The sequence below is a fragment of the Chroicocephalus ridibundus genome, chromosome 3 (genome assembly GCF_963924245.1).
Source record: "Chroicocephalus ridibundus chromosome 3, bChrRid1.1, whole genome shotgun sequence".
In the NCBI taxonomy this organism is placed as follows: Eukaryota; Metazoa; Chordata; class Aves; order Charadriiformes; family Laridae; genus Chroicocephalus; species Chroicocephalus ridibundus.
The window spans coordinates 68,083,065-68,227,243 of NC_086286.1; the positions used below are offsets into that span (position 1 = coordinate 68,083,065).

General features: G+C 39.4%; 2 protein-coding genes across 3 annotated transcripts; one reads left to right on the forward strand and one right to left on the reverse strand.

The window, feature by feature from the left end:
* Positions 1 to 20,620: 20,620 nt before the first annotated feature.
* On the reverse strand, positions 20,621 to 67,643 carry ENPP3 (ectonucleotide pyrophosphatase/phosphodiesterase 3). Its single transcript, XM_063329588.1, has 25 exons — positions 67,438 to 67,643; positions 63,936 to 64,014; positions 60,322 to 60,444; positions 59,107 to 59,232; positions 54,609 to 54,669; positions 52,149 to 52,246; positions 49,457 to 49,536; positions 48,731 to 48,850; positions 47,158 to 47,267; positions 45,729 to 45,794; positions 44,773 to 44,845; positions 43,278 to 43,386; positions 42,986 to 43,114; positions 41,626 to 41,657; positions 37,972 to 38,099; positions 36,028 to 36,094; positions 34,407 to 34,494; positions 33,449 to 33,618; positions 33,287 to 33,338; positions 32,379 to 32,533; positions 28,295 to 28,430; positions 27,715 to 27,792; positions 25,618 to 25,750; positions 23,756 to 23,912; positions 20,621 to 22,223 (listed from the first exon to the last, which is right to left on the reverse strand). The coding sequence occupies exons 1-25, from the start codon at positions 67,549 to 67,551 to the stop codon at positions 22,050 to 22,052; spliced, it is 2,658 nt and encodes an 885-aa protein (XP_063185658.1). The 5' UTR covers positions 67,552 to 67,643; the 3' UTR covers positions 20,621 to 22,049.
* Positions 67,644 to 73,124: 5,481 nt separating this feature from the next.
* MED23 (mediator complex subunit 23) lies at positions 73,125 to 112,152 on the forward strand. 2 transcript variants are annotated; one of them, XM_063329589.1, is made up of 30 exons: positions 73,125 to 73,294; positions 76,017 to 76,048; positions 76,164 to 76,251; positions 76,858 to 76,982; positions 77,129 to 77,240; positions 78,010 to 78,108; positions 78,662 to 78,763; positions 79,738 to 79,807; positions 81,449 to 81,561; positions 82,786 to 82,881; positions 83,464 to 83,481; positions 90,105 to 90,305; positions 91,693 to 91,836; positions 93,336 to 93,481; positions 94,033 to 94,278; positions 94,453 to 94,595; positions 95,155 to 95,329; positions 97,010 to 97,173; positions 98,328 to 98,452; positions 98,932 to 99,137; positions 100,025 to 100,205; positions 101,160 to 101,330; positions 102,594 to 102,810; positions 103,594 to 103,830; positions 105,247 to 105,412; positions 106,399 to 106,471; positions 107,515 to 107,729; positions 108,583 to 108,703; positions 110,164 to 110,295; positions 111,029 to 112,152. In XM_063329589.1, exons 1-30 carry the CDS (start codon positions 73,235 to 73,237, stop codon positions 111,200 to 111,202), a joined length of 4,152 nt encoding a protein of 1,383 aa, XP_063185659.1. In that variant the 5' UTR covers positions 73,125 to 73,234; the 3' UTR covers positions 111,203 to 112,152. The 2 variants fall into 2 exon arrangements, with proteins under 2 accessions (XP_063185659.1, XP_063185660.1); XM_063329590.1 differs by lacking the exon at positions 83,464 to 83,481.
* The last annotated feature ends 32,027 nt before the right edge of the window (positions 112,153 to 144,179 follow it).

Genomic DNA, 144,179 nt, shown 5'->3' on the forward strand with positions numbered 1-144,179 from the left:
GGGATGGGGCATCCACAGCTTCTCTGGGCAACCTGTTCCAGTGCCTCACCACCCTCACAGTAAAGAATTTTTCCTAATATCTAGTACAAATCTACCCTCTTCCAGTTTGAAACCAGTACCCCTCGTCCTGTCACTATCACATTTCTTAAGTTATAATATGTATAGTTATGTATATTGACATTAGACTTAGTCTTTCAGTTCTAATGTGATGATGGTTTGGTTTCCTAGGGCTTGAGGAGTCTATAGTAGATTTATTCTAACCATCAGTGTACTCACAAAAGAGTGACACCTGCACAGTTTCTGACAAAATCCATATTTTCTGAAAAATAGCTACAGTGAAATGAAATTTTCCTTTGGAATTGATTTTGATCCCTGTCAAAATATTGTTGCTCTGTTTTCTATTTCATCTGAGTTGCACAGTCGGGCTGCCACTACTGTTTACCTTTAAAAATAATTAGAAAGATACAGCATTTACAAAACTGCTGGTCTGTTGTGCTACTGCAGCTCACAGCACATTGAAAGTTACTGCAGAGCTGCCGGCACGTGTCTGTTGTCATCTCATGAGGCTCCATAGGTGCAGTCTTGAGAATTTCTATACCAATATTTCACTTAAGCACAAAAAAGAGAAAAAGGCAACAGAAGCTGTGAGAGTCAAGTGCTTCAGCCTACAGTAAGAGTCTCCTTTATTCCATTAATGTGGCATCTCAAGCAACTGTCCAACTGAGCAGTCAACTTATTATACGTTCAAGGATTTTGACATTTGAATGATTCAAAAATGTAAATTGAAGACTGATTGATAATTTTAAAACATTCATGAAAACTGACATGGCCAACGTGGTTTTTTTTTTTCAGTGAATGTGGCTTTAACAACTAGCACAACAAGAGGCAGTAATAACCTAACTTTTTTTTTTCTCATAAATATGAAAAGATACTCCAATCATATGTTTTTAAGTTAAAATCTTGATTTTCTTTTTGTTTCCTGTCACACTGGCAAGAAAGAAAATGCCTTTCCCCAATGCCTGCCCCCACTGCAAAAAAAAAACAAAAAACAAACAAACAAACAAACAAAAAAACCCCAAAAACACAACAGAGAAAATTAAAAGCTTCCACATGTTTTTTTATGAAGAATTAAAGCTTCCTTTTTCATTTTCATGTTTTTGTATGTAGAAAGGTATTTTCTGATTAATTTTAAGAATAAGTCAAATAGAAGGTTTTTCCACTCAAGTGTAAGTCATCCACCCAAAAGTTTGAATAGCACACGCTGCATCCTGATGATTCAATGGAAATTATGTATCACTACATCGCAGACAAAAATGTATTTTTTTTTTTTTTCCGTAGAAAGAAAGGATATTCTGCAGCTGGGGCTAACTTCTGAGTTGTTTGTTCAATAACCATTCATTAGTGGTTACTTTTCTATGAACAAATACTCATGAACCACCCTCAATTTTATCATTTCTTTCTGTGTCAGTACAACTAGTTAAGGTGCTTCAGGCTAAGTGTGGAAAACAATTAACCAGCATGGAAAATAATTAACCTACTGGTGAGAAGTACACTAATTTCAGCTGACTGACAGGGTGTTGGGATACTCTAGACAAGAGGAGAATGGAAAACCAGAAAGGACTAAGTTTTGACCCTGAAAAAATCAGATGAAAAGTCTTTTCTGTTGAGTACTGGGAGAAGAGACTAAATATTTCCAATGTCAAACCTTCAGAAATATACAGCTGCTTGATCTCTTTGGGAGGAGATTGTTAAATAGCAGTCAATACCATTTAAAAAAAACTGTGACAAAAGACATTGTTGTGCAATGAATTAATTCCAGGGATTACTGAGGCTGCAAATCCAAATTCCAAAAAAATTGGCTGTGGCCATTTCAACAGACGGAGGAAGCTTTTGAGGAAGCCAGGCTGCTGCCAGCACAGCTGCCAGCTCCAGCTGTGACTGAATCAAGCCGCCTCACCAAATGGCAAGGGAAAACAGCAGCCACAGCAGCTTCAGGTTTCCGGGCCTTATCTGTAAATATCAGAGATTATCAGTTATAGTTTGTTGTTCGGCTGTTAGCAGCTGCAGGGAGGACAAACATAAATGGTGTAGTAGGAGGGAAAGGTAAACATGGGGAGTTTTCCGTGCTGCTACATCTCAGAGCTTGTGACACTTGTCACTTGCATTTTTTCACCTAGATAAAATCTCCACCAAATGTCTGTGTTTTAGGAAGACCTGAGCAAACGCCAAGCACCCGCATCACCCTCAAAACTCTCGCAGCAGGGGGACAGACAGAGCTTGCAGACAGAGGAGCGCAATCGTGAGAGGAGTGCCTGTGATAATCCGCTCCAGGCTGGCTGGGTCTCAACCCTTAAATTGCAGCATAAACCTACTCCCGGGGGTTGGTGATTGTGGCAAATATTTTGTGTTGCATTGTCTCTAACCCTTAGCAGAATTTCCGGAGCCGAAAAAAGGCCAGACTAAAAGCCTGAAGCTGCTTGTTAAAGAATATTGCTGCTCACTGTAGCCCTGGACTCCATCCACCTCATGGGAGCAAATGAAGCCTCGTTTCTCAGCTCCTGCTGGGACGATTTCTCCAGCGTCGTTGCATGAGAGCTGCATTTTAAACTATTCTAAAAATCAGTTAAAAATTAGCAATTATCTTAGTTTTTAAGGCATCATAGCATCATAGAATGGTTTAGGTTGGAAGGGACCTTAAAGACCATCCAGTTCCAACCCCCCTCCCATGGGCAGGGACACCTCCCACTAGACCAGGCTGCTCAAAGCCCCATCCAGCCTGGCCTTGAACACCTCCAGGGAAGGGGCATCCACAGCTTCCTGGGGCAACCTGTTCCAGTGCCTCACCACTCCTTACGGGGAGTTTTATTCAGCACTCAAAGTGTGTCTAAAACTTTACAAGAACGGAAGAAATCCTTAATAAAAGGAACAAATGAAACTGGAGGTATATCTGAAACTGTCCTATTGTGTCTGACAGCAATGCCTAAAAGGAAGTCAGAAATCCCATGGCATTGTCCCAGATGTCCCAAACATGTGTCCAATGTCCCAAACATTGCGGACTGGACAGTGTTTTGCATGTCCCATGTCCCAAACATGTGTCCAATGTCCCAAACATTGTGGACTGAACAGGGTTTTGCAAATTTATATCTGTAAAATCAGCATCAAGGGATGGTACATGGCTGAGGAAAGACCCAAGATGCGAGGGTAAGGTGAAGTTTCAAGACAAACATTGCAAGACTCAGGTTCTGAACTTTCCATCATGATGTCTCTTTGTCAGGAAAATCTTAGAATGACTTAGTCCTTTATAACAGCTCGTTCCAGAATCTGTTAATTTTGCTCTGCAAAATGCCCCCTTTTTGGCAAGTACACACACAGAAAATTGTTTTTGCAAAGAATTAGCTGGTTTTTGGCTGTTTTACTGGTCTTCAAGAAAAATATGATCTAAGGATAATAAACTGATCACCTAATATTTCCTGTATCATTGAAAAATGGCGTAATCCTTCCTGCTTTCAGTTTTAGTTAAATTATTGCAAATTTAGTAACTGTTAATCTGACAGTTGTTAGATTGCTGGCAACAATACAAGCAAACAATGAAAAGCCTTTATTTTAGCAATGGGAAATACTTGCTTGACAGTGATTGCCTGTCTCTCTCAGCTATATAAAAATGCTTTTATTTGATATCAGATAAAATGCCTAAACACCTTTAAACTAAAAAATCCTGACACGATGACAATGTATGGGCAGTATTTGGTGGGAAGCACATTGTAAGATGTTTGAATACTTTAACACTACCTGAGGAGACATTCATTATGCTGTTATCAGTGTAATCTCTCTAGCAAACACAGTTTTAATACCTAATCTGCCAACCATATCTAAGTGGTCTGTACAAGCAAGCCTATTACCAGGAAGAATACTTTTGTACCTACGGTGGAAAAAATGCAGGATGTTTGCCAACAAGAAGAAAAAAAAAGGAAAAACACTGTACTGGAGTAACTAGCCCAGTGGCTTCTTGAAGACTGTGCTGCTTCTAGGAACACTAAAAGCAGTGCTTACTCACCTGAGAGGAGTCCAGAACAAAGCAATAGTGTAGGTACTGTAACACCCACTGCAGCTAGCTGGTGATTTAAAGAAGATAAAACACTTTCACAAGTTAAATGTCGCGTTACGATTTAAACTAGATAAATAAAGAGGCAGTACTTGTGTTCTCTGTATGATATAGACGTGCTTCAACCAACTCCTCTTTCAGTTCCTGCCTTAAAACCCATTTCTTGTAAGACATCTATTTTTGAATTCCACCTTTATTTCATGCCTAAGAGTACAACAACTTCTGTACTAAATCAGGTTAAACAGCAGTCAAAGATCTGCAGCTGGGAAGATTTCTGAGCCAGAGGGAAGGTCTCCTGCTAAAAACCGTTTGAGATAATTTTTTCATCACATCTAACCACTTTTTGAATACATGCACACTTTTAGCACCTGCCCCATTCTGCAGTAGGAGGTTTTGCAGTTTAATTCTTGGTGCCTGAAGAAATACCTCTTTAAATTGTAGTATCTGTTGTCATCGTGTAAAACATGTAGGTCAATGCAATTTGAGAAAGCCCTATGCCCTGTATAGTAACATTACCATTCAGACGCTGCATGTCTCCTTTTCAACAGCTACGGGTATTGGCATTCACTCCTTTTTTACTGGAAGCAAGTACATGGAATGCCAAGTTTACACTTCACTGCTGGAATGACATCTATTTCATATGAACATACTAAAATGTCATCAAAACAAGATTCTGGGAAATATCTTTGCCTTTGAAAAGTATCCAGAACAATGCTTTAAAACTGGCTGCACTGAATTATCATGAAAAAGAAAAAAAAAGGTGATTTTCATAACGCAAGTTGTTTCTTCCGGTGTTTTAACAGTCCACAAATGATCCAGGAACTTGTTGCACACTTAAGGAAACATCTGGTATTGTAAAATATGATATTACTCAATAAAATCCACACAAAATTAAAATACTGTGTGCAGGGATAATGAGAGAAGTACTATTTGTTATTCCATTCAGAAAACAACTAATGAAGGCATAAGACAGGAGTTTAAACATTATTAGCTTTAATATTAACATTTATGTTAATATTAGTATAACCATTATTAACATTTGCATTATACTTGACAAGTATAATGTTAAGACCAACTGGAAAACTCACGAGATAAAACTCAAAGATCTCCAGAATGGGGGGAGAGGAGAGGAGCGCCCGGGAAGAAAGAGAAAGGAAGTTGTATCTTTGGGTTTTAATGTTGCAGATGCTGTTCCTCATTCATCTGAATTCCCGTGCTGTATATGCAAGCATTGTAAGTTTAGGAGAGGATGAGATTCAATAAAACAAAACACCTAATGGAAACGTATTGTTGTTTGGATCAAATTTCCCCGCCATAAAAGGACATCCATGAAGCCTCCAAGTAATTTTAATAGCTGTGGGATTTCCGTGCTTCAGAGTAACAACAAGAACAAATACTCCATGTTTCTGGAGTCCTGACCATCACATCCTTCATTGGACATATGGTTCTGCAATCCTGACGGGTCTGCGCACAAACAACTTTGAAAGCTTAAACACTGTTTGGGAACAACATACTTTAATCAACCATGAATTTTAGAGCTCTCTAATAATCTCTAAGTAAGATGACTAGAATCATATTTTCTCAGGAAGACTATAAGTCTTTTCCAATGGAAACAACTATCTCGCATTAGAGTCTTGCATGTTGTTTCTGTCAAGAATAAACGCCTGTCCTTGCACTGCCACATCAGCCTATGCCTGAGTTCCTCCCCAGTGCACATCTGCTCACCCGTCCTGCTTCTGTGCTGCTTCTGGCTTGACGCAGAAAAAATCACCAAGCAGGGAAACCCCGTCTCCTGGTAGGAAATGTTCACACGCTCATCTCCAAACAGTGTGAGTAGATGTCACCAGCACCTGAGCTCACCCCAATCCTCCTTCAACTCTAGGGTGTGATGCTTCCTCTGAAGACTCCCACAATAAAAGACTATCCAGGGAAATTCCGGGAGAACATTTTAGTATTATACTTTCGGGCTCCATAGTTTGCCTCCCCTGCATTTATGAAAACAGATCTTTAGAAATATTTATAAAAGTACAAGAGGATGCCAAAACATTGCTTCTGGTAAAGCTGCTTCAGAGTGATAAGATGAAACCATTTCCTGGGACGTGACCCAGGCAAGAAGCCCACCAGGAAAGGGAAACAATGCATGTTTAAATAATCGTTTAAAAAAAAATAAAATCCTTCAGGATGACATCTCAAGGATGCAGTAGGTGTTTTGGGGCAGGGCACTTCACCTACCCCTTTTTTTGAGAACCAGCATGAGGTGTCTAGCAGGGGCCTACTGCTGAATCCCTACTACTCTGTGGCCTGGGCATGTAATGTTTGACCCAGCCATCATCAAAAGACTGTCCAGAGATTTACCAGAGCTAGGTGTTGGGAAGAATAGCTAATTCAGACTGTGTGGAATGCCAGGAAGAACATTCTTCCAAGTTTGATTCAAGGTCTGTACAAGGTGCCCTAGGCATGATCTTCAGGAGCCCAGACGATCACAAGGGATATTTTGCCATTCAAACTGAACCCATTGCCCTACTTTCAGAGCAGAATTTGAGTATGTTGTTATGAGTCATAACATTATTTGTGGACAAAGAGATGGTGGACAAAGAGAGCTGAAGTCTGCAGGGAAGGCTGACAGACCCCATCTAGAGAACATGTGCTAAACCAGTCCCAAAGGGACACATGGCAAATTAGTCAATACTGGCTCCACAATCAGTATAGAAGAACGGTGAAAGCATACATCTTCCAGTCTCTATTATTCTCCTTTCATACTTTCCTGTAGCCTGTAAGAGAAGTGGAAGGCAATACTCCTGAATCTATTCAGGAAGCAGAATAACAAAAAGCAGCTCTTCTACAAACAGAGCAGCCGCTCCTCTACTGACTCCAAGCCTGCACTGGATATTTCAGGCAGCAGACTCTCAGCCCATTCACTATGCAATCCACTCTGTGTTCCAGCTCGATTTGCAAATGAATCTTATGAGGAGTAGAGTTAAGTATCCTTTATAAAACTCCCAAATCATTTATGTCAAGTTTGTTAACAAACATTTTTTGCAGAGATCTACATTAAACTAAATCAGCAATTCCCTTATATGGACATGCCACAACTCGATTGTCTTCAGATGTCAGAGACAGATTTGTTCATTCCATATTTGCTTCCCTTGCCTAAACTTTTTTGCCCCCATTTTCTCAGTAGGTCCATCGCTTATGAGAAAGTCTGTATTACTCAGCAAATCTTGGCTAAACATCACTTTAGGATATGTAATGCAGACTCTGCAAGTTTTGGCCTCTCATATGAGCTCTTCCTGCTAGGATGAAGAAGCTGGAAAAAAGGAAAATATCTCAAAAGGCAAGTGTATGAAATTTACCTGACAAAGAACTCCTCCATAGAAAAGCTTAAAAGCTCATCTTCTTTATTAATTTTTCTATTCATTTGTCTTTTTCTAAGAAAAGACAAAGAAAAAAATCCCCACTTTTATCATCTGTTCTTGTAGGGATGTTTCTTCAGACTTCAGTCACCATTCAAAAGCTAGTATGTTCAACCAAACCCAACTATGTCTTTTAAGGGAGGCTGAATTGACTCAACCAGGATGTTGGTGGTGTCTAAAAGTCGTTTTACCCTCACCCCAGAAAGAAACATGATATATTTTTAGTGAATGTTTATTTTTGTCTGGGGTTCCTTTTTCATGGAAAGTTCCAAGAGCTCTACATACCAGATATTTTGGCTACACAGTTTACAAATTATTGGTAAATCAGTTTGCCTCAAACTAGCCATTTAAGCTTCTGAAGAATTGTTTGTCTTTTGAAGGTATCTTCCTATAATACTTTCAGGGTGTTAACTCACCACAGGGTTGTTGTACTTAGTCACGCTGGTACTTACTTTCACCTTCTGAATTACAGCATAATTCACAGACAAAGCATCTGAACTGCAGTGATAGCTGACATTTTGAAGGTGGCAAAGCATTTGTGCTCAGGCACTTCTTTGTTAGTTACCCCTTTAGACTTTTTTAGTGTCAATAATCGTGATAGCATTCATTGACAGCAAATTGACTCATAGTGATGCCCTGTGACACATGGTTAGAACTGCAAATCAAACAGCTAGACAAGACCTTCTTTTATTTTGAGTCTCATATAATATTTTCAATGTAGCCTATTTAGAAAAAGGTCCAGAGTTTATTTTGAATTGTTCTCCATGGAGGAGAGGGCTAGGAAAAGCAATTCCTTAAGATAAAGTAATGGCGTGCTTTAATTGACAGTCAGAAGTCATTGCCCGTATCCTTCTGGCTTAGTAAACCACCATGCCCCATGGGCTTTCAGAGCATGTACAAACAATCATGAAACAAGGAAAACTTTGGGCATAGCTCCATGCGCTTCTTGGCATTCTTAGCAATGGGAGTGCCTAAGAGGATTCAGTAAATGCAGATTAGCTTTTCCGCAGAAGCAACACAGGCTATTTCTCCATGAAGACAAGCCATAGTTTCTTCACTGATGCCTCACAGAGACATATTTCTGGCTTTTGTCACAGCCCGCTTCACTGCCACAATTTATAGTAGAGGAGCTCCAACCCTGTCTCTTTCCATGACTTGCATCTGTCTAACATGAGGAAATCCAACTCAACAACTCGATCAGGAAGACTGACCTGATAAGGAGGCCTACTTAAACAGGATCAACACCTGGGGCTCCCACCATGACCTGGTCTTTTACCACAACCACCAGTCCCAAAAAAGAACTAGTCACTTGGCACCAGATAGTAAGGTGGGATGAATCCCAAACACCAATGGCCAGTCCCAGCAGTGTCACTGCCTTTGTACTCCTTTCAGTCTGTACTTTGTTTACAAACAAAAACCCACATGTTGGTAAATATTATTATTGTTTATCTTCTCAACTAATTATTGGAATATAGATATTAATGGAATGGGTTTTGAGGATGCAAGGAAAATAGTACTATACTCCTTTCTGTGTGCGAGCTTAAAGTCCCAAAGTGCATGCCAGACATTTATCTTTTTAGAAGTTTTATGTGAACAGCAGAGATAAGTGAGCATTAATTGTACCCTATGAACTACATAAATACTGAATCCTTGCAAGGCTTACATGAAAAGTATTTGGAATAACCTTTTTATAAAAGCTACAAGGCAGTAAATCTGCTTATTCTTCCCCTTTATGGCATAAAAATCCAAAGCTCCAGCATATCAGTTTTAGTCCATGCTTCGGCTCAAGCATGTAAACCACTTTCCCTCTGATCTTCTTTCTGAGGTTATTTCTCAGCCATTGGTGTTCATTTTATACATTGTGTGTCCCCTAGATAATTGAAAGATGGACAGAAAGGTAAATTTTTATTTTTTTTTAGCTACTCTAGAAGTCTGCAAATGATAAAACAGGCAGTTCTTTACACTGCCCAGCATCCTAGGATAACAGCTGAGTAGTCTTCTGTCACTAACAAAATAATGATACTGATGAACGGTGATCAACAGATGCATCCTGTAAATAGAGAGGCAGCTATTATGATACTCACGTAGTCATCACTCAATCTATCAGCTCTCACATCTAGATAATTTAATACATTTAATTGCCTTTGGCCTCCTGCATTTCTTCTCCATCTTCTGAATGATCGTTCTCAGTGGATATAAATGGGAATGACCTGCAAGGCAGCTTCTCCGCGATGAAAGATTCTGAGCAGATCCAGTAACTACCACATTCTCAGTCATGTGTCTGGGCTCCTTTAGCCAGGCTGCCTTGCCCCAGTCTCTGTACATGTTCCAACTAAAATTCACATCTTTTTCATATGAGGAGTTGGAATAGGATCTTGGCAAAGAAAGCAAGGACAACAGCATGAGTTTTGGATGTGCTGAAGAGGAAAGTCATGGCAGAAATGCTGTGCTGGAAAAAAACTCGTGTCCTCAGGGAATTTTTAGGACTTCAGAAACTCTCACACTCTGCACCAGGTCAGAGCCATCTTTCAGATGGGGAGAGCAGTCAGACAGAAAGGCAACAAAACAAGTAGCAGGTTGGTTGTTAAGACGCTCACTCCAGCTGTGCAAAATCCAGCATCAAGCTTGTGCCTGCAAGCTGCTCCAACCATAGATTTTGTCAGCTCAGCTGCCCGTGGAGCCATATGGCTGTCAGCCAGGACTCAATGAGTTTGGGTTGTTTGTCAGCTCAGGAGAAGCCCCCCAAAAAAGTCATGGAGGTGATATGTTGGCATCTAACTTTGTTCTGAAAATTGCTTGGCTGACAAGGTTGTGTTAGGACACCACTGAAAGCAAATTCAGACTCTGCAAAATTATTTCATTTCAGTGAGCTGACTAATTCATACCAAAGAAAAAAAAAAACACCCAAAAACTAAGTCTTATTAAACTTTTTCTGACCAACTCTGTCCATGCCCTTTTTTCCCTAACCAGTCAAAGGCACTTTGTACAGACATTTTCTGGCTCAGCATGACATCTCCTGCCATCACATTTCAGAGCGGCTCTCTCTTGCACACTCTTGCAGATGCTGTGCAAAACAGTCAATAAAGTCAGTATAGGAAGGAGGTATTGATGAGTTGCATTACAACTCCACCCTTGGAATAAAGGATCCCTCCAGGCCCCCCCTGCCTTTTTCTTCAGTTATCCACACACATACTTCCCAACCTCACAAACACAGCTGGAAGTAAAGCAAGTAGGGAAGAGTTTTCCTATCCAACTGCTCAGGAAGATGATTCACAAGCTGTGAAAGCAGAGCGGGAGCTAGGACTGCTGAAATGGCAGCACAAGCAGTGCTCATACGAATCCTGGCAACAGAGATACTTTCTATTTAAATTGCAGTAAACCCAAGTAAGTTTCTCAAGGACTCAAGTTCATGAGGACTTTCGGTGTTAAACTCCGTTAAATATCCTTGAGCACTGTCTCAATCAAACAGACCTTGATTGTACAGACCTACAGTAAAAATGCCTTTTTTTGTCTTTCATTTAATCGTTATTCATTGAGGCAAAGAACACAGATTCAATTGAGTCACTGAGGCAGTTCCCTGTTATCATGGGTAACTGTGTAATTCAGGCTTATTTGTAGGTTGACCAAGTTCTTTCTTAAAAGTATTTTTGTTTATCCCTTGCAATTTCCATTGAGTAGCTCTTCCAGAAGCTTACTGGTGAAAATCTGTCTTCCGTTTCCAGCTGGAATCTACTGCTAGGTAATTTATATATCATTCTCATTATTTGGTGCCAACATTGGTCTGTACCATAGATAGATAGCTCTTATTTTCTTTCTCTGGTGCTCATCACTACCATCACTCCTAGCAATACAGCTAGGAAGGGTGGTTTATCTCCTCTCAGCTTCTGAGTTTGCTCTGCAAAACAAGGCAAGCTTTTAACATTTCTTATTGTTTTGGAAGAGATTATTGGTAAGAATATAGGGACTAAATTTTCCATATCATAGCAGAAGCCTTCCTTTGCTCCCACTCCAAATTGAAATTACCTCTTCAGTAACTGGAATTACAATGTTCCCTTATAGTTTGAAGCCCCCTTCACATACTGAACAGCAATAAAAATGTATTGTCAGTGGGCATTACTCAGCCTTACATCAGCTCTACTCTGTCTTTACCTGTAACAACTACCTCTGGAGACCATCTGGACAACTATTTGACAAGCTGCTTAGCTGCTGACAATTAGCAATCCAAGCCGAGGAGGTGCCACCAGTGACAGTCAAACCCTTTTTTGCTTTGAAGGAAGATTTTGGTTAGGTAAGAGACTGCTGCAGCTCTGGGTGAAATTTGTACAGGCTTCAGGATGACTAAGACCGCTTTCCTGGAAGTTTCACTGCCACTGATGGTCATTCCAGGTCTACAACACAATCCTTGTGCCATCTAGTCTGAGCTGGCCAAACCTGTAAGTAGTTAAATGTGAAACCACTCAGAATTAATATCTAAAGAAGAAATTGCACAATTCTTTGTTTCCTCTCCTCTACTTGGTCATTAGGGCATCACTGCAGTTGTCACTCAGTCCAGCCAAGCTCACGTGGCTATATAAACACCGATACACATGGAACACCTCACTTATAATCAAGGTGATATGTAGAAGTTGACAGCAGTTCACAAATGACACTGAGTATGCAAAAAGCAGATGGATCATCAGAAACAAGGAAGAAATCATTGTTTTCTTCAGTTTAACCTCAAACCTCAGTAAACAATCCAAGATGTCACACAGGAAAATGCCTGAGCAAAACCAACACGCTGGTGTGTCATGTCCCGTATATCATTATCCCATGCTATAGCTGTCCAGAATGTTGTGCAGCTCTGTTGGACAAGAAGATGACTGTGGATTCAGTGATTCATAAAGCAGAAGCTTTAGCCAGAACATACAAAGTTTGTCAGTGCTATTTTTCTCTGCAGTTATTCTGCGTTAATCACAGTATAGAACCATAAAATTGAAAATAGAAACTCAGCTCCTATGAACTATAATCTTTCTTACAGCGGATTTCATAAAGTTCCTGAGATATTCCAGAAATCAGTTAGACAACTTCCCTTTTGAGTTTATGTTATTCATCAACTGTGTTTTACCAAGACCTATTTTTTACAGCAATCGATCAGCAAATTTGTCAAGCAGTATTACTGCAATCTGTCCATGGTTGTTTTAGGTTGTTCGTGACTGGAAAAGAGGGAGCTCTCCATAACTGCATTAACAGCAGGTATCAATTTCTGCCCGCTACTTTGAAATATAAACTGCTTGGTTTTGTGCGAGATACAAAAGTCTTTTATCACTTTTTTATTTCTATTTCTAGAAAGCTTTCACATCGCTTTTATGCACGTCTTTAAACCTTTGGCAGCTTTTAATAACTAGAATATTTGGTAGTACCACAGACAACATTTCTGCTGGATTATTTCTCTTAAACATTTTGCATGTGAGGAAGACACTGAAGGAAAGACTATATACACTTCTGTAACCCATACAGTTTTACAGAATTTCTCATACAATGATGTTTGCTTAGAAGTTCTCATCCACAAGTCATTCAGACCCACAGAAATTTTCTGTCTAAGGGTCTTTACACCAGTACATTAAATGAAATCAGTACCTCAGAGAACAGCTAAAATGACATACGTGATATCATAAAATGTTGAAGTCTTTTGTTATTGAAAAAGCTTATTTCTGCATTTCTCATATCTCATCCTATTCTTTTGGCAGAAGCCGTGTGATTTTAATGACTAGATTTATCACTTTTACAGTAAGCTTTATGAAAGTCCTAAGTTGCAGAAGCAGCACAATTTCTGTTCTGAGAAAACACAGGTGGCCATGATCACAGTCCCAAAGACTGAGCAGGGAACTAGTTTGCATACTGGTTTTATTCCAGATTAACTGTTTAGGGAGTATGGTTGGCACGTCATCAGTTGGGCCAAATGCTAAGGGCCAAGTTGGACTCCTTTCATTGCATGTGGCAACAGCTGGAGAAGCTAAAGATCACATTGAGCTGCAGGTGCTCGGAAGAAACATGACTGGGGCTGGGAAGAGGAAAAGACACACTTTAGAGTAAGAGAAATGATAAACAGGAACCATGGGAAAAGGAAGATGCTGGAGAGCAGATACAGCCAGCGACACAGTGCACAAAAAATAGAAACTGATGTGGTTGCTTCTTATACCCAATGTCAACTACACAGAGGGGTCACTGGCTGGTCCTTGTGCCCTCCACAGCCCACAGTCTCCTAGGGAAATGGGAAATGTTACCAGTCCTTTTTGAAACATGCCTCACTGCTGTCTCCTTCTCTCTTCTCATTCCTCTGCTTTCCCACCAGACAGCGTCCCGTTTGCTGTCACTCCATCTGGCTGTGCCTTTAGGAACCAGGATTATAGGGAATTATTTGCTGCCAAACCCCCAGAAGCATGTCTGATATGCTGAACAGAGCCTGAAAGTTGTTGGCAATTTTCATAAATAAAAACCTACTAAAACAAATATGAGATCATATCGAGTGCCTTTCCTAAGTCTATGCAGCTAAACTGTTTCCAAAATTATGTACTACTTATAAGATTAAGTCACATACCACATAAAATGTGATCTAAATCATAACGGATGAAAGGAAATGAGGCAAGTTTTCTCATTCAGTGGAAAGAATTAGAGTAAGCAACAGTTTGAACTCACCTTTCCCATGGGTCTGCAGTTAAGCTTTTCAAAATGCCAAGGAACAAAAACTTGAATATTCTAGGGTTTTTTCTGCATTCAGACAGTGCTTTTTTTCTGCTCTTCTTCCTCCTTGTAACTGAAGACTGATATGAAATGCTTAACAGTGCTAGGGAGATACACAGCATCTGTAATCTGAACAAAAACTTTCGAAGAATATAAATTGCTGAGATGAAAAGATGTGGACAATGCCCCTTAAGGAAGACTGGAAAGGAGGGCTGCAAACTAATCTCTTTGGAATTTGCTGCTGCATGAAAATGTGCTCCCAGACACAGAGAAGGCATCATTTTGCCTAAAATGGGGGAGAAATTCATAAGGAGAAATTAAACCAAGCTATCATTTCTGAAGCACATTTTGCATTCTTGGCTGGTGGGAATATCCTTCAAATGTTCTAGAGATGATAGAAATGGTATTCACAGCTGTAATTTTGGTAGTTAGCTACACATCTATCATCTTTTCTCCTGAAAATGAATCGCAATGGGAAAGAGAAAATAAGAATCCAAACTAGAACAGCTGAATAGATGGAAATTACATTCACTGACTTGCCTGCAAAGCAAAAGCAGCATTCCTTTCCAAAATGCATTTTGTCAGCTGTTCCCCATCAGTCCTCTTTCTTCCCCTGGAGAGCTGGTTACTCCTGAGATTTGAGAGATACATTCTTTGGCATGTCATGAATACAATAATAAGAGAAGGATACAAGGATTGTTAGTTCCCATATTTATTATGAAAAGTTTTTTTGGTTTATCAAATCAAGTGTTTTATATTTACAGCTGACTGATAGAGCTTCTGTCTGTGCTGATGAGTGTTAGGCTGCTCATACAAAAAAGTCTGGCATACCTGAAATGCAGGACTTTGAGAAAGCTCTTTTATCCTGCCTACAGAATAAGAGGCTTCTACCCTGCCACTAAGAAAATTTCATAACAATAAATAAAACCACTGGCTTCAAAAAGCATTCCTGAAAAAGCACAATGATTAGCCTTGCAACCTTGGAGACATTCCCGTTGCTGAGTAGTCACTAGCGGTCTATACTGGGTCCAATGGTGTCAACTTCTTTATTAATCAACTGGATGATGGGGCACAGTGTACCCTCACCAAGTTTGATGATGACACAAAACTGTGAAGTGGGTTGCGCTGCCATCCAGAGGAACCTCAACAGGTTGGAGAAATGGGCTGACAGGAACTTCATGAAATTCAACTAGGTGAAGTGCAAAGTCCTGCACCTGGAGAGGACCAATTCCATTCACCAGCATATGCTGGGGACTACCCAGCTGGAAAACAGCATGGCAGAAAAGGATCCGGGGGTCCTGGTGGACACCATGTTGAACACAAGCCAGCAATGTGCCCTTGTGACAAAGAAGGCCAATGGTATCCTGGGCTGCATTAGCAATAGTGTTGCCAGCAGGTCAAGCGAGGTGATCCTTCCCCTCTACTCAGCACTGGTGATGCCACACCTGGAGTTCTGGGTCCAGTTCAGGTCTCCTCGGTACATGAAAGACATAGATCTACCAGCGAAAGTCCAGCAAAGGGCTACTACAGTGATTAAGGGACTGGAGCAGCTGTTCTACAAGGAAAGGCTGAGAGAGCTGGGACTGTTCAGCCTGATGAAGAGAGGCCTCAGGGGGACCTTATCAGTGTGTATAAATACCTGAAGGGAGGGTGCAAAGAGGATGGAACCAAGCTCTTTTCAGTGGTGCCCAGTGACAGGATGAGAGGCAATGGGCACAAATGAAACACAGGAAATTCAACTTAAACATAAGAAAAAAACTCTTTGCTGTATTAAGATCCACTATATTTGCAGTGATCTAGAAAATGCATCTAGACTAGCCTTCAAGTTACAGGTCTTTCCAGGTTCTTCTTTCACCTACCTTGTGAGTGGTCCTTGTAGGCACTTAGAGATCCTCCTGAATTACTGTGTATATGCTGCCTGCAGCCTGCTTAGAAGAATACAGGTTGCTAAAGAGCGAAATTAGATTAAAAAAAAAAAACAAAACACCTGGGGGTTTTGTTTTTAAGGAAATGAAAGAACTTAACTTTAGCTCATCATGCCCCTGTCAAAGTGTGGAGCCTAACCAATAGCTCATTTCTCTTTCAGCTACACGGCACTGCAGTCATGCAAATGATTAAAAAGCCCTCAGTTGCCTTTTTTGTATGCCTTGCAAGCACAGCTGGAGTTGGTATTGTTGGCATTTCTGTTTGTGAACTGTTGATCTCACTGAAGTCACAATGTGGTCAAAATTCACTTGTCCAGCCATGGCTCTCCTTAAGAGTGTGGTTTCTAAATCGTCTCCTGCTGTCATTGTAACTGTGAACAACATCTGTTGTTGAGGTACAACCAGCCAGAGAAATGGCTTCCTTACTGCCAAATGTCAGATTAGTTGAGCCTCTTCTTTGGTAGAAAGGGAGGACTGTGCCCAGATGAGATCACGCTGCCTCTTAGCTTGTAACACCACTCTGCAGTCCCTAATCTTGTGCAAAACCGCACATGCCTTTGGTGAGTAGTTCCATCCGTTAGGCAGCAATCTGACTCAGTGATAAGAGGCGAGCTAGACAGCAAACAGAACTCCGCAAGTTTGCCTTTCCTCAGAGAGCCTCTGGAAAACCAGAGTCCTCTTCTCCCTAGCCATGTTTCTCTCACATGGAGTAAGACCCAGAGATCTGCTCTTCCTTGCAGCCAGTCTTGGGAAGCGCTTGCTCTCCTTCTAACTTCCAACCATTACAGGCAAAGCAAGCTGTGGCTGAGCTCCCTGGGCAGCGGTTTATGTGCCTCATCGGTTGCCAGGTCTCCTTAATACACATTCATAAGTAATTTGGGTCCTTGGCAAAAGACGACTCCTGCTTCATGTCTGGTTGATCCAAAGCTGTCCTAAGCCCTGACCCTAGCTGACACGAAATCACATTCCACTCACCACTTTTCATCCTCCTGAGGACGCTCCTGTTCTTTGGTTCCTGCTCCAGGAACAGGGAAGGATTCACATTTCCTGCTCCTTCCAGACAGTAGGAAGGAAAGTCATTCCAGAAGTCTTCCCTTACCCCTCCCCACAGGAAATGTGATGGCACAGGGAAGTGCTGCTGGATTAAGAAGACACTTCTGAACCTCCACTTCTGCCAAGACATTGGGCCCAGAGGCATGACAGATTTGTCATCTGCTGCTTCCGAATTGACAGCTCTTCACCCAGGGGCAGGAACTCCCTGCACTGCACAGAAACAGCACTGTTAGGGTAGAAAAAAATCTGTACTTATAAACACAATTGCACATTTTGCATATGAAAAATCCCATCATCCTATGTAGAAACATTGCAGGACCAGTGTGGGAGGTAATTTGAAAAAACAGCCCTTTCTAGATCCATTAATACTATTTTCCGTAAGGAAGAATGTCCAAGGTAGGAGTCAAGGGTATTCTGTGCCGTTTAAATGTCTGCACTCAGCTTTGAAGGTAGCCTTCACTGAGGTACTGACAAAAAGCCAGCGGTGCCTATAATAAATATTAAGCCCAGAAAAGAAGTTTGTTTTATATGGTGACTGTCCCGCAAAGCCAGGGCGTGGTGTTAGGGAAACAGCAGTACTTGCTAAAAAAAAAAGTCAGTTGAGCTTTTCCTTGCCCTGGCTGTAGGATTTTCTGGAGCAGGGCAGGCTGTGTTTCCCTTGCCTGCTCTCTTTTGTTACTACTCTGCCTTGCTACAGAGACAAGACTAGCTATGGGAAGTGCCAAATTTCTGTATTTGCTTACAGGTTTGGTTCTAATACTCTAAAACTCAAAAAAAAAAAAACCAAACCCAAACACCAAAACCCAAGCATAAGAGAAGGAAACGGCCAGATCTTCCCAAGTTCAGATTTTCAACGGCTACAGGAGTGCTCAGTTTCTCAGCTTCAATAGTGGTCTATAGAAAATCACATTTTACAGAATTTACATTTTTAATTCTCACACAGAATGTGGCCGTGAGAGCTGGAGTTCAGCAACATCTGCTTTTACAGTCAGCAGATTGATTTACACCTATTCTGCTCCAGCTTCATGCTCAGGGGTCCCAAAACTGGCTAAAACACACAGAAACCAAGGGCTTGACATTTAGGGGAAGGTACATCCACATCCACTAGGAAATAAGGGAAGTGTGAAACCTTCAGAAACAGCATTATTTCTTAGTTCTCAGGACAAAGAAGAGTGGTTATCAAAGGAGGAGTATGTTTTAAAACTAAATATTTGCCATATGCTGGTTTTCCTATGTGTTATTGTCTATTTATTGTTACTTTTACTGTTTCTTTATTTTAGCTTCTGAAATTCTCAGCATTTCTGAGTAAAAAAAATAATAATAAATTTTATGCATTCAGTCAACTGTTCTTTTATCCTACTTTTCTATAGTAAGGAACGTGTCCCAGGTAGACTTCTTCCAATGTCACATACATTTTCACTGGCTTTGAACTGCAAGATAGAATTTATTCCCCTCTTACTCTCCTCTACATACCAGAACTTTCGTATATTTGATAACTTTAATGAAAAAGAAGTATTCTTTGCTTTTGAAATGCAAACCAGGACAATCAGTTGAGAGTCTTGAAATGTAAGTGGCTGAAATGTTCCAGGCCAATGGTATTTGAATAAAATAAATTTTTTAGATTCTTGGAATGACTGTGCTGTATTTTGTAGCTTTGGTGGCACACTAATTCTCTTTGAGGCAGCTGTTCATTTCCATCTCCACGCAAATTGCAGAAGTTACTCTATTTCAAAAAGGAAAAGATCTGTACAAATGTCTTAGGGAACCGCATAAGTTTCAGGCTATATCTCTGCTGGTAGTGCAACCATATGTACATAGTATTGAGTGTTTTCTATGAACCAGCCAAGATTTTTTTATTATTATTTCTATAAATGGATAAATCTATTTTCAAATTTAAGCAAAAATGCCTGTGCAAGCCTATGAACCTGTTAAAAGTTCTGTTAAAACTGAAGCCCTAATGCATTTCCCTTACATAAATTGCCAGGGTTTGTGCGCTGCACTTCCTCCCACGTGTGGCTTTAATTATGTGATACAAGGGTGGTACACAGAGCCAAATCTGCCCCCTAATCATCCTTTCATCAACTTCGGTACTAGTTCTCCCAATGTCCAACGCAGGCACCGGCTCGTGTAACTGGGGAAGGGAAAGCAAGAAAACTTAGCCCACAGTTTTCCAGCAAATAAATAAGTCAGAAATCCAGACGCGTTCTAAAGCGGTCGATGACTAGGCTCCCTGGTTGAACTTAGTAGTGATGGGAGAAAGAAAACTTCCCACGCTTGTTCCTGTATGTAACAAAAATGCAACAGGTTTAAGGAGGGCTCTGAAACCACCAGATCAACTAACAGATGGACATTACAGCCTCTGGGGAGAAGGAGAGGGAACACAGCGCTGCCAGAAGCAGTTTATAGCAGAGTTTATGTCACAGGGTACTGCAGAGAGAATTGGCACTGAGAAAGCTGGAGACTCTGCAACGTGAAGAGAGTACTCAGGCACCAGTGGCAAGGGAAGAATAAAGGGCTAAGAAACAAGTCCTTTACTCGCAGAAGATTTTCACTTAGATATTCCTATGCAATCTCCATAATTTTATCTGTAAATGACCCACTACACTTTTGAATGCTAGATATATTATCACAGCTGAATAAATAGTAGGGGAAATAAACATGACTATAGCAGAACCACTTTCATATTTGCTTTCTTAGAGTAACTGCAACTTCAGACTCCATTACCACAATAGTTTGTGTAAAACTCAAATACATGATGAAGATCCTCTCATGTTAGATGCTATACAACTACTGAATGAGAAATACAGGTTTTGTCAGCCTGATAGGCAGGGATCTTCGTGCAGAAGGGGCCAACTTTTATCAGCAGGGTTGGTGCTTTTGCGGGGGGGACACTAGACATTTTGATAAAGAAGAATATTAAAGAACCTTCTGAAGGCGGACAGCGAATTAATTTTGCAGCTACTTAAGTCCAGTACCTGTCATGTGTGAGAGCATGGATGAAATTAATTTTCAGAAGTCTGGGCAAATTTCAAAGACGTTATTTCATCATGCACGTACCAAGAGATACACATAATTCAAACACAAGTGCAACTGTTCACAAAGGCATATCCACACCAGAAATCTGCTTTCGTAATTGAATTTGAGTATTGGCCCGAAGCTTGTATTGCTGCCGTGGTTGGTGATACAGGGGTTAATTAAAATTTAAATATATCAAGTCACAACAACATCACATCAATCAAGCTAGTTCTACTTTAAATTTCTAATGTAGACAAACCAGATATTATACTCTTCAGAAACTGTTTGTTCCTTCTAATCTCTGAAATTATTTTTATGATTCTAGAGTAGTTAATTTACATGCCTGAATTAGTATGTTTTATGTAGATTCATTCACTAGAGTTAGGGTATGATTTACTATGCAGTGAAAAATCAACTGTATTCTTAATTGAGGCAGTTTAGCAGAAATCTCCAATTTCGATGGACAAACTTAGATGCCACAGTGTTGCAGGGTCAAATACAATTCCATGTTCAAGGAGTAATGGTTTAACCAAAGATACAAATCTTGACATTCAGCTTGGTCCCATATCTTGATGTAAGATATATAGTGCTAAGCTATGTTTGGAGTGTATGCGCGTACACTGATCATCTGAGATGTGGAGAAAAAATGGCCCGTGGTGGTTTGGGTTTGGGTTTTTTACAGGCTTTTAAAGCTTCCTTTTTCACATAGACATATCTCCTTCAGTCCACAACTCGTTGCAGATTGAAATAATTTTTGACATGTTTCTTTAAAACTCCTCCACTGTCCCTATAAATCTGACAAATGGTCAATTGCCTGCTGTTATTCATACCTGCGCTTAGCAGCATTTTCAGTGGAGAACGTCAGCTCAACACTCAGTTAACGCGTGACATTTCTGTAATAGCAGAATCCGGGAATTTCCACTGCTTGTCCCAGCACAGTATGAGGTAAAGAGTCTCTGTGTATAAAGTCACTATGGAAAGGCACACTGACTATTTTTCAGATGTCACCACCAATTTTGTGCTCTAATCCCAGGTTTAGCTGTTTTAAAATAGACACAAACATTTAGGTATTGTCAGGCACTTGGAAATCGTTGCAAATACAGGTAAATATCCAGACAACATCCCTCCAGCTAGAGCATTTTTTTTTACCTCTTCATGTTGAGAATGCTTGAAGACTTCTGAAGGCTACAGAATATAGCTCATTTACTCTGACTTCACTTCACTTGTTACTAGCGTAATGAATTAACCCAAGTGGAAAACACAGGCAATAATCATAGAAGACACTTCCATTATAGACAAACTTTTTGGAAGTCTGAATATGTTTTCTAAATATATAGCAGTTTCCATTTGAATTAATAGGTGAGAAAGAGAAATTCAGAACATTTCAGGACATACTAGTATTAGGTAACCATAACCTCTCTGATAAACACAAGGGAAAAACCACCTACACTCCTCTCAAACTGTTGTATTTTCCAGCTCTATTATAGAAATATTTTCCATGCAGTTTGCAATTCTGGGGTTTCTCTACTATGAAACACATTCCTTTTGCAGATATTTTTTTCGAACCAGTACTGATAAAATATTCTCTGTTTTGAAAGATTTGCTCAGCAATGATGATTTAAATTGCTTTAGGTAATTTTTATTCTGTTGGCACAAAATACTTGACTGAAGAACATGAATTTGCAAAAAGAAATTAGCTCCTCTAATTGTGTTTTCCCACAGAAGAGCTGTAGTCATGTTTCTTACATACTTTAGCAAGGAAAAAAGTTAAATCACTTAAATTTGCATTCTTCCAAGCACTGACACTTTTTTAACAGATACTCAGTTAATTTCAGTCTCAAATATTGGCAAAAATGTCTTTAGCTGTAGGATCTCAGAGATGGGTTCCGCTCTTTCTTGGTAAAAGTCAAGCCCAGTTAGCAGCTCCACATCCCGAACACGTGCAGAATGAGCCTGAACTCTTTCTTCAACCCATTCAGAAGGTGACTTATTTTCCTGCCAAAATAAACAAGAACAATGTTCAAATGCATAAAAGGCACTCTGTTGTTTGGTGGTGGTGTTAGACAATAACCAGTGTTTGAACTGGTTTGACACACTAAAGGCCTCCAGTTGGTAAAACTTCTTTCAGGTTTTCCTAGACATCTGTGCAGCCTTGCATTTAGGGATCTCATTTAAACAGAATCAAATGGATGTCCCCTCTTCCAACCTTCAAAATTATGCTGAAATGGCAAGTATGACTTTTAACTACAAAGAACAGTTGAGTCATATTTTAAACACACAAGTAAGGATAGTTTTAGTTACAGTATAAATTAGCTGCAGGGCTCAGGCTAGCCAAACAACAGCCACCTGACAACCTGAACAAAGTCCTTGCAGCAGCTCAGTCTTGATTGTCGGACAGCAATAATAATTGCTAGATAGCAAAAACAACTAAGCAGTAATCAATCAAAAATGTTATTGCTCACTTCTTTTACTACAAAGTTGTTTTGCAAACAGATGGTAATTTCCTTTTCGGTTTCCAATATCTGATTCTGACACAAATTGTTCACTAAATTTATGTCACTGCAAGGCACAATAAATATAAAATACAATGATATTTGGGGGCTGTTGCTAAACTTTAGAAATAATAGATGTTAGTTTCTGAAGTATAGAGAATAATTCAATCAAATTGTTTATTTTGTTTATTAGAGAGTTAGTCAACTCTCAAGAACCAAAAAGATGACTGGGCAGTTGTGGATTATCCACACCACAAAAGTGGAGACACCCAAGTTGTTTCTAAGCAGTGCAAGCTTGCACCTGCCTGGAGTTATGAGTTCAAAGTTATAAATAAACTAAATAAACAAAATTGTATTGCTTTGAGGGCCAGTTCAAGTCTGTGCCGCTATACTTCTCTGTGGGGAGACTCTGATACACACATTGAGCAAAGGAACCTTCTGCATCCCGGAATTTATGGAACACTCAGCTGGCTTAATGATACGTATTACACTCAGCTAACTTATTTTGCTTGCTACAAAACATGAGATTTACACTCTTAGTGGTAAGCATAGATTTTATTTCACTCAAGTATGAATTTCAACTGTGGGACTATCTACCTAAATGCCTACTGCCTAATTTTGATAAAGGTGGAACAAAGGATTGAAGGAATGCTAGCTACACTGAAGGGAGTACACTCAAAGTCCTCTGATACCTCTGGAGTAAGTTTATGCTGCGGTCTTCCATAAAGCTATCTCATCACCCTGTTGGCTGTGCTGCTGTTCTCAGCTCTTCTCAGGTGACAGCATTTCCAAGTCCTCCTATCAAACCCTCCTTTCTTCTTCTTCCTTGCTTCATAACAGTTCATTAGTTTCCAACTACCTCTCCTGGAGCTTCTTCCTCTTCTAGTCATCACTTTAGCTCTCAACTCACTCTCAGCTCATGGAGAACAAATTAATTAAACACTTAGACTTCTAAAGATTCTCCAGATGACTGGATCCCACTGGGAATCAGTTCACAAAGCTCACTGGCACACAGGAGCATAGAACTATACTTACAGCACAGCTTTCAGTGTTGTCAGGTCGATGAGGAATGATAAAAGACAAAGCATCCAAGGAGCCTGAACAGTTCAGTGGAGTATAGGACTTGTTCTTGCAGCTAGTCAGAACCACAAAGTAATGGGTTGGGACAGGGATTTCTGTATTGTTTACATGCCTACAAAACAAACATAAGGGATAAGGGATTTATCTGGATATCACGTATTAAAAACACTGATGCCATTAGTAATTTATAGAATTGATCTCAGCATAGATCTTCCACTACTATATGACTTTTATTTATTTTATAATTGAAATAAATACCTGATGGGATAGGCAGCCTCACTATCTGTTTCATGAACAGCCAAACACACATGGATTAGTCCTTTTGCACAAGCGGTACCACTGAAACCAGTAGGATTGCTTACATGGTCAACATTCTATTTTTCCAAAGCCAGAGATCTTTACATCTTAAGGAGGCAGGATAGAGCATCGTGTTTGCCCTTCATTACATTAAGAATTTCAACCACATGAAACTGAACTGGAGAAGAGTGACGAGAAAATTAGCCTCAGGTTCCTTGACAGCAAGAAATGCCAGAATGATGACTTGTGGCTATGTGCTATAGAAACCAGTTTAGGATACCTGATTCAAAATGTCTTCGCCTCCCTTTTTTGGCTATTCTGTGAACCTCGTCACTTTTGTGTATAAACTTTCAAGGAGCTGAATGCTTCCCAAATTCGCTGTACATCTTCAGTATTCAACCAAACACCATCACTGAAATCGTTATACGGGTTCCTATGAATGACTAACCGTGCTGAATAAAACATGCTTATTCCAAACTGTAGACAACATTATGTGGTCGACTGGCTATTACAGCATTCTGCTTGGAAGGAAGTTCTAGTCTCTCCTCCCTTCCACCCTCCTACTTCGTGGCAGAGCTGATTTTCCCATTCTCAAACCAGTTTTGACAGATGTGGTATTAAGTCTAGCCTTGAATAAAACATCTCCAGTGACAAATTCAGCTGTGCAGATTTCCCAGCACTTTTCTACTAAAGTGTTTTTACTGTCACAAGGAATTTCCCCCGTATTTGGAACAGTCTAAGTTGTTTGTTCTTATCCTGTTTTTTCCTCCTGCTGTCCTCATTCACTAACATAAATAATTGGTCTTTACCTTTTATATTTCTCTTTTATAGATTTTTTTTTTTATGTAAGTCTTCTCTTACTCCTGTTTCTACAAACAGATAAATTTTAAAATGTATTTTATGCTACCAGAGCTGACTAAAATGTACCTAGAACTTGTCAGACCTTCAAGTGACCTGTGTAAGCCACAGCCATGCAAAGATGCCACTCACAAACGTTACACTTTACATTGCCAGTTACATGATCGATTGAAGGCAAACACAGAAATCTGACCTTTGATAAAACACATCAGTTTGAGACAACAGAGGGAAAAAACAAACAGGTGAGTGAGCACAACACAAAAGTGATAAAATTAAACAGGCGAGTGAGCACAACACAAAAGCGATAAAATTATGCTTAAGGACATCTGCAGGTTTAGGTATCGCATATTCTCCCAGTATTTCTGTTGCAGAGGCCCAAAAAACTCAGCATAAGTTTGGGAAACAAATTACTGGTCTGTATCTGTGCATGTACATAGATACAATGTAACTGCAAGGCTTTTTTCTCTTTACTGGAACTTCAACTTCTATAGTACCATATAGTATTTGATGTTGTATGAGAAACAGTGGATGTAGTATTATAAAGGGAATGCTCCATTCTCTGTGATACTTGTTTCCAGTTCTTTTTGAATAGAAATTTGTTTGTGTGGAAATACAGTAGGAAATAACCTGGAGTTTCACTTCTGGCTTTTCCATGTACTTACTGCTTAATTTCGTCAAGCGTATCAAAATGGCCATCATAATTGTAATCAAACACTGGTCCACTGATAACATTTACTCCATTCCTTTCTCTAGCGTACTCCCGTAGAAGCACATTATGGAAATAGTCCCATATATCTGTCATTAAAAGAAAATATAAGCATATTTAACATAAATTTGAAGTTATTTCACCACTAAAGAAAAAGAACATATTTCCTTTTTCACTATAGATTAATAATAAAAAGTTCCAAACTAAACTGCCTGTAAAGTCAACTCTTTGTTACACAAAATTTGGATTTCATCAGAAGGGGCATATTCTCAGTCGCCATTGAAAGAGCCACGGTAAATGCTATTACAGCTCTGTAAGGTCCGTTACACTACTGGAGGTAACGCCTTCGATCTAATGCTGAAGCTACAATTCTAGAGCTGAGGGGGTCTTCCTTTCTGGCCTATCTGCTAGCACCTGCAACTGTGTCAATTAGTAAGGACTGAGGTAATGGCTTTCTGAGAGGAATATTTACCACCTGAGAGTTAAGTCTACTGAATTCACGCCAAATATCACCAGGCAATTTGGCTTATTTCACACTTGTTATTTTGAGAAAATACAATTTGTACGATATAAGCTAATAAGACTATTCAAATATTTACAGCTATCAAGACAGTAAAAAACAGATGGATCTGGGGGGTTGAGGGCATCCCCTATGATTTACCTCTTGCTTATGGTCTAGAGTAACTTCTTGTATGTTTAAATCTCTTGTCGATTTTTTCTTGGAAAACTGGATTTTTCATAATGTCTTTGATTTACTTGGAAGATTAAAGCCACTTAGGTCTCTGTTTTTCATATGGCATGAGTGAATGAATACATCAGATCTGAATGCATTAGACAGGTAGTTAAATCATCGCTTTTCCTCCATCTTTTTCCTTACACAATTCCTCTTCCTATCTAAAATGACCTGGGCCTAAGAGGATAACATGCAGTTTTAGAAAATTTCTTATCAGTGGTTATGAACAATGTGAGTCAGGCTGGATGGAAAGAGTTAATGTAGCTGTTGTGGTTTAACCTCATCCAGCAACTAGGACCATGCAGCCACAGCTGACGGCTCACTCCCCCTTTCCCCTCTGGAAGGGTAGGGAGAAGAGGGAGAAAAGGAGAGGAAAGGGAAGGAAAACAAAATCCTTGTGGGCTGAGATAGACAGTTTAATAGAACAATAACATTAAAGGAAAATAACAATAATAATAATAATAATAATAATGATAAAAGAATATACAAGACACAGGTCACTCCCAGCACGCAGTGAATTGGTTGCCCAGCTTGACTCAAGCAGAGATCATGGATTCCTCCCCACCTCGGCCAATCCCCATTTATGTACTGAGCATGATGTCTATGGAACAGAATATTCCATCAGCCGTTCTATTGTTCTGTCTAGGCTCCTTCTCAGCTTCTATGAGAAGCTGAAAAAGACCTTGACTGGTATAAACTTCACTTAGCAACAACTAAAACAATATGCACTATTGACATTCCTTTCATACCAAATCTCAAAACACAGCAACCACTAGAAAGAAAATTAACTCTATCTCAGCTGAAACCAGGACAGTAGCTTACTGCACTTTTGTAATAGAAACATCTGCCCGAAGTAAATATTCCAAGATCAATATTGTCTGGTTTGAGTTTCTGCTTGATGAAACAGGCACTGTATCGGGACATTGTTTACAAACTTTGTCTTGTCCTCTCTTGAGATCTCGCAAAAGGAAAGAAAAAGTGCCATTTTCATTCACCTTGAGCATAAACCCATGAGTTTCATAGTTAGCATTTCATATTAGGACAGCACACAGGAGATGAAGAGAAAATTCAAAAGTGAACAGGTATACCTAAGCAGAGGTCAGACAGGACTATACACAGAAAAAAAAAATTAACTTACATAAGTGTGATTTAAAATTTCACACATCTACTTCTAAAAAGTTTTGAATATATTTGCACAAGATATATTGGATATACTGCAGGTCATGCATTAATGTTTTTAAGTCCTTGTCATAACTTTATCAAATCCAGAACCATAATTACAGAAAATTAATCAAAATTAATCAAAACTTTGCAACCTACCTCTGAAAGCTCTATACATGGGAACAATATTGCTGGTGAGTAAGGCATCATACTGTTCAAGAGCAGATGAATTGAAGTCTATATAAAAGAACAAAGTATAAACTAATGAAATACTATACAAAGACGAATTTGCTTCCTAGGTCACTATAAATTGCAGGTACATGTAATTCAATTGCATTTTACATTTGAGCATGAATGTATGATCCTTCTACAAACATATGTCCAAATTTATTTGTACAATCTATTCAAGAAATTAATTATCAAATTTGACAATAGGAAATGAATATTCATACAGAGGATGAGGGACAGCCCTTCACTCCAACCCTTTACATCTTTCCAACCAGTTTTCATCACATTCAAGTTGTTCCATTTTTTAAAGAAAAACATAAATTTTCTAAACTGAAAATATTTAAGCGCAAGTCCTGCTTTTGGTCAGTCTACAAACACTGGAAGCCTTTTTCTGCCCAACATGCTGATCCAAAGAAGTTTGTGTTGGTGTTTGGGTTTATGTTTAAACATAAACCCACATCCAGCTGATTAAGACTTTCTAAGCTCTAGCTATAAAAAGAACCATGCTCACTGGGAGGATAGAGGAAACTGTGGGTAAAGGTCAGCTCTTCTGGGTAGTTGGAACAATTTTGGCTCCGAGCAACAGGGATTCTAACATCAGCCCGCAGACAGTCTGAAACAGTGGGAGGAAGAGGAGATGTGTTTTCCTGTGAAAAGGGAAAAAAAAAAAGTATTACACCCACAGCTGTGGCTAACCCAATGCTTTGTATGGTTTTAACTTTCTAGAACGGACTTCACTGAATCTTCTCCTATTTTCATAGTGAATCAGGTCAATGAAAGTAAGGGACACTGATGTTTTCTGCCTAGTGTTTTTCCTCTACTTCTGTTTTTAGGTAATTCAGGGAAATCCTTATGCAGCACGTAAAATTGTAGTAGCAAAATAAGGTTATACCTTAGGCAAAAACAGGTGACAACTTTGGCTCATTCGTCACTTTTACATATTTCTGGAAACACAAACTTGATGTCACATCCTCCTGGAAAGCAGCTAGTATATAAAGATGACACTATAACCTCATCTTAGCATCTGAGATTGCTATCTCCATAATAAGAGTCTGCGTTGATGAAGAGTTTAAGCTAAATAAATTCATAGCAAATTCAGTACATTTTACTGGCTAGCTTTACTAACTCAACTAAGATAAATTAACATGCACACTAGCTAAGATCTGGCCAAAGGTGATTCTGATGAGTATAATTGTTTCTACCTTAACCTTTTTTTCTATAACCTTTATTGTAGTTTTACGATAACATTAACTAGAACATCAGAATATGCTTCTCTGTGTTTAACTGCATTTTCTTTTTCATACTCATTTACATGTAATTTATTTTCATTTTGGTAAGAATGGAACATATTTATTTGCTTTATACCTTTATAAACAGTGGTTAAACATTTACACTGATTTTCAGTACATTTTTTATTTTGATCAATTAAAACTGAGCAGAAATAAAGAACTGGAATGTTCTTCTTGTGCCTCTTTGTACTCCTTGATTTAACTTCTTTACTTACTTTTATGATGCCCATATTATAGTTAGGTTATATATTAATGGAAACTAGATATACCACAGTATATACAGAGGGCAGTCTTTTAGAGCTGCCTGTCCGTCACATATGTAATACATCATATAACCTGCATTTTCACAAACACTCCTATATGTTTAAGAGATGAAGGCTGCTCATGGCTATTTCCATTGGACGTCACAGATAAAAATTCTCCAACTGAAGAAATAAGAATTCATAATGAACCTACAAACTCTCAAAATACTGAAAAAGCAACCACTCTAAGAATATTTCAGCTTGTTTTTTCAAGGATCTACAAGCCAGCAAGTAAACAATATCAAAAGCTGTTGAGAGACGAGAATAGCTGTGTCTGTGTCACCTTTTAGTACCAGATCAGCAGTTAATGCAACTCCAGATTCCTCTGTGAACTAACACACTCACTCTGCTATGTCTCTTCATTTCTTTTCCTCAAAATAGAGGAATAAGCTATTTTTAAACAGATTGTCTATGAATAAGAATAGAATGATTCTCAAACAAGCTGTGGTTATTTATTAAGAATTGAGAACTTGACGGTGATAGCCACCACCTCAAAACTTCAGAATCAGAAGAAAACTTTCATTGCCAGTTCAATAGCTTTAACCCTTTGGCTCCTTATCTTTCAGGTCAGAGAACCATAATGTCTTCTGAAGGAAATGGTTACAACTGAAAAACGGCTTTGCCTGTCACATCACCTTTTCTGATGCTGGTTATTTTCTTTTGACTAGCTAGTGATTAATGTTAAGAAGCAACATGAGTTATTTTATATACATTAATAACATTAGTTATTTGCATTACGTGACAGACTTTAGGCACCTGCTCTGGTCTGTCATGTCAACTTCAGCCGTCTCCAGGAATCTTTTTTCGTAGTCAAGAAGAAAAAATACTACACTATAAAAAACAAAACTACCATAATCCCCAGTGCACTGGGCTTTAGTTACAAAAATCTCAGTGATGCAAGTTCTCATTGCTGTTTTCACCTCTTTGCGGGACAGATTAGGTTTTTATATATTTTAATATATTTTTACAGTAAACTTCAGTGATTCTATACAGAAAAGCTATTTAAAGTCCACAGCTGTCTGCAGGCAGGTGGACAGACTACCTTTTTGTGAGAAAATCTGCCTTCCTCCAGAGCAGATAAGTATAAAACCTCAAGAAAATACATGTCCTTCAATCTTAAATTCTCCTTTGACTGAGAATACTAAGTAACCAAAACTCTATCTGACATCATTTATTTAAGATCTGTAACTACATATTATTCATAATATCCCTGATTCTGATATCACATGCAGGTGCATTGATACTGTGTGGGCTTGATCAGCCAGCCAGCCCAGTTTCAAAACTTCCAAACCACATAAAACCAGCAAAACTCCAGCTCGCATCATCTATCTTACTGTTTAAGCCCTTCTTTATAGCTACCTAATGTCAAGAAATGCCCCACCTTACAAATTGTATAAATCACTGTGTAGGCTTTATCTACAACATAAATAACCTAGGATGCAATAAAAATTCTGTAGAAATTGCAATTTCCTGTCATTACCAAGTATTGTAGCCAAAGCTTACAGTCAAAGGCATTAGCTCTATCCCTCTGTCCTTCTACAGCTGCTATAATTTATACAGCTTTTTTCTCTTGATTAGCACATGTTGTAATAAAAAATCATGATGTCAGCTTATTCTCTAAGGTAAGTCAGTGAGTGAGCTCTTACACTTATAAGTTTTCACCGTTGTGTCTCTGAAAGTATTACAGAGGAAATTTATTCTTTCTTATTCTTTCTATAGAAAACATACATCATTGTATCAGTCTGCTGTGAACTGTGCCCTCCAATACTTCAGTCTCAATCACCCACTGCTTCCCGCAATGTTGCAGAAACCACTATAAGAAACTCCCACAAATATGTATTTCTGTTGATTTACATGCTATAATAGGCAAGAACTTTATGCACTTCTTTTCCAACTGAGAACTTGGTTTTTAACAAAGGAAAATGTCTGAAAAGTTATGTGCTTTTTTTGATTTTTTTGCTGCTGGTGATGAAATATTAAAAAGATCCCAGCTCTGGTGGAACTTTTTAATCTTTTCAAAGCAAAATCAGAAAGAAGCCTGCCCACAATTAACTGGTTTTCGTTTGGGACATGCACTTTCATAGTAAGCTAGAAAAGCAGATCTTCAAATATGATGAAGTAAAAATAATCTTTGTCGAAATGGACATTTGTTTCACTGACTTTAAGCCTTCTTAGGGTTAGATTTGTGATCCTTCACTCAGATCGTGAAAATCAGTAGAAAATATGGAGTAAAACTTTCTGAAATACTAACATTCTGGCAGCATATATTTGATTAAAATAATTTCCCCATATTTGTACTGATAAAATAAGAAATCATGTACTCATCAATAACAGTTCTCTTCAGACAGAAAAATCAGTATAAAAGATATTTCCTCAGGGCAAGTTAGAAAAAGTGTCAAATTATAGGGGGAATTAAGCCCATGAACGTCCACTATTTTATTGACCTTGAAAACTCAAACAATTTATTCCAGAGCCACATACCTTTGAACTCTCAGAGGTTCATTCAGCTATTATTACATTTTTTAGAAATTATATAATGTAACAGAGAGCAAATAATCAGAACATACAGAAGTATGCATTAGCACAAACTGTCTTGCAGAGTTGTACAAAGGTTTGTTAGTAGTAAAAAGATCGTGATATTCATAGAAAAGCTTAAAGCTTCTGATTTTGGAAATCACGTCCACCTTTTCCTCAGGAATTGTCAGGCAAGACAGAGCACTGTCCTGACAACTTATCCCTTTTCCAGAACAGGCTTAATGGAACCAGCTTACCAGCAGCTCTATTCTATATCTTGTGTGTCTCTAACAGATGGTCATTCACATTTTTTTTAACAATATTTTAAGATAGTTGAAACTTAAAAGATATTAAAGACACTTTTTCAGTCATAAGGGCCTTAGGTCACATGATATCCACCAGTCCTTAACCAGGATTCCTGATGAATGAACCACATTTTCCATATGTTATATTATATATTTAGGAATAGTACAGATATTTGATAACTTACAGGCTTATTAACAGTGTATGCAGTCCACAGTGGCATCCAGATATCATAGCTGTATCCACTCACGTACTGATGATGCGAAAGGAGGCAATAGACATTTTTCTTCTGAAGAACTTTGGGTCTCCCATATGGCAAATGATACGAGTTTGCCTTCTTTACTAGAATTTAAGCAATAATTATTGATTCATTCTTCTATAACATTTTGGATGGCACAGAGGTTTAAGAGAGCAGAGAAAAATGTAAATTAAAACATTAATAAATACAATTAAAATCAACAATAAACATGGACATGCGTTTCCTTAAGCTCTTAGCTTCTGAGTGGAATAACAATGTAGAAAATAGTTTTCATGTTATGTTTAACATACATAAGTCAATGTAATGTATCAGACTTGCAAATTCTTGTTTCTTTGCAGTTTCATAGCAATAAAAATCTTTTGAACTTGTCTTGCCAGTGGAGTGAAATGTACATCTTATTTGGCTAGGAAGCATCACAATTCTTCCTAAAATTTTCAGAAATCCCGTATAAAAGCATACAGAAATATCTATGGGAATTTTTGATCAGAGAAAGGAGAAATTATGGTTACAAGGTGGGCAATCTGAGTTATGGCATATAGCCTAGAAGTGCTCAGGCATTATCCAAAGACTACTGAAACCTGTATGTTTTTTTCCAAGATTTTAATGGGATTCAGATCCAGTTCCTATGCATAAATGTTGCTGTAACAGTATCAATTAGCATTTTTTTAAAGAAATGCAAATAAAAATGAAAAAAATTATGCTTCTGACTTGGCTGTCCTCCTTGACTTTAAATTGTAACTCATATTGCAAAAATTCCCACTGAAACCAATAATATAAAATCTAAACCAGGCACAGGTTTAAAAATATTGCTGTCCTTTTCATTAATTGCTACTTACTGTCTTCTGTGGTGAGATTTAACCTCTGATTTAGTTCTAAAACATCTGTTATCTGTAAAATATAAGAGAATCATTCACAATGAATCCATAGTTTAGAAAAACCAATTAAAAGAGAACACACTTGACAAAGACGATTAAAAGATCCCAGAAGCCACTGCTTACATTATTGCACGAGCATCCCAGATCATCTGCAGGAATCAGATCGGAAACTGGACATGAAGAAGGAGATGAGTCTTCTGTTGCATGTGAAGGATTATAAAAAGGTTTTTTTAAGAGGTGATTCAAACTGCCATGTGTTCCATTGTTTGGTGCTGGTGTAATATGCAGCAAATCTGTTGAAACATTTGAAATTTGTAAACATATTTTAAAGCTATGTTAAGACTTAAGTGGCACTTTAAAAAGTCATTATCTTTCCAATTCTATGCCTTTCCTATGCATTCATTCTAAATATAGAAGAAATAGCTTATTCAGTTATCTAAATGATTATGGTAATGCCTGCCATCACCTTTCGATTTTCTAGGTATGAAGGTTCATTGCTATTAAGAAGGTTCTCTGCATTAAGATTTGGTAATTATGTATTTGAGTACTTTTGATTCAGTTTTATACATGGCCATAACATTCATAAGATTAGATGATGTAATGCCAAGTACAAATATGATTGCAAATGCAACATATTGTGAAGTGTACTAGCCTATTGCATTTTTGTGTGATGCTTTAATCCAGATTTTCCGAGGCATATACTTCCTAATTGCTCACTGCTGGGACTGCAATGGTCCATCTTAAGTTATGCGCAAGAGCGGTAACTCTCTACAAGATTCTTATCCCAAAATTATTCCACAGGCATCATTTCAACAGCAAGCCCACATGGCAGGAGAGCTTCTCTCTGATTCTTCGCTGGACTCCTTCTGCAATCAGAAACAACCTTCAAAGCAGAACAATTTCTGGCAGTTAATTTTTAGCACTGTACAGGAGGCAAAAGAGCACGGCTTCAGTGTTTTGTATGAAAAACCTAGCTTCTGCATGAATTCACTGAATATTTAGTTACTCTTAGCTCTTACAACAATGGTATTTGAAAAAACTGTTGGTTTATCATCTAAAGTACTGGATTGTTTCTACTCACCACACATAAGGTTGTAAACCTCAATGTTTTCAAAAGCATCCACTTCTGTTTTCTCTTTAAAGCTTGGGCCATATGCTAAGAATATAGCCTAGATAGATTGTAATAAAACAAGAGTTGTTATCTAAAGGAATCCAAATTCAAAAAAAATTCAGTTGCCTTTTACGGAAACAGGGACACTGAACAAAATACAGTCTTTTCACAGTTAATATACAGGATTGTTCTGGTAAAGAACACAAAGTTTGCCCATTGTATATAATTTGAAGAAAAATGCAAAACGTAAGTTCATTTCTCAGGATACCTTAAACTATATAATGAATAAGGTTGGGGCCGGGGGTGTTCTTTAATATTTTGATGCATACTTACAAAAATTATTGTTTGCTATGTTTCAAATGCACACCTTTTTATGTTTTCATTGCAATAGGCAGTAACAATGCAATTTCAACAAATGCAGAGTCATGACACTACCTAAAGGCCAATATTGAGCTAGAAATATAAGCACTGGGGAGTTGGGTTGGTTTGTTTATTTTAATTCATGTTGCATTCTCAGAAATCTTTGGGTCACTTAAGCCTATAGCCGTGGCTAAGGCAAGAGCAGGGAACTGTGGAGACCCATCCCAAGCTCAACAGAGACCTGCATCAGTACTTATAAGGCTCCTGAGCTGCCTGCCATAAGATACAGGAAACACGACTAAACAGGACAATGATCTGTTCTAAAATAATATCCTTATGTTCCTATAAGTAGAAAAGGAATTTTTAATTTATTTTAAAAAGACATTAGGACATTTTGCTCCTTTACAAAGAAAAAAAATTTCCTCGGTTATTGTGTCACCAGCATAAAGTTATCTATGATTAAGGTTAGCACAGTAACCAGAATTTACCTCTTCTTTCCATACAAACATTCAGCACCATTCTGATCAAAATATTGACATAGGGTTTTAATATAGTTGTGAAGATCTGGAAGAATCTGATTCTGAGGCACAGGACATGGGACTAGTAGTGGTGTACTAGACCTTACTTAAAGGTTCACATCACAGAAAGTACATGAAAAACCAAAAGCTCAAGACCTCAAAATATTTTCACTGTAACCAGAAGTGAAAATGAGATGAAACTGCAATACAGGCTCTACTAACATACAGGTTATACTAATGACTTTTTTTCTCTGATGATATGGTTAAGTCTTGTAAGATAAGCAGAGACAATGATATTTAGTTTATTTGAGCACACAGGCTTTTAGATGCTCAACTGAACTCCCAGAGCCTATGGAGTTTTTTCAGTCATTGCTTCAGTAGAAGAATGAAAGAATGAAAGAATTCAGTGTCCCATAGCTAATCATGGTATGCTTGGTCTACTGTAGTCTATCTGGCTCCATGCAGTTAAGATAAACCCTGACAAGTTTTCCCACAGAGTCCCAAGGAAGTGTGCCTTGTACACATCAATGAAAAACAATGCGAATATGTGGACCCAGTATGTGTTCACAGTTTACATGTCTGGGTGACATGGAAGAAAAAGCATACTGCAAAAACTATCAAATATTCTATATTCTGGTGGTTCACCTAGTACATTGTGTTTTTCTATATAAGAACATATAACATATATAACACTTTAATAGAAATCATCTTACCTCCATACTTTTAAATTCGTTATTATAGCCATGGTTACCCCTATCACAAGCTGTGTAACGTCTGTCCCTAAGGAGAAACCATCATATAGTGTAAATAAAAATGGTGCAAATAGAACCACTTAATAACAGTTACCCTGACTCACTGGGCTCTGGATCATGTCTTAAGAACTGACTCTGGCATAACATCGTAGTACTTTTTGCTCATCCAGTGTTCACTTTGGTGAAGATCTCTCTCTCCTGTAACAGAGATTGCTATGGATCGAAATACATTATCCTAGGTAGCTACTGAGTGTACAGTCAATCTGTTTTAAAAATAAATGGAAAAAATAGCTATTTTTGAACTAAGGCCTTCACCTATCTACAAGTTTCAGGACAAGTGTTTCAGAATAGGTGTAATCTGCTTAGGAAGAATGCCTCAGTTATATTCTTTGGTATCTGCGTTTTAATAGAAAGCTTATAATGGGAGAACTCTGCTGTTAGCATCTGTAGAACAATATAAATAAGACTGCAAGGAATTTTGCCTTACGAGACAAGGGCGTTTTCACCATGGATTCTAAAGGGTGAAGGAGAGATGTGAATGTCTGTGATTATAGAATTAATAACACGTCAGAATAGTCTGGGTTATAATGACTAACACTTGTTTTAATTTACCCGTTGCTGAGATACATGGAAAGATAGAGATAGTCATCCCATACTGATTCAATGCACTGCTGTCAAGCAAATGTATCCTGTTTTCAGAGGCACAAGAACAGTTGAGCACAGTTTAAGAAAGGCTGAATATGAGATTTTTCAGTGGGCATTTCTTTTTATATGTCCAGGACAATTATTTGGTTGCATCAAAATAAACAATCAAGTCATATGCTGATAGGGCATTTTCTACTATTTGAATAGTCTTGAAATTCTAAGTTGGCTTGTGCTTCCCCTTCTACAACGCTGTAGCTCAGTAAATACAGCATTGCTAGTAACACCACAGGCTTTGTATTGAGTTTTCAAAGCCTCAGGACTAAGGCTTGTCTGAATTGCTTTTGACTTGCTTAGAGATATTTTTTTATTGATTAGCTCTTATTGCAATTTTTTGTAATGACGAGGCAGTTAAGACTAATTTTTTATCTTATCAGTTTATCTTTTCATGGCAAATACATAGGTTTTTTATACATATAGCACTAACAATTAGTTATTCTGTAAAATTGAAACCCCCAAGGCTAGAAACAACCCACCGATGGTAAATTAAGCAAATGCAGATCTGGAACTGAGCAAAACCAGACTTAGAGGCAAGGAAGAGAACAAAGAACAAATATCTAACACATGTAGAATGCACCATGTCTAGTGAACTGAGATGTAATGTTAACTAGCAGGCCAGTGAAGAACGAGCAAGCTGTAGTGTCAGCATACATATAGGAGGGACCCCATAATGAGGAAGAGAAACATCAACATCACGTTCCTCCTAATGAAGGACTCGATGCTGATTACCGGCTGTATCCACACATGCACCAGGCTGAAGATGTCAGCCTTAGGACCCAGAAGGGCAGTAGACTGTAACAGCAAGAAAAGGACTAGAAAGGCTTTGTATAATGATTTTAAGTGCCTTTTTTGGGTTTGGTTTGTTTTTTGTTGTCTTTTTTTGGGGGGAAGGTGTTTAGACTTTTTCTGTGTAGTAGTATTCATTTCTTTATTTTCTTTTTTCTTCCTTTTTTTTTCTGTAAACATTTGATCTAGAGTAATGATGATTCTTTTATTAGACTGTTAAGATTTGAATTGTACTAATAATACATTCTTGGTTTTACATATAAGGAAAATTTGCTTTTTATACATATAAGATTTTAAACGTAACAAACATGGAAAGGTAACAAGTCTGAAGCAAAACAGGAAACGAGGCATCAGTGAAGGAAATGAAAAGGATGAGAATGGGATGAAGAAAGGTAACAGTCACACAAATTATATTACCTCACAGCTAGCCACTGTCGATCCACCAAAAGATGAACTTTATCAATACGAATGTTGTTAGCATAGTGGAATCGTTTTGGCAAGTCAGGTGTAAGGTAAGGCTTGAAGTGCTGAGGGGATCTTTTGCACTGTGAAGAGGAGAGAGCCCAGTCACGAGTTTTGCTCAGCATCAAAAATAAACCCATCATTCAAAATTACCACAAACACCTTAGTGACGCGAATGTAAGCACAAAGCACGTTATTCACAGATAGCTTCTTGGATAACCTGCAGATCTCATTTTTGGCCCAAAGAAGCAATGGCTTTTTTTGGAACTGCTTGAAAATATACTGGTATAACATGTATAGCAAGTTCACAACTACTGTGGTAAAAGTACTCCTAAGGCTGAAAGACATTTAGTAGCAATGTTTAGTCTATACGTTCATACTAACATCACTGGCATCTAGTATGTAAGATTACACTCTGTAAGAGAAAGTTCCCTGGCAGTTTATTTCTGCCATCTTCTACTACTTTAGCATTCAATAAATAACAATGGAAAGCAAGTATACGTAACATAGCACAGTCTAGGGTTTTAGTTGCAAGACTCATGTCATGTAAACATCCAGTGTTCAGTTGTTAGCTAAACGCCTTAGCTTTTACATACACATTTAATGTGTTAATTTAACTGTTAGTAGGCATGCCATGAATGAGTCCAGCGTTGAGAGGCTAATGGCAACCATATGACATACTGCAAAGGTTTAATTACATGTAGCCATCAAAAGCCATTCCAGCTGTCTGTAAGCATCACGGCAATGTTTCAGAAGTGTTGCTCCTGATCCGGAACCCAGCAGGAATCCTGATCAGAATCCAGAACATCTAAAATGCTGAGGGAAGAGCTGCTAGGAAGCTGGGAAAGCCAGAGAACCTGTTTTACCACACAGGCAGTACAAACTATACCATGCTTGGCGTCTGCTCTGACATCTTCACCTCTAAGTACTAGGACTGTATACTCTGCACAGAATGACATTAACATGTGAAATGAAAGTAAGTGTGCCTAGACAGTCATCAAAGAAACACAGTGGAATACAGGAACATGAAAAATAAGGATTCAGTGGGATTGCTAGCCCAGGAGAGGAGGTCATTCTGCAAATGATAGTCTAATTAAAGCGAAAAAAAGAGGAAATCAACATATAATATGACTTTATGTCTATTGATGAGCAATTAATACACAACACACAACTCCCTTCTCTGCCTCAAACCCTCATTCTAAGAACTTGAAAGGGACAAAATATACAAACTCTAACTACGAATAGAAAAGGAAAGAGGAAATATCCTGATAACAGGCTATTCCTATCAGGCAAAGACGTCACATCTGTGTAAATATTAGCAGCTACAGTTTCAACTGCAGTTGAGAACATGCAAATTTTGCTATTCCCCTCACACTAATGCTCCTTCATATGACAGGCTCCACATTGTACAAAGCGGTAGGGGATGTAGCACTGAAAAAGCTCCTTCTGCTATTCCCAAACATTGATATTATACTCCTACATCTGCTTTGGATGCTGGGGAATAAAGGACGTGTTCTTATGTATTTAGAATCAAGAAAAAATTTAACAGGAACTGTCACTGACCGTTGGTCTTCAGTGCTACTACTACAAGCAAAAAGGCAAAAGCTGCATGGAATATCGCATAACTGAACTGTTCAACAGGTTTAAGTAAGACCTCTAGTGGTCACTTATCAGAAATGTATCCAGCTGAGACAGCCCAGCATTTTTCCAAGCTGAGAGCATTTATTGTAAAAGTACCAGAACATCTGTCTGCTGTTTGGACTAGGACTAGTCACGGAACAGAAAACAAACTGGCAATGAAGAAAAGAAGGGAAAATTATGACAATACATAGACAGCATGCAGTTTAAGTTCCCCACAGCATTCTCCTGGAGCAACTGGCTGCTCATGGCTTGAAGGGGCGTACTCTTTGCTGAGTAAAAAAATGTCTGGATGGCCAGACCCAAAGCGTGGTGGTGAATGGTGTTAAATCCAGTCAGTAACACGTGGTGCTCCCCAGGGCTCAGTATTGGGGAGAGTTCTGTTTAACATCTTTATCAACAACCTGGATGAGGAGATTGAGAGCACCCTCAGTAAGTTTGAAGACAACACCAAGTTGGGCAGGATTGTTGATCTGTCTGAGGGTAGGAAGGCTCTACAGAAGAACCTGGACAGGCTGGGTCGATGGGCCGAGGCCAACTGTATGATGTACAACAAGGCCAAGTGCCAGGTCCTGCACTTGGGTCACAACAATCCCATGCAGCACTACAGGCTTGGGAAGAGTGGCTGGAAAGCTGCCCAGCAGAAAAAAACCTGGGGTTGTTGATCGACAGTCAGCTGAATATGAGCCAGCAGTGTGCCCAGCTGGCCAAGACGGCCAACAGCATCCTGGCTTGTACCAGAAATACAAGAATACAAGAAAGACATTGAGCTGCTGGAGCGTGTCCAAAGAAGGTCAATGAAGCTGGTGAAGGGTCTAGAGCACAAGTCTTATGAGGAGCGGCTGAGGGAGTTGGGGTTGTTTAGCCTGGAGAAAAGGAGGCTGAGGGGAGACCTTGTCACTCTCTACAACTACCTGAAAGGAGGCTGCAGTCACTGAGGTGGGTGTCAGTCACTTCTCCCAAGTAACAAGTGATAGGACAGGAGGAAATGGCCTCAAGTTGTGCCAGGGGAGGTTTAGACTGGATATTAGGAAAAATTTCTTCACTGCAAGGGCTGTCAATTATTGGAACAGGTGCTCAGCGTGGTGGTTGGGTCACCATTCCTGGAGGTATTTAAAAAATATTGGTAGATCTGGTGCTTAGGGACATGGTTTAGCAGTGGACTTGGCAGTACCAGGTCAATGGTTGGACTTGATGATCTTAAAGGTCTTCTCTAAACTAAGTGATTCAATGATTGTATGATTCTATAAATATTTAACTCACTGTAAATTATAAATGCAAAGAAATAGAAAAAGGCAACTTTCCTACAAGCATTCTAGTTTGTCCACCACGTTCATCCCACATGTATTAATGTATATCCTGAACACACAAAAAAAAAAAAAGACAGTGATTTATCTATCTATAAAAGTATCAGGAAAAACAAGCACTGTCACATCACCTTTCAGTAAAAGAAATAGACTCCCTCAGGGATTTCTTAAGTCAGAGGTTGTTCGTGGATCATGTCTAATAGCTCTTACAGGCCTGTCCTCCATTAATTTATATTTCCAGACTCTACAACACCCTGTGGCAATGTGCTCCACAATGTCATTATCTGTTGTGCAGAAAAGTTGCTTTAACCTCACCTGGGTACAGCACTTGTGGTCCAGAGCTAACAGATGCCTACTTTGTAAAGCATCTCTGTGTTGTATTCTGTTCTATAATGAAGATATACCCTACTTTCTCCATGTAAAATCAGTCACTTTTCTTTCAAAGTGAAGTACAGAAAACTCTTTTGCTCTGAACAGAGATCCCTCACAGCAAACCTTTGTGGACCATCTTTGAACAACTTCCAGAACTCCCACCTATGGTACACTGGAGTCAGTACACTATTTAAACTGGCACTGTAGTCTCAGTTTTTCAAAAAAATGTGCTTTTTGATCAGATTCCTATTAAGAGGAACTATGAGGAAAAAATATGAAAATATTTACTCACTGTGAGGTTTTTAACGATCCCTTCTGAGTCAACTGTTAAAAAGAAAAGATGAATTAACATACATTCAAACAGCTAACGGTCCAAAGCCTCATCAGAAAAATTTTAGCATGCTTTTTGTCTGTAAAATTGGATTTCTTTATTAGCCTGTGAAGATTATGGTAACCATAACCTTCCACAGGCAGGAATGTTATGTTTCCAAGGGTAACTGTCTGTAAGTGTGGTAATCTCTGGAAGTACCTAGCATTTAGGGTACATCAAGACAGACTGTAGAAACTGCCATGGTGATGACTGCCTACACCTGAAGCTGACACATCATCAGAACCAAATTTTCTTCTCCCACTTAACCTCTGTTTGAAGTATAACCTTTTTACATTGAACTGGACCTGAAGCACTTGTCTTGTATTCCACTTACAGCAGCAGTCACAGAGAAAAATCCAGACTGCCTTAGTGACTTTAGCCTTTTGACATTGGCTTTCTACGAAACAAATCTTAGCACTTTAAAGAAGGAAAATTCCTTCAGAAAAAGTAAGGCCATTAGAGGAAATGAGTCAACAATTATATTGAGATTAAGACATATACAAAACGTTGTTATTCTCTCCTCTGCTTATTACTCTGCTCCTGTCTGACTTAAGACTGTCTTCTACTTAAACTGAGGAAAGTCTGCTTTATGTTGTATGAGTATTGTCCCTACAAATATAAATATAATTAGAAAAGATAAATAAAAAGTAGATGGGATCCCAGCTTTTATTTCAGATCTGCAAGAATTATGCCTTTTAGAATACTTTATGAATTCTATAAACTCACTAAATAGAGCATTTCCATGGATTTACCCCTCTCCGTTCTTTTCCCTGATACATAAAGTTTTGTGATGGTTTTGGTTTTTTTCAGTCTGGTAGCACGGTATCTCTTTTGAGTCAGAGTCAGCTCATATGGTTTCAATTTTGTGTTCTTTTGTGATACTAGCTAAAGGGCTCAACCAAGGCTTGGATCCCGCTGTTCTAAGATTCAGATTCTGTAACTCTGTACACGCAATTGGAAATAGTCATTGCTTCAAAAAGCCTGACTCTGCTAATGTTGCACAAGAAATCTGTGAAAAGCGATGTACTTACGAAAGACCTGAAGTTCCAGTTCAAAACAACAAAAGTATCTTTACTTCATCTTTCCACATGACAAGAAAATGCAAATCAGAGTCTGCAACAAGCATGTCTAACCTTTAATTTCATCTAAAGGTTTTTAAGCTAGGTTAAGTGAGACAGAAAGCTGTTCAGTTGCTAATTACTACTGATTATCCATCTTCCCTATTTATTTATTTATTTCGTGTTACACTGATTGTGCAATCCCAGGACTGGTCCACACTTACAGGTAAAATAGTCCTGCGGAACATTTTTTGCTCGAATGCGAGCTGCAGGCCCAGCATATATGTAGAAATCAATCTGGTTGAAGTAATTCGTCATATATTCTAATTGTTTGCAATAGGTCATCTCCATCCCTAAAGGACAACATAGAAACAATTATTTTTTATATACAATATATGGCAAGGAAGATAAAGTGAATTATAAAACAGATTAAAACTAGAAAGCACACAAATTACATGGAGGAAGAAAACAATGACTCAGTTAAATTTGGATTGAAAAAAGAACTATATACATTACCGTGATCAGCTAAAACAATGAGGTTTACACATTTGTGCAGGTTTCTTTGTTTAAGTCCATCCATTAGCATCCCTAGTGCTTGATCTGCTACCTGCAAGGCTTTGATTACCTGTGAGATAAAGCAGTTTCATAAGAATTTTTCTTTCTTTAAAATTTGTTTATTGAAAGACAAAAATTAACACATTCAGATGAAATTTGTTCCCCACTCCTAAATGTATATAAAATATCAGATTTATAACATTAAATACAATTTTTGTTGTAGTATGAACATGGGCATTGTATTAACAAAAAGCAGCATTTCAAAAATATTTACAAACATGTAACATCCAAGAAGTCATGGTGCCCTTCTTTCATATATACAGTCCCTTTAAACTTCCTACAGAAAACCGCAGACCACCACTTAAGTAATACGGGAGGAATCCAGCACAACCCACTCTGCAGACATTCACAGAGGATGGCTCTTCCCTAACTGACTTAGAGTTTTCCTGTAAGTCCTACAGCAAGGAAAATACCCAACAGAGTCTGAGGACTCCACGTCAGAGCACTTGCACCTTTCTTGTTCCCCTAACTCTGCTGTAGTCTCTTGAATGTCTTGCATGGACAATTGTTCACATATACAATTACACATACAGTAATGTATGTGCAAAGAGAAATGGAATTCCCTTTCCAACTAGAGACCCTAAAACTATCCTACAAAGATCAGCTTTTCTGTCCTTATCCACTACAACAAGGCCTTTTCCTGAAGACCGTCTTCAAAATATATTAAACAAGACCATCCCAGGAAGGAGCTGATATGGTAAGTCCCAACCTCCTTAAAGACTGAACTTTATCCCTGCGTGTAAGTAAACATGTAATATTTTTGGATTACAAATTAACAAACATTTGAAGTACAGTGTTAAGAATAAATAAAAGACAGTTCTGAGAATTTGCCAGGTCACACGCTTCCAAATATCAGTTGCCAATAAAATTAGAGTTCAGTCTAAATAGAACCATTAATATTATTGGACTAGTAGATTTAGATTAGGTATCAGGAAGAAATTCTTTACTGTGAGGGTGGTGAGGCACTGGACAGGTTGCCCAGGCAAGCTGTGGAGGCCCCACCCCTGGAAGTGTTCAAGGCCAGGCTGGATGGGGCTTTGAGCAGCCTGGTCTAGTGGGAGGTGTCCCTGCCCATGGCAGGGGGGTTGGAACTGGATGATCTTTAAGGTCCCTTCTAACCTAAACCATTGTATAATTCTATGATTCTATTTCTGATAGCATGATGTGAAATGATTTTCTGTCAGTCTGTTTGGTTTGCAGCTCTTTTGATTCACACACAGTGTTGGAATCATAACAATGGGCTCAACCACAAGCAAGAGTTCTTAATAAAAACTCATAAAATAGTCAAATTCATTTTTGATCTACTCCCCTTTCCAAGTTCATGAGTTGGTTAAGTTCATATTACAGCACCATTTTTAGTGCAATTTAGTCTAAGAAAAACACAAAAACTACTTACACCACCACTAACTGGTCCAAATGAATGTCCAGAAGAATCTGGTTCTTCAATATATAAAGTGTAGAAATCAGGCCTTGAGTTAGAAATAAATAAGAATGGAATATTATGAGAATTCAGAGGCAGCATTTCAAAAGAACACTTTCATTAAAAAAATAAATATTAAATGAAACTTAAAGTGGAATGATAAATAACGTCTTTAAACCTTAATAAAAGTCCACACAGCAAATATAATCATTCAACTCCTCAGAGTTTTGTAATTAATCAACATGGACTATTTGAAGTAACAATTTCAGAACCAGTATCCAGTGTCTTTAATTGATATCCAGAAATCACTCTGAGAAACTTCAAGATCTCAGACAGCAGAGAAAGCTGTTCCATTTTGAGATGTAAGTGGAACTACCACCTAAAGGATCTCTTCCCCTGAGTAAGCAGTGAAGCTCTACAGAGCATCTCCTAACTACAAATATGTTAGGAATTTCTTAACTAATTATCATATAAAATATTTCACTTGTTTACATGTCACAAAGTTGAGTACCACAATCAGTACTGACATATATTTTTCATCCTGAATTACTGCCTGCAATTACTTTTGGATATTTAACCTTTCTTGTGAAATATCTTTCATATAAAACCTTTCATCCATACACTTAGAACAGAAATTGAATGTTCCATGTTTCTAGGCTATGCACCAAGAAAAAAGACACAACAGTAAAAAGAAAGCTCATATAACAGTATATACCATTCAGATATACGTGCAGTTTTTCATGTTTTGTATCTACAGCCTTATCCTGAAAATGATTAGCTATATTTATAGAACAGGCTTAAGTTCAGCGAATTATCATTTGAGATGGTGAGGAAGATTTCATGTTTCACAAACACCACCAGAAATTTCAATTGCTAAGCATTAAAACCTTTCTAAGCTATAGTGTCACAAATCAGCTAGAAATTACTGTTACCTCTCAGATTTGCTATAATCAAGCCATTTCAATATTCCTGAAATTCTCTCTTCATATGTAACTGAACTGAAAAAAAAAACCAAACAGATGTTAACAAGCCTCTTCTGACACGATCTTCTAATTCCAAGATACAGAACAAGTGTCCACCCTCTAGTCATATAGTAAAGTCATAGATTTGGGTTTTAAGAATGATGCATCTTAACTAAGTACCAGCAACCAGTTTTGTTATTCTCATTTTTGATGGACTGTAACTCACTTTTAATGGTAAATTAGACATATCCTGATTTTGCAAACAAAAATATCTTATATTGGTGGGAGTACCTCTACATTTATAATTAAATATATGTAAAAAAGAGATTTCAAGTTCAGGACATAAACCTGAAGTATAAGTCAGAATAATTTTTTTTCTTTATAGCATGTATAAACCTTGGACTTTCATATTTTAAAAGCAAGTAATGTCCCCATCAAAATCTTTGTGAGGTCATGCTTTGTCTCCTATGATGGAATTCACCCATTAATAGCTTTGCTTTCCCCCAAAGTCAAGCACAAGTTTTATGTTAGTTACCTACAGTACCCAGGTGTTTTCTGAGTACTGATGCTATACATCACTGCAAATCCTTGTTATCTATAGAGACTTACAGTTATATACTTGCTGTAGATTATCTTTGTAAGTGTGAAGAAGCATGGCAGACTTACTGAGATAATGAAAATTTTGAAATAATTTACTAATATCAATGCCTTCCATAAGAAAAAAAAAAAAAACTATGAAAATAATTGCTATATTTTCACATGTCACCTGAGAATTAACTAGACAAAACTTACAGAACTATGAATCAGCAGCACTGTGCACATTATCACACATGCAAGCAAGAGGGAATTGACATAGACCCCATCTTTCTCAGTAGCCTCCCTATCCAGCATCCTCTCTTCGACTAGTTTTTTTCTTTCTATAACCTCTTGCCATGGCTTTCAAGTTCGTGATCTTAGGGTCTAGGTTATCTGAAAGCTTATTCTCAAGTACAAGTATTTTTAAAGGGCTATATAGTATGCATAGATTTTATGTGTGGAAATATGGTAATTATTGGTATAGCTTAGCTGTGTCTACTAATCAGTTAGAGGATGCTTTCCTAGTGTGAGATCGGTGGTTTGCGGTTTGCTGAAACTTTCAAAACTGTCTAGGAGAGCAGAATATATAGTACCCTTTGACTTTCTCTTTGGGAATCCCCTAAATGGTTTTGAAAATGTCAATTATTATTGGTAGTTGCATGGCAAAGCCAGGACGATGTGACATGGCACTTATCTCTCAGACTGTTTCTTAAAAATCTTGTAGTTTAAAAATCTTATATTTCATTTTCTTCAGCTGTCTTATAGCAACTGAGATTTTTGAAGTAATTTACAGAAATTTGCTACAAGTTCTATAAAAACTTACCTGTTGAATACAGCGTACAAGGTGGGGTATGTTCCATTAATTGCAACATCAGAGCCTGGCCAAAAGAACGTGCCTGCTTTCAAATTTTGGTACATTGCTGTCAGCCAGACCTATGGGTGAATATACAAAAAAATGATTTTGTGGCATTTACACCACTGGGGAACCTCAGATCACCGAAGTAAAAATACATAATTGGATCAGAAACACGGGCTGCAAGAATGCATTACTCTTTCTTCTTTCACACATCACGCGGTTGCCGAAAGCCCATATCTGATTTGAAGTTTGTTTTCTACATATACATTCCGAAGAAAACTTAGTAGCATGGAAGTCAGGGTGGTGCCATTTCCTGGGTATTCTCAGCATAGAAAAAAAATCATATAGGTATTTCCATAACTGGCAACTGGTAGTGATATTTTTTCCTGTGGCAATTGCCATTGGAATGGATCATGAAGATGGAAGAACGATTCAAAGCTGCATCAGAGGTGTTCAGACTTAACATTAGGAAACATTTCTTTACTGAGAGGGTGGTCAAACACTGGATCAGGCTTCCTAAAGAGGCAGTCGATGCCTCAAGCCTGTCAGTATTTAAGAGGCATTTGCACAATGCCCTTAACAACATGCTATAACTTTCAGTCAGCCATTAATTGGTCAGGCAGTTGGACTAAATGATTGCTGTAAGTCCCTTCCAACTCCAACTGGAATATTCTATTCTATTCTATTCTATTCTAGATATGGATTCTAGTTATATGACTTTATTATAAGGGCAAATTTCTATTAATCTTAACGACTGCAGCTGTGGTTCTGTTACAAACCTGATGAAATCCTTCATGAAACAATAACACCAAAACCCGGGTACTTGAGTATACTACAAACATGACTGCATAGACATATATATACACACACACACAAACATATAAATAAATATATTAATGTATATTAAGTAGATATACTATATACTACACATGCATTTTTTATATTCTTGTACCATTACTACAGCTTGATATTTCTAGTAAATGAATAGTATTAATAATAACTATAGGTACAATCAGGATGGAGTTTTTTTTAGCATTTTTTATTAAATGTGCCATACGTTACATGTAAGTGTTCATTTTGCTGGAAATTAAGCTCCTTGCTTTTATATGCCTGGACTTTGTAAGAGTATTTGTTAATGGATATAATTTGGAAGTAGATTTTCAGATTTCATTTTTTAGCTAGTTGTTAAAAGACCAAAAAAAATAATACCCCACCATAAAACCATATCAAAAATTTACTTTGGTTTCCTGTGGCAAGAGTTCCATTCCAATACTACCCAAAATATTTAAGACTTTTTTACTAACTGACACATTAAGTGAAATTTTTAAGTCTCAGAATTAACATTTTAGGGGTTCTTTTACTTTCATAAAAAGCAAACTGTCCTGTAGGCAGCCTATGATATGAAGCCTATAGGATATTTAGCATGTACTGCAAACGTATCACACTGCTTTACATTTTATTCTCTTTTTGCTTTAATTCATAATATGGCACATGAGCCACTCTAGACATAAAGGAATACCATGATGAGAAACAAACCTACTGGTTGCCCCTTCCACCATGAAGATTCAAATTTTTCCGTCCCTGAAAGTGAGAAATGCTTGTTCAAGACTACATCGTATATGTTGTTATCAATAATACCATGAGATTCTGGATACAATCCCTGCAAAATGAAAATAAACAACGAAAAAGAGATTAATCTTGAAATCGAATGCAGCCTAAACTATGTTGCAATGCATATTATTGCAGTGTTGCAATTATTTTTAGGGATGTTTTATCACAGAAACAGAACACACTTTCCTAACTCACACAGATCATCAGATTCCTGCCAATGAATTCAGCGTGCCTGTCAAGTTTCCTTGAGTTTTCCTATTTTCTCCCCAGCTTGCTTAAAACTTGATGTGCTATAGATTATAGATGACATATAGGTCATTCGTCTATATATCAGCTGCCAAACCTATCTTAACACACATGCTCATCAAATGGCTGTGTCCTCACCCATACTCACCCATATCCAACTACTCACCCATATCCAATATGCACCATATTCACGCAATATCCAACATCACTGGAATAACTGGTTCACAGGCCAGAATCAGACAGCATACATAAATAGCCACATAGATCATGCCTGCATGTACTATCTCAGCAACTCTCCCTCTTTCACTCCTTAGCTTGAGTTCCCATATCCCACAAAACAATTAGTTAATTCCTTGGCACCACAAATCATTCAGCTAATGAAAAGGAAAAATAGCAAATTCTCACTTACTGTGACAATAGTATAGTGGTTTGGAAAGGTTTTTGTGGGGTAAACAGCTCTCATGTATTTTGAATGTGTACCACATCTTTCTGCAACAGATCATGGAATTAATATAAATTTGCTTAATTGAAAATTAATTGAAAATTAACAGTGCTAAAAACAAAAAAAGAAAATCACCACAGTCAGTTGCTGTGGTATTAGGGGAGAAATGTGACTCCAAATCAAGACATATATATTCTGGTGTCTCCTTGTGAGCTAGTCCTACTGTCCCATTGCAGTCAATGGACCCTGGACACTCAGTTCTGTTCCCTAAAGCCTAGACACCTTAGGGCCATTTGAGACATCTTTAAAGATCTGCCTGGTCTTCAGATGTTGCTCCTACATCATGTCTACCAACCCAAATGGGCCTCACATACTTCTGAGACCCAAAATGACACTGGACACATATGTTTATGCAATGAGACTGAAGCCTCAAGTCAGCCCAGGCAAGATATTCTGCAGAGCTATCTGGTGATGAGGTGTATGGGAAGGACTCAGTTGCTTAAGTACTGGAGTCCAGTGCCATTTGAGATACCCTCAGCTATCCAAGACATCTGCATGAAAGTTGGCAGTTTTGATGCAAGATCACTGGGAGATCTATGCCTTCCTGACACAGCTGCTGAAGGCCACCTAGGATACAACACAGCACTCTGAAGCATACTAGAAACATAGGTTAAGGCAACGATTTTTCCTGTGGCACCCTCTGTCTGTCAGTGGAGCTGACTTGCTCTCTAGGTTCTTGCACTGCGCTGTACAGACTGTACTAATCATACATCTCACATGCAGACATCTCTAAGAACATATCTAAATGTAGGTGCCCTGCTCTGGAGTGAATCCTATCCCAGGTGTCCTACCTTTATCTCCAAACATTGCGTCACTTTTCAGCAATCTAAGGCACTTACCACGCCTGAACATCTGTAATACCTAAATCCACTGTAGTACCCAACTTATCTACCTACAGAGCAAAGATGTGAAGACTGGCAGATGCCTTAATGACATTTTTTAACCTAACTTATCTGGAGAAACAGTTCTGTATTAAGGTGTCGTCAGATGATTACTTGACTCACACTCAAACACACTTTATTCTTTGATGTACAGCGTTTCAGTCAAAGAACAGAAACTGATTTTAACTAAAGAACCTCAACTAAACAACGAAAGCCTGAAATTATTCTAAAAAACTGTTCTGGTGCAGTACAGAAAAAAGGACTTAAAGACTGTTTAAAGAAGGGCTGAATAACTGACAAATACATCAGAAACTCAGCATAATTTTGTTTGGATTTCTCTTGAACAGTAAAGGAGCTACATTCATTGTGTATATATGCTATAAGAACTAGCTTGATTAGCTCTACTGAAAATCCTAGGTTAATGGAGTTAAGAGAGGAAGTATTTTATGCTATAAATCAGCATTATGTTTTTTCTTTTGCAAAGAAAGGAATTTCCATTTCCTTTCTACTGTAGATTTCTGAGAAGTATAAGCATGAATGTGCATAAACAATTGTTATAACTGACCCCAAGTATGACTAACGCTGAATTAGATCCGTTCTTGTTTGACAGGATTTATCAGAAACATAGACGTAGCACAGTTTTCATGCCTTTTGTCTATTTGGCATTTCCTTTTCACCTGTTTCAAAAGACTAGAACTGAACACTGACTTCTGCATGCATGATTTCTTCACTGATTCAAGTTCCTTGCAATGTCAGAATGACGTCAAAGAATAAAATATTTGCACAAGAAGTCAAGTTTGCACACTGCTTCAAGGTCAGGTTTTCTGGATACCCTCAGTATTCACAAACAAAATTGTTAACTATTCAGTAAAATCTAGTACTTTGTAATATCCATGTGAAGTTTTCAAATAAGCACAGTAGAAAGAGAATATGATATATTCAGAACAGATACCAGTTCTGTCTATTTAGACTAATGCTGCCAAGAAGAAATGAATAAATATGCAGACATTTTGTCTAGGTACAAAGTATCTTGAGACCTGAGCTCTAAAATATTCCGGAAATTTTAATGAAGTGTGCACTAATGGGTCTCATTTTTTAGAGCCCTTTACAGCACAAGCTAAATATCTTCAACTTACTCTTTCTCACAATATTCAGAAATACTGGGAAACAGTTACTTGAACATTACTGCAATCATATAAATATATTAAATTATACCAATATGTAAATATAATAATATTCACTGACATACTTTTAAATATGTGGCTTCTCTTTAATATCTTAAAATATCTGACTTGGAAAAGTGCATCTTTGAGGAAAATTTCACAATAACCCTATGGATTTTCGCTTCATATTACCCTTTAATGATGATCTCCTTATCAGCTAGAATTTTTCAATGGAGTACAGAGGATATAGATAATATTTCTCTGGAACTCTTTTTCACTCTTAAACTATATTTAGAGGTATATTTAACTATTTATTTAATAAAAAACTTCTGACCAGTATTAGAGGCTGTGTTAAAAAAAATCATGTTTGCTGTGCACTCAAATACACGAATTAATGTAGACCATTAGAATAATGACAATATACAACTAATGAGGGAGACCTGATTTGTTATTTTCTTATTGCTGAGCAACACATGCATGACAGTAGCAAAAGGAACTAGAGAGGCTGCATGCAGACTTTTAAAGAAAATAGTCAAAGTACTCTTGGTAACTTACTGAGTTTTTCAATATTTGGCAGCAAAGAACTCCAAGTTTGCAAGTATTCTGCTCTAAACCCATCCATTGAAAAAAGGATAAGTGGTGGCAGATCAAACCTACGAGAAAATATGAGTTTGTCATTGTAAAGGAGTTTGAAGAGTTAGTGACTTGTTAAGATTTTTAAAATATAAATTCTACTTTTAAAAGCAGGATCCAGAATTTCCATGTACTTCCCAGAATTAATATCACAGTGTGAGATAAACAAATAGTTCAATTTTGAGAGCAAATATACACAATCCTCCTGAAAAAAAAACCAAAACACTGGAGGAATAAAATGCAAGCTAGTCAGTATATACAGAACCCAGAAAAAGAAACTGGGTTTTGTTTATCTTTTAATTACAAATATTTAACTCCAAATACAAATGCTGCATACTAGCATCCAAATACAAGCCCAGAATATAGAACAGCCAAAGTACCTCTGTACATAGTAATGATGTGTTGAATTCTGTCTCTTGTTTCCTAAACCATCTTAAAAATCTTTCAGGGAAGCTGCACAAGGACTGTAAAGTACAGCAGTCACCCAGCAAGCAGTTAAGGTCAATCAGCCTCAGTGCTGGGAAACATAATCTCTTTGCAATGCCAGGTTTGTGCTAACCCCTTACCTTAATACATTTCCTTTGTGAAGACATTACTAAGCAGTCCCTGTTCTTTGTGGATTATATCTTTCAAGTTTCCCAGCTCACATGGAGAACACTTCTTTGCCTCAAGGTCCCTGACACACTGAACTCAAAGCTACAAAAGGAATGCAGCAGCTGCTGATGTGCTTAGGGTAAGACTTCATGTAAAAAAAAAAACAAAAAAAAACCAACAAACCAAGGATAAAAGCCTCAGATCTGAGTTCATACAGTAGGTATGATAAAATAGGTACAAACTGCAGCTGATCTCTAGGACAGTGTTTAAATTCTTGCTATAAAAAGTCTAACTAGGAGGTGCTAGCAGTGAAAATAAACTTCAAAGTTATTAAACGTGCTTTCTCTTAAAAGGAGAGAAAGGACTTAAAGGGACTCCTAAATAAAAATGTATTAGTAGTTATAAACTGCTGGTGCTATAACACGTTTTTTCATAACATCAAGTGACAAAATCATAGGATCAAGCAATCTAGTTCTGCAAATTCAGTCTTTTTTTGCTAACCATCATTATATATTCCACAGTCTCCTTAGAAGAAAGCAGACTATAAAGAAACATAAAAATTGTAAATGTACAATTAAATCTAAAATGTAGTTCGAAGTAGACTTCACTACACTTAGTATCTAAAAAAACCCCAACTATTTGTGGTTTATAGGAATGGTTCACTAGATAAGCCTGGAAAATATTTGGGGAAAAAATGATGGATAAAATGCAGTTACTGATAGCTGACTCCAAACCATTTTTGGAGTAACGCCTTGAGTGATAGCTATTAAAAAAAAGTTATATATTCACATCAGGCAGTAATCACTATCCCAGTTTGTTTCTCATTTACGGCGGTCTTTCTAAAACACAGAAGTACACTGGCATTAACAGTTTGTATAAAACAGCTTCCTGATTTGAATCTGAAATTAAATGGAGCTTTATATAGAAATGCTGTTTACAGCACTTAAAGAAGGCCTCCTCCACTAGTTTCTAAGCTTTAGCCTATGAAACTGTTAACTCCGCAAGTTATTTGTTAACCTAAAAGTATATTTTTATATCAATGTTGAGAGGCAGGAACCCATGAAGAGGCCACAATACTAAATGTATTACTGTTATAATTAAACTAAATTGGCAGTAAAATAGATAGAATAATGGACAACATCACAAATACCATAACTGAGCCAAAAAATAATCCATTTTTTCTTCAAGAACAACTTTTAAACTGTGTTTCTGCCTAGCCTCTACCTATGATTATGCAATACTGCACAAATAGCAAAATATCTAGAGGTGGAAATCAGAATTACTATGTTTCAGCATTTGTAGATATTCAGCTATATTCATAGCTTCCTTTTTAACACACCTTTCAAGTAAAAAAAACAACTCTGCTACTTAGATAAAGAATTGCAATCATGGATTCTAACAGTTATTACAGCTTGCATAAGGTGATTTATCTGAATTATCACAGATACAACATGGTAACATAAAATGGACTATGAACAATTTGTGATATATGAACCTTGAGATAACTAAAAATTTTTCCAGGTCTTTGCAAACTGACTTTCAAACTGGACTTGAACTCCTGTACTCTGCTCTAAACTGTAAACGATAAATGAACGTGCAACAAAATGACAAAGGTTTTAGAAAGAAAAAACATTGATAGCCACAAACTACTTCTACAGAATATTCCTCAGGGCAGGAACCTTATTCTCAGTAAATATGAACACCACATGAAGACCTGCTTCATGCAGGATTATTTCTGACCATCACAATGATTTTGTTTGCTAAGAAGACAAAATTATTTTATCCTACCCGGCTGGACACTGAGGAGTTTCAAGTGATACACAAGGTTCTTCCACCCAAGGTATTTCACCTAAAAGGACAAAAGAAAATAGAATCATAGAATCATTTAGGTTGGAAAAGACCCTTGGGATCATCGAGTCCAACCATCAGCTCCACTCTACAAAGTTCTCCCTTACACTATATCCCTTAACACCACATCTAAACGAGTCTTAAACACATCCAGAGATGGTGACTCCACCACCTCCCTGGGCAGCCTATTCCAGTGTCTGACCACTCTTTCTGTGAAGAATTTTTTCCTAATGTCCAGCCTAAACCTACCCTGCTGCAGCTGGAACCCATTGCCTCTTGTTCTATCGCTAATTACCTGTGAGAAGAGACCAGCACCAACCTCTCTACAGTGTCCTTTCAAGTAGTTGTAGAGAGCGATGAGGTCTCCCCTCAGCCTCCTCTTCCTCAAACTAAACAGTCCCAGCTCCTTCAGTCACTCCTCATAGGACTTATTCTCGAGGCCCTTCACCACCTTCATTGCCCTCCTCTGCACACGCTCCAGCACCTTGATATCTCTCTCGTATTGAGGTGCCCAAAACTGGACACAATACTCAAGGTGTGGCCTCACCAGTGCTGAGTACAGGGGGACAATCACCTCCTTCCTTCTGCTGGTCACACTATTTCTAATACAAGCCAGGATAGCATTGGCCCTCTTGGCCACCTGGGCACACTGCTGGCTCATGTTCAGCTGCTTGTCAATTAGAACACCCAGGTCCTTTTCTGCCAGACAGCTCTCCAGCCACACTTCCCCAAGCCTGTAGCGATGCATGGGGTTGTTGTGGCCCAAGTGCAGGACCCGGCACTTGGCCTTGTTGAAGCTCATACCATTAGCATTGGCCCATCGATCCAATCTATCCAAGTCTCTCTGTAGAGCCTCCCTATCCTCGTGTAGATCAACACTCCCGCTTAGCTTCGTGTCATCTGCAAACTTGCTGATGATACACTCTATGACCTTATCAAGGTCATCAATAAAGATGTTAAACAGAAATGGTCCCAACACTGAGCCCTGAGGGACACCACTTGTGACTGGCCACCAGCTGGATTTAACTCCATTGACCACCACTCTTTGGGACTGCCCGTCCAGCCAGTGCTTGATCCAGCAGATCGTATGCTCATCCAGGCCATGAGCCGCCAGTTTTTCCATGAGAATTCTATGGGGGACAGTGTCAAATGCTTTTCAAAAGTCTAGGTAGACAATGTCCACAGCCTTTCCCTCATCCAATAATCGGGTCATCTTGTCATAGAAGGAGATCAGGTTCGTCAGGCAGGACCTGCCTTTCATAAACCCATGCTGACTAGGCCTGATCCCCTGCTTGTCCATTATATGAGTTGTAATGGCACTCAAGATGATCTGCTCCATGACCTTCCCTGCTACCGAGGTCAGACTGACAGGCCTATAGTTTCCTGGATCCTCCTTTCTGCCTTTTTTGTAGATGGGCACTACATTTGCTACCTTCCAGTCCATTGGGACCTCCCCAGTTAGCCGTGGCTTCAGGTAAATCATGGAAAGTGGCTTGGCGAGCACGTCTGCCAACTCTTTCAGCACTCTTGGATGTAACCCATCCGGTCCCACAGACTTGTGCGCATCCAAGTGGTGTAGCAGGTCACTGATCACTTCCTCTTTAATTGTGCTGACCTCGTCCAGCTTCCCCTCCCTGTCCCCTAGCTCACGAGGCTGGGTGCCCAGGGAACAGCTCATGCCACTGCTAAAGACTGAGGCAAAGTAGGCATTGAGCACCTCAGCCTTTTCCTCATCCTTTATGACTGTGTTTCCTTCCTGCATCCAATAAGGGAGGGAGATTTTCCCTAATCCTCCTTTTGTTGTTAATGAATTTATAGAAACATTTTTTGTTATCCTTAACAGCTGTAGCTAGGTTAAGCTCTAGCTGCGCTTTGGCTCTCCTAATTTTCGCCCTGCATAGCTTCGCTATATCCTTATAGTCTTCATGAGAGACCTGCCCCCTCTTCCAGAAGTCACAGACTCTCCTTTTGTTCTTGAGGTCCAGCCAAAGGTCCCTATTTAGCCAGGCCGGTCTCCTTCCCCACCTACTTGTTTTTCGGCACACGGGGACAGCCTCCTCCTGTGCCTTTAAGACTTCACTCTTGAAGTATGCCCAGCCTTCCTGGGCTCCTATATCCTTCAGGGCGGCCTCCCAAGAGATTTTGTCCATCAGTTTCCTGAACAGGTCAAAGTTTGCCCTCCAGAAGTCTAAGGTGGCGGTTTTACTAACCCTTCTCCTTGTTTCTCCAAGAATTAGAAATTCGATCATTTCACGATCACGGTGCCCTAGACGGCCACCAACTTTTACTTCCCCTACAAGCTCTTCCCTGTTCACAAGAAGCAGGTCCAGGAGGGCACCTTCCTTTGTCAGCTCACTTACCAGCTGTGTGAGGGAGTTATCTTCCACACATTCCAGGAACCTCCTGGATTGTTCCCTCTCTGCTGTGTTGTATTCCCAGCAGATATCTGGGAGGTTAAAGTCCCCCACAAGAACAACGGCAAGTGACCGCGAGATTTCCCCCAGCGGCTTATAGAAAGCTTCGTCCGCCTTACTGCTTTGGTTGGGAGGTCTATAGCAGACTCCCACAGCGATATCAGCTTTATCGGCCCTTAACCTAACCCAAACACTCTCCACCCCATCATCAGTATACTTGATTTCCGAGCTCTCATAGCATTCTCTAATATACAGGGCCACTCCTCCACCTCTCCTTTCCTGTCTGTCCCTCCTGAAGAGCTTGTAGCCATCGATTGTGGCACTCCAGTCATGTGAGGCATCCCACCATGTTTCTGTGATAGCCACTATGTCATAGTTTTCCTGGTGCATCATGGCTTCAAGCTCCCCCTGTTTGTTGCGCATACTGCATGCATTGGTATAGATGCACTTCAGATGTGCTAATGACTCCAGCACCTTTTTGTGAGTGTGGGCCCCATTTCCCACCAGACCCCTCCCAGGTCCTTCCATGATTTCTAAGCATCTGTCCCTTCTCTCAAATGAAATGTCAGAGCGAGAGTCCTTGCTAGCCCACCATCCTTCAAGCCCTGGCATGCCTCCCTTGGATTTATTCCTGACAGGCCCAGTTATCTCCCCTTCCCCCCTCACATCTAGTTTAAAGGCCTGTCAATGAGCCTTGCTAACTCCTGCCCCAAACTTCTTTTCCCCTTCTGGGACAGGTGCGTTCCACCTGCTGAACTGAGTCACCACCTGCTGACTAATACTGAGTCAGCATTAAAAAACCCCACACAAACAACAAAGAAGTTTCCTGGTTGATCTTTTTAGAGCTCTTCCAGGTACTTTTTCTGCTTCAATAGAGAATTATAGAAATGTAAGCCTAAAGATACCTTTAGAAATAATTTAGTACAAGCTATTAGGCCCTCAAACCCTGAAAGGACAAATGCTTATAATTCTAAGTTGAGAACAAAAAACATAATACACAGACAAGCAAACAAACAAAATGGAAAATAAATCACTATGAAAGCTTAGCCTAAGTTTTATCTGGTTTTAAATTGAAAACATTTTAACTGTATTCTGTCCACACTGGATTGCTGACTTCTTTTTTTGCAGATACCACTTATACATTTAGAGATGATTGTCAGGGCTCCCTTTAGCCTTTTCTTTTTTTTTTCTGAAAAACCTCCTTCAGTCTTTCCTTGTTGACTATGGCTTCCAGATTTCAAGCAATTCTTTCTGTTCTTCTTTGAATATCCTCACACCTGCTTCACAGCTATACTCATTTATTATAATGTCTGCCAATCTCTTTGGAAGAAATAAGGGAGGTCAATAAGAGAAGAAAGAAAGAAAGCATGCAAGAAAGGAAAAAAATATAAAGAAAAGAGAAGAAGCAGTGGATGTTGAAGTTCTTGGCTCACCACAGAAAGCTTCTCTCGCAGTAAGCAGCCAAAAGCAAGGATGTACAGAGGTCTTAACTAGGTCAGCTCAATCAATTGAGCACCTAGTCAAACTCCTAACTGCTTTAGCTTTAATTTGCATTTAGGTGACAAATACAATTTTGCAGGAGTTGCCTTAAATCTCTGCCCCCTGTATTTGTCCTTGGGATTGCTATGACCTAGGTGCAGGACCTTGCACTTGGCCTGGTTGAACTTCATGGGCCCACCTCCCCAAGCCCATCCAGGTCCCTTTGCATGGCATCCCTTCCGTCCAGTGTGTTGACCACACCACAGAGCTTGGTATCGTCAGCAAACTTGCTGACGATGCACTCAATCCCACTGTTCATGTTGCCAACAAAGATATTTAACACATTCACGTTGTTCTCCAGAAACCATCTTTTTCCCAGTCAAAAATACCAAAAGCTTCACCTAAAACATCTTTGTTTTCCAAAACATCACTGTAAGACTCTAATGTTGAGAAACAAATGCATCTACCTTCATGTTTGCCATGTTTGACCTTCTATTTATTTCACAGGACAATTTATATATAAATCTTTTTGACTTTTGATTTACCTTTGCAAATGCTGTTGTAGTTTACACAGCAGTCTTTTTTCTGCAAACAGTCATCAGAACATGAACAGTAACTTCCAGGTATCCGTGTCTCACCACAACGGAAATTAGTGCACCTCCAAGATCGGGCTGAAAATTGGAAGAAAAAGATTATGATTTGGTTCACAAAACCTTATGTAAACTCCTTTGTGTGGAAATCCCCCAAACAGGTAAACAAGGAAAAAAAAGAGGTTTTGTTAAACAGTAATTTACACGTCCTGCTTGAGTTGCTTTAGAAGTTTTATCTGAAAGGAAAACTGAAGATTTTGTTTAACACATAAAGCCTATTTCTGCAGGCATTGAATGGTAACACAGAGTCATACAATAATTTTACAAACATGTCCCCAAAGTCACTCTGTTCAGTGCCTTCCACCCTTCCAGGAAGATCTAAAAAAAAAAGCAGTCAAACCCATATTTCTCCTACAGAATGGAAAAAGAAGGAAATGAATCTTTTTCCTGCTCTTGCATGTGATTCCCGGCAGACAGCAAAAAAAGAGATACAAGAGCTGACGCAGGCAGAAAAAGCGATAAGGATGAAGAAAGATCTGAGCAGCTACCGGGAGAGCAGAGAGCAGTCTGGCCTCGACGCAGAGCCAGGCTGGTCCCCTGGAAGACGAGTGAGTGCGTTCCTCCGACCCCAGGCCCCACCGAGTGCTGCATGAGGCTGACACTGCACCTGGCCATGAAACACCCATTCATTTCCCAAAGCGCAAGAGGAGCTGGCACAGCCACATCATTCCAGGGCCCCGGTCAAAGATAACCTACGACTTCTGCTCACGCTCACCCACAGCTTTATCTGGGCCAGGAAATGTGAACTGCAAATGTTTTGGTTATCCACAAGGGACAAAAATACAGCCATCTGACTTGAGAAAGACTCGGGAAGATTTTGTGAACTGCAAATATTTTGGTTATCCACAAGGGACAAAAATACAGGCATCCGACTTGAGAAAGACTTGGGAAGATTTTGTGTCCTGCCAGGTCACCAGGTTACAGCCCTCTAGCCATCTGAGTGCAGAAGCAGCTTGACACGGCATGTCCTTCCCTCCCTGAGGGAATGTGACATAACTTCAGCATGTCTACATAAATATGAGAATTTATCCTTTTCCTATTACCGTCACATGAAAAAGCAAACCCAAAATAAAATGGAAATTAGCGAGCATTGCCCGTGAGGAAACATACTTGGCTCCACGCAGGTGTCCTCGTAGTCCCAGCAGCAGTCCCCACGCTCCTTGCAGCCGCTGTCGCACCGGCAGCCGGGCAACGCTTCCCCGTGCGGCTCATTGCACTTGTGCCTGCAGCTGACTGTAAGGAGAAGGGGTAACAGGCACGAACTTGAACATAGGAAGTTCCGTCTAAATATGAGGAGAAAATTCTTTACTTTGAGGGTGGCAGAGCACTGGAACAGGCTGCCCAGAGAGGTGGTGGAGTCTCCGTCTCTGGAGACATTCAAAACCCACCTGGACACGTTCCTGTGCAACCTGCTCTAGGTGACCCTGCTCTGGCAGGGGGGTTGGACTAGATGATCTCCAGAGGTCCCTTCCAACCCCTACCATTCTGTGATTCTGTGAGAAGGCAGTGAGTCGGAGTACTTGGGTAACCCTGCCCCAGACATGGATCATGGAGATATGAACTGCGGGGAGAATTGTGCTGAGCAATTTCCCAAATCCATTTTCCCCAAGTCATTTTCCAATGTGGTCATCAGCACTTGGGTCAGCAAGGCGAAACACAAGCTGTAGGAAGTCCTCTGGACACTGAAGGTGCTGGTGGCTGTTTGGGCTGTGCTCACCCAGAGCCTGCGGCAGGGCTGTTTCTGCAGCAAGTCTCCCCAGGACCAGTGGCACAGGAGGCAATGGCACCGGTGCCAGCACGAGGAGGGGGAAACTGTCCTCTCCCCTCCTTATTTTTGGGTCCAGGATGTGAGAGGAAAAGCGACTCCCACGTTGGATGTTCCCTAATGGACCTGGCCAGGGAGCTGCATGGGATGGGGGCTCCCTCAGGGCCAGGCACCCAGAGCCATGGGGGCTGTCCAGGATGGCTGGGCAGGGCCTGGCAGCCAGGGCCTGTCCCATTGCCCAGCCAGGAGCAGCCAGGGGGGCACTGGGGCAGCCCTACTCCAGGCACTGGGCACCTCCCTGGGGACAGGGACAGGCCGAGGCCAGACTGTTGGCCTGTGGGTGGGCCTGGCTCTGTGGGACACACGGTCAGGCAGGGCAGGGCTGTGGGGAACTGGAGACCAGCCCCACTGTAGTGTTACTGGGGCAGGGGCTGATGGCCTCGAGGGGCTGAAAAGGGGTCCTGGGCCATGGGGGAGGGTTGGGGCAGCCCCAGGGGGCTGGGCAGGGCCCATAGGGCTCATTAGTGCACTTGGGATTCTGACCATACCTCTCCCACTCAATCGTTACAACATCCCTTAAAAATCTGCAGGTTGGTTGATTTGTTTGAAACAAAGAAAAGGGTCCAAATAAGGGGCCTCATGTTGGAAATGGAGACATGCAGTTCCTCACCACTGACACCTTCGTGCAGGGAGAAGGGAGAGCTCTGGCTCTCCTGGGGACACCTGAGGACACCCAAGGACAACCCCACGTCTCCAAACATCACCCACAGCTCCACCTTAGCCAGGATAAGCCTTATGTCCACATTCTCTGTACTACAGAAATACTGCTTGAACCACTCTTGAGCACCCACATTTCCAGCTTTCTTCTCCACTCACACTGTTAGACAGGGATAGGTATAACTACTCAGATGTGCTGGTGCAATTCTATTATAGTTGCCAAAGGGTTCATGCTCTTGCAGGGTGCACTTCCTACAAAATTCAGGCTTTAATATCCACTGTGTAGAAACCACGTAGAGCTAAAATGATTTTTTGCAAGCTAGCCAGCTTGTTTCACACGTAGAAAGTTCAATGTTGTACCTTGTGCTTTAAGTGCTTACATCAACAACTATTGTTCACTGCAAGAAAGGTTTGGAAACAATTAGAATAACAAACAATATATGTAATGAGCATAAACAGAACTGTCAAAAGTAGAGATGGAAAGAAGTAATTGAGTGTTACTCAGTAATTGAGGGTTAGCGTTTTCTTAGTAATTGAGGGTTAAGTGTTTTATGACTGTCATTTATTCTGTCAAGACAAATGTACATTTCACAAATGTACATAGACATATGCAAACAGTCTTTCATGCTTTTTTGGCTGAGGTTTAGAGTACTTCATTTAATTTTTTCTCTATCCATTGGCTTTTGAACAATTCGAAGTTGTTCAGATGGTCTATCTGATTTAAAATGATACAGGATATAGCATGGTGAGTCTAAGTCAGAAAAAATAGAAACCTTTTCCTGTGTCTGTAATGGAACTGTTCACACCCCTCATAATTTGCAACACGTGCTTCTAATTTCTTTACAGTATTTGCATAATTGTGCAAGGTCAGGAATTTAGTATTTCATTAACTTTTATTTGGAATAGTCACTACAATTACAGGAGCTATAAAGAAATTTACCTTGAGTATATAAACAGAATCAATTGTACTATCACCAAATGCAAGCTGTGTGCTGATGTTTAAACGTACAGAATGACAGGTACTCCTGACTCCTTTCCAGGCCCCTCCTCCTAAGAACCCAAGCCTCCAGCACCCATCTTGACCACAACTCCCTTCGCTCCTGAACACCAATGCTCTTTCCCACTGCCCTCATAGCAAATGCAACTGCACAAAGGTGCGCGTCATTCAGGGCTGAGGCTTCCCCTCCAACTCCTCAGTGTAATACCACGTGTTCCTCATTCATCTTTCCCAGGTAGGCCTGGCTATGAAAGCAGCAAATTAAATTAGTCAGTCCCCATTTAGGGTTGCTCTGTAACACCTGCAGTTAGAGGCACCAAAATGCTAACTTGCTGATTTGGTGCCAACTTTCACTTACTACAATTACGATCAAGTTCCTCAGGTAAATGCCAGTGAAGAATAAAGCTGTGGATATCTACATATTTTACACAGAAAGTTGTAATACAACATAGGCGTCATCAAAAAGCAATTACAGTTCCATCTCATCCTATTTGCTAGGCCCATAGTATTGAAAGATGTTAGCAGGAGCTAAGACTTGATGAGTAAGTAAGTAAACAAGTTCAATATGTGTTGATTAGGAATGAAACTGAGACTGTGCTTCCTTGAACTCCTCCAGTATGAGATTACTATTGTTTTTATTCTAAAGGAAATGTTTTATTTAATTCACCATGTGCTGTGTTCTCATCCAGCTTGACCCCCTGACATCAAAATGCTACTTTGTTTTCCTAACTAAAAAATAACCTTCCACCAAATCAAAGCCTTATCCCATTTTTACAATAGCTTTACAGGAACTGAAGTTTACAGAGAAAATTCATAATTGGTTTTAACATTAGCTGCCTGAACTATGCCAAATGTACTCAAAGCATGAGTCCCAAAGATGGTCCAATGATATCTCTTGTACAATACATATTGCTTAAATAACTGCAAGGTATTATACATAATAAAGTAAGTCCTACCTCAAATTTCCTAAAAGTATTATAATAAAATTTCCAAATCTGTTGTGAACTAGACTTGACACTTCTGGAAAGAGAAGAAAGGCACTCAGTGGTTTAGGATAGGTTTTTCAAGTATCGATTGTGAGTGTACAGTTTTTATACAATCCAACTTGAAAAACGGAAGAACTTTGTTTCCACAGGCGGTAAATTTTCACAGAGCACTTACATTACGCTATAAAAGAGCCCCTGCTGAAGGCTTTTACTAGATCTAGCTTCAGCATCACTTATGCTGAAAGTATCGTAAACATACCTTGCTCCTGGACTCCACGGTTCAGTCCTAGTCCTAAACCTAATCCCAGGGATACAGCCACCAAAGCACACAGCAGAACCTGTCACACAGACACATGAAAATTAAAGTTCATAATTGTGATAAACTGTTAGGTTTATTAGAAATTAACCGTGTGATTAGTATTTCTATAAGCGTATGATTTCTTACGAACAAATGATTTCTGTGAACTTGTTCATCAAAAGATTGGAGACATTCTGAGCCTGGAGATAGGAGAGGCACAAGAACGATAATCTTGTGAACTGCTTACAAGCCAATGCCTTAGTAACACACTTTTAACCTATGGCCAGCCCCATGTTGTAATTGGGGAAGTCTTTGCTGGAGAAAAGATAGTAGGAAGTAATTGACATATTTACCTGTTTTGCAAATTCTTATCTGTTTAAAGAGAAGAAAATTGCTTTTATTCAGCTTCTGCATTTCCCTGAAATGCTCACAGGGATTTCTTAAGAGACGCAGCTGGATTGAGGCTGCAAGTGTCACATTTTCATCCACATGCCAGTTTCTCGTAATAAGTCACCCTGCTACTGAGGTAAGAGGAAACTGGAAAGAAACAAACAGCCCAAGGAAACCTCATAGCAGAAAGCAGCATAATGTTTGGGATGCTGAGGAAGAGCTGAGGAGGGCCCTATCAGTTTAACAGATGCTCAAGATGAATGGTGATGGATGCTGGCTGAAAGGCAGAGCAAAAAGTGACAACCCACAGAGTATTTCATAGTGTATGCACTCCCAATAAGGCAATGATGGGAAACGTATGTCACAGAAGATCACCACAACCCAGCCCAGTTTACTTCCCAATTTTGCCTCAGAGCCTTCTTTTGTCTCCTGACATTTCCAGGAACCACCAGGCACTAGCAAATACTAAGATTCAAAATAAAGTAGAAATAAGAGATGCTTACTCTCATGCTCACTATTACTGTAATGGAGCCTCTTAACTGAGACTACAAGAATTTTAAGGAGCTGACAAAAACTGTATGTGTGGGTAGGATACAACCAAGAGCACGTACGCTGTCCCGTTACTTTTTACCTATCCCTGCTCACAAAAGCTCCCTACGCTCCTTGTTACTGCCCGTCCTACCCTGCAGGCGCTGGGCAGAAGCGTGGCAGCAGGAAGGGCTGCTCAGTTCTCAGGCGTGGGTGTACAGTTTGGCCATGGCGCAGCTCCACACTGGGACAGTCTATGCACAAATTATTCCTTCCCATAGACCAGGAAGATCCAGGCACGCAAGCCAGAAAGTCAGGGGTGTGACACGCTCCAACTAGACCTCTAACAGGGACAACAAGAAGACCTAACCATGGGTCTGGTGCGGCACATACCGCCCTTCCTCAGGACAGATACAGTCGGAGGTGCACCTTCCAGAAGCCACACTTTCTTCTCCTGCTGCTATGCTCCCTGCGACCATGCTGAATTTCCTGTTTCTCCCCTGCTGCCCACCCTCTCCAGCCTCATGTCACTGATTTTTTTCCCAAGCAACAATGAACGCCAGCAACGCCAAAGTTACTTCCTTCACACTTTCTTTCTCCCACCTTTACTTTCTTCCTGCTCACTCCCTGGTCTTTGTACAGGAGAAATACCCCAAAAGTTAGGAATGGAAATGGAATTGGTGACAGAGCTGGGTAAGAGAGACAGATGGGATGAGCCTGTTTGGAAAGATTGCCCAAAATGACAGAAATGCTGAAGTCTCTTGAAGAGAGACCCCAGGCATGAAGGCAGCAGTTTAATCCTACATCCAGTCAGCAAGGACTGAGAATCAGGGGGTGAACAGTGACCACTCTTTCTGGGCAGGAAGGATAACGCTGCCAGAGTAACCTAGCAGGTCTTGTTTCACTGAGTACAGACCAGCCCAATCACCGGGGTATGCACTCTTCCCCTTAAAGTTCACTATGGTTTTACTCTCCATTTTCATTAAAACTCACATTTGTAATTGAAATAAACAGATAATACTAAATTGAAAGTATAGCTATTACAGCAACAAACATTCCCACTGCTGCAAGCAATGAGAGAGCTGAAGTAAAAACCCAAAACTCATAGCAGGTATACAGATGAGATGCTGCATTTATTATAGAATTTACACAAAGACCCTTGATTTTGGGACATTCATCCTTAAGGTGAAATAATAGGTAGCACCTACTCAAATCTTCAGACTTTCCACAGCTAACTTCTATGCCTAAATTCAGGCTATTTACTAATCTCTGGAGGATTTGTTAGACAATATAACTACTATTTGTCAGTACACAATTCTCTGCCTAAGCTTTCAGGAAAAAGTTGCCAAGGAAGTACTTCATGCATATAGTTTATCAAATACCTAGATAAATGGTGTAGTATATCAACAGTTTACACCTCCAATATTTAGATTTTGGGTTTTTTCATAGATGCAGGCATTTGAAAACTAGCGCATTTGGAAGGATAAATGTTTTAGGATACTTAAATTTGTCACTTTACTCTTCCAAGTACCTCTTGAAAGTATAATTTACTTTCCTTCATAATTAGATATTTTTCCCACATTTTTCTTATGATTCATTATTTTTATTGAAAACTTAAGGAAAGGACTCTGTTATTTTCGCTTTTTTTCTCAATTTCCAATATTTCCCTCATATTTTATGCAATCCTTGCCCAATGCAGCATTAAATAGGAAGTTGTACTACATGAATTGTTCCTATGACATAGAATTGAAAAGTATCATAAACTGACTCTCTTTTTCAAAGGTCTGATTTCAAAATTAAGTTTTGAGTATTTCCAAAATCAATACCTGTCATTTTCTCTAAATTCCAATTACAGATGCAAGAGCTTGCTTGTGCAAACATATGCACGTACTTATATATGTATATATACACATTTAAAGTTTCGTTTGTGGTCACAAACAAGCTTAAAACTGTGTATCGGCTACAACAAAAGATTTTAAAAACATAACAAAACCCCTACACATTATTATTTACAAGGCAGCCGCATGACTCTTAAAGTCCTGGGGAAGACGGAAAGAGCTGAAATGATATTTGAGATGTGGGACTGACAATACCGTATGAAACGGTTCATTAGTCTTTTTCCCATGCCTTGCTTCCTGAGTGGTTTTCACCAATGCCTTGCCTACACGTTCTGTTTTGTTAACGACAAATCCAAAGATAAAAAAAGCAAAAAGGAATTGCGGCTGCCATGGCTACAAACACATCTGTTTTTATCAAATGTATAAAATAAAGCGTTGAAGCAATGTCTTTGCTCTGCAAAAGAACTGTCAGGTTATCGTAATAAAACGAAAAGTGCAGCTAACCGCCAGAAAAAAAAAACAAGTTTGCTTGATAAGTACCAGAAGAACTTTAGAAATCTGCCAGTAAAGTTAGTGCATTCATGAAACTTGAAGCATCAATTACCAAGCTACTCTGAATGGTTAATATTAATACAATGAAACTTCTAAAAATTCTGCAAATCTGAGAATTTTTAAACCAGCAGCCCTGAAGAGCAGCACCTACTTACAGCACAGGCGACTTTGTATTTCAGGAGGGTTTTTTCCTTCACGTACTCTGTTGGATTTAAAGACACCTCACTCAAATATCTGCTATGATCGATGCCATCATCCTGAAGCTCCATTTTGCCGAGACTGGCCTCTCAGCTGTGCATATGCTGCCTCCCCAGCTGGGTCAGCTGCGACTAAGACACTCCTCCTGCTTCAAGCGTGTGCGTACTTTGTTCATAGGGTTTTTATGGAAGCCTAGCTTTTGCTTAAGAGATAGGTTTGCAGGAAGCCAAAGTAAGCAGGAAAACGAGTCAGAAAGGTCAAAGGCTGAAAAGCATTTTCTGTGCACAGAGAAGCTGTCAAGATAAGGACAGCATTAAGTAGACTCTGAAATGGTGATTAGGAACTAAACGTTGCTAAGCAATAAAATGCAAAAATGACACAAATTCAAGTACTAAACTATTTGGTTAAAAGCTTGTCACCCAGAGTATTTGTTATCTTCAAAGAAAGTGTTAAGTACATTTACCGAAACCAATATGAAAGTAGACAGCTGAGTAACTCCTGCTCTCTGTCATGCCTGTGTTTTCAAGTCCCTTCCCTTATTTAGCACCAGAGGATTCCTCCTGTTTAATTTCAATCCATCTTTGTCACATACTTTTTTTTCAGCTTTTTACGTGTTTTTTCAGTAGTGATGGATGTACTCATTAAAAACAAATGGTATACAGCCAAATCAAATTAAATAAAAAATAAAAAGGTTTTGTTTAACTACAATTTGAAATCTATTTGTTTTTCAATTTGGTAGTTAATGGAAGGGTGGTTTGTTATGAACGGACTTTCAAAGCCTATTAAGGCCATGCAAGTGTAACTATTCAAATGTTGATCTGATTCTAAACTTGAGCACCACATGAGCTGTAATTTATAATAAATAAATTTATAATATTTATAATTATGAAAAAATACAAAACATAGTAGTATCCAAGCTGGTATGAAGAAAATTAACTCCATTACAGCCCAAACAAATACAATCTCTACCCCTTATACTATACCATTTGTATCATGCTCAGGTCCCACATTATCCATTACATCCCCATTATTCACACCCTTCCCCTCCCCAGCCGTCCTTTGATTTATAGACAGATATCATTCCCTTAGTCTATGGTCCACTCCTGTAAAATGTCCATAAAACGCCCATTGAGTTTACTTCTTTCACAACCTGGGTTCCATCTATTATGGCAATTGCTCAGGGCAGGAGAGGCAGTGCATTGTGTGGAGTTACTTGCTGCCAAAACCTGTTCAGGTTGGGTCACATTTACAGGGCTTCTCGTGAGTGTTGTCCTCTCTTCAGGTGGTTCCTGCTATACAAGCAACTCAAACAATGTGTTACACCAATCTAAAGTTATATCCATTATGATCTCCACGCCTGGTCCCTTTGAACCAGGCTACAAGGTTTAACATTGCAATGCACTCCTCCCCTTGCCTGTGCTCCGGCACAGACTTATTTACAGGCTGCAATCCCTTCAGGGAAGTGCCTCCTCCAGTGTGGCCCTGTCCGCAGCCCCAGATGCTTTGGGATGTATCTGCTCCAGCACGGAGTTTCTCACAGGTCACAGTCCTTTCAACCGGAGTTCAAACTGTAGTTACAGCATGCCTACTACAGCAGAACAGCAACAGCTGCACTGTGCTGGCCAAACACCAGCCCAGGCACGTGGCCAGCGCTGCTACTGAAAAGTTTCCAGGCACAGCAAAGATAAGTACAGCAAACAGCAGCCACTAGCAATCACTAGACTAATATACAGCAAAGCAAGCAAGTCCCGTGGCAAGCACAGGAGCCTGCCAATTAATAGCTAAACAGCTGTCACAGCTGTAAATCTGGTCCAGCACATTCCAATCAAATGTGTCGTTATCTCGAACCCCTCTGGCCCAGCACTGGGTGCCAAAAAGCACTGTTGTGGGTTAACCCTGGTAGGCAGCTCAGCCCCACGCAGCCCCTCACTCGCTCCTCCACCAAGGGAGAGAAAACTTGTGAGTTGAGATAAAGACAGTTTTATAGGGAAAGCAAAGTTGCACACGCGAACAAAGCAAAATCAGGAATTCATTCACTACTTCCCATCGGCAGGTAGATGTTCAGCCACCCCCAGGAAAGCAGGGCTCCAACACACCTAATGGTTACTTGGGAAGACAAAATCCCCTAACTCCGACTGTCCCCCCTTCTTCCTTTTTTCAACCGAGGTTTTATTGCTGAACGCAACGTCATATGGTGTGGAGTATCCCTTTGCCCAGTTGGGGTCAGCTGTCCTGGCTCTGCCCACTCCCAACCTCCTGTGCACCCCCAGTCAACTCGCAGAGAAGGCCTTGAGGCTGTGTAAGCGCTGCTCTGCAAGAGCTAAGCCAGCGAGGTGTCATCAACACTGTTTTCAGCACAAATCCCAAACACAGCACCATATAAGCTGCTATGAAGAAAATTAACTCCATTCCAGGCAAAAGCAATACATAAATTTGACCTTTGAGAGTGTGAATCATCAGTGCAGGCACCCAGGGTGGATTTATGCTCCTATTGATATCAAAGAAAATAATTTAGCAAACGTAACAGGAAGTGATCTTATATATTTGATTTTGCTACTTTTACCTAATCATTGCTCTAATCTTTAGCCCACGTCAAGAATTTCTATACAACTTCTCACTGCCCACGTCAAGAATTTCTATACAACTTCTCACTGATAAAATAAGAATATAAAACTTAATGAACATTGGCCAAGAACCCAGACTTTTCTGTTTAAAGATCAAACACCTCATACGTTTAAAAATACTTTTCTTCATCCCTACCAAAAGACAATTCCCATAAAAAAAAGCACTCTGTATGATCAATACTTCCAGGTAAAGAAAACAACAGGGAAGAAGGAAATAATTATCAATTATTCTTTCTCTTCTCAGTTACTGAATCGTAAATTTACGTGACTGCGCTGCATATAGTCCGACACTACACAAATGCAGGGCAAGGCTAGAGACAAACCCCATTTCCCTATAGTCAAATTGCAGTCCTCAGTTCATCTGGCACTTCCAGAAACAGGAAGATGGTTTCAAAGAACACAGGCAGGACATCTCTGCCATATACACGTTAACATGCAACTTGAGGAAATAGGGAGAGACATTTCTGAATAGCACTATGTTGTAGCCACTTCCAATTTTCACTATAATTCCTGTCTTTTTAAGCTACTAGGATACAGCAGCTGAATGTCCTCTAAAGCCATCAAGAACTAGACAGGCCTTACATATCATCAATAAAAAGACACCTTTACACTCATTGTCATCCATCTTCTAAAATGAATGGCACTCACTTAGGAAAAAAAACCCCAAAGTTTAACCATTTCTGTCATTTATCATCTGACATCAATGACAAATGGTCATTTTGACGAAGGTTTTTTTCCAGAGTAACATAACATTTACAGTCATTTTGAAAGGTGCGTTTCCTTTCCTGTCTCTGCATGAAGAGGGTTGTTTCTTCCTCAGGCAAATGCTGCTTTTCTTCCTTGTTTGGTGAGGCTTGCGGGTCTGTGTTGCCTAATACACTGGGTCTGACAGGGCTTCATGCCTTGGCAATCTGAGCGCAGAAGATCCATCCTGTTCCTCCTCTTAGACATTCAGTTCCCTTAGGCACAGCAGGATGACCACAGCCTGACCTGCTGTGGCACCCCTGTCCCTCAGCTCCATCCCAATGACCAGATTCTCTGCCAAAGGCAGGATCATAGGTAGTTCAGTTTTATTAAAATAAGATCTGGTTAGACAAGGAGTTAATTTAGGAGATAAATCACAGTTGGGACCTCTTAGGGGGTTCAAGGCTATCATGCGGTCCAGTTTTAAAACTCAAAATTGGGTATAGTATTTGGGCCAAGTTGTGGACCAGGACTCTAGTTAAGGTTAAACCAAGTCTAATAAAGGTAACCAGTTAGATTTGGGCTGGCATGGTAAGTACAGTTTAGAATGAATGTTGGTTAATGACCTAAAATCAAGATAAACTCATATTTGGCACGAAGTTGTGGACAGATCATGGGCTCGGTACATATTAAGGTTGGATCAAGATCTGTAGACCAAGGCATGGTTAGGAATGGCTGTTAGCCTGTGAGTGTGACTGAGCAATAAAGCAGATAAAAATAAGAATAGTAGACTGGTCCTCAACATAAGGATAAGACATAACGATGAGTAAAACAACCTCTTTGGGGCTACGTTTCCAGTCCCGTTATGGGTTACTATGGGAAAGGATTAGGAGCTTGGCATAGAACTGAAGTAGATGCCTACCCTGAGCTGGTCTGCCCATGGTCAGCAAGTACCAACACTAGATGTTGACGGCATATCCAAGAGCGTGTCAGATTATACTGCAACACATTTTAAATAAGCACACAGCAAAGTGTATAATGAATATTTCTTACAGAAGAAATAGCTTTGTGTTAAGGCTGAGGGCAACGCAATTATAAGAGCAACACAAGCAAGTACAAATGGACCTTCATCTATAATATATACTGTTTCCAATGATCATTCATTACGTGTATAGGTAGGTAAATAATATACAGGCAAGCATTACTTGTTTCCCAACCAGGTATTTCTCATTGCTGACAAGAATGCACTGACTTCAATCACATGTACTACTGCCATTTGGCTACAGCACCTATCTCCGCTAGCTGTGCAAGTGCTGGTGCCCTGCATATCACAGTTTCCTGGGGTACTTTTAAAATTTATTTATAACATTTCTCATTGCTTATGTTATCTATTCTTCTAGGCCTGCTTACACAACAGCCGTTTACAACAAATAATCCTCTAGCCAATTCCACGTGAGCTTCTCCCCTATGGGTACACTGTTATTTTCCACCCAGTTCCAAGACTGGAAATGTTAATTTCCTGCTGCTCTGAGGCCTTCATCTATCAGCTAGAATTTGGGATGATAAGCTTTATTTTTCTGCTCTAGCCTTAAGCTTATATCTAGTCACCAGCACTACCTGATTTTAGGTTCAGTGCTATTCCAGGACACTACGTAGCCAAACAGCCACAGACAGCTCAGAAAATCCAGCGTCAATGTCAGAGAGCCACAAAACTTTAAAGTTGACTTGATTTGGCATTTTACACTTAATCTACAAACCACTGCAGATGTATAATGTACCCTCAGATGTGTTCAGATAAATGCATTTTCAGTTTATTCTAACTTTATGCAATTTAATGGGAATTAATAATTCTAACTTTATAGTAATCACAGCAAAGCATAGACCCATAAGAATTATTTTTCTTAGTTATTATTGTTAAATTATTAAGTCCCTTACTGTAAGACCCTTACTTCTAAGAACCAGAGCATGTACGTTGTCAAATTATTCTAAGAACAGATTATTTAAAAAAAAAAACCACAACAAAACCAAAAACAACAGAATAAACAAAGAAGCCTAAGCAAATATTTTCGTAAAGAAAACAACTCCCAAATTTTTAAATGGTATTTTTAATGGCTTAGCCCCCCCTTTCGCCCTCGGTTCCCGATTTCTTCCCCCGTAGGCATCGCTCCCAGCCGCGCAGTGGCGGGTTGCGGAACCGGGGCCGGGGCCGGGGCCGAAGCAGGGGCCGGGGCCGGGGCAAGCCCCGCAGCCGCCGAGACCCGTCCCTGGCAGGCCGAGGCGGGCAGCGTTGCACGGAACGCTGCGGCCGCCGGAACGGCCGGGCCGAGCAGCTGCTTCCCGGGAGGCGGGATCGGGGACGGAGCTTCCGGCGGGCCGCGCCGCCGTCTCCGCCTGACAAAGGGCCGGGCGGTGGCGGCCGCTGGGCTGTGGGGTTCGGCCCGGTACCATGGCGGTCCCCATGGTGCCCATGGAGACGCAGTTACAGAGCATCTTCGAGGAGGTGGTGGTGAGTCCGTCCCCGGAGCGCCGCCGCGGGGGCGGGGGGCGGTGCGAGCAGGCCAGGCCAGGCCAGGCCAGGCCGGGCCCAGGGCCTGTCCGGGGCCCTGCGGCCCTCCGCGCTCCCTCTGCGGAGGGGATGGACGGGGCATCCTGAAGAGGATAAATCAGGGGAGAAAGAATTTTTTATTTTCCTAGCGCACTTCGTGGGTTGAAACCCCGGGGGTGCGGGATTGAAGCACCGTGAGGAGAGCGAGGTGGTTTCTCAGAGATGAAATCCCCTGCTCTGCTGAGCGTTTATCCGGCATCTGGCACAGAGTAGGACCGGGCATAAGTCCAGTCCTAAGGGGGAGGTGCTGCGTTTGTTGTGGAATAAGCAGTTTAAGGTGGCGTTTCGAAGGAGATTGTAAGATGAATGTCTTAAAGAGACATTTTTCTTCAGCCAACAGAATGGTGTGAGCAAATTGTGGAAATACACCCCCACAAAGGTACTGCAAAATGAAGCATTATTCGGTAGGTCATTAGAATAGGATACAATAGACTATTTTAGTTGGAAGGAACCTACACTGTTCATATAGTTCAACTGCTTGACCAATTCAGGGCTGACCAAAAGTTATAGCATGTTAAGGGCATTGTGCAAATGCCTCTTGAACACTGCCAGGCTTGGGGCATCAACCGCCTCTCTAGAAAGCCTAATCCAGGTGAAGAAATGCTTCCTAATGTCCAGTCTAAACCCCCCCTGGTGCAGCTTTGAACCATTCCTACACATCCTGTCACTGTATCCTAGGGAGAAGAGATCAGCACCTCCTTCTCCACTTCTCTTCAGAAAGCTGTAGAGACCAATGACTTTGCCTCTCAGACAAACTAGACAAGCCCCAGGTTCTCAGGTGCTCCTCATAGGACATTCGTTCCATCCCTTTCATCACCTTTGTTGCCCTTCTCTGGACACATTCAAGGACCTTCACGTCCTTCTTAAATTTTGGGGCCCAGAATTGCACACAGTACTCAAGGTGAGGCCTCACCAATGCTGAATACAGTGGGATAATCACCTTTTTTGACCAGCTATTTATGCTGTTTGGTGCACCCCATGATGCTGTTTGCCCTCTTAGCGGCCAGGGCACACTGCTGACTCACATTGAGCCTCCTGTTGACCAGCACCCCCAGATCCCTTTCTGCAGGGCTGCTCTCCAGCCACTCCTCACACAGTCTATACTTGTGCTTGGCATTAATCCATCCTAGGTGCAGAATCTGGCATTTGGGCTTGTTACATTTCATCCTATTAATCATAGCCCAATGTTCCCGTCTATCTAGATCCCTCTGCAAGGTCTTCTGTCCCTCAAGAGAGTCAACAGCACCTCCCAGTTTGGTATCGTCAGTAAACTTCATAATGGTGCATTTAACATCCGGATCATTGATAAATATACTGAACAGAATCGGCCCTAGAATTGAACCCTGAGGAGTACTGCGGGTGACTGGTCGCCAGCCAAATGTAGCCCCATTCATTACAGCCCTTTGAGCTCTGCCTTTCAGTCAGTTCTTCACCCAGCGCACTGTGAACCCGCTCATCCCACTGTTGGGCAACTTGTCCAGAAGGGTGCTGTAAGGGACAGTATCAAAATTTGCTCGTAGCATATTTGCCCATACCCAATTGATTTCTCCTTTTAGCACTGTCATTCAGGTTGTGTTTTCACATATTTAACATTGTGATTTCACTGCGTTGTCACGATGCCTGTTTTTCAGCAATGTTATTTGCCTAAAATTTTTATGAAACAAAAAAAAAAGGCCCTTACAAAATTTAATTGCATTTTTGAAGCCATAACTGAGAAAATAGCAAGTTGTTACTTTCACTGTTGCTTTTACCAACTTGGTGGACAGCAGAGAAACTTACCTAATTTTCTGTGCAAAACAGATGAGTATCGGTTTCTCTTTTACTTCTTGAGAAAGCTATGAGTAGCAGTGACAGGCAGTTGTATAGTCTGTACAATTGAGAAGGATCACCAGAAAGATTATTTTATTACATGCTCTTATTCCTACAATAGAAAAATGAAAATGGATAGTGGTCAGTTATAGATCACTTCTGAGTATAATATGAAATTCATATAGAAGGTAAAAAAAGTTGTAGGATAGTGTTTTCCAGAACCCTTTTGCTGGTGTATTAGAGTAATGATGTAGAAGGCTTTGAGCAAAATGGAGGTTTTTTTAAAAAAAAAAAAAAAAGGGAGGAGGGCAGGCAGGGGGGGAAGGAATTATATTCATATATAGTCTTTCACCTGTACAAGACCATATAATCAATCAATGGAATTTAAGAAACAATGTACCTAAACTCAGATGGGAAAGTAACTGTATATAATTAATTGTGTAACTGAGTGTCATGGAACATAAGTGGGACAAAAGTTTAATGGGATTCAAAGTATGAAAAAAGAGCTGTAATAACAGTATCAAACAGTTTCTCCAACTTTGGGAAGTAAATTCACCTCTAGGTGTTTAGAAGAAAAAAACCCACAAAACAAACGAAAGAGCCTTAATCTGGATCCACAAGGTATGTTGTTTATGTGTTTATATGAAAACAAAGCAGTCTCAACTCTGAAAGAGTCTAACATAGCAGAAGAAATATATCTGCCTCTGACACAGTCCCATAACAGTACAACTTATTCTTTTGTTCTTTGTCTTGGTGGTGTGATACTCATAGAAAATCTTTTCACAATACCTCACTCAGAGTTTTTCTCTTACAGAAAACAGAAGTAATTGAAGAAGCATTTCCTGGGTGAGTGTAACGTTAGTTTATATGTGCAAGACTTTCTGTATGCGTGTACTTTTTCACTTGTGTTCTTTCATTGGGTGCTGCTAATAACTAATGTTTTGGGTCTTTTTTGCATTAGTATGTTTATGGACACTCCTGAAGATGAGAGAACCAAACTGATCAGCTGCCTGGGCGCTTTTAGACAGTTCTGGAGCAGCCTTTCACAGGTTAGTATTTAATTTGTTGCTTACATGTACTTTATATACATTTTTAATATAGTGAAATCTGGTCTAGTAGACAAACATTTAAGCTATAAAGTCTGTGTCCAGTCATTCAGAATCTGGTTTCGGATATGGTGCGGTAAAGAATATAGGAAGACTTTGCAAGAAAAAAAGGAAATTATGTTCAAAAATTAACTTCTAAAAGTTAGATACCTCTAGGCACTCTTTTGTAATGGGAGACCTGGTCATCTTTGTTTTTGCTGAATTTGATCATAACTGTGAAAAGGAAAGAATAGTATATAACATTTCTATTTTATTCTATTTTTTGTGAACTTATATGTGAAAAACAAAGTTGACTGTAGAAATCAGTGTTTCAAATAGGAGGTGTTCTGTGAATTATTAAACAGGACACCAATACTGGACAACTGGACTTCTTCAAAATGAGATCAAAAGACTTGGGAAAACTGTATCTTGGACAACTGGACAACTTCTACCATTTATAATCTTGTTCTTCTGTTAGTTTTGTTTTTTCATGGTAGGACACTAAATGAATCTTATAGTTTGTTTCACTACGTGTAAATAAATTCTTTTTCCCCTCTACTGCTTTTTCAGGAATCCCATGAACAGTGCGTCCAGTGGATTGTAAGATTCATTCATAGCCAGCATAGTCCTAAAAGAATTTCTTTTCTTTATGACTGTTTAGCAATGGCAGTAGAAACTGGACTTCTACCACCCAGGTAAGCTATGTAGGAATGAATTGATAAATAGGATACATGGAAGTTGTAATATTACGAGGGTATTTTACAATGACATTGTAAAAACATTGCTGGAGAGCACGTGCTTATTATCTGTCATTCATTCTTGCATTGTCTCCTTCTGCTAGGATGGTTTGTGAATCTCTGATAAACTCTGATACGCTTGAATGGGAAAGGACACAGCTGTGGGCATTAACATTTAAATTGGTCCGGAAGATTATTGGTGGTGTAGACTACAAGGTATCTTCCCCCATTCTTTTCTTCGTGATAAGACATGTTATTTTCTTGCTTTGTGTTTATGACTTTATGTCAGAGACATCCTGTGTTTCAAAGTCTGCTTTGATTATGAAAGAAAAAAATAATTCAGTGAGACCACTTTTAATGCTTTTTTGTAGTTGAGATTTACCTTAATAGATTATTCTGTAGAGACAACGTAACTCCTCCTACTCTTTTCTCTATTACACAGTTATCTTTCATCCCTCTTTCAGCTACAGACTAAATACCCCTAATGCAGTTGCAGAAGCGGTACACATGGAAAAGTAATACTATGAAGCATTAAGGTTGAAGTTTTTGCATCTGCTCTAACCCCTGTTATGATGTAGGAAAAAGGTCCCGAAAGCTGAGTCTTTGGCAGGGTACACTCTAACAGAAGGAGTAGGAAACCATGCATGTCTTGCAGAGAATCACCAGCATCAGTGAGCATGCTAGTACAAAAAACCCATGAAATACAACATTGTCCTTTGGTCAGTCTGCACAAGCAATTGTAGGCTGGATGTCTCTGGATGCACATCAGAATTTCAGCAGTTATTTTCTCATCTGAGATTGGGAAGTTCCATAAGGAATTTAATGTAATTAGCATTTGTACTCTCAGTAGCAGTTTGTCTTCTGACACTTAGCAACAAACAGCTAATTTGTCTGTCAAAATATTGTCTGACCACATTGATTGTGTAATCTTTCTGCCAGAAATAAAGAATATCTGGGAATGCAAATTTCCTGTGCTTTCTTTTAGGGTGTGCGTGATCTTTTGAAAGTGATCCTAGAGAAAATCTTAACAATTCCAAACACTGTGAGCTCAGCCGTTGTACAGCAGCTTTTAGCAGCAAGAGAGGTAACTATCTGAATTTTATACATTAGTACTATAGAGGAAGGTAGGCCCCATTCTTTTGTCATTAATGAGTTTCTAGTAGCTCTGGGTCTCTGAGAGTTGGTACAGTTCAACAGCAAAGACTTACTCTTTGTGCTCTAATTCTTTTCTGTAATTGTATTTTATACAGTAAACAAAGAGCTTTTGGGGGATATGGTAGATAAGGACTAAAATCGCTAGCAGGAGAGTCCGGCCCAATGTTTGACTTGGCTAAGATAAGATGTATGAAATATAATATTGAGATTAATTGCTTTATTTTTTTCTTGGTGAATAAAAATAGTAGTTGTGTTCAATACTTTGTGGGCACATATAGAGGCATAGTTTTACTTAGGCTTAAACAGTCTAATTTACACCTGTACAATTAAAAACAGGTTTTAAACAAATGCAGTACTATCAGGATACAACTTAAGAAAAAGTATTTTAATATCTGTTTTCGTGGGCTGCCTCAGACTAGCAGACAGACTATAACTTTGTTTACCTTATCCAAGGCTTTTACACTGATGTGTTTTATTTATAGGTGGTAGCCTACATTTTGGAAAGAAATGCATGCTTGTTACCTGCCTACTTTGCAGTTACTGAAATCAGAAAACTATATCCTGAAGGAAAACTTCCCCATTGGGTAATGATATGGTATCAAAGCATGTAATCTGGAGTTCTGTTCCACACAAAACAAAATGACTTACTTTTTTAAAGCAAAGTTTAAATGAAGACTTAAAATCTACTCAACAGTAATCTCTGTGTTTAGGCATCTAAATTAAGATACAGGCTTGATGTGATTGCTGCAGCAGCTCCTTGTGTTCTTGCATGAAATTGATGATGTAGTTTTGACCCATGGCTGATGTTCAAAACTCTTGAAGCACTGAGTTGGTTTTGTTGAATGCATTTGAAAATGCAGGTCACGCTTACCTACCAGTTAATGATTTCTCTTTGGTTTCAAGATAAAAAAAATAATTTTAAATAGCTGACCAGTGGGTTGGGTTTTTTTCTGTTTTAATTCAGTTATGCAAAAATATTTGGGGCTCTGATGCAATGAAAATGGTCACTGTTTCCAAAAAGAATGTAATGTTGATCCAGTTTTTAATTTTGTATTCTGTTAAAATAACTAGGTGTCAGGAAAAGGATAAAACACCGACTCCCTTGAATTAATAGGGAGTTACTGACTTCTTTTGAGCCAAATTTTAATCCAGAGTGTACGAATCTAGGTCCTTTGTTTTTGCAGAATTGTTATCCGTAGGCAAACAGACGTGTTAATGAGCAGAAATGCTAAAGGTTGTCTTAAATCATCTGTTACTAAATAGTGTGCACTGAAATAATATAGTCTGCATAGGAGAAACAGTTATTATATAAACTCTTACTTGAGTGCAAACTGAGAAGAGTACTTCCTGCCCTTCTTCATAAGGTCATGTTTTTTCTTTTGTGGTTTTAAGTTCTGGATGACTTTTCCGACTTGTCGAAATGTGTAGGAAGCTAGTTATTTTAGTAGATTCTTGCATATTTCATTAACATGTGTAAACATATTTAAGTCTTACATATTCCTTATAAGTATCTGCAACTTAAACCCTTAACTTACTTTTTTCTCCTCTTCTCACCCAGTTACTAGGTAATTTAGTATCGGATTTTGTGGATACCTTCAGACCTACAGCAAGAATAAATTCCATTTGTGGTAAGAGAATGACTTCATTAATTACTTCAAAATAAATTAATTTATTTTGAACTATTTTGTTTCTTGTAACCTTTTGGGGCATATATTCATCTAAGCAAAATGGCTCAAAGCTCATATTTCACGTAGTATCTATACTCTTGTCAGTTTGTTCTCGGACTTGCTTCTCTTCAGTTTTTGCTATGAAAAGGAAAATTCATACTGATGTGATCAAATGACTTTTTTGCTACAAGCTGGTAGTGGAAGTGTACTACTCATTACATGTCCATATAGATTCTAACTACAATAGACATTAAGAAAACCATAGGTTTTGTGTGCTGAAGGATTTTGAGTTAATACAGATCCACTGGTATGCTAGTCATAGCATAATGTTTTCTGACTTCAGTTTCCATTGGGGCTTTTGTAGCTGCTCAGCCGTATCCCTATTGTTGCAGGCTTCTGTGTGAACGTTTCCTAGCTTGGATGAGTACGGTCTGTCCTCTTCTGTGAAAGGAAAAATCACCTTTTTTACTGCTGGAAATCTGAATATTAAAATTTTGGTTGTTTTAACTGTGATGCCTGTTGCATTTTTCTTCAAAAAGATAAAAATGTCTTCTGTTTGCTTTGAGAATTAAGTAACTTAGTAACGCCTGCATTATATCTTGGATGTAAGCAAGGTTTATTGCAATTGAGTTTCTTTAGTGCAGACATTAAGAATGCAAATTCATCTGTAATGCTCCAGAGCATTTTGTGTTTCAGAAGCATGTAGTTATTCTTCTGTTGGAAGTGTGGCGTAGCTTTTATGCATATGACTCGCAGGGATCATGGACAAATTTTTACAAGTCTTGTATGTGTGAATGACTTGTAATAGATAAGGTTGAAGGGGAGAAAGATGTTTATTTACTGCTTGTTTTATCTGATAATAATATGGCCAGTCTGGACAATAGAAGTCATGGAATTTGAACTGACAGTGAGATTTAGGTCAAAGTTGAGGCACCTACATTTAGATGCTGATATACAGGTGCACTAGGGTCTCGGTTCAGATGCCTGTGTTTAAGCAGCTGAAATAAATCCTAGGTGTCTAATCCACAGTGACCAATAAGTCTACTTTTACCCTACAAAAAACTGTTCCTATGTGATCAGCTGAATTATATTGGCCTACACTGACTGAATTGACTAGATCTCCATTGACTGTAATTGGAGTACAGATGCTTGTATTTGATTTGTTTACTGAACAGAATCCTGCCCACAGTTTGTCTTACAGGGTGAATGAAGGGAATTTGAAAGACTAGATTGTATACGTAGATTAGTAATACCATTGTCTTTGTGGAAAGGGTCAGTGTACCAAAATTAAATCCCTAGGTCAAGTGGTTGAAACAGAGCAGTCTTCTGGTAACCTAAAAGGGCACTTTTAGATTAATATTTGTAAATACTTTTATTTTTAGGGTACCCAATCTGAACAAAGGGGGATTTTACTCCTTAGAGATTTTATTAACTGAAAATTGGTTAGAAAAATAAAACCAGCCTGAAGCAATCCTATGGTAAAATGCTTTAAACAGTGGAAATTTAAGGAGAGCATAAAAGTGGCTGAGGCCAGTTTTTGCATCAGAATGATTAAACAATAGGCCAGTTTCACTGTTTTAGAATTTGTTTCATTGCATGTAGGTCGCTGTAGTCTCCTTCCTGTGGTAAATAACTCAGGTGCCATGTGTAACTCTTGGAAGCTGGATCCTACAACCCTTCGTTTTCCTTTGAAAGGTCTCTTACCATATGATAAGGTATGCCTTATTAAGTTTCTTAAACACGTTACATTCAAAAAATACAAAGCTTTTATATCATTGCTTGCGGGGGGGAGAATAATTTCATCTGTGAATATCTGATTGTTCCAGCTAGGCTAACATTGAAGATGTCGATATTTTCACTGTGTTACATATTTCAATAATTTCAAGCTATATTTAGAGGATCTTTTAAGTAGCATGTGGTGTAACTGCTGCCCGGGATGCTGAAGAAGAGATGTCTTATGGGCATCTGCATGTGAGAGAACAAGTGAGAGTAGAAAATTGATTGGAAAAATAATTTAGCTGTGGGGAGATGAAAGAGAATGCAAAGGTAATTTCTTCTTTTCTGTGCTCTTTGCTATTCCATAGGAAAGATAATTTTACAATTCAAGTATAAGTTAGCTTATTTAAACTTAAAACTGTGAGCGAGAAATAGTGGTGTACTGAAAGAATTTAAGAACTGTAAAGGATCAAGACAAAAATCCACATTATCCAGTGTCCCATTCCCCATATCCTAGGTGTCTAAGGAAGGATATGAAGATAGTATATCTAATGACATACATAGTGTTCACACTTTACAGCCGTTATAATTTTGTGTGTTTCCTGAGACAGATTTAGTTCCTGTATATTTGGTAAACCTTCCTCCTCCAAATATTTATCCAGTATCTTCCTGAGCCCTTGTAAACTTTTAGCATCCCCAACATCCGTTTGACAAGGAGTTCCACATTTCAACTTCATGTTGCATAAGGAATTGGCTCCCTCCATTTGTTTTGAACCTAGCTTCAGATAACATTTTGCTTTAAAGTGATTCAGCAATTGGAAGATGCAGTGAGCAGTTGTTCCATATCTGCTTTCTTTGTGCTTATGATTTTTATGGATCTTGGTCATGTTCTCCCTCCCTAGTCTTACCTGTCTTCCTTTGAGTTCTTGACGGTCCTCCAGTATTTCAAGGCTGTTTCAAAAAGTGTGCCGTTCTTTTATTGGATGAAGAATGTTCTTCTACTCGGTCCCCATAAAACCTGTCACTTCTTAAGAACTGCGATTATTTCCTCCTTTTGTTTGGGTATCAGAGAGCAAAAAGATTTGCCAGATAACAAATACCTGCGTAAATTAAACATTCATTCTTAAATTGTTTAACTCGGTTAAACATAAACTCAGTATTAAACAATCTTGAGGCAATATATGTTTGTATGTGTTTGCTTCTTTTTTTTTTTTTTTTTTAAGGATCTGTTTGAGCCACAGACTGCTTTGTTGAGATACGTGCTGGAACAACCGTATTCAAGGGATATGGTCTGCAATATGCTAGGTCTGAATAAGCAGGTACTGTACTATGCTGTAACATGTGATTTAATTCTGCATAGAATCTGCACTATTCTTTTTCTCTTTTCTTTGCTATAGCTAACTAAGCAAAACAGTTTAGATACAGAGAGTGAATTTTTTTTATTTTTTTTTTTTTTTATAAGATCATATTAGGTTAATTGGACACTGTTGTTCCTATCATTTGTATATTGCTTTACGAATGTTAAATTGAAAAGTAGAGATTTAAAATATGATTTTTTTTTTTTGCATTGCTTTTTTTTCCTATAAGGCCAGCCTCAAGTACACCTTTGACAGACAGTAGGAGACTGCTAGCTCAAACAATAAAAATGGTTATTGTTCATGTCATTAGTTTTTAAAGCATTGTTGTACTCTATGTTATATTGGCATGTTATAGTACTAGAATAGTGAAAAGCTGCGTTTTGTTTTGTTACATTTTTTCTTTTTATACCTTAGAATGGGAGGGCTTAGTCTGACTTGGGGATCCTTGAGGCTGGCCTCATAGTCACTGTTTTGTCTTTTCTTTTTTTCTTCCTTTATTTTTGTTCTGTCCTGTCTTGTCCTGCCCATCCTCCAATGCTCTAGACCTTGAACATTGCTCAGGTATGTTCACAACCTTACTGTTGTATTGTGACTAACGATACGCTGGCCGCTTTGTAGCCACTGATTCCAGTTAGAGAATACATGTACAGTCAGGGCTTGAAATTGGCAGGACCATTAGTCAAGGGCAAATTCTCACTACAAATCTCTAGAGATATGAGAGATGTAGCATAAAGCTGACAGTCAGTGGTCCTTTGGTCCTATAATTTTCGTTGGAATGGACTCCTACCATTTCCCTTACCAGTCATAAGAACTTTTACTTTGTCTGCTGGAATTTTCAGATGAGGAGAGATTCTTAGTTCAAAATTTCTTTCCTTATACCAGTGGAAAAACATCCACTGCCCTTGATTGTAAAATTATAAAGCTGCAAATACATCATTGCTTAAAAACAAAAACCAAAGCTTTACTAGCAGAATTTTCTTATCACTAGAAAGCCTCAGTAACAAACTTCCCAACAAGCAATTATAATATTCTCCAAACTAGGTGAAAGAAAGGTAGTACAGAATACCATGTGAAAAGTAGTTCCTTATAATTTGACTCCTTGTTTAAATAAATAAATGCCTTAGCAAATCAACCAAGTGGACTTCTGCTTGAAATTTGAAATTACGAGTATTATATTTACAGTTGATCCCTTGTTACAATAATCAATTCCACACCTACTTTAAAAAACATTGTTTAAGATTTATAAAATAGCGTTGCAGTTTGCAATACTATAGTGAAGGTTGTGTCAGTGTTTCCATTTAAGAAACTTTTTTCGGATTTGTAACTTGACTATAAAATTTACATGATCCTGAAACCTTGTGTATATTTCCCATTGTAAGTGAAATACACCAGTACTCTTTCTGGATTGGGACAATGTTTTTGAACGCGCAGATTCCTACATCTTAGCAAACAGTACTCTGTGTTGTATATGACAGTCTTTTGTATTTGAGATATTAAGCAGCTGAAATATTAAACCCTGGAAACAAGCTGCTAGGTTTAGTATTGAAATGAGTAGTATTTGTATTCTGTGTCTATTTCTGTGTACATTCAGTTAATAAACGAAACTCTTCCTCTGTACATCTTGTAACTGATAAATAATAGAAGATCTAGACAAAAAAATATTGAACCCATTTTATTCTTCTAACTATGAGTGGTCTGTGCCTTCAGGTCAAAAAACATTGATGTAAAACATGCCATTTTTAACTCCTACTTTACTGTCCTCTGAAAGTAATCAAGGAAAATTTAAAGGACATAATAAAATATGTTGAACTATACTTCCTAAAAATTGTTTGGTAGTATAGGAATTCCTACACAAAGTTTCAACCTAGCATGAATTTTTATGGCCAAGGAACAAACTTGAAGAACGTAGCTTATAAAGGAAATGCTGACAGAACATGAACTATAGCTGTGCTGCTACAATTACACCAGCATAAAGATGTTTAGGCTGTTGAAAATTTGTGAGTTAAAATTACCAATATAGAGTAGGGTGGTGTACTGGTATAGAACAGGAAATAATGTTCCATTTAAAAATTAATGTACTCTGTGGAAAACGTTAAAACTTTATACATTTTTTAGGTAGAAATTAACTTCATGTTATAGTTGAATTTGTTAATGTAGCCACCTATAAAAAAAAATAGTAGCATGCTTTTTAGAAGTTGTGTAAGTGCATTGATGCTTTCAGTAAAATGGCTTATAATTTTGTATTTTATTAATAGAACTGAACTAACCTGCAGAAATGAATTTTCAGTGTAATAGAAGACACTTAGAAATGCAAATAGTGCCAAGTTTGTTTCAAAATAAACACGGAAACACTTCAAAGCAATGATCATTATTTATTTATGATCATTAATTATTTATGTGAAGCTGCTTGTATGCCCTGTCAACTATTTGCACAGATCCAGTTGCAGGATTGGAGCCTTCATTTGAATCATTTGGCATCACAAACTAGGTATGGTTCAGCCAAATTTGTCCTAGTTCTCAAATATTCTTGAAGGTGAACAATGGAATTTTCTGGTTCAATCTTACCTAAGCAGATCTATGCAGATCTATGTTAGAAAACTGTTCACTAAAGCCGTGTCTGAGTTGTGTTTAAAAATAATTTTAATAAAAAAAGGTAAAAATCCAGATGTCCTGTTAACCTTGCAGAGAGAAAAATGAAGGTAAAATTTGTTATGTTTAATGATTCATATGTTCTTTTCAGGATTCTAAGTTTTGCTGTGGGATTTTGTTGTGGGATGAGGTTTTCTAATAACTTTTTCAAGTATACGGATTTAAGTCCAGACGTAATGATAAAGACTTCAAAATGTTCCTTCTGTTGGAGTCTGGGCATTTTTATTTTTTGCTACTGTGTACTTCTGTGGTGGGACAGTACCTTCTCTTGTATATGTGTTTGAACTGTTCTATAGGAAGTAGAGGTTTAAATTGTATTTTATCATGTATGTTTTCATGCTTTATGGTTGGACTCAATGATCTTAAGGGTCTTTTCCAACCTAAATAATTCTGTGATTCTATGTCAACTTATATTCTCCTGTTAGATGGGGTGATACTCCTAATACTTAATTATCTTTTAAATAATTTGCTGAGGTATGTAACAATCTGCTTTCGGAAAATGAGTAACAGTTCAAAGCGTCTTAATCCACTGATGCCAAATTAAGATTCAGTTTAGGGACCATACAGTTGGTTCTTAAAATGGAGCTTTAGTAATGTCTTAAGGACATGAAGTCACTCTGAATGTTTTGGTTTATATCATTGCCTTCTCTGTATGCAGACTTGTATGAAGAATAAAATCCCATTTTTGCTTGAATAATTGCAGTCGGGATTGTATTGCAGTCATCTAAACAATGAAAAACTTCGTTAAAATTTTATTTCTCTGGGTTGGGAAATATTTGAAAGAGGAGGTTATTTTCAGCTGTCTTGTTTGTATAATGTTATAGAAACTTTTAATTAGCAGCTATTGTATTAATGCTTTTGCTCTTTAAATAGTATATTTGGCTGGTCACCTTTTAAACCAGCAGTGGTGATCTGCAGCTCTGAGTAGGAAATATCTATGCCATACTCTGTTGGGGTGACTGTGTAGTTGTATTCTTTCCTACCTACAAACCAGAATAGTTTGCTTGGAGAAGATGCTGTTTATGTGTAAGCAGAATCATTAAGTGAAAGGAATGATATAATGCGATATTCAAAAATTGACTTTCCCTTTTGTTTTTAAAATATGATGCTGGTTGATGCTGGGAACTTACTATCCAATATTGTTAGTGTTAACATGGCAGAGTACTTAATTTAAGGGGTGTGATTATTTTTTATATATTACTGATAGAATTGCCTAGGTTGGAAGGGACCTTTCAGATAGTCAGCGTGTGTGTTGAGAACACTTGAGTGCAACTTCTTTGGTGAAACTTACTCCTTTTTTTAATAAAGAAAGCATGAGAATGCCTACTGAACTTTGTAGAATTAGAATCAGGCATAATATAAACAAAAAAGCTTTAAGGTTTTCTGTCTTGGTATCATACAGTTCTGGAAAATGGAAATGAGAGGGGGGCTATAGTTTTGTCTTGTATTAACTACTTCAGGCATTTAACTTACATATTTTGAATTGGACTTTTGGAGACACCGTTTACTCTCGCGGGGATCTTGGGCTCTGCAGTTTGGTCTTCTGAATCCATTTTTTAAGTGTAGATTTCTATTAAATATTTTTGAGCTAAATGTCGCTTGCTTAAAATACTTGAAAACTGTAATATCTTGCAGCTAGCCTTAATTATACTTAAAATACTTTTCTTTTAGGGAACACTGTTAATGTTATCTGCCTTCCCCACCTCCACCCACCCCCAAAAAAAAGTCCACACATGAACCAACCAAAAAAAAAAATAAATAGCCCAAACCAATTGAAGCTTTGATCCGCTGAAAAAGTACCACTAGTCCATCAGAGGGTTGATCTCGAGAAATTTTAGTATCAAGCTGTCATAGTAGTGCTTTTTTCCCCCCTGTATTACCTTATGGTTTAATAATGTTTTCAATGAGATTATGTATTTATCAGGTCTTTAAATATTATTTTTAGGACAAAATGGAGAATATGTATTTATATCACCAAATCACAAAGACTGGAATAACATACTCTTTAGGGAAAAAGCATAGTGGTTTTGAATGCTGTATTTTTCCATATATAATCCAAAACAGTGTTTGGGATTTTGGGGGTTTGTTTGTTTGGTTTTGTTTTGTTTAAGCCATATAAAACATTAATTCCTACTTATTTGTGAGGGGAATCAGCTCTTGCCTATATTTTTATTCATCTCAATATATACTGAGATGTTCTTTAAGTTATGAGCAATTAATAAAATAAGGCCCCAATCCTGCAAATTCTTATGCAGCACAGTATTTTGTTTCTGAGTCCTCCAAAACTATAGACACAAAACTTGTGCAAAACTATATATTCACTGAAAATACAGAAAAAAATGTGCCAGAAAATTAAATTAATGCAGGTAGAATATGAAGCACTGCTATATTTCTTATTGAAAAAATATTTTTAAAGCAATAAAAGCATGATTTTTCATATTAAAAGAGTGAATTTATTTTCTTAATTTCCCGGTTCCTAAATTTTTCACAATCTTAGAATTATTCAGAATAGTGAAAATTCCTACTGGAAATTCTGGCGTTCTTTTTAACAGTAATAATTTCCTGATGTATTCTTGGAATAACTTTATTCTAAATTAATATAGCCTAACATGGTTAGGCTTTTTGGACGTTAACCCAGTGCTTAGCAAACTATTAAATTTCAAGCCCTGTACGTAGTAGTTTTGCATGCTGGATTATAAACTAGTCTGTAGTGTTGTCTGTTGCACCCTGCTCTGCTTCGTAATTAGTTGCTTTGGGAGGGGGAAAAAAACCAAACTACAAAAACCCTAAAGTACTCTCTCAGCTGGTGCTGTAAACCTGTAAAGTGGTTGATCCGTGGTAATGGCATTGTGTACTGGAAGAGAAGGTGAAACTGTAATCAATGCTTCCTGTTTTAGTTAGAGGTTTGTGTTAAAGCATGCTTCAGGAAAAGCTAGAATTGTAGCTTTCTGCAGTTTTGAGCTGGTGAAGAGCATGCAACAGGGGATGCTGTTCACTGTATTTTGTCAACTTTTCCCATTCTTGCATTTTATTTTTAATTGAAGAGAATCTTTTTTTTTTTTTCATGGCAAAAGACTACCATCAATGAAGGTAGAACAAGCATCTCCTTTCAGCATCTCTCTTTCCTTTTATTATTTCTTTCTTTATTAACTAAAAGGGGTTTTTTAGGCTGCCTGGCTAGTAAGTAAAAGAACTCATCTGAGGCATCCCTAAAGCATTTTATGAGTATTTGGGTGATCTTTTTAAACTTTTTTTTACATACACCTTTTTGCCTCTAGAAAGGGATACTGCGTTTTCATGATTAGTCTTTGAGCAGCTCAGTTCCTTTTCTTTTGTGTCATTAAAGTAATAATGTTTTATTTAAGGCTGCATTATGTTACAGGCATCAGGTGTGTTATAAAAAAAAAAAAAAAAGAAAAAGGAAGAAGTGACCATTCCTGAATAGAGATTGTAATGAAACAAACAGAGGTTAGATTATTTCTGAAGTGCTAGCACACAGCTTTTTGTCCTTAGTAATAGTCCTTTGTATGAGTGTAACTACATGAATGCAGGGTAATAAAAGGTTGTTGCACTAAAGAACTTGTGACACTGTACTTGGTGGTCTTAAATTGAAGATTTATAATCTGAATTCCAAACCACTGGTAGTGGGCCTGCTTTACATACATCTGTAATAACTTATGTATCTGAATATATACTCCATTCCTTACTTGATCATTATTAAAAGTCATCAGGGAAGGTGTGTATTTTAAGTGATTTGTGTGTTTGCGTAGCTCACTGTGTCGATTGTGGCAGTCTAACATCTAAAGAGCTCATCACTATGATACGTAATTTCTGTTCTATTCACAATAAGTAGAACAAACCATTTTTATTAGATTAATTTTCAAGTCTTCTTGATCTTATCTTGTAGCAGGTGGTGCTGTGTCAGTAGGACAGCACCTAATTATAGGGGTATTAATCAGATATTAATTCTGCTACTAGTTGTAGGTAAGCCCAAAATGAGAGTGAAAAAGAGAATAGCCAGTAAACACCTGTATCATGTATTGGGATCTTTCCTCTCAGTTTGGTGGTATAATTGATTTATCTTTTTCTTTATGGTGATCCCAACTTTTGAGAAGGAGAAAAGAGGGAAGGAAAATTAAAAGCCAACAACAAAAAACCTCAAAACAAACAAAAGAACCCCCACCAGTGTGCCAAAAGGATGGACTTTGTTTTCCATGAATGCAAGATCAGAGAGATAACATTCTGCATGAATTTATTACAAAACACAAACAAAACCCTCAGATGTTATTTGTGCATTGATGATCTCTGTTTTGCAACTTAGTAGGGAATTATGTAACATATGATAAAATGTAAAAATCATCATGACCTGTAACATAGTGCAGCTTTAATACACTGGCTTATCCTTAACTTAAGTTCAGACTTCATTTCATGCTTCCCAGCCTTCTGTCAAAATCCTGTACTGTAACTGCAACTGTACAAGTTCTGAAGTTAATGGCAAGGCTTTTGGAATACTGTATCTGATCTCTGCCTTACAGCACAAGCAGCGCTGCCCTGTGCTGGAGGACCAGCTGGTGGACCTTGTGGTGTATGCCATGGAACGGTCTGAGACTGAAGAGAAGTTTGATGATGGTGGAACCAGTCAGCTTCTGTGGCAGCATCTCTCCAGCCAGCTCATTTTCTTTGTGCTCTTTCAGTTTGCAAGTTTTCCTCATATGGTCCTGTCACTCCATCAAAAGGTAAATTGTTCGTATCGCTCCCACACTAAGAGAGATTTTAAAAAAAAAAAAAAAGTTTGTGCTCTGTAGAAGTAAGTCAAATTCTCAAGTTAAGTGTCTGCGAGCTAGGTCTGTTTCTAGTGTATTCAGGTACAGAATGTTGCATTACATTTGTATTCAAATTGTGCGAGTAATTAGAGTAAGAAGATAAACTGGCATAATTCAGAAGACACAAGTACTGTGCTGTTACATCCAATTTACAATGAAGCTTCAAACAGAGTGAACGCCTTGTTCCGTTTGTGAGCTAAAGAAATACTCTATGTAAATCGATGCAAGAACTTACAGTTTGTCTAATCAATCTAATCAAAGCAATCTAATCAAAGGTCATTTGTCCAATTACAGTGATATTGGCAATTACAGTCCAAAGTTGTTATTATTTCCAAATAATTCCGTTAAAACTGATACACTTCCTAGTATTTATCTTTTTTTTTTTCTTATGCTCAATGCTTCTCTTAATTCTAAGAGTAGTGATGCCAGTCCTCCATAAGAAAGGAGAGGAGGGGTTACAGTAAGTCAGCAACAGCCTGGGCACTTTGCTGAGAGGAAGGTATGGCGTTGATGGTAGGAAAGGGATATTCTTTCTCCTCACTATAGTATTAGCTTGTGGCTATTTAGATGTGGTTCCTAACATGCACTACACATTGCTCCATCTTCATTTGTCCACTGTCCATGTTACATCAGAATTTACTGTGTATGTTTTACTTATGATGGATTCTAGTTCTCTGCTCTTTCTGGTATCGCTGAAATTAGTTTTACTAGGTTTGCATTCCTTTAATTACTCTTAATGAATCATTGAAACAATAGACACTACACAACACAATGGCACAAATCTGATCTCAAACTAAAGCAAGCTAGATGATAGTAGAGGTTAAGAGTAGAGTACTGGTTATTAGAGAATTGCTATTACAGGTGAAGAAGCTTTAAATAACAAAAAAATAAATCCAGACGGGTCCAGATAAAGCAAACTGATTTCTTCTGGTTCAGAGACTTTCTTTATAAAGCCTGTGGCCTGCTGCTGTCAATGGCAATACTGTGCTTGGCTGCAGGGCTACAAGGTGACATTTTAAGTCCAGTATGTTAGAGCTGCTAATTTTTCAAAACAATGATCCTCAAGAGCTAAATACCTTTTAACATTAATTGCTCTGGCCCTCACAGAGTTTGTTTTTCTGTTACAACTAATGTACCTGTTTGCTGTCTTTCTGAAAAGATGACGTACATTTCTACCTAAATCCTGCTATAAAATTCTCTGCTGGAACTGTTGTAGTCTGCCCTCCTATTTCTATAGGAAACTTTGCAGTGATTTTTCTTATGCATGCAGTAGTTGTCTGTTACTGAGTGTTTTTGACAGTTGGCAGGCCGTGGTCTCATTAAAGGAAGAGACCATCTGATGTGGGTGCTACTCCAGTTCATCTCTGGCAGTATCCAGAAGAATGCCCTGGCTGACTTCCTCCCAGTTATGAAGCTTTTTGACCTCCTGTATCCTGAGAAAGAAGTAAGTCTTCTCTCTGAAATTAAAAGTTTTATTCTTAATTCAACTTGACACTTTCGTATGTCAATATTACTATCATTCTTGAGTCACTGTTGCAGCAGTGTGCTGCGTAGTTGGAGAGAGCTGTTTCATAATTAAATGAAAATTTTCAGGATTTCCTAGCTATGTTTTTCCAGTAACCACATTTGTGGAGTGTTTTAGGGGCGAAGAAGACTTCTATTAAGTAATCTCTTCCTTGACTTTGGTTTTACTAAGGTTTTGAGGAGCTTGTTAAAGTATTGAGGATACTACTAAGGAATAATACAGAATTATATTGTTACGTCTGGGCTGTAACAGAATAATACACTGAGAAATACTTTCAGGTGCAGGGCTGAACAAGACACTTCAAATTTGTTTTGTATTAATGGTTACTTAAAGTCATTCTGCAGTAGCAAAGCAAATCTTAGTCGTGCTTTGTACTTTCCTCTAGAATTAAGGCTCCTGAGGAAGGGATAATTAGGGGAAGTTCTTAAACTTCCATCATGACAGTGTTGTCAGCATGAAGTCCTGATTGCTTACTCTTCCCATAGTGCCTTCTATTTTGTGTCAGTAGATATGTTAACACAAATGTGTGGTGTACCAAACTGATGTGTAGCAATTTTTCTCCCTCAAGTTAGTTTTGACCCGCAGAGATTCTTCAGTATAATTTGTTTTATGAGATCGCAATTGCTTTTGTCAGCACAAAATATGGGAAGAGTGACGGACTATTTAACTGTAGTGATGGGCTGAGTTACACTTGTTTAAAATGTTTGTGGGATTAGGGCATTTCTGAGGATTCATTTTTTTGCAGTTTAAATGTTATCTATGGCTGTTGCTCTTAAGAGGATCTGTCTTACTGTCCCCTTGATTATGCGTCGCTGTTGTCTCACTTGTGCTATCAGTGGTGCTTGTGCAGTAGTAACTACCAAAGGGAAAGAAATGCAGATGTTGGCAAAAGAAAAACGCTGGAGTGCCTTTTTCAATGGCAGTAATGTATCTGAAACCTGTTTAATTTTGGGGTGTATCTGTTCCTTTTCATAGGAAGTGTATTAGTCTTTAAGTATAATGGTGATGCTAGACAAGTTGGATTTTTTCAGAAAATATTGGTGAACCACTGAGTACCTATTGTGGAAGCACATACCATAACTGATTTCTGAATAACGTATAAATGTGAGCCTGAGAGTAAAAGTAGCGTATCTTGAATTTGTGTACTGTAAGCATGAACTTCCATTTGCTGAGGTCTTAGATTATTTGTTTGGTTTGGGTTTTCTTTCAGCATAGTTACTGAGATACAGGTCTCTTCCAGAGCTCTTGATTTTAAATTGCATATACAGATGAGGGTAGAATCTGTTCTTGAAAAATGTTGCTTATGGTGTTGCATGTCAGAAAAAGAAAAAAAAGGACCTTGTGAATGCTGGCTATCTAACATGGTTTTCTGTATATTAATACATGCAATGTGTCACGTTCCTGTGTTCTTTCTTTAGTGTATTCCTGTACCTGATATTAACAAACCCCAGTCGACTCATGCTTTTGCGATGACGTGTATTTGGATTCATCTGAATCGGAAGGCCCATAGCGACAACTCCAAGTTACAGATTCCCATTCCTCATTCTCTTAAACTTCACCATGAGTGAGTTTTGGGGGGTTTGTTATGTTTTGATTTTTCTCTAGATGTAATGGAATAGGAAGCTCCAAGTCTGTGTTCAGAATGTATTGTGTGATGGGATGATGTTTAAGGGTTATCAAAGGAATGAAGCAGAACAAAAAGCGAGCTCAAAGTCAAAATATGCTGTTATCATACAGGTAACAGAAATAATATTGAAGATCCGTAAATCTTTTCTACTGATGGAGAATCTGAAAGTAAACTGACTTTTTTGTTTTATTGTGGTGTGGTTTGGAAAGTGTGGGTAAGCAGTACATTGGGTTAAATTTTGTTTGGAAAGCTGATTCTTAACGTGTATTTTTGTCCTGAGGTGTTTCTCCGGTACAGGAAAATCGTAACACAGTGAAACTGAGGCATAAGATGTAGTCGTTTTGATGTGGTGCAAGTAAAAAATATTTTGGGTTTTCTACAGTTTTATAATGGATTTTTCATGGGTTATTGTGCCTGTAATCCTGGAATGCATATATATTCTTCTGCTTGTTTCTCTCTAATTAATGTTTAATCTCTTTGGCACACAGGTTTTTGCAACAGAGTTTAAGAAATAAAAGCTTACAGATGAATGACTACAAGATTGCCTTGTTGTGCAATGCTTATTCAACCAATTCAGAGTGTTTCACTTTGCCAATGGGTGTACTAGTAGAGACTATTTACGGAAATGGCAACATGAGGGTACCTCTTCCAGGGACTAATTGCATGGCCTCAGGGTCAATTACCCCATTGCCAATGAACCTCTTGGACTCCCTCACAGTTCATGCCAAAATGAGGTACAGTATGCAGCTAGCTTTTTTTTTTTAACAGGTAAATCTTTCTCTAAGTAATTATCATCAGGAAAGCTTTCCTGTGTCTGGACGTATCATGCTTGTATCTGTCTATTAATAATTTTTTTATCTTTCAAGTCTTTTTTTTTTGATTGAAAAATACTTTCTCTCTTTTCTCAGTCTGATTCATAGCATAGCTACAAGGGTAATTAAGTTGGCTCATGCAAAATCTAGTGTGGCCTTGGCTCCTGCTCTTGTGGAAACCTATAGTCGCCTGTTGGTTTATATGGAAATAGAGTCCTTGGGCATCAAAGGCTTTATCAGTAAGTAGTAAACCCTTTCTTTTTAACCCTTTCCTTTTGTTCACTAGCATTTCCTTTTAATGGCAGCTAGAGACCATAGTAAAAATGAAAATCTAATGATGCAGCCTGTTGAATACAAGTATAAATTATTTTATGTATAAATACTTGTATAAAAGAAATTGTAATAGTTATCCTAGTGCTGCAGGAAATTTCAGATGAGTGTGCTGCTGTCACTTCATGCCATCACTTTTATGGTCAGTACCTTCTAGTTAACACTGCATTTTGCAAAAATATGCTCAATGGAAAATCGTGAGCAAAGTTACTTAATTAAGCGTGAATGATACCTAATTGCACTCACTAAAATAATTTGCATGTCTGCTGTATATGTTCATTCAAAAGATTGAGCTCTACACATTTACAGCATCTTCAGACAGCGCTTGCACACGCGCTCTTTGGAGGTAATACAATTTTCAAATCTGATTGGCAGCTAAATATAACTTTCTATACACAGTGTACTCTGTAGTTGTATTTTAAAGTGTAATCGCTTGGAAAACTTACTTTACAAACTTCTCTTCGTAAGGTCAGCTCCTGCCAACAGTGTTCAAATCTCATGCATGGGGAATTTTGCACACTCTGCTAGAAATGTTTAGTTATCGGATGCATCACATCCAGCCTCATTACAGAGTTCAGTTGCTCAGCCATCTCCATACCCTGGCTGCTGTGCCGCAGACTAATCAGAACCAGCTTCATCTGTGGTAAGTGAGGGTTACCGTATTTTAACTGTAATGTCAGATTCCTCCTCCATCATATGTGGAAAGCTGCTTGAGAGTCTTGTTTGAAATGGGATGGACATAAGTACTTCCCAGTCTTAGTTCTGCAGCTGAATTGTTTTGTGGTTACTCAGCGGGTCGTGTCTCAGAAATACAGTTAGATGTTGGTAGTAGTACTCGGCAGAGATGTGTTAAGCAGCCTCTTGTGCAGACATGGCAGCGGTGTCATGGGTCAAAGCACAGGAATGCGCACCAGAACCTGAGAGTCAGGCAACTGTTGAGGTTCTTGCAGTTGGCGATAAAGGGCAATGCCTTCTACTTGTAGTCACAGACAGCTTGTCTGTCAGTGGGATTGCACTTGCTTACTCCTTTAGGGGATCTTTAATTCCATTACAAGAGTTAAATTGATTCCACCTAATTTTTTAGTGAAGTTAATTTTCAGTCAGATCAGAGAAATAATCTGGTTCATCCTGCAGCTGTAAAGGAGTTGGCACAAAGCTATGGTGGCTGTACATGAACCTGAGTGGAAGAAAAAGTCACTACCTTGTATGGTGTGTGTCCTATATCAGCGTAAACCAGGCATAAGACTGTGGCTAATTTGGATACAAGAACAATGGAAAAGCTGGTTAGAGAAGCTCTGAAGTTGATATGCAGATAATTCTAGGGAAAAGCTTTGAATTTAACTCACTGTTAACAAAGTTGAAGGGTATGAAATTCAGTTTGTATGTAGAATCTGGGGTTTATTGTAGAAAAATTGGGGAAAACTGTCCATTCACTCTTAGAGTAGAATACTTCTTGTGCAGGTATGTGAGACAGACAGAGCAACCTCATATCAAAGAAGTCTAATTACATAGTAGTTTCTTAGTCCAAATTCAAATTGCTCGGTTGCTTATCCTTTATTAGGAGTAAAGAGAATAAGTGAAGACAAGTTTCCCCTTAAATTCAAGGTCTTGCGCTTTTTATTCACTTAAATCTTGTTTTGTCATCTTAGTCTCTGAAATATGGATGTTAATCAGTCACTTCTGATAAGAACCGCATACAACTAGCGTGCAATATGCTAACCTATGGCTTTGACATTTCCAAAACACAATGTTATAAAAATCTTTTCAGTTACTTCAAACTACCTCGTGTGAAAAGCACTTCCAACTAGAGCCCTGGAAAATAAAGTGCTTTTAATAAAAAGCAGTACTTCCTCCTTTCTTTAATAAGGACATTTTTTTAATAAGTACAATTTAGTGCCGTCTGCTTCAAGGTGCTAGTTAGTTTTGAAACTTGCCATGCATTATTCATGACTCTTCATTCTGGTTTTGCATATGTTTATTCATCTATGCATTCTTGTTTAGAGAAAGATGTTAAAAAGGTAACAAAAGGGGGGGCACTAAATTAGAAAGACTTCGAGGCTCTTTTTCAGGGGCTCTGCACCTGGAATTTTTGCTAAATCAACTTTTGAGGGCTTTATTTGAAAATAAAGTACTTTAATAAATTTGTTATCAACTATTTAACAGTGGAAAAAGCAAACTTTTCCAAAAGTTTAAGAACATGACTTTCAAAACAAATGTTTTTGTATTATTTGAAGCAGAAAATGGAGGAGAAATAGGTATTTTTGGAATCTTAGAAGCAGCAGCATAAGCATTATTTGCTAAATGGACTGTTTCCTTCTTTCAGTGTTGAGAGTACTGCTCTAAGGCTAATCACGGCTTTGGGCAGCTCAGAAGTCCAACCACAGTTTACACGATTCCTCAGTGATCCCAAAACAGTTCTTTCAGCAGAATCAGAAGAACTCAACAGGGCTTTGATCTTAACTCTAGCAAGGGCAACGCATGTGACAGGTAATAGCAGTACTGTGAGATAACATCTAAATGAAAGCTTTAGTCAGACATTTCTCTAAAATACTGTTAAATAGAGTATCGTGGAAATGACCAGCTCATAAAACATAATCCCGTACACTTCTGGTATTGAAAAAAGTATAATTTTAATTTCCAACTACTCATTTTGAGGCAAAAAGCTATTATTAAAGCATTAGTGAAATCAGGCATTGGCGCAAAGCTTATTTTTATACAGAAATACAATGTGACTAGGGTTTTTTTAATCTTATTTTCAGTTTCGTTATTTCAAATTTAAATATTTGGCTTGATTACTGATACATGCCACTTAAAAAAAAAAAAATGGAATGTTCACAGCAAGTATGTTGTTCACGTGGAAGCCACTCCCTTCTGCAGCTTACCTTTAAAAAAAAGTAATGTGTCTTGGGTTTGCTTTCTTGGGGAAGGGAGAGGGGGTAGCTTTTATTGTGTGTTTTAATGTTTTAGCAATGCGATGATGAGGGTCAGGTTTTTGTTAGCTTTGAGGGGGATGTTTTCTCCATCTCTCTTTTTATGGTTCTAGTCTGGAGACTCACTGGAAAGTTGGAACAACTGATTGCAGAAAAACTGGAGGAGGTTATTTGTAAGGGAAAGGGCTTCTTTGTGTTAGGCTTTTTTATTTTTTTAACATTTATTCAGCCTTTAATGTTAAATCAACACTGCAGTTGAGGGATGAGGCTTGTATTTTATTTCTAAGGCTTAATTGGGAAAGGTACTGCTGAGCAGCCTTTTTAAAGCTACACAAAATGGCATCTGGCAATTTCATCATCATTATCTTCCTCAGGATTTTTTTTTTAAACTCTAATCAGTTAATCAGCAAAAGCTTGTCTTGCTGTCATTACAGAAAATTAAATATAAAATCTTAAAATTATGATTGCTTTATTTCTAGCTGAAAACCTAAAAATAATTTTGTTGCTGTTAATAGCATAAAAAAAAGAGAATATCCAGCTTGTTCTGTAGAATAAATAAGGTTCAAAGAAAAGGGATGGGAGATGTTGGTCAGAAGGACACCCTGTTGAACTAGCAAAGCCTTGATGCATGAGACTACAAAAGGAATAGTAATATAAAAGGAATACTAATATTAGAATACTGAATTCTAATATCATCAATCCATTTTCTAGACTTTTTCACAGGCTCTGATTCAATTCAGGGAACTTGGTGCAAGGACATATTACAGACTATCATGAGTTTTACTCCACATAACTGGGCATCACATACACTAAGCTGTTTTCCAGCTCCTCTGCAGGTAATAGTTTCAAACTGATGATTTTCTAATTGGAAATACTCTCTTAACGAGATCCTTTCCCTTTTGCTAGTTGGTGAGTTTCTTCTCCTGTCTGGACTACATTAATCTCAAGTCCCTAAAGAATGCAGCATGATTGTAACATTGCTGTTTCTTCAGAAATGCATTAGCTTCTCCTGGAGTATTATAAGGCCATGTTTGGCCAACTGATAGTTTCAGAAGAAGGTAAATCAGATCTCTTAAAAATTAAAAAATAAAATAAAAAAGTCGGAGAAGCTTTTTATTCTTGTGGTAATTTGTCGTGTAGCTTTGTCAGTGACAAAAGTTTCACTGTGGCATCACAGTGAAACAGCAACCCTACCTAATAGATTTGTTTTATAGAAGGAAGTAGGAACGTATAAGGTGCCAAGTCAGGCTGAAGTTTGCCTGTTCCAATGTTTTATTCTTAGTTTTCAGTCACAGGAATGCCTACTTTATTTCAGGTATTCTTCAAGCAGAATAATGTACCTCAGGAAAGCCGTTTTAACTTGAAGAAGAATGTGGAAGAAGAGTACCGAAAGTGGAAGTCTATGACCAATGAGAATGATATAATCACACACTTTTCTGTGCAAGGCTCATCCCCACTTTTCCTTTGTCTCTTATGGAAGATGTTGTTAGAGACCGATCACATTAATCAAATTGGCTACAGGTAATAACTTTGAAATAGCATATCTTTTAAGCTCACAGACAAAGGCCTTGTGTATTAACAGCTTGATTTTTACTTTTAAAATTGATTCATAGCATGGAAAAAGCAGTGGAGCTAAGTATTAGCAAGCGTATCATAATAATTGTGCAGTTTATAAAATTGGTTACACCACACTGTGGTCTGCAATGCATATTCTTCCTGCGAAGAGACAAGCATGTAGGGTGTTTGAATTAAGCAGTTTACTTGTTTCAGGCAACCTGAAATGGTAAACAGGAAATATAAAGCATTTATTTACTTAGCCAAATATATATATTTTTTAAAAAAAACAAATGTTGGATTAAGATGAAAATTTATTATAGAAGTAGTGGTCCTACAATTTTTTTACTTGTTCTCAGCAGTAACAGCATCAGCTCTAGCCATGAGAAATACATTCATTCTTTTCAGTCCTTGTTAGGTCTGTTGAAACAATTAATATTTATGATAGCATGTGTTACTCTTCTGTGCAATGAGGAAATACCAGTATTTTAATGCTGTGGTTGTGTTAAAATGCATGCTGCAGGAAGGTAAAGTTGAGTTGCAGAAGATTGTCTGAAGAGGTGTATAACTAAAAATGAGTAACGAAAGCATGGTTTTTGGGCAGAATACTAAATATAAGAGTTGGTAAACGTAAAGCATATCTTCCGATTAGTATCCAGACTTTGGAATTCCGTTGTTTGTCCATTGTTTTTACTTTGCTTCAGGGTTTTCCTCAGTTAATAAAAGGAGGTTTTTAAAGGCAATTGTATTAAAACCCACTAATTTTTATAAAATAAAGCAGTTAAAAATGTATTAATAACAGTAACCATTGCGTGTTGTTTTGTTGTGTTTTTTCTTTTCTTCTTGCCTGCTAGAGTGTTAGAAAGAATTGGGGCCAGAGCTCTGGTGGCACATGTCAGGACATTTGCAGATTTCTTGGTGTATGAATTCTCTACTTCTGCAGGAGGCCAGCAGCTCAACAAGTGTATTGAGATTCTCAATGACATGGTGTGGAAATACAACATTGTAACACTGGATAGGTTGATACTGTGTTTGGTAAGTATTGGCTTAAGAGATAAGATGCCAGTTCTTCAAGCAGAGACTGCTTTCTGAGTCACTTTTGTAGGAGCAATCTTTTTAAAAATGCAGTGGTTTTAAATAGTGACTATTTGCTAACCCAATAATCAAGTAAAATAATAGATTACTTCTGTAAGCAACATAAATCTTAAAGTCCTGCAGTTCTCTGAATCTTCAGGGGAAGCTTTTCTTCGTTTTTTTAATGGCAACTGTTGAATTGGTATTATTAAATGTTGTTATTAGAGCTTTGGATCTCTGACCTCAGAGCTAGGCAGTTATTTCTGCAGCCTGAAAAGGTAGAAGGGGTATGGCAGGCCATGATTCAGGGGCAAATAAGACAATCTTGTACCCATTAGTGTACGCTTTCTTTGCTTAGATTTCAGCCTGTTTCATCAGAAAAGTAGGAGAGAAATAGCATTCTCTGTTTTTCCAGGCTATCCTACAAAATAAAGCAGGACTCCCCTAGAGAGAATTAAATTTTCCTTCAGTAATTAACCTTTGCTTATGTTTTACAGTCTCATCTTAATGTAAAGCTAGTTGTTTGAATTCTAGTTTGGTTTTCAAACTGAAGTCCAAACATGTCAGAGTGCCCGGAAGTTTGAAGCAATTTTAACTTCATAATCATGAATTGGTTATTCTCGTTAAGAGAACTGACAGCTAAAAGAGAGCTAGAATTCATGGAGAACTGGGGAATTTGTAAGCCTTTCTGCCTATGGAATAAAAAACCATGATGGTTACTTCTCACAGGAGGTGATTGAACCTGCCTCTCTTCTGTGTCTTCACTTGAAAAATAGAGTTGAAAGACTATATGTTCAGTGTGAATTTGTTCGCATGTGTACCTACGGTGCAACCAAATTTGCTATGCAATGTTTAGGGGTTATAACACAACAGCGTCAGCTCTAATTTCATGTTTTCTGATCCATTTTGTTTAAGGCTATGCGTAGTCATGAAGGAAATGAAGCTCAAGTCTGTTACTTCATAATTCAGTTACTCTTACTGAAGCCTAACGATTTCAGGAACAGAGTGAGTGATTTTGTGAAGGAGAATTCTCCAGAGCACTGGCTGCAGAATGACTGGCATACTAAGCATATGAGTTATCACAAGGTATCAAAGCTAATAAAATTCTTTTACTGTAATACTTTCTGTGGAGTTGAGATCAGCCAGGGTGTCTTTTGTCCTGTAAATGACAGAACAGCTCTGTCAATTTTAGCGTTACTTAGTGAGTCATGATTTATTTGGGCTAGTATAAAAAAAATCACCATGTTTATGTAATAACATTAAAATTATAATGCTGTGATATTCAAAGATAGAAGCAGCTGAAGTGTTGGGTGGAGATTCATTCTTGCTTATCTAAATCAAATAACTTTAAAACCCTGGTTTTACTGAAATTCATTTAGAACATAGGTTTTGTGCACCAGGGAGAAGGTATTTCCTTCTGTTGTTTTATGACTATAACAGGAGTTAAACCTGTGTTTTCTCCTGATTATTATTCTTCCATCTCCTGTGTGGCAAGAACATGATATCCTGTTATGTTAGGGAAGAAAATTTCAGAGATTTTAATGCTGCTGTAAACATAGTGTTTTCTGCTGGCTAGTCAAGGATGTACCGATGGAGTCTTCTGTCAAGAGATAAATCAACACTGCGATGAAATTAATACAAGGAAATTCTGACATATCTAAACACAGACAATCTAGTTCTGATCCAGAAGCTCTTTGGTCTGTATTAGCCCTCTACATCAGCTGTACAGTGTCTTAACAGAGCCTAAAAATTTACAGGTAGCAGGGAAGCAAATTATATTAGCCTGGGAAGTGCTCTGACATGGCTGCATGGTTACTAGACCCAATCTGGCATATAGAAATTTCAGTCACAGGTAAAACACTGTATGATCAGCCTTCAGCTGTACTCACCTGCTATTTGAGTGCCCTCTGGTTCTTTCCTAGGGAGTTATTAAATGCATATTATTTCTAGTATTCTGATTCAGTATATGAGGCAGAAACTTTCAGTAGTGCTGATTTCCCCATGGTTTTCTCTTAAAATACTCAACAAGGGACACGTAAGCGCTGGCTGCTTTCGGCTTTGCCTTGGGATGCTTAATGTTCTTTTATGCCCACTGTATGTGGTGGTGAAACTTTGTTTTGTTTTGTTTTTCTTCTGAATTATTTTTCTGAATTATTACTAGTCTAATAACTAAATTTCACTCAGAGTTGAATTTTCTTCGCTAAGCTTTAGAGTGAAATCATCTCACTGCATTCATATGTGATGAAGAGAGTTATGAAGCGTCTTTTTAAAGCAATGTAGATGCTAAATATTTAATGCGCTGCTTTTAAGGAAAGAGCTTTTGATTTTGTTGGTTTTCTTTCCTTTCAGAAATATCCTGAGAAACTGTATTTTGAAGGCTTGGCAGAGCAGGTCAATCCCCCAGTTCAGATCCAGCCCCAGTACTTACCAATTTATTTTGGAAATGTATGCCTGCGCTTTCTGCCAGTGTTTGACATTGTAATCCATAGATTTCTGGAATTGCTTCCAGTGTCCAAATCACTAGAAACTTTATTGGATCATCTGGGAGGTTTATACAAATTCCATGGTAAGTTACCTGTGAATACAGACTTTTATTCCTGTTGCAATCATTCTGTTCTCCTTCATCTGCTTCATTCATAATTTTCGTTTGCCCTGTGTGCATTTCTGCAGAGAAGTACAATCCCTACTCAATGAATTTCAGCTTGCTAACAGTGAACTTGCTTTTATTCAGGTAGCTCTTCCTAATTCATGCTTCCTTCACACCTTTCCCTTTTATTCCCTTCTAGTAGTAACTGGACCTGTGTCCTAACAAACTTTCTGTTACCAGGACTGAAACAGCTAAAGAGCAGTTCCATCTATCCTTGTTTAAGATTCAAATAACTTAACCTGATTTTTTTAATGCTTTTGTAACTGCACTTTTGTAGTAAGTTTTTGTATAGATGTCACTGCTATGTTATGCCCAGAAAATTTACAGTATTTTTTTTCTTTACTGTGACTTTGTACCTGGGTTCTTCCTATTTAATGCCTTTTATACGAAGAGATGATTTAGGCAGTTTACGTACAAATATAATAGTATTATCATTGAGATATGAACTGTTAGTAATACTGACTTTCTTTGCTTGAGTTCTACCCTTCTGCACACAAATTAAAGCGTATGTACAAGACAAAGGAAAATCAATGTTGTATAGTGAAATAAAGAACGTGAATCAATTCCATATGCACTGTTTTTAAATACATACAACTTAGTCTTGTAGAGCTCTTGATTTAATTTTGTGTTTGCCGCCATGAACATAATAGCGATGCTAGAAGTTATTTCTGGTTTTTGTTGTTTTCCTTTTCTTCTTGACAGACCGTCCTGTGACTTACCTGTACAATACTCTTCACTATTATGAGACACAACTCAGAGAGCGCACAAACCTCAAGAGAAAACTTGTTCATGCCATAATTGGCTCTCTCAAAGATAATCGCCCACTAGGCTGGTGTCTGAGTGATACTTATCTCAAATGTGCTATGAATCCCCGAGAAGAGAATCCATGGATTCCTGATGACACTTACTATTGCAAGCTCATTGGAAGACTAGTAGACAATATCCTTCTTAATGTGTGGATTAAGTAAGCTGTGCCAATATCTTATGGCTTCATTTAATCAAAAGATGAAGTTCAGTTTATGACTATTCAGATACGAAATGAAGCTTGGACTCTTTATTTAGCTACATGTATCAGTCTAAATTCATATTAGATTACTTCAATATCCTTTTTTTAAATTCTACAGAAGGACTGTGCTGCCCTAGTAAAGACATCTTGAAAGATATGGTGAAAACAAAGTACAGCTGCATAAATATTTCACTGTTTAATGCATTACTTATAAATATACTCATGTTTATGCATTCTGCATTGAATTCTAATTGCCACATGAAATCAGCTGGATACAAAGCACGAGTATTTAAAAAAATGTAGAAATTGAGGTTACTTTTTTCTAATGCCGTTATCAATATTACAAAGAATAAAATATTGTAAGCAGTGCCACATTTAAGACGGTATATAGCTAGCTGTGTGTAGTTGAAGATCGGTATGCGTTCTGTTAGCAACTGCTGAGAATCTGTTTTTTAGGAGGGGAAAAAAACTAGAAGTTATTTCTAACACAAACCTACATTTTCTTAATTGCTGCCTTTTGTTAGGTTTTACAGTTATGACTACAGCTGATTTAAATTTCTGTGGAAATAGCTGGTGAACCCATGCTATGGTCTAGAGAATAGTGCTAGTGGAATTTCCCTGGATGTTGTCTTCTTTCTGGGTCAGCTTTATGGGACTTCGTCGATTTTCTGGATGGTATTGTCTTCCTTCACTCCTCCTCCTGAACTTACTTTTCTTTTATGTGTAACTTTAAAGAAACTTATTAGGTGTCTCTAAAGAGAGATAAAATTATATAAAATGCTGCTTCTATGCAAATGTTAACAGTGTATTCGGAGGTGTTTTCTATATGTAGCTCAAATGAGTTAGTCTTGGTTGGGGAAGTGGAATATTTTCAGAGACTAAGCAGGTGCTTATTTTGCATAAACCGTCACCCTTGAAGCCTGCTAGAAGATCTTATACTGAAGCAAATTTACGGTTTCAGATTATGCAGAGCAGAAAATTCTTGTTATTTTTTTTTCTTGTCTTGGAAGCAGATAGTGAATAAGATGGTTGGTGGTGTTTTTTCCCAGCTCTTAATCGGGGAAATTTTTCCTCTGTGTGACCTTGTGTGTGTGGTATATTCATAGCTATGTATTCATGCAGTCCTCTGGTGATTATCATTGCCTTGTATTCATACTTTTGTCCATACGTCTTATTTTTATGAAGTGCAGTTGTTTTATTTGTTCTCAGTAACTTACCTTTCAGTTCAATTCAACTTGGTATGTGTGGTGTGTATATATATATATATATATTTTTTTTTTTTAAGCAGTGTGCTGCTTGCACTAGTCTGTGTTGGGGGAACTTTTTTGTTTTTCCTTAATCATTGTCACCTATGGCAGGCAAATCACCCGGTCCATTTCCAAATTGTGACTGGAGATTCAATGAGTTTCCTAACCCAGCTGCCCATGCTCTCCATGTTACCTGCGTTGAGCTCATGGCTCTGGCTGTTCCGGGGAAGGAGGTGGGCAATGCACTACTTAATGTTGTGCTGAAGAGGTATGTTGGCTCTCTGAAACTGTTTTCTGCAATATATAATATGTAATTAGAGATTGCTAAGGTAGTCTGTGATACTCATTTTCTTAGGTTTTTATAAATTTTTAATTAAGTGTAAGTGCTTTAATTTTTATATATAAAGTGTTTTTGGAGGACAAACAAGGCTACAGAGATCAAGCAGTAGTGGATTATGTGTGCTTCAGGAACAGTTGATTCAGCATAATCCCTTTAACAGATAGAAGACCTAGCACAGGCTAAGAATTTATCCAGTGGATTCAATGGCACAGAGGCTGGCAAAAGTCTGTTGTTCTTTCAGCTGTGCTGAGAGGAGGAGATCTCATCAGTTAATATCACAGGATCTTTGAATGCAAAGAAGGGGGTAGGAAGCATTGGCAGAATTCTGAATCCTCTTAATGCAAATGAGAAATCAGAGGTACTTTGAAACAGAGTGACATGCCAAGGCTAGCCTCTCGTCATGATGCATTGTTTGGCCCATAGCTCTGTTTCTTCCTCAGGCACTGTGAAAAGAACTGAAGTGAATGAAAGGACCTAGTATTCTTGCAGTGATTCGGATGCTATCTTTGAGCCATGACAAACTGAAATGATTCAGTTTCAGCCTCATTCAGCTTAGTAATATATTATTGTTAGCTCTGTTTGGGGCACATGGAGGCAAAGAGTCAAAGGGGCAAACAACCCTTAAGCACTGAAGTTTATTCAGTAGGAAGAACAAAGTATAAGCAGCATTTGAAGAAAACGTGGTACTAATGCAAAATCATGCCTGAGCAAAGTTTTGCAAGGGACATCACAATGGCATTTATACCGTCTGTTGGCTCTCCTAAATACCTGTATGTGTTTTTTATAGTTCTTCCAACTTGAGAAATATTCTTTGCATAAGTACACCTCGTCTTTAGGTGTACCAGCAGCACGGATTGCAATCGTGAATTTCAGAGCTTTAGTTTTCTTTTTTTTTTTTTTTTTTTCCTCTCTAGTCAGCCCCTAGTGCCAAGAGAGAACATCACAGCTTGGATGAATGCAATCGGACTAATTATCACAGCCTTACCAGTGAGTCAATGTGTTATATTTTAAAATTAAAAAAATCTCTTCTTCCACGTAAGGTTTATCATCTTGCTGGAGTATGTTGTAAAAACTCACAGCCAACATCTGTAGATTCCGCAGAGAGCTATTCAGAAGGCTGCTTGCATGTTTGAGAAACATCTACTCCTCCAGCATGGAAAAATTCACCAGGTTTTCTATTACTTTTAGAGGCTAGGATGAAAAGGAATAAATCAGTCCTGTTTAAAAACGTAGTTAAATATCATCTGTGTAGTATTGAGAACTGGAGCTATGAAATAAGGTCTACACGGGTTCTGATGCAAAGCTAATTTTCTATTAATGCTTGAACTTGCACATCCTGTATCTCTTAAACTCATGTAAATGAGGTGTGCCTAAGACTGCAAAAGCAATTGTGTGCAGTATTAGAATTCGAGTATCCATAGAAACTTTAATCTTCTGAATATAATGACTCTTGGTACCTGACCAGGACTACCTGAATAATTTTGATCTTCCTTACCTGTTGCTTATATGTGCAGCAGTTATCCTTTCCTTGGGACTTCTCTTCCCCAACAAAATGGTTCCTTTTCTCGGAAGAAAACCAACATGGATTTAATCCTTATTGTTTTTATAATGCTTCTTATTATTCTTCTTGTTCCTTCTTGCATCTTCATCTATATTCTTTGACTTTTGTACCTTTTTTGTTTCCTGTTTCCACCTTGGATTTTTGATCTATTTGTGCCTGCACTCAGAAAATTCTCAGTTTTCCTTCCGTTAAGGCTTTTTGCCTCTGCTCTGCTTCTCTTGGAGAACTTTATATTAGCTAACTAAATAACTACATTCATGATGTCTTGATAGTGCCACGAGTGTGCCACATCCACTAACATGGATGCTTTCTGTATTGCTTCCTAATTTTCCTGTTTGTCAGACAGGGTTATAAAGTACCATGCAGTTGAAAACATTTTGGAAATGCAGTAATAGTAGAAGGAGTTGAGGAAGCCTTGTCTTAGATTGTGGTCTTTTCAGAAGCAATTCCAACTTTTTGTGTTTTCTAGGAGCCATACTGGATTGTTCTCCATGATTGCATTGTGAGCGTTATCAACAGTCCCAGCCTGACGTCAGAGACAGAGTGGGTTGGTTACCCATTCCAGCTGTTTGACTTCACAGCATGTCACCAGTCTTACTCCGAGATGAGTTGTAGCTACACTTTGGCTTTGGCACATGCTGTCTGGCATCATTCTAGCATTGGACAGCTTTCTCTCATTCCTAAGTAGGTGTAATGATATTTGATGATTTAATTTGTCTTTTAAATTCCATGCATATTGTAAATAACAAAGCTGTACCTGGAGCACTTTTATGTACACCAAAGGTATACAAGGACGCTCCAAAACTCACCAGAGATGTGAGTAGATCACAAGTTTTTTTCCAGCTCCGTCTTCCACTGACATAACTCTTGTTATCTGTAAGCTTTGAGGCTTTTGAGTAGTGTGACTGCCTTTCATGAGCTTTTTTCTAACTTTATTAGCTTTTATGCTTTTGTTAATTTCAATTTTTCTTAAACCATTGACTGTAGCATATTCCTAAAGCATCAACTGTAATCAGTAAACGTATCCATAATTCTAACAAGTACTCTTTACTGCAAGTTGAGATGTTTTGCTGACTGAAGGATATGGTAGCGGTCCACTTAGTCATTAAAGCAAGTAAAAAAGTACCGCTGCATTAAAAAGTTGATTATACTTTCCCCAGTGCTGTGTTAATGAGAGAACTAACAGACTTCACTTGCCAAGTCTTAAAATATTGAACAAAAATGAAGATGGTATGATGTATTCCTCTCAATCCTGAACCTTGATTTAAGGATAGTGTTAAAATGTCAGAGGACAGCTTTTTGACTGTTTGTAGCATTCTGCTGAGCTCAGAATTGTTGCCCGTTCTAGTCCAGTGATAGGGCCTGGAAATGTTCTAGAGCTTCACTAAAATAACTAATATTTGCACTGTATTTTCCAAAATGAGTGCCCAAATCTGTGAGAGAGAATGTGACATTTTGGCTAGAATTTGGAGTAGGGGAAAGAAGCGTCAAAAAACCCCAAAACAGTTGAAGTAGTATGTGTCTTCGAATACTACAGGTTCCTCACAGAAGTATTGATACCCATAGTGAAAACAGAGTTCCAGTTACTCTACGTTTACCACCTTGTTGGGCCTTTTCTACAGCGGTTCCAGCAGGAGAGGACACGATGCATGATAGAGGTAAAGTGTGGCTCTTGATCTACTTTATACAGTATATATTATTGTAGCTTTGCAATTGTATTACAAAGCAGAAGCTGATAGAGATCTTTGATAAACATTCAGAATGAAATTCTTTACAAATTAAGCAGTATTTTCAAGGATATGAATTGCTGAATTGGTATTCAGCTATCCAGTCAACTGAAATCTTTTTCAGCGTGGTTCAGGATAAAATACCTAGTGCTTTTTTCTTTTTTTTTTTTAATAAAACAAAAGTACAACCCCAAAAAATAGCAAGCAACACATGCTTCCTTTAGCTCTCAGACTGCATGCAAAATATGCATCAGGCTTGCTGCCTGTTTTAAAAGCCTCTATGCAGGGGAAGGAAGTATGCAAGAGCTGAATTGTGAGGATGGAGGCGCACAAGCTGTTCCTTGGGTTCATATTAATGTGGATAAGAGTAGGGGGGAAGAAAAGAGATGAAGCTGGCCAGTAGACAGATGAGCTGAAAGATGGCAGGTATTGCTTTGTCTCCTGCTTCCTCTGTCAGGAAGGGAATTTTTTTCTGTGCCTGTATTCTCTGTATTGAAACAAAATACAAGAAAAGTTAAAAAGCTGTCATCTTTCCATGCTTCTTAATGTTCCCATACCACTCCTTTTTCTTTGTAAGGAGTTGATTTCAGTGTGAGGGAATTGTGAGGAGCTGCTGCTCTCAAGTTACCATGTTACCCTAAGTTACCATGTAACTTAAATGACCAAGCACAGCATTCAAGTTTCTCATTGCCAGCTTTAAGTGGTCATAGGCACACATATATTCGCATACAACACTTTCTTAATAAGTATATTCTAATGCCTGCAGTTGTAAACTCTTTGTAGAGAATGCTTGCACCATTAAAATGCACTTTATGCATTTGCTGAAGACCTTGCTGGAGTCTAGATCATAGAATCATCGAATGTGTTGGGTTGGAAGGGACCTTTAAAGGTCATCTAGTCCAACCCCCCTGCAGTAAGCAGGGACATCTTCAACTAGATCAGGTTGCTCAGAGCCTCATCAAGCCTGGCCTTGAATGTCTCCAGGGATGGGGCCTCCAGCACCCCTCTAGGTGTACAAGCTGAATGCAGTAAACTATAATGTCTTCTCTATAGAAGACTGAAATCTTGTGCTAAACTTTTCCTAGTTATTTACTAAGGTCTGCTTTTGCAAATTTTGTTGTCAGTGAAGTTTAAGCACTAATTACATAGCATGTACCAAAATACCATCATTGCACTCGCTGGAAGTTAACTTGGAAAATGGGATCACTTAGTTAAGCATAATGGGATGAGTTAGACCTGCCCATTTGTCCTTGTAAGAAAGTAAAGAGTTAAGAATCACAGATGCTTAAAAAGCAATGCATATATTTATTACATTGTTTAATTGTGTTTCTACTCTAAAGCATTTTAAAACCTGTCTTCATTTGGGGTGCTTTTTGTGTCTGTGGAAACAGATTGGAGTGGCGTTTTATGAAATGCTTCTGAATGCAGATCGGTGCAGCACGCACCTTAACTACATGGATCCTATATGTGACTTCTTGTATCATATGAAGTATATGTTTACAGGTGACAGTGTGAAAGACCAAGTAAGTAAACAGTAAATATTGATACTTTAATTGTATTTCTTCCTATATAGCAACTTAATCTTTTTGTGAATTATTTTCATAGGTAGCAGTACAACAAAATGCTTAACAGTTGACTAGTCTCTATATGCAAATTAAGAAGCTGGTGCACTTCTGCACACTTAAAATCTTTAGATGCCATAGACTAGGTATCTCAGATTTCAAAATTAATTACTATAGTCTGAAATGTAAGATATAGTTTGAGGGTGCTCTAAGTACTATTATGAAAGCAATCACTGGAAATAAAGCTATCGGATGTTTCATAACTTTTCCTCGTTTGAATCTGTATCTTTTAAGTTTTTACCTAATTCCTGATTCATTAATATAACTTAACACGTGGCAAAAGCAAGAACGCATCCATGTTCAGTGAAAAATTGTTCACCCAATTTGTTTAGTTTATAACAGTACGCACTTTTAAAAGTGTCAATTGTGTGAATTGTTTTGCAAAGCTTTGGTGTATAACTGTTACACTGGGGATAGGTTTTATTATGGTTAGTTATCAGAAGATTTCCAAAAGTTAGCACAGTAAATAAAATATTAACATAAATACCACTATTCATGCTGTCTTTTTACTTTTTTTGTTGTGCTAACGTGATGTTTGTGTATAGTAGTGACATAGGTCAAAATACCCGTTTTGCCAAATATATTTCTGTCTTTTTTTTAAAAAAAAAATTATTACTTTTTTTTTTTTTAACAGGTTGAGAAAATAATTTGTAATTTAAGACCAGCTTTGAAACTTCGGTTACGCTTCATAACACACATCAGCAAAATGGAATCGGCTGCTGTTCCACAACAGCCTCTCAATAATGGGTCACCAGCACAGCAGCCTGCCCAAGTGCCCGTTAATGTTGCTTTGCCAGTAACACAGTGAAATGAAGTGTTTGGCTGGCCGTGATGTGCAGGCTTCCTTCTGTTACTGGTCAAGGTGAAACATCATCTGATCTGAAATCTGGTATGCTGTATAAATGGAAGAAGAACCACATACAGATTTCTGCTTCGTTTGCTTTTGCGTAATGAAGCTAACTGTTTGCATGCCAGTGGTCTTACCTATTTATATCAGCCGCTAGATGAGGTGTACGTTGCCTTTCTCTGAAAGCACTGACTAAAGATTCTCTGCAAGAAAATGCACAGATTTCTGAAGACTTTGCAATGTCCAGCTCCCTGTCCTGATTCAAGTCAACTGGATTGTTCCTTTCTGTCTGTCTTGTGATATGAAAGGGTACTCAATCTGTGTAGCCTGGTAGAAAATGACCTTTTTAAATTTAGATTCTGCCTTATTAAAAGTTTCTATTCTTTTTTTCCAACAGAAAAATTTAAATTCTTTTTGTTTTTTGGGCAGACAATTTAAGCCCTTATACAGAAATGCACTTAGGCAGAGAGATTGCATCAATTGTATTGAGTTAATTATAACATCTTTCCAAAGACTAAGAACGAGCCTTTGAAAATATCTGTAAATTTTGTGTGTACAGTTTACATTCAACAGCTGAGCAATGAACTTGATCTAGCATCAATTACTAGACTGTTAGATTACTACCCAGAGGCTGTCTCTAATGAATCTACTGGAAGTCTGCATATTCAGTTCAAGCTGTGCTGGTTCTTATTTTATCTTTCCTATTTGGGAAGTGGTGTAGTTTTTATTAAGTCAATCACATGAATTTTATGGATATCGTATTATATTTTAGATTTGTATAATATTCTACTTTAAGTTTTATGTGTACTGTGTTCAGCAGGTTTTCATAACAGAACTGAAAGGCTCAATGTTTTGTAAATACTTGTCTTGTTTGACAAACTTTTTAATTAAAAAAACCCACTTTAAAAGACTGTATTGGTATTGTTAAGCTTATTTATTTTCCATACCCATTACCTTAAAAATAAGGATTGACCACAGCAAGTGTACTTCCAAGTCCCAAGTTCTCTGTCAGCTTTACAATAATGCTAATTTTAACTTGTTACAAATAAAGTCCAGATTAGTAAGGTCAGGTCTGATTTATGTCTCTCTCTAAAAATTTAACAGTTATGAAAATGAGTTGTTGATTCGGTGGTTGGAAGGGTTTTTTTTCTGTTTGTTTTCGAAGGACAGCAAACCTGGATTGCTGGAAGCGGCTGTCATTTGTATTGTACTTGGATCCTAAATTCTGCCAAGTATAATTTGAGTAACAGAGAATTGTGAGTGCTGTTTGATGAATTTGTAGTCTCATAGAAAAACGTGTTTGCCGATCGCATGCTGCATGTTTGTTTAAAAGGTCTTGTGTTCCATTCCAGAGTCAAGTGGCTCGATTTTGGTAAGATGATGAACATAGTTGGTTTCCAAAAATCCTGTGGACCATTCTGTGCAGCCTTTCTGGCTTTCTGGATCAGACCTGAGAAGCAAAATTGTGGTTGTGGATTTGCGAACTTCTGCCGTCAGTGAAACTGTGTTAAGACTTCTTGTCTCTTGGAGCACACAAATAGAAAAGTTTCACGGCTGTTCCGCATGCGTGTTCTAACTGAGCTAATACTAACACCACAGGCATCTTTCTGAATTGTCTTGTTTCATGTTGAAATAGTTCTGTTGCTTGATGTGGGACCCAGCGCTCCTTTTAATATTTAAACTAGCACCTGTTTTCAGTCACTGGGATTTCAGAGATAGTGTCAAGGAAGTTGGATGACTGTCTTCAGTTGTGTCAAGTCATGAGAGCTGTTGGAATTCTTTAAAGCTTTGGATGTTTTTAGTTTTGGTTTGCTTTTTTCCTTTCTCTTGTAGGTCTGGAAAATTCAATTCCTTAGTGCTATTGCAGGCAACAGTGGTGTACAGAAACAGTTCCCTCATTCAGCTTTGTGTCTTTACAACACGTGCAGTCATGTTAGGAAGCTGACTGCAATACACTGGCTGCGCGCTGTCTGGAGGTGATTTGCCACAGCTGGGCTGGCACTGGAAAATCAGTGAAAAATCATATTTTTCACAGTATGTAAAAAAACTACTACTACTACACCGTATGTAGTCCAGTGAAAAACTGGACTACATTTGAACTTTTGACTTAGAGCTTAAAAGCTGTGGATCCCACTACACTAGGTAAGCCCTTGCTCACCTAGTGGAATTACTGATTTACATGGTTAACGTATTCTAAAATGCAAAGGGAAGACTGTCTCTTCCTCTGAGTGTGCACGCTCGTTCTCTGCAAAACTCACCAGGTTTCTGAAGGCGCTAAACCCTCACTAGTTGGAATAAGGTCTCTCTTCTGCTAGAATCTACACTTGTATCTTCAGCAGTACTGGTCTAAAAATTAGTTCTTAACGATGCTTCCTTTGAGTTAAATAACTTACTCTTTAAAACCTAGCTAACCAAATTCATTTTCTAAAGTACTAGCACAGCAAAAAAAAATTCCAGTGTAATTTTGGACGCATGTTAGTAATTGATTATGGCTGTCGTATGGCTTGTTTTTTAAAATTCAAAATACTGCATTTGGCCTTCTGCTGGAACTCGCAGCAGTTGAGTGGTGAGGGGAAATGTAAGTCTGAGGTTTTGGCTTTTGTTTGTTTTTTTTTTTTATATTCCAAATTACAGGTAACCAGTATGGAATGAACACAATAGTGCCAGGCTTCCCCCACCTCATCTGAATTTATAGAGAGTATTTATTTAGTAAGGCTGGAACAGTCTATTATAATACGGCTGGCTGAGTCAACAGGTGATTAGAAAAAAAAGTGAATTCTTTCTTTAACCACCAGAGGGAGATTTCTTCAAAAAATTTAATCTGATCTTCAGCTGATCATGTGTATAATACAACATCCTGAACACTCAGATCTTCCTTGGATCTACCAACGGTTTGATCCAAGATTTAATGGCTTAGAAGCCATGTTACGCTGTTGTCCTTGATGTTTAAAACATGTTTTGTTATTTCTCTTCCTCATAAATGGGTTTGCTGGAGGAGTCCCTAGAGCTACGGGATTTGCAAAATCTTCCAAACAAATACAAATATTTTTAATCTTTCAGAATTGTCACAGATTTATTTTTTTTTTAAAGCCAATCACTTGTGATGCATGAAACAGTTACCAGAGTTGATGAGAGATCCTTGTACTTGATCACCTCAAAAAACAAGCAATAGATAAGAACAGTGTATTTGACTTTGATTTTTAGCACTAAGACTTTTTAGGACGTAAATGAATACTTGTGGCTTGGCAGAGTACCTGAAATCATGCAGGCTTTTCTGAAGGTGCACCAAATGAGGACAATACTGTAAATGCCTGCGTTGACTGTTGAATTCACTTATTCCAGTGACTCCGCAAGACGGGCTTACCCCCACCCTGCCCACTGCTGAAAATAATCTTACAATAGGGAATGAATATTGGAATAAAATGATCACGCAATATTTAACTTGCGGGACCCTCTGCCACTCCAAAAGGTGGAGAATGGTTTTTTTGTTGTTTTTGTTTTTGTTTTTTTTTTTTTCCACTGTGCCTTTGTTCCTTCAGCAAATACAGGCACAGTGAGGCACAAACTTCTTTTTCTGGTTTAGAATCCAAAACCCAACACGGAGAGGTTCCTGTCAAACCCCCTTATTTCTTCACTTATGCATCTGCTATTAGCAGTGGTCAGACAGACACCACCGTGTTTCTGCATCCTTTCTTCTAATCATTTAAATTGAAATAAAGGGTTGGGGGTTTTTTTTGGTATTTTTTTTTCCCCTCCCCTTCTTCCTTCCCTTCCCCGTATGTCTGTTCTGTATAAGCTCTTGTGAACTATAGTGCTGTTCAGGTCTGGTCTTTCGGCTCTTTGGTGTTTCACACAGAGACTGACTGCTCTGAGATTTGGTGGTGTGCGCCTCATGTCACATTTAATAGGGGTGAGTTGTTTTCAAGGTAAGTGGGCACCTTCTGCTATTTTTCTCCTGAAATGTGAGGGAATCCTGTCTTGTGTCCTGGTGGGAGGAACGCGGTGGGTTCCTGTCAGCCATCAAAGGCAGAGGATCTATAGTTCTTCCTTAACCCTGTTTTGGCACTGAGCGGGCTCAGGCTGCTTTATAGTTTAACTTTTAATTAAAAAGCTGAAATGCCCCCACACCTAATTCCCCCCACGTCAGTGCCGCATGGGAAATTTTTAAAGCAACGCAGATGCCTTTGAAGCAAAAGGCTGAGCTGCACAAAAAAGGAGAGACTGGGGGAGGCCGTGCAGGCACAGGGAAAAAAACCAACATTATTAAACAGTTCCGAGGAATATAATTTCATTCACATTATGCAGGACTCTGATCCTTTCATATCTTTGTTCTATAAATAAATCGGAAGTTTGACATTCCAGATTTAAGGTGGGACTCCACTAATGATTTTGCTCTAAGAAGAGCTACGTAGACTAACGTAAAGCTTTTTTTTTTTTGGTCAGAATTGTTTATTGTGGTGAAGACTTGAGAGGACAAGATTCATGTTTGGAAAGTGAAAGCAGAAAATATTGATGTGATAACAAATTGCAGTTGGGTGCATTAGGATTCAAGAAAAATTTGAAAAGAAAAAAAAATCACTGTAGTAAAGCTGCTGCTTTTTATTAGACTTGGATCTGCAAGCCCTGCCTGGGGACTTAAACACAAAGCCCACAAAGGCAAAGTGATCCTCTTTCATTGCGGGCTGAGCCGAGTCAAATCAGCCTGTGCATCAACAGGTTCTCACAGTTACTGCCTCTCCGATGCAATTTCTTCATCGCACATATGAACCAAGATTCATATGCTTTATACTCTTATGGTCCCCACAAGTATGGATTTTGGACACCTCTGCCTCTTTAATGCATGTCTCCATAATGGGGATGCTGGGAGGGAACATTGTTCTATCTGTGGCGCTGGGAGGGGATATGCCAAGACTTGCATTTCATTCCCTGGGAAATACATGATAAAACAAGGCTGCAGATGACCTCACTCTTGGATTAACCATTAGAGCATCCATTCGTCCTCTCCAGTACTGGACATAAGGTGCAAGGCAGATGAGTGAGGGTGAATTGGTTGCTTGGTGTTGTATTAAAGAGGCAATGAGGAAGGCAAGTAATATTGGGGTCCCTCTGGAGCCGGAGGGGAGATGGTTGTAAGCCTCTGTGGTTTGATTCGTGCTCTGGACTGGCCTCTTGGAAGGAGCCTGCTGCTCTCCATTGACTGCTCCAGTCAAGGGAGACGGGTTGGCCAAGGTAGGTGCTGGATGCTGGATTGTATGAATACCATCCAGTGTAGTGCTGATAGGATATAATACGTAGTGATCTCTAGGACATGTTAAACACAGCAAAACAAGCAAGGAGAGGGCGTACAAGTGTCTTTGAGTTCCATGATTCACATCATTACAAACACATAACTGATGGCTACAAACAGTGAAAAATGAGCAGACAGAGAAGAGTCGACAGCCCTTCAGTGTAACACTTGTACTGCGATACAAGACTTGCAGGGGCCCATTCCACGCTAACGTGAAGAATGTATCTATCTGTCACGACATTTCCTTTTTTTTCCTTTTTTTTTTTTTTTGATGAAGCACATTTTCCCAATGCTGCTTTTGAAAGCAACAGCAGGTACATTTAAAATTAGTAAAGTTCTACCGAAAGTTGTATAAAATACAATGAGCATGTTCAGTGTGAAATGACAGCATTGCACTGGCTTTGAGAAATTTGGTGTTGATTCCCATTGCAGCTGTAACACAGGCATGCCATTATTTATTAAATACTGTCAAAGTGAAGAGCAGAGAACAAGGTCCTGAATGAGCCAATCTTTGCACAGAAGAACTTGGAACCTATAAAAGAAGGTGTGCAGAAAGAGAAAAATTGCATAGTTGAGAAAAATAATAATAACTTGCTGGGTTTTCTTATTAGCATATCAATTTTCCTGTGAGAAAAAAGGAGGAAGCGTGTGATATCTTTGAATGACTTTATGGAGGTGTTTGGCAAATGGAGAAGGGCCTTAAGAGGTGAGGACAAGATAAACAGATGGGAACGGAAGCTGTTGATGTTCTCAGGAGGGTTTTGAGATTGGATTCTCTTAAGAAAATCGCTGTAGGCTCCTTCCTTCCTTGATGCTGTTTCTGCTAAGACATAATTTAGCAGAAAGGAAACCTGGCTGTAGCTTATCGCATTGGTATCTTTTCTGCTGTTTTTCCTATACTATCCAGCCCCATCAGAACAAGCCTTTAAGGGCCCTTACAGGAGTAAATCCTGGTGGTTTGGTTTTTTTGGTTTTTTTGCTTGCTGATGCAATTGCTGGTGAACATGTTGGTGGAAGTCTATCAGCATGAAATGAAGTTGTAAGGGTTGAAGGGGCACGTTTGGGCTGCTTAGCAGCTTTAGAAGTAGATCAGTGATGGGGGAAGCTCTGTGAGGTCGGATAGAAAGATTTGGGGTGTAGTTCTCATTTAACTAAGCCGTGGCACAGGTGGCTGCTGGTTGAATTGTAAAGGACCAAGCCCGTGCTGGTAACAGGTCTCTAGGTCGGGATGTGCCCACACTTTGGAAGTGGAGGTCACACAGCAGCTGTGTCACCTCCTTTTCTTTGGTGGCTTTGTGCCCTCTTTCCTCACGAGAGCCTGGCTGGAGAATCAGATTTCTCCAGAGAAAAAGAGAGAGACGTTGAATGCAAATGCTTAGAGCAGCTGAAAACAGGGCCCTGACAGTCTCTTTCCTGCCTGTGATGCAGTGGGATTATCCTGGCCCTCCTGAGGATGGGATGGAGAGGATTTCACCTCCTGCTGCCTCCTGGCCGTTGGCCCGTCCCCTGCTTGTCCCTCAGAAGGCCCTCGCTGTGGGGGCAGGGAGGAGGGCACTGGGGGCTCACAGGTCGAGCTGAATTTTGACACGCTGCAAATCAACACGCGCAATAAAGGTTTTCTGATCCTTCCACCTCTATAATTCGAGGAACAACTGAGAGAAGTCTGAACGGCACCCAGACATTGGCATTATGGTCTGGAGTCCTGTGGGCCTCAAGTTTAACATGTCAGAAGCACTGTATGTACCGTATCTAGTTGAAGAAATAGCCTCAAATAAGTTTATTTTATTACGTGAAGGCAGCTCTGTGCCAGAGCCTCCACTCTTCAAGATAGACCTAGGATAAGTAAAGCTCCCACACTATGGATGCAAGAGAGCAACCACCACAGTAATTTCATTTTAACCCCACCTTTTAACATTTAGACTCAGTTTTACATGTTTTAACAGCTGGTTTTGAGCTCTGCAGAGTTTGGGGTTTGGAGAAATAGGCCAAAAGAGGGGCATGAGATGAGACATTGCAGAGGGGCCTAATTGCTCCGAACACTGGACAAAATTAACTTCTGATTTTCCTCAAACAAATTCTGTGTTAAGTTCAAAACAAACGACCACAAATGCCAGTCCTGAATGCAACATTTACGAAAACTCCTTCCCCCCCGCCCCTGTAGAAAAAGAGCAGCTAAGAGTTTTCTGTGTTTTCCACAGAGCTCCTTTTTTTCCCCTCACAAAAGGGATGAACAGCCTTGAAGAAAGGTCACAGACAGTGGCAACTTCATCATTCTCAGCCTCGCGCGCGCTGAGCAAATGTGTGCTGCTGCATGGCTCTGACAAAAGCCAGGGGTGCTTGTTACCTGTCCCTTTGAAAGAGGAGCTCCAATTATTCCAGCTCACGGCTTCAACTTGACCCTTGCTCTGACACCCCCAGCAGAGGTGGAGTTGCTGTAAGGGGGAGATTCGTTTTTCTTTCCATCCACAGGCAAAACCCAGATGCACAAGCCCAGCAGCAGCAGCAGTTACTGCTTTCTTGTCATTGAGCCTCTTGCAAGACAGTAATTGTTTTACTGTTTTCTCAGACTGTAAATTTGCAGTCTTTCGTATGACTAAAATGCTACTTTAGCAGTTTTTAAGAAATACGTGTTTCCATGACGTACAATGCAGCCAGCGCCTCTTGGGCATCGTTGAAGGACAAAGCTTTCGCAGAATACATCCTACCTTCTGTTGCTATTTATAATTTAGGTCAATCCTTTTTTTTTCCTCTTTCCCCCCCCCCCCCCCCCGACCAACAGCTTCATTTTACTGTAGACAAAGGCATTTGCTTTGGAAGGACCGATAATAACTCTGTCACCTCTGTTCTCCGGCAACTCTGGCAATTCCCTTTGAGATTTCCTATTTCCTTGGGCTTTTTTTCTATTTTTTTCTTCTTTTTTTTTTTTTTTTTTAACTCGGCATTTTCTGAAGGAACAGACAGACAAATCAAGGCCTTCGGCTTTTCATGATTCCCCGCAGTGAATTGCCACATTTCAGAGAAAAATTCCTATGCTTCAGTGTTTGCAAGAAGCTCTACCCCGGACGCAGGGCACAACTGGGCAACACATACGGGGAGGAGGGCTGTGCAGAGCTGGGGAGTCGTGGGACCTTTCCACGCCTGCCTTCCCCAGCGCCATGCTGGCATTATCCCATTTCTGTCCCTTTTCCATGCTCCCGCTGTCACTGCTGTCATCACAGCTTTCCTCTGCAGGACCCCAGTGGCCACCAGCCACGACTGGCACTGGATCCAGCCTCCCCTGGTCCTGAGCTCCTCAGCCCTGTGAGCGCGTGAAGCAGCCGAGAGCTGAGCCTGGGTATCGCGAATTAGAAGCCACCATTTGGTGAAGGCATGGGGCTTTCTGTCTTTAAAAGAGAACAAGAGAAATTATAACAATCAAAAAAACAATAAACACATTCACTATAATTTCTCATTATTATTTTCAGACGAAATCTAAGGCAACCTTCGAGAATTCTGGAAAACGCAGTGAACCATAATTTCCACACAGCTATGATAGAAAATGATTTATTTAGGATTTTTTTTTTCCCCTTTCAGTCACCCTAACGTGTGAGCGTGTTAAGGATATTTGCCACCTGCAAAGGAATGTTACTATGTAATTTAATTTTCCATAGGTTCCTGAGAGATGGGCTATCACATCAGCTGTGGCAACAGTCCCACCTCCCAGCCCGCAAAGAGTTTTATAGAGTTTGTTGATGGTGCTCTTGCCTCTCTTAGAGGCAGTTGGGGCCACCGCTTTCTCCTCTTCAAAATGAGCGCTCTAGCAAAAATGAAAATAACAAGGTGCTATAATTATATCCTCTTTTTCTCTTGGTGCATGAAATCAACGCTCAAGGAGATGTTGGCTTGATAACGTTTCCAGCCAGTGTGCAAGCAGAGCCTGCAGTACTGCAAGCTGTGAAACACATTTATATACACACATGCCTCGCCTGGGCCTTATTTACATTAGAAACTGTGTGTAGCGTATTCAAGATGTCATGCACAGGAGGCTTTTCTGGTGGTGTATCCCAAAATACCAGTACAGCCCTGAGGATAGTCCCCACTCTAGGCACTTTCCCAATGTTTTGGCTCATGCAAGAAAGCCTTAAAAGAGAGAGGTTGCTCAGACATATTCCTTCAAGTCCTCTGTTAAATCTCAGCGAAGCCCAGGGGAAGCTTGTCATCACTTTGCTGGGATTTGAGTCTGGGATCTGGCCACCTTCTGGAACTGGCACACGCACCCCGGCCACCACGTTTCCCCGGTGAGGTTGTTCAGCAGCCAGCCGCAAGCAAGCCATGGCCCAAAGCAGGTTGCATGACATGAATACTCCATTTTAAACTTTCAAAATGTGCATCACATCAGCCCCAAACATTTAACTTGTGAGTGTGTGTACACGCCTATTTTTTCAGATTAAAACACTGAAACATAAGGCATTCAGCTAACTTGAGGAACATGCAGGATGGATAGCTGTATGAATTAAAAATAGAGATGGTCCTCTGGAGCACATGCAATGCTTCTGGAGTGGCATCCTGTGTCAACCCTGCCAGAGCAAAAGAAGTCCTTTGAAACGGACGGGACACCATAAAAATAAAAAAAATCTGTGATCCATCAGCAAACTATTTCTTCTGCTCCAGTAGATGACAAGCTGACAAAGCTTGTTTTAAAGAACATTTTCAACTTGTTTAATAAATTATAAAAGGCAGCCTGCAAATGACATATTTCATTTGCAGTGACATAAATCGCAAACAGATTTTTCAGTAGTGTTACGAATTATATGAAGTGATTTATAGGTTTCCTTGGCATTAGTTGTCTGTCTTTCTCCCTGAAATTAGACAAACCGAAAGACAGAAAAGTAGGACGGCATTAAAAAAGCATTAGGATGAAACATTACAGAGTGGGAGTATTTGAGAAATTAAAATATAAAATGCTGACTAACCACCAAGGAACGATGGGCTTGTGGCTGAGGTACAAGAAGGAACTGCAAGAACCTAGATTCATTTTTCTTCTCTGACACGGTCTTCCCAAGTGATCTTAGACAAAGCTCTGAGATTCACTGCGCCCCTATTGTCCATGAGTAAAATGTGGCAAATAAGGCTTCCCTACCTCCCAGTTGGGCAATGGATACTGTAAAGTACTCATATATACATAGCAACAATTAGGGCCATGTGACGGCCATAGGGAAATAACAGGAAAAATCATGAACTAAACTGCTAAGAGCATCCTTTCCCTCGAGCCGCGTACTGTCCACTTTGCCTTCTGCAGAGGTTCCCAGACTTGTGCTCCTCTTGTTGTGCTCCTGTGCTGTCACTATTGTTACTGTCATCAGCTGCTGCCCTGGCTTCTGTGTGTTACAGAAAATTTTCAGTTGTTTGGTCAGCATCTGTAGGATCTCAAACAATAGCTTATGTGCCCCAATACCAAATCCACCGTGGTTTAGGAATCCCAGGTCAAAATATAGAATGGTTGTTAAGGTGCAGGTGGATTTTGTTTTCTCCAGAGAAAGGAGGGTAGAAAAGGAGTTTCAGCCAGACACATACGCATTCAAGGGACAGGATCATATTTATCCTACAGACATATATTTTTTTTTTTTTACAAGCTGTTCTACTTACCTTTGTTTATCTGAGTGTGTAACATTTTCTGCTGAAATCATGGTCCACAATCCTAGTTATCACCCCAGGACATGTGCCACCCTCCCTGGACTCAGGCCATGACGAGGAGCCTCCCTCAGCAAGAGCAGCCGCACGATGCTTCTCTTACTCTGGAGTTCTTCATCCTGCAGCCAGGTGACAGAGAGAGGGCAAAAAAACTACCTAATGAAGGTGTGGCAAGACTGTTGACAACCACCCTATGGCCAAGCAATAAAATTCATCCCTGTAGTAACTTTTGAAACAGTTTGAAACAGTTAGAAGGTGTTAGTTCCAAAGAGCACTAAGAGCTTGTTTATAGCAGAGCTTGTATCGTTCAGCCAGGCTCACGTGTTAGAGTGGTGCAACTCCACAGCGTACATATAGTGGCTGATACGTGGTGCCCCTCAGGAAGCTCTTCCACCTCGCAGCGAGGTTTCTCTGCTTGTCCTTCCACGTGTTGTGCCAAGGCGATTTTAAGCTTCTTTCACCTCCTTGTTTACAAAGTGGTGAAGCAACATCACAGCTATAAATGAGGAAAAATTGGACTCTCATCGTTTGCTCAGCTCTATATCAAGCTGTTTTTCCTGCAAACAGCATCCCTGTGGTACCACCAGGAGCCTGGTGAATAGGATGAACAAGCGAGCAGATAGGAACTGTGAGCACGGGCAGGCAGTGATTTAACACCGCCCTAATCGTAGCCTGGCATCAGGCGTGGGGATGGTGTAATGGCTCCTGCTGCCACTGAACCAGGCACAACTGGGCAGCCCGGACAGATAGTTTTCTTTCAACAGGAAAATACACTTTTATGGATAATAATAGTCCTTCTTGTTTTCTCATTTTAAACACATGATGTGGAAGAAGCTATCACAGGGAAGGATTTCTCCACCTGAACCTAAGGGGTAGCAGGGATCACTCTTTAGGTTGCACTGTCCCCGTTTCTCAAACCAGTGTTTTTTCTGGGCAAGTGTTTCCCAGCTGAGCCCTGGAAAAAGAGAAGGAAAGCTTAGGCACTTAGTTACTCTTTCAAGTGAAAGGTGGGATGGGGGCCCTTCCCCTTTCTTTTCCCTTCTCTTTCCCTTTCCCTTTCCCCTTCCCTTTCCACCTCCCCTTCTCTTTCCCCTTTCCCTTTCCCTTTCCCTTTCCCTTTCCCTTTCCCTTTCCCTTTCCCTTTCCCTTTCCCTTTCCCTTTCCCTTTCCCTTTCCCTTTCCCTTTCCCTTTCCCTCCCCTTCCCCTTCCCCACTGCCCCATACGGTGTGTCAGGCCCCGGGCTGAACACTGATGGCTCCATCCTGGTCCCCAGGCACCTGAGCATGGCAACTGCAGTGCCACTTGCACTCGATACACTGAATTTTGGGATGCCCCTCCACGTAGCCGTCATGTCTCCTGCCAGTCTGACTGGCCTCCTGCGGGGCCAGCGAGGTTGCAAGGAGGGCAGGGCAGGGGCCAGACAAATAGGTGACGGCAGAAATACAGCCTTGACATTTGTGGTCATAAGGAGGTTTTTGTGGAATAAAATGAGAGCTGAGCCGTTTCTCCATCCCTGCTCGGTCCCAAGAGTGCTGAAAGCAGCGCCCCACTGAGATGTGGGGAACCTGGGCTTTCACTCAGGAGCATATGTAAATCCAATTGCCATAGGTTTATGCATACAGAGCCTAAGCTTGCAATCGTGTGCCTGACTTAATGCACCGCAGCTAATCTCATTGCCTTCAGCGCTTCAGATTAATATGTTGAGTTTATGCAGCCACAACCGAGAACCAGAAATGACAGTCATATCAGTGACAGCAAACTTCAAGCCCTTCAGGCAGCTAGCGCTTGTGGTTTTCCCACATGCAAATATGCAAGGCCACAGTGACCTGAAAAACTTCCCTTCTGATCATATGAAGAGGTGGGACTCGATTGCCCCAGTCTTTGCAAATTGGCTTCTCATCTCCGTGTCACCAGTTGCTCAGAAACAGGTGTCGATGGGAATTTGTTGTGGCAGAGAAATTGTCTCTTCTGTCATGTTAACTCTCCTCATCCTCCTTTCCTCCTCTCCCTTTCATAACAAAGACGTTTCCATTATTTTCCTGAACATTCGGAAGAAGAGCTCCTTTCATTGTGTGCAGCAGAACCTTGCCAAAGTTACTGCTTCTAAACCAGCAGCTGTGTGGATCGGCAGCAGCGAAGGGAAAAAAAGTTTGGGTGGTGTCATGCAAACTTTGCGTGGAGGTTCAGGAGTGTGTGAAGGAAGACAGATAGAATATTGATGCTCTAGAAGTCCCAGTAGTCACACAGGAAAATGACACTCGGCTTTGCTATTCCCTTCGGTTTTCAAGTGAGATATTAAACTATCTTTCAACTTCAACTGCTGCTCATACTGAACGTGATCATTTTACGTTGGCCAAATTCCCTACATATTTAGTGTGTTTTCTATTGTGTCTCGTCACATATGAAGTCTGAAGTTCCCTGGGACAGAAACTTGCTTATTGCATCTGTTCTCGGTAACTTATAAAAAAGAGCTTTAATTGCCCTCAGCAGGGCTTTTAGGCACAGCTATGCTGCAGCATTAGGTGCTCTGAAGCCCCAGACCTTCAAAGACAGAAATCTGCAGATTCTGACATTTACTTTTCCCTGAGATGTCTACACGGTGCCTCTCAAGAGCTTTGCTTCTCCTGCTGGAAAAGCTGTGAAATACTCCTCTGCTGTTCATATTTTTGGCTAATATCCTTGAAACTAAATCAATCAATCGCAATTTAGGAGAATCTTTTATAACTTCCTGAGGAGGGGGGACTAAATGCAGGTATTTACACTTCACCATAATTATAATGGTGCTACTTCAATAAAAATTCTTGACTCCCAGGGGAGTTAGATTTTACCTCACTATGGATATTTTAAAAGGATGAAACTGGGTACATGCTCCATTTCATGTTGTTATGTTGTACCTTTGTCATATAAAATCCCATCGGATTATACATGTCAATTTAGTCACGTTTTCATTTTATATATTCCAAAAATCACTCATCCAGGTTTGGGTGTTCACCTTTACACCGAGTAGTGCTGTGGCCACAATAAACCTGGATGTGAGGGTTCTCCAAAACCACGTGGAACTGATTTTAGCAAGGCAAAAGTGTTGCAAGGTATTCAGTAGTAGGCAGAATTGTAATTTTACGCATTAGAATAAATGAGAGAATAAAGAAACACCACAGAAGTAACAAATAAAAATCTAGTTTGCTCAAACAAACCAACTACAAAGGAGGACAGTCAGATGTGTGTATTCAACAGCAAATTGTGACACAAATGCAAATCCTACATTGAAGGTAAGAAAGTGCATCACATGCAAGATTTTGTACTCATCACTTGTTTTTCTTGGTTTTATTTTAGCAACAAAGATCAATGATGTTCCTTCATTATTTGTCAGCTAGGGAAAGACTATTATAATTTTTCCAACTCCTAAAGTGCTGCAATAGCACAGTGGGGGATTCACAAGTGCTTTGATTAGGACATAAAATCGCAAGGAAATTAAAAAAAAAAAAAAAAAGAAAGAAAAGCAGAAGGTGACTCTTTGTAAGTGTGGTTTAAAATAAAACAGAAAGGAAGGTAAGATGCACTCGAGTGTTTTCTTGCTGTGCAGAGACCTTCCCTACGGCGGCTGGGGGTCAGGAGGGCGAGGTGAGTAGCGCAGACTTGCTGTAGAGCTGGAGGTGCCATGGGTTATTCTGCAGCCCACCTGAACAACGTCTGGTCTGCGCAGCCCACATCATTTCTCAGGCCCAACGGGCTGTTAGTAGGCAGACACATTTCTTCAGGCGGCACAGGCAGAGGGACAGGCAGTGCCTACCACTGTCCCCAGCCTAAGAGAAGCATGGTGAGATGGCACCAGGGGACCTGGTGTGCGGGGCCACCCCGGGGAGGCTTAAAAGGAGCCGAGTTTGGTGCTGGCTGCCCCCAGCAGCCTGAGTTTAACCCAGCACACCTTCCCTGCAGTATCCCCTGTATGAAACGGGAACTTTTTAACTTTTGCTCTGACGAATGCAATATAGCTTTACCAGAGCCTTTTCTGCTACAGTGCCACTCTGCTACCTTTCCCATTTCTGCAAACGTTTCAATTCCCTGTCGACAGAAAAGCAGTGGAAGGCAGATTAAGGAAAAGCTTTTGGAGGGCAAGACAAATTTCTGGATTTTGAGGATGTTGTGGTAAGATAGCAGGCCACAAGACAGTGCCAGCATAGCAAAAGCCATCTCTGGAAGGGCTGTTTTGATGGACCAAAGTCAGAGTTTTTAATGTAGGCTTTAATGTAGGGGGGAAAAAATATCATAATCTTAGTAGAACTGAAATCCCGTTTAAATAGTTTATACTTGCATTTAAATAATTAAATAATTACATATTTAACTCACAATGTTAATAATTTAATGTATGTCAATATTTTAATATATAAATATAAATTCCTTTAAAATATATATGTTCTACAGTGTTGCTGCAAAGAATAACAATATGAATAGATGAACACATGTTTAGGTTTTATTTATATTTTTGAATATATTAATATTGGACTTGTGAGGGTAAAGTATTTCTCTGTGCTCTCTTGTCCAGGACTGCTGCTGGCTCATCGCAGAAACACAAACCTAGAGCCAGACTCCAAGAAACAGTAAAACTAAACATGCTTCTTTCCTTAGCGTATCCTCACAGCATTCTGCAGTTTAAGAATTTTCTGTTGAAAGTTGTCTTCATAGGGTCCCGTATAGTAATGATTAATGAATCTTGTCCGGTTCCTCTCTAAATCTCTGTTGTACATAATATATACACGTTTATATAGCCCTCAGTGCTATACTAACTAGCATACTAACACCTGAGGAACAGTCCCAGATGAACCTCAGAAAACTCATATATAAACGGGTCAGTTCTGCTCGTACTCTCTCGATCTGCAACATAGATCTGTAAAATGCCTCAACGGGAAAAAGAAAAAAGAAAAAGGGACCATGAAAACAAAGTCTTGGTTTGAAAATGTCAAAGTGCTTCATTCTAATGCTGTTGGACTAGAATGGTTTGATGTTGCATTCAAAACAAAAGGTTTTGGTATGAAAAGGAAACAAAATCGGGGGAAAAAATGGAAAGGAATGTAGTTACACACAACATATTTTGTTTTAGTTGAATGAATCATTGAATTGTTTAGGCTGTTTCCATCTGAGAGGGTAATATTTGTGTTGGCTTAATTAAAGCTGTTTGTTTCCAAGAGTGGGGGAGGACAGGGTAGTTCCTGCCGTTTACCTGTGGACCTAATTCCCTGCGTTTATACACTTGGTCCACTGTCACTCTGAAGCCCTTCAAAAAAGCCTGGGTTTGGCCTCCTGTTCCTCTGGATCCCAATAGGTCCCTGTGGTCCCTCCCTTCACCTTGATTCTACCACACTTCCCATGAGCCTTGCGTCTCGCCGGCGTGTTCCCACAGCCCTTGCCTTTGACTAATGGGCAATTGCAAACATGGCACGTGTCCTGGTTTCTGTGCATTTCCCACATCTGAGCAAGGTCAACCCATCTTAAACCTGCCCGGGGAGGTCATTTTACCATGCAATGTTCTCTATGATGCAACATTTTTTCAGTAGGGGCCTTTGTTTGGTTTTTGGCAAGGTGGTTTAGGACAGCATGAGCACTGGTACCAGTTCAGCTTTTAAAAAATGTGAGTAGGAAACTGCCTTATTTTTATCCTTGAATAATTTAGATCACAAACAGAGCAAATTATGTCAACAAGCAGCTACCTAGTGAGTTAATTAGCTGTGAATTTTGTGGTTTGAATTCATCAGCAGTCATATTACCGTAAGCCAAAGACGGGAATGAATGTTTTTGTCCTAATATTCACAGCTTTTACCTTAAATGAGAGAGAGGTTGGTTGACTCACTGCACCACAGTTTGGTAGTGAAGACAAGCTATGAGGCTTTTATCGCTTCCTGGGAGTTGACAGCAAATGGTGATGGTGTCTCTCGTTTTAGCTGGAAAACCCAACCACTTCATGCAAACAGGTACAGAGGGGGAGAATTTCACCTATTTGTTTGTAAAGTCCAGCAAAGGCAGATCAGGGACGACACTGGAACCGTGAGTGTGAAAATGTGTGACATGCTAGGAAAATATAGCTTTAGTGACCCAAATACTTCTATAAATAGTGCATCTGAATAAAGAAAAAAGGAATTGATGAGGAATGTGTCCCACACAATGCTCATAATGGCTCTTCTTTCTAAATAGACTTTTTTAAACTATTCTAAACTATTCTAAAATTCTAAACTATTCTAAACTATTGTACAACAATAATGTACAAGACTTGCTTTTTTGCAGGGAGCATATATATCTATTTTTAAAGACCGTTCAAAAGCATCTGCTTGTTCAAGATATCACTCTGTCAACATGTCCCTCTGGCTTGTTTTGTTTTTTTTTTTTTATTTTGCAAGATTCAATAAGTCTGAAGGCCAGTTATGAAAAAGATTTTCTGTGGAAGTTCAGGTAGAATTGAGTGATTTACAGTACCCTTGAGATTGGCGAAGTCATGTGTAAATTGCCTTCTTTCCTGAAGAACTTTAATTCTCTAGTGCCTTCTGTTGAAAATATCATAGAAGTTGGGAACTTTTTTTGTATTAACCTTTCTTGCATAAAATGCTAAGGATCTCTTTCAATATCTGGGTGGTGAGACTGTGTCCTGCTTTGTCAGTGGCGCACAGCATCTAAATGGCAAGTGTCACAGGAAGGCAACAGCTTCCCTGTGAAAGCTTTTCTGCTGCAGATTGGAGGAAGTGGATCATCTTGCACTAAGGCACTAGATCAAAACTCAGAAGAGATAGCTTACATTGTTTACTCTTTCTCTGAAGCTGCGATCTTGTCTCATACGCCTCTGCTCTACAAAGGTGTTGTTAGGAGGGATTCTTTGCATGTTTGATCAGATACTGTATAAGGACTATAAATTAAACTGAGTAAAAATTGTAACTTCAGCTAATTGTCTCAACAAATTCAAGGGGGTCTTCCTATAATCTTTCCTTGCACCTCTTAGGCCAGGCCAACCAAAAATAGTGAAAACAGAGGAATTCTAGTTGACGTGCTGATATTCTTCCCAAGCTGAGAGGTTAAACTACCTTTGTCATTCCTTGCAGGAGAAACATTCAACAGCGCTGAACTTGAACTATTTTCACTACACTTCTTTTGCCCTTGTATTAGCTAAATATAGAGCTTCTGTCTTCATCATTATCAAGGTAGGTGCTCAGTAAAGACACAGTCTGATAACTAATGAAGTTCCACTGACTCTGATAGGAGATAGTGGTTGAAATGAAAAACAGGCTCAAAGTTTCTGTATCCTCCAGCCCAGTATCCTTACTCATAGGCAAGCTGTCTGGCTGCCTCAGCTTGCAGTTAAAAGAAAGAGATTTCAGTGGGAGAAGACGTGTATGAGAAGCCCAGCACAAAGTGTCCAAAATACAGCAGTAGAGGGTAAAACAAAAAATAAAATCTGAAATAAAAAATGGTAATGAGCAGTATTCAGAATGGCAAATTTTTAAGCAGGCAAAGTAAACAGAGTCTGAAATGAATCCAGCCTGTTGTAAGACACAGGATTTGCTTTTCTGCTGGATTTACTTTTCTGACTTTAGGATTCGATTTTAAATGGCTCAGAAAACACAAGAAGAGGAAAGCACCACAACAGTCAGCATTTATACCTGGTGTGCTTTGTGAGCACGCTGGAAATGCACTTCTCTGAAATTCCTGTGCACACCTTGCAAAGAGAAAAAGATGATGAGTGTATTTCTCAAATTGTTTTGTGTATGCCCTCCTTCAAGAGGAACAGCAACTTGCAGTTCTTCCCCCCAGACATCTCAGATCTGGAGTTACAAATGAAAAGATTCCTTCCCTAAAACACCCAAATACACTGTGCCTCGAAGGGCATAGCACAGAGCTTGGGGGGCATCAGGGCAGTGCTATGGCTACCATTTATTTGCATTTTCTCCTTGACACTGGGTGTCTCTGTACTTTCAGTGTTGCATGTGAATCCCCTTTTGCCTTCTACTATCAATGATTTATTGCCAATCTATCTATAGAAATAACAGCAAGCAAACCAAACGGTAAAACTTCAGCCAGCTCTTCACTGATTCATGTTTTTCCTCTGTCTACTTTGATGGTAAGGCGAGATGTCAGTACCTGCCAGTTGTGCCTACCATGTTCTTCTAGAGTAATAAGACTTGAAAAATGTTACAATCTGAAATCAATATTCTTCCCATCTTTACAAAAGATAACTTATTATTGTAAACATAGATGCTTAAACTGTAGTAAAAAAACCTGAGAGTATCAAGATCAGGAAACTTAAGTTCCAGCCATCAAAGTTTGACAATGCTGACATGTAAATGGATAATTCCTCAAAAGTTTCTACTGTAGCCTATTTCCTTGCATGCCCTATATAATCTTTAGATAAATTATTCAAATGGGAACTTTTTCTTTCCATTTTATAGAGGGTTATACTCCTGTCCAATTGTGTAACTGTTCCCCTCAGCAGATGAGAAGAAAATGCAGAGGAATTTATTATTTATGGAGAACAAATATTAATAGTTCATGGTGAATTTGTGATGGTATCTGGGCAAAAGAGCTACCTTCTGACACACCTTTTGCTGTGAATGCTTTCACTGCTTAACATTCGCTGTGTGAATTATACTCGATGGAAGACAAGGAGGTTTGTTTCATTATGACACCGGCAGTGACTGCTAACGCACTGATTAACTAAAAGCAATGGCATCATTACTGAATGAGTCATTGGCATCCTCAGAGATAAGCATTAACGAGGAGGGAAAAAACCCAATTGCTTAGAAAAAAGCCACAAAGCACATGATGGAGTATTTTAATTTGTTCAGAAAATAGCTACCGCTCCCCTGCTCCTATAATTAAGGTTTTATTAATTTAGGATAGGAACAGATGAGAGCATGAAGCTTTGTGTGTCTGCATCAGCTTGGGTGCAGCTCATAACCCTAAAGAGAGACACCAGTGAACCACCAGCACCATGGCCACTTTCAGTGGGAACGGTTCCTTCATGGTACAGGCTGCAGGAAAAATGAGTCCCAGCCTTCTCTTGTACTGACTCCTACCTCTATATCAGCTTTTTACAGCATGCCCCTATGGATGATGAGCAGACCTCAGAAATCTGACTGCTTAATCATGTTCAGTATAGTTTATTTTTCTGTAGGCTTCTAACAACAACTTACAATTAACCGGTTAAAAAAAAAGGCAAAATTCTATGCCTCTGCATGTCAATGAAAATGGGTATTGGAGTATAATCAGGAGTTCAACCACAGTGTAATGATCTCCCAATATCACGTTGAGTGTACCTGTGTTGAAATTACCTTCAGAAAGTCCTCAGGCAAAAAGGCACTGAAATTAAGGATGAACTCAATGTACTGCAATGAATGAGGTCCATATCACGATCAAAGTTTGGGTCTGGAAAAGGGAATTATTTTTTTTTTCCCAAAAAAGTCTGGATTGACATCCTGAGGTTCTCTGCAGGAGCACTGTACAGAAGCTCAGAAATACAAATTTTCCTGGTTAATTCCACTGAGCATATTTAAAAGAAAATCATGACCTCATCTAGATTGTCTATTTGTATGTGTGGACAACGAAAATGACTTGCGTGTTCAACATATCCAGAGAGGGATCATAATAACGAGTGAGCAAAGATTGAAGGCCCATGACTGCCAGGTTCAGTGTGTCTTGAATCACAGATTCAGAAAATCATAGAATAATTTAGGTGGGAAGGGATGTCCTGAGGTCCCATCTACTCCAGCCTCCTGCTCAGAGTAGGTCTAATCAGATCACCATTCTCAGGGCTGTGACCAATCAGGTCTCCAAGGACAGAGGTTCCTCAGCCTCCCTGTGCCATGTTCTAGTATTGGACTACCCTCATGGCAAAAAAGGGTTTTCCTAATATCTAACCTGAATTTCTCATGTCTTCTGTCTTCTCAGATCCTCTGAGCAGGCAGCTGCAGACAGCCATATCTCCCTTGAGCCTTCTCTTTTTCATGGGCTTTTAAAGAAAAGTACGGTGCATTCAACTTCTACAGATTCAGGCTCCGCACTGCTGCCTAGTACCAGGCAGCGATCCTTGTTGTGGGTAGCCAGACTGTGACATTACTCATTTCTACCCACTTTTCTCCTCTGTTTGTATCAGGTACCCTGTCTCTTTCAGAAATACTATTTTAAGGGAATCATGACTTTTAATCTGGTTGCCGGCATACCTCCCTCTACCCACGGGAAAGCATAGCAGCAACTCAGACAAGCACAGAAAAGCTGTGCCCGCTATTCTCATCCTATATTCCTCTGTGTGATGGTGGTCCAACCCTGTGCACGTGGGCTTCACCTCTGCCGAAAGACTCCTGTGAACTGAAGTGGGATTTGAGTCCAACACTTCAGGTCCGTATTTAAGAAGCCTAAAATCCATGTAAATCCCTGGGTCAAGAGTTCCCTATTGGCTGACTCTGCACTATCAGGGCAAATATTAGGCATGGAGATTTGTCTGAAAAGAAGGTGTAATTTAGAATTTTGACCTTCTTGTGGCTAGGGCTTGTTCTGCTCATTGTTAGCCTTGTTGTATTTTAGCAGCCAGAAATGGGAATTCTTTGGGTAAAATCTCAAAATGCCTGCATTTTAACTGCCATGCTATGTGAGTCCACGTGTGTTGAAATCTCAGCAGTGAGGATGTATTAAAATATTTTTTGAGGATCCAACACAAAATAAAAATGAGAGAAAAATAGGAAGAACAACAGAATAGCTGGAGGCTTGCATCTGTGGAACGCACTCAGTATTTTGCATTCTCTTTCCTAAACAACAGCTGGAGTCAAACAGTTGGATAGCCCAACTATTTCCTTACTGATCTTTAACATAAATCCATCTTTACTCATGATTACATTCCAGTTGAATACTTTAATACCAATTTCAAGATGATTTGCAGGTGAGCCCAGCTAAAGATCTCTTTAGGCCCTCTGTGGGATTGGTTGTCGAAAGAGTAGAGTAACGTGGCAAGGAGGACTCATGCAGACTACCCAGGTAGAGCCTTAAAGCACCATTGCTGATGCCAGAATGACACAGAATCCAAGCATTACTTCAATGCTTCAGGTCTGGGCCAACACAGCTGAACAGGATGTCTGTTCCATGTGAGTACAGGAGCAACTGGGGGACCTCCAGGCTTCACTGTGTAGGATAGGTGTGCCTTAGGATCTTCTTCCTGGTGCTAGTGTTGCAATTACATGACAAGTAGCTAAGCTTTGTGCAGGAGATTGGACCAGATGACCTCCAATCTAAATTTTTCTGTGACTGTCAACTGCCAAACTAAATTTTGAGACTTTCCCCTGCTCTCCAGCTGAGGTTTTCCATAACTTGACATCACAAGGGCTGATGATTCAAGGATGTTGAAGGAATGGTTTAGGTCAAACTCCTCCTGACATTCTCATAGGCTTTCACATCTGATGCAACATCCAGATCCATGTGGCTCTCATGAGCCTTTTGGAAAGCAGCAGTATCATACTTTTAACAGGTCTGTGTGAGAGCCCAGGTCCGTGGAGGTGAGCACCTACGAGTATCCCTGGACAACAGGATATTGCAGTATCTAATTTTTAGCCATGTTTCTCTCTAGGCCATTAAATTCCTTATTAAATTCACTGAGAAAATTAAATATCTAAGAGGTAGTTCAATAAAATACAGCAAGTACGAAGGGAGCTATGTGGAACAGCTAATAAGTCGTGCTTATCATTCCTTATCCCATGTGAAATGACACAGTTCAAACCACAAGGCCTGAGGAACCTTACCCAAGAGTATCCCACAGCTGTGTTATCCATGAGGACATTGGAGATGTGGTTCTAACACCATGCAAACAGCAAAGAGAACGACCCAGGTCTTACTCTCTCAGGTGAGCACTCTAAGTGGATGAGGCAGTAAATAGCACAGGTTCCCAGCTGTGCCATCCCTTTTGATTGCCCGATGTGACAGGGTTACGGGCATTCTATACCAACCCCAGCAGGGACTATAGCAGGAACGGGGATGGAAGTGACATCCCTGAAAAGGGGGCTTTGTGGGACTTGGATGCCACAAGCAGGAACCCAAGGGGCTTGTTAGAGGAACTACCAAGCCCAGGAATGTAAGGTACTTTAAAGTTTGCAATGATGAAGGTTTTTAAGATCATATACATTTTGGGGACAAGTAGGTAGCTAAATTCATCTCTGAAGTCAGTTTCGTTGTTTGGAATGGGCCCTCTTTCTTCTATAAATCAACAGATAAGTAAACAGAATATTGTTCTTAAATTATGCTGTATAACACATAGTACTTCAGGGGAAAAAAGGATTATCTATCTCAGTCTTTAAAATTTGCATAATTTTAGTTAAATCATATTTAAAATCCAGTAATAATTTAATTGCATGTTTGTCTTTTAAATTGATGGATATTTTCCAACATATTGTCAGGTAGTACTTTTGTATATTTTTGATATAAGAAAAAAAAACCCTTAAGTACTAAAAGCAATGATTTTAGAGAGTGAAGGAGAAAGAAAGAGAAAGTAAAAACGTCTCATCACTTCTCTCCCTGAACAGGAAAGTAGTTCAAACTGATTATCATTTTTTCTTAAAGTGTTGCAGAATTCTGGTTACTGTGAACCCTGGAAACCCTGTGCATTTGCACTTTAGTTTAGCAAACAGAAGCCTTGCTGTCCTCTTTGTTCTGAAAGGTTTAGTTCAGGATTAACAAGCTGATAAAATACTTTGATATAAATTTTTATAAAAATCTACAATGGGTCACATCGCTAAGTTGTCATGGTGATGAGAAGTGCAGATGTCAAAGGCAAATGAGAAAGTGGTATGTATGATGGTCTGATTTTGAAAAAGATTTTATTAGAGCAGCTTTCAGGGGGCTCAGATGTTCTTTCTTACAACAGATTACTCAGACTGCAGTAGCTGGAGGCCCAACCCAGAGACCACCACACCCAGTAACCCTCAGGCTCTTGCTTTCAGTGGACTGTGGACATTGGCCATTAGGAAGATATTGATGTGAAAAAAATGCATTAGTTTTCTCTTTGCACAGAGACAAATCCCTCCTACGGACTGAGGCCCTAAAGCTGCTTGAAGGATGTGTAAACTTAATAAGGACTATTTTTAGATGGTTGTTATTTGATGGATGGTAAATGGAGTGTTACTCTTGGTAAAGCTTGCCGTTATGTGAAGGGTATTTTAGAATTAAATTAGAATTAAAATTCTAGTTTACTTAACACAAGTATAGAGTAAAAATATACTTTCACATACAAAATGCCAACATGTTGTACAAAATATGATGAGTAGCAATTTAAAAAGCAGCACTGTCTCTATTGAAGGTGAGGGAGACTGGCTGCAGGTAAGAAGTGACATGGATCAGGGGTGGAGTCCTCAACAAGGATGACGATACCAAAGCCATTCCTCTCTTTCTGTTCTGTCTTTCTTACCATTTTTTAGTACCTTCGTGTTATTTCCTTTGTGCTCGCACCACAGAGGGATACTTTCACACATGTGTTTGATGTACGTTCTTTGTTTCTTTTGATGGGACTTAAAATTTATTCTATTCAGCTCTCAAGGTTGTATCCCTTCCATGACATGTACTTGTCTGATTGATTTGTATTTACATCCTAGGGCCCTCTGCTATGATGCCTCTCAGGTCTCTCAAGGCTTCCACCATCACCCTTTGCTTGTACCCTTGGGGGCCAAGGCCTACAGGTCTCTTGGTGGCATTATGAGTTCACAGAGCTGTCCCTCCATGATCCTCTGAGCTGAGCACCCAAAGCACTCACCACTGGTGCAATCCCTCCCAGCTCTGATGGACCTGAGGAGGAGCTTGGTCTATATCAGTGTCATGTGTGTTGACATAGCATCTCACTGCCAGGTTATCTTGACTCATCTTCTCAAGAGACACATTAGCTGATGACTAATGTGGAGGAGTACCAATCATGCCTGCAGCCAAAATTCAGATAGGGCACGACAGCTTTCAGTTATGTTTAAGTTAATGTTATTTGTCATTAAGTTAATGACTTTTTACCTTTTAGAATATGATCAGCTTCAGAGCAGAAGCTGCAATAGGCAAACACTAAATCACACCTGTTTTATCCAAGTTTCCATCAGTTTGCCTCTTATGCTTGGAATAATGGAGGAATAAATGCAAAACTGGATTATGCCTTTACCTACTGTGTTTTTCTTATGAAAATGTAACAAGCAGATTACTGAGAAGGTACCCTTCATGTTTTTTCATCAAGCATTTGACTAGCTGAACTTCTACAAGTGCCTTATTCTTCTCCTGTGTGCAAACACAAAAAGATTTTACCATCACACCCAACAATCCTATGTCAATTTTATGCAGGACTTCATCTTTCCACCATCTTTTTTTTTTGACCAAACTGGGTCCTTACCAGACTCAGTTCTTGTGGAGACAAGTAGACATGGTCACTACTGGCTATGAGGTCTAAGGTGAGGGGGAGAGGTGCCCGGCTACTGCTCACCTTGGTCCCGATAGTCAAGATGAAAAGCTTGTGTGGGAGCAGACACATACTGTGGGTCAGTACCTAGTGGAGTGCTTGGTGTCGCAGGAGGGCTTTGGTGTGTGTTCCCACTCTCTGATGGATGAGAGCTCCTGAGTAGAAACAAATCCACCTGACAAATTGAGCCAGCAATGTGCCTTTGTGGCCAAGAAGGCAAATGGTATCCTGGAGTGCATTAAAAAGAACATGGCCAGCAAGTCGAGGGAGGTCATCCTCCCTCTCTGCTCTGGTTGAGGCCACATCTGGAGTACTGTGTCCAGTTCTGGGCTCCCCAGTTCAAGAAAGATGAGGAACTACTGGAGAGAGTCCAGCAGAGGGCTATGAAGATGCTCAAGGGACGGGAGCACCTCTCTTATGAGGAAAGACCAAGAAACCTTGATCCATTTAGCCTGGAGAAGAGAAGACTGAGAGGTGATCTCATCAATGCTTATAAATACCTAAAGGGCGGATGTCAAGAGGATGGGGCCAGACTCTTTTCGGTTGTGCCTGGCGACAGGACAAGGAACACAAACTGGAACACAGGAAATCCCATCTCAACATGAAGAAAAACTTCCGTATTTTGAGGGTGACAGAGCACTAGAGCAGGCTGCCCAGAGTCTCCTTCTCAGGAGATATTCAAAACCTGCCTGGATGCATTCCTGTCCAGCCTGCTCTAGGTGAACCAACTTCAGCAGGGGGGTTGGACTAGATGATCTCTGACAGCCTGTTCCAACCCCTACCATTCTGTGATTCTCTGACAAAGTATCTTTGCCAACAGCCTTGCAAATGTAGCAAGGAGGGCCTTAAAGAAGTTTCACTGGGGAATGGAGACCAAAGCCAGCAGATACAGGGGAGAATTCAGTAAGGGAGCAATGTGCTTGGGACAGGGCGATGGTTGCTCCCCTTGAGAAGGCAGGGTGCCAAGAGCCTGGCTAGCTGCCTGTACCTGGACACACATGACATGGGAAACACAGAAAGCAGGAAGCTGAAGCCAACCAAGAGCCTGCTCTGCCCCATATGAGATTTCCTCCTGAAGCCTAAGGAGCAAGCTGACGGAAATTATTAATTTATGTCTAACTGGCATTTGTGAGACTGCATCCAGAGCACTGTGTTCAGATTTGGACCCCGCTGTTACAGGAGAGATGTAGACATACCAGCATCCAGAGACGGGCCACCAGGAAAGGTAGGGACAAGAAAACCTGAACTTGTGACATGGGAGGAGAGGCTGAGGGAGATACATTTGTTCAGCCAGGAGAAGAGATGACTTTGGGGTAAACTGTCACCTTCAACCACCTTATGGGTAGCGTTAGAAAAGACAGAGGCATACTCTTCTCAGAGGTGCACACTGAAAGGAAAGGAGACAACAAGCACAAAGTGCAACAAAAAAAAATTGTTATTGGACATGAAGAAAGGCTGAGGGATTTGGGTCTACTCAATCTGGAAAAAACCGATGGCTGAGGGGGGACCTTATCAACACTTACAAATACTTACAGGGTGGGTGTCAGGAGGATGGGGCCAGGCTCTTTTCAGTGGTGCCCTATGACAGGACAAGAGGTAATGGGCACAAACTTGAGCATAGGAAGTTCCACCTAAACACGAGGAGGAAATTCTTTACTTTGAGGGTGTCAGAGCACTGGAACAGGCTGCCCAGAGAGGTGGTGGAGTCTCCAACTCTGGAGACATTCCAAACCCGCCTGGACACGCTCCTGTGCAACCTGCTCTAGGTGACCCTGCTCTGGCAGGGGGGTTGGACTAGATGATCTCCAGAGGTCCCTTCCAACATTACCATTCTGTGATTCTGTGGGGAGAAAAAAGTTTCACAGCAAGATTGGTTAGGCCCTGGGACAGGTGCCAGAGAGGCTGTGCATCCTCGGAGGTATTGAAACTCAGGTGGATGCAGCCCTCAGAAGTCCGCTCTAACTTTGAAGATAGCCTTGATCTGAGCAGGAACTAGGGCCAAATGACCTGCTGGAGTCCCTTCCAACCTAAGTTATTTTATGATATTGTGTTTTTCTGATTTAAATTGGAGATATAAAACAATGGTATGATAAGAGAATCCAGGCTTCTCCTATGCAATGTAACTGACCAACGAACTTCCTGCTTTTTTTTCTTCTGTTTAGATTTAGTGACATTTTTAAGCCTCTTTATGTTGACTGGTGGGTAAGTGTAAGTCTGCACTTCACAGAAATATCAGAGCGTTAGCTTTAAATATTTCAGCCTGTTCCCCTCTTTAGGTCTGTAAAATGCTTGCTGCTCAGCCAGAGACCACTTCAAACAGCAACACAGACATTTCTGCTATAGATGAAGTCAGAGACTTCTGTGCGGGACCACGAGCCTAGAGCTGAATTCATTTGCACTGCTCAAAAGCAGCAGTGGGTCAACAGTGGAAAAGTTTGGGACCAGTTGCCATAAAGACCACCCATCCTCACTCTCCCCCACCTCCCCATTGTTGGCTACTTTGTTTTCCCAATGGAATCCACCCTGCCAAAAGGCCAAAACCTGGGGACAGACCCAAGACCAGAAGCAGGTACATGAGAGCGGTACTTCAAGTGAGATTGACTGTCTTCCCCACTTTGTAGCCTATGTTCCCTGCCCAGACACACCATGTTCTCATACCTTGGCATCAGATAAAACATCTCCTACCCCTAATGTTGACCACAGCTGCCATGAGCCTCCTCAGATTCTGCAGCACCTTTTCTCCCTCTTGGATGTTATTTTCTAAGTAAAAAAAAAAATTCCTGTCAGCATCTGCCTCAAGTACAGTTGGGGTTTTGGGCTTCCCTCGGTGCAGTGTGGGTACCACTCACAGACATCTTATAAGTACTGGAGGAACATGTGGATTCATGTCAGCATGAACTGGGCTTTTGAGCTCAACTGCGCTGCGATTTCATTGGGGATTTTTTTCCCTACTCAAGAGATGAGTGAACAGGTATGACATAAGCAATTCTATGTGATTGATTGTGTGAAGAGTGGGGACTTTCAATCCTAGAATCATTTAGGTCGGAAAAGAACTTTAAGATCATTGAGTCCAACCATTAACCTAGCACTGCCAAGTCCACCACTAAACCGTATCCCTCAGCACCACATCTACGCGTCTTTTAAATACCTCCAGGGATGGTCACCCAACCACTTCCCTGGGCAACCTGTTCCAATGTTTGATAATCTTTTTGGTAGAAGAAATTTTTCCAAATATCTAATCTAACCCCACCCTGGCAGAGCCTGAGGCCTCTTGTCCTGTCACGTGTTACCTGGGAGAAGAGACTCACCCCCACCTCGCTACAACCTCCTTTCAGGTAGCTGTAGAGAGTGATAAGGTCTCCCCTCAGACTCCTATTGCCATCATCCAATCCTATGTATTGATGGGCATCTGTACAGTGGTAAGAGAGAGTGGAGTCAAGACCAGAGGGATTTACTTGAAGTACTAGAGGTAAATATCTAAATGTCTAAATAATTTTAAAAGAACTACAGTCCTCAAAGTTTTCCAGAGTTTCCAGGTCCAGTGCTCCTTGGCTCAGAATACACCTGATCAGATAGCAGTTCAAACTAGTGCATTCTGGCTGCAGACATTTCTTTCCCCCAACAATGATATCATTTTATGTGTACCACGTTGTCTTACTGCAGCACGTCACATGGAGATCTGTGCTTCTTTTCAAGAGTTGCATTTCCAAAAAATGTGATGGTCATTAAGGATGGAAGAAAGAGACGGAGCATGTATCTTTCAACAGAAATTTCAGAGATAAAAAGAGTGTTGTTGAAAAACTCTTACAACAGATCATATGAACCAAAGGCACATGTTTTGTATTAACCTGTGCTGCTGTGGAAAAACAAGGGGCCTAAGCCTTCCTGGAAGCCCATGGAGATACCTGCAGGGGCAGCCCAAATCCAGGCAGGCTGATGTTTCGACAGAAACTCAGTGACTGAAAATAATCTGATTGGGCAGGTGCACCAAAAGGAACTGAAAAGGGCTCTAGAGGTCAGAGTCAATAAGTGGAAATCTCATACATTAATTCAAGTATGTTGGCCTCTGCCACATTATTTACAGATAAGTAGAAATCTGACTCATTTCCAAGATATAAAAAATAATTTCTTAGAATGGCAAAGGGAGTTTTCAAAAATCAACTTGACTTTAAGTACTCGGAGGACATTATTAAAGATGTAGTTAGCTGACAATCTGAATGAACTCTGTATACAGAATGACGTATTGCTTCATCCAAATGCTACCTTTAGTGACCTGGCTTTTTGCCTAGCCCTTTCAGATGACATTTGGTCAAAAGCCTTAAATGAAACAATAATCAAGGGGATTTCAATTTAAATCATTTCACCGTGTAGGGGATAGTATTGAAGACTGTAATTATTCGTCAGCTATTGGGTGATCCTCAGCTTCCAAAACGAAGGGAAACCTTCAGCTGAGAGTACAGGCGCTGCAGTGGAATTAGCAGTGATGCGATGTGCCCTCCATTTTCTGTAATTGTCACAGCTGCTACCGCAATTATGATCATTATTCCATCAGGAGCTAATGCTCCTGATACGCAAGGAAAGGGGGAATGTTTGGCTAAGCGTTTGGTGATGGCTTAACTGTGGAGACTTGTTCAGAGGTCACAAGTTCAGTTGCAGTTCTGATACTTCTGCTGCTGGGTGAAAACCTTTACTCAATCGCTCATGTCTGTTAACAGTTTTTGTGAAAGAGCTAGTGTTCAAAGCCTGTTTGTTCTGCAGTAGATTTTTGCATCCATATTTTAGGATTCAGTGCCTTTGTTAGTCTGCTAAGAGCCAAACACTGGAAGGTGCAAGAGACTTTCACTGGTTGCAGTGGAAATTTAAAGCAGCAAATCCTTCAACTTTTTTTTTTTTTTTTAAAAAAAGTCTTTATTCCTTAAGAAACAGCTTCAGTTTTGCACTCTTCAAACACAACCAGAAGAAATCAATACTTAACGTAAGTATTCTACATTGAATAATAACACCAAGCTCACCCATAATAATGTGCTTCATGAATAATCAAAGATAGATGTGCAATGCACTGTATTCACTGCATTAGAAAAATAGATTCAGGTCAGGTTCCAGGGTAACTGTACTACCAACTTCAGCTGCACAAAATCTCATTTTGAATTACATAATTCAATAAGATGTTTCAATTTTACATGAAAGTACTTTTTAGAAGGCATATTAGTGAGATCTAACTGAAGTTACGACTTTGTCACACCCCTGTGTAGTACAAAAGGCTTTTGGTCTGTAACAAACACCTCAAAACATTCATAGGGACTTACACAGTGAGCAGGAGTAGAATCACATGTTGTTTTTTTCTTGATCTCTTCAGGGTTCAAGTGTGCTTCCCACTATGTTACTGCAGCAGAGATTGTTCCTACCTAGCACGAGCTACAGAATCACAGAAGGGTTGAGGTTGGAAGGGACCTCTGAAGGTCCTCTGGTCCAGCTCCCTGCTCAAGCAGGATCATCTACAGCTGGTTGCCCAGGGCTATGTTCAGACAGCTTTTGAATGTCTCCAGTGATGGAGATTCCACAACATCTCTGGGTAACCTGTGCCAGTGTTCAATTACTCTCACAGTAAAAAAGTGCTTCCTGATGTTCATGTGAAATCTCCTGTGTTTCAATTGTGCCCATTACTTCTTGTCCTGTCACTGGGCACCACTGAAAAGAGCCTGACTCCATCCTCTTTGCACCCTCCCTGCAGATATTTGTACACATTGATAAGAGCCTGAGCCTGCTCTTCTCCAGGCTAAAGAGTCCCAGCTATCTCAGCCTTTCCTTGTAGAAGATATGCTTCAGCCTCTTAATCATCTTTGTGGCCTTCGCTAGAGTGGCTTCAGTATATCCATGTCTCTTTTGTACTGGGGAGCCCAGAACTGGACCCAGAACTCCAGGCATGGCCTCACAAGTGCCATGTAGAGGGAGGGGAAGGATCACCCCCCTCGACCTGCTGGCAACAGTCCTCCTAATGTAGCCCAGGATACCATTAGCCCTCTTTGCCTGAAGGGCACACTGCTGGTTTATGTTCTACTTGCCATCCACCAGAATGTCCAGGTCCTTTTCTGCCAAGCTGCTTTCTAGCCGGTTAGCCCCTAGCATGTGCTGGTCCCCAGGTGCAGGATTTTGCACTTCCTCTTGTTGAACTTCATGAAGTTCCTGTCAGCCCATTTCTCCAACCTATAGAGGTCCCTCTGGATGGCAGCATGACCTTCTGGCATATCAGCCACTCGCAGTTTGCGTGTCATCAGCGAACTTGCTGAGGGTACACTCTGTCCTATCATCCAGATCATTAATGAAGGTGTTGAATGGGATTGGACCCAGTATCGACTCCTGGAGTAAACTGCTAGTTGATGTCTGCCAACCAGACTTTGTGTCTCTGATCACCAGTCTCTGGACCCAGCTGTTTAGCGAGTTTTCAATCCACTTCACTTTCTGCTCATTCAACCCATACTCAACAGCTTCTCTATGAGGATCTTGTGGGAGATAGTGTCGAAAGCCTTACTGAAGTCCAGGTAGACAATATCCACTACACTGATGCTCAAGTGTGAGCGGGATAACCAGGCTCTGAAACTGTCCCCGGTGCTGGCCTGCCTAGAGTGTTTTTAGAGCTTCAGCTCTCCTGCCCCTGTTGTTACAACGAACAACTGTAGCACTCATCCTAGGAAAACTGTCCTCCTGTCCTGTCCTAGGAAAAGTGTCCTCCTGTCCTCTAAGGCTGAAAGATTTTTCCTCTCTTTTCCAGTATGGCTGGACACTGAATACCATACTGTACTGCAGAGCGGTGTCATTTCATACTTTACTCCTTCATAAAGTTAGAAATTAGCATTTAAATCTTATTTGATATATTGTATATCTTAGCTAACCTGTTCCAAACCTGGAATTTCATGCTGATTTCTCTTTTCTGATGTCCAGGAAAACACAGTGGTATATCTGCAAATTGTATGTCATAAAAAATAGTTAAGGTTCAAGCTTCCTTTATTATTCATAATGTATAGTCTTGTGAGGCTTTGCACAGGACTTACAAATAATATATGAAGAGCACAAAAGCTTGCTCTAAGGACGGACTTGCTGGCTGAACACAACCTTCTCCTCCTTCTTTGCAGTACTGCTGGGATGCATTCATGGAGAAGCAGCATTTCTTTACCAGCTGACTGCTATCCCTTTTGCACCTAATACCCTCCTTAAGATCTACATCTTTCAGGGAGTGCTTAGATCACAATAGGATATTTAAGGATCCTTTCCTCATAAAGAATATTTTTTCTTCCCTAGGAGAAAAACACGGTCTTTCTGCGATCACTTGTATTAACTGTTACCACTGTAGATGCAGCTCCAACAACTCAGTGAAGTGAGTAGTTTGCTTACTGCGTAAAGAAATTTAACAGCCAAAGTCTGGCTTTACTGAGGCCAGCGCACTGCTTCAACAGCGCTTTCTTGGGTTGCCTTGTTTCCTCAGCGCTTGTGTATGGGCAGGACTTTTGAAATCAGAGTACAGTCCGCAAATCAGTATGAGCAA

What these genes read in the sequence shown, in the direction of transcription:
- ENPP3 (XM_063329588.1), bottom strand. Translation starts at nt 67,551, where the DNA reads ATGGAGCTTCAGGATGATGGCATCGATCATAGCAGATATTTGAGTGAG. An exon ending in GCCAAATATTGAAAAACTCA is followed by an intron (nt 49,537 to 52,148) that starts GTAAGTTACCAA and finishes GATCTGTTGCAG; the next exon opens with AAAGATGTGGTACACATTCA. An exon ending in GGATCGTTAAAAACCTCACA is followed by an intron (nt 38,100 to 41,625) that starts GTGAGTAAATAT and finishes TCCTCTTCACAG; the next exon opens with TGCAAAAGATCCCCTCAGCA.
- MED23 (XM_063329589.1), top strand. Translation starts at nt 73,235, where the DNA reads ATGGCGGTCCCCATGGTGCCCATGGAGACGCAGTTACAGAGCATCTTC. An exon ending in TCTGGAGCAGCCTTTCACAG is followed by an intron (nt 76,252 to 76,857) that starts GTTAGTATTTAA and finishes CTGCTTTTTCAG; the next exon opens with GAATCCCATGAACAGTGCGT. An exon ending in AAGAATAAATTCCATTTGTG is followed by an intron (nt 79,808 to 81,448) that starts GTAAGAGAATGA and finishes CATTGCATGTAG; the next exon opens with GTCGCTGTAGTCTCCTTCCT.